Below are 141070 nucleotides of genomic sequence, written 5' to 3' on the forward strand. Positions count from 1 at the left end.
TGTGGGACTTGCAGGCGGCCTACATAGTCTGGCTCTGTCTTCCCGGGCACCCAAGGCACTCAGGGGTGCCAACCTGAACCCCAACCCATGGCCTGTCCCTGCCCTCCCCCTCTCCCCTGCACCCTTGTTTACAGAGCCTCCCCCCCAGACAGACTCCCCAGGACAGTGCTGGGCTGGCCAGGGGGGCGATCAGCTCAGAGGTGCTGACTGCACGAGACAGATGGGAACACTGAGGCCAGGTGCCGGAGATCCTAAGGGCCTGAGTGAGGGACACACTCTGGATGCGCCAGGGTGGCCCCAAGACCCCCACACCTCAAAAACTCCCTGCTGCGCCCTTCCCCTCAGCCCCAGGTGCCTTTGGGGATCCTCACAGTGCTGCCTCTTGAGCCCTGAGGGTTACTCTGTCCCCAAACCAGCGAGATGGAATGGAGATGGGATCTGCATCCTTTGAGGGGATCCCTGAGGTTGGACAAGCTCTCTGGGGGAAACTGAGGCACAATGGGAGAGACCGGACCAAGGCCCCAAGGAAGGGTGTGCCACTGACCCCAGGTCTCCTCCACTGCCTGGGCCACCGGCCCACCCCACTTGGAGGGTGCTCTCGGGTGCACCCACTGGCCTGAAATGGACCACTTGGGGCCCCAGCATCCACCCCACCCTGTGAGTCCGCAGCCAAGCCCCCGCAGCTGCTGTCCAGCACTTCCGGGCTTGGTGGGCGCCCCCAGCCCGCCCCGTCCCCCGCCTGGCCTGGCTCCCGGCACCGGAACCTGGTTAACTTATATTGTTATATAGCGTCGAAATGTCTATATTGTCTCTTAAGTTATTGTGGCCGACACTGGGTACTGGAGGGGGCCGCGTCCCAGCCGGCTCCTCCTTCAGCTTGAAACAGACCCTCGGGGGCCCCTGATGCCACCGAGCCCCGCACACTGTCCCCCGATCCCCGAGCCGGGCCCGGCACGTGCGCCCTTCCAGAGCCAGGGCGGGGTGTCCCACAGTGGGGTTCCCCCGGGCTCTGTCCACCTCCCCTGGAGGGGAGCTGGGACTCAATAAAGGTGGAATAAACTGGCACACGCCCATGTGTGTACGTGTATGTGTGTGCGTGTTTGTGTTTCAAGTATGTGTGGGTATGCGTGTATGCGTGCACATGTCTGTATCATGTATGTGCCGTATTTTCCGGCGTATAAGACGACTTTTGAAACAAAAAAAAGTCAACCGAAAATCGGGGTCGTCTTATACGCCGAGTATATCCCGAAAAATGTTTCAATATGCCGATAAACGAAAATTGTCTGAATATTGCCACAAAACGAATTTTTCAGTTCGATCCTGCACCAATCACTGCCAGGCTGCTCAAACCGCCTCTCTGACTCAGCCAATCCAAGCTGGCTTTTTATGCATGCCAATTAGACAATGTTCTGGACCTGAATCTACACTGTCCAAAGCCTGCTCAGATGGGCCAGAGTCAGAGAGGAAGTCGATTACAGTAGAACCTTTGGACCTTTGCTTGTTGTGATGGGCTCACTGTGGTCCATACAGTTGCAGCACAGAAATGTTCTGTCTGAAACAGCGAATAGAGGCCTAAACCTATGTTTTAACTGCAAAAGTAGGGGGTCGTCTTATACACCGGCAAATACAGTATTTTATGTCATCCATGCACATTGTGGGTCATGCTTGTGGCCGTGTTTGTATGCTGTGTGCATCTGTCTGCGTACACATCTGTTTGCGCATGCAAGTGTGACGTGTATATGTTAGTATGTGCATTGTGTGCACATGTAGACAGACATGTACCCTGTCCCCACCCTCCTCCATCTCCTGCTCTGGGCCCCCCACAGGCCTCAGGCCCCGGCCCCTAGGGTGGCCCATGCCCAGCTGAGCCTTCTAACTCCTGGTCACCTCAGCTCAAGCCAGGACTCAGGGGCCCAAGGGCAGCTCCCCAGGAAAGGAAAGTGACCCCCCTGCTGGGCCGCTGGGCCTGTCCAGCTCTGCCCGCGGGGCTGGTGCTGCCCGGGGCCCGGGGGACGGCGGCATTCCTGCCGAGGGCCGGAAAGCATGTGGCCTGGCCGGTTTGGCCACTGCCCGATGTCCCGCTGTCCCGGCAGCCTGGCATCGGGGAGCTGCTGGTCAAACCGGCCCTGTCTGCTGGGCACCCACGGAGCTTTGCCCAGCCGGGCCCCCCGGCAGGAGCAGCACAGGGGCACCCACAGGGGCGCAGGAGGGAGAGACTGGGAGGACCAGGAGCTGTGGAACCCACCCGCCCTTCCTGACACGGCGTGGGCCTCGGTTTCCCCTACGGAGGCCTAGGTGGGCTGGGGGTCAGAGTGGCCGTGGGTCAGGGACCTGGCAGCAGGCCGGGCTCCCTACGAGGCCGTAAGCAGATCCTGGGGCGACTCCCACAGGGAGAGGAATGAGGAAAGAAGGCCAGGCCCGCTGACCAGGCTGGGCCGTGCTGGCAGGCGTCCAGCTCCGAGCATCCTGCCCCCGGCTGCCAGCCCCGTCGCGCCCTCTGCTGGTCAGTGCCAGCTGCGGCACAACCCCCCCCTCCACCTGCACCCTAGCTAGAGCAAAGCAGGTGGCGGCCCAGGGAACACAGTGCACCCCACCTGGCACCTCGGGCCATCTGCACGCGCCCACACACCCCAGGGTGCCCAGGGCCAGCTTGGACCCCCTTACATAGACATCCTGAGAACCGGGGACCCAGGGGTCCACACCTCACAGAACAGAGAGTCAGAACCGGGGTCTGAATGCAGGTCCTTGGGGTGCCCCGATCTGACTCAGAGAGCCCCCTCTTAGGAGGCAGGCACGTGAGGGATTGAGCGGGACAGAATGGGCAGAACCAGGGCCAGGGTCGCCAGGCTGTTGAGAAGGCGGGGACAGGTGTAGGGGACCGAGGTGGCCAACACAGGACAGGCCATCGCTCTGGGGATTCACTGTCCTGCTGATGTGGGGTTTGGATTTGGGGGCACTGGGCAGTGGGGAGACCCCAAGAAGTTTCAACCTCCTGTCCCCTCCCTAAACCCAGAACAGGAGCCCATATTCAGCTCCAGCAAAAGAGGTGGAAAAGAGGCTTATTGCGTGAGTGGCCGGTCTGTGGGCCTCTCCAGAAACCCCCCCCAAATTCTGACCCCTCTGCTGGGCCCTTGTGGGGCTGACCATGGGGCACCACCACCCCAGAAACACTGGGGGAGGGTCCTGGCTTCTGCTGGTCTCCAGGGCCCTGTCTGGTCCAGCTGCTGGCGTGGCGTCCCCCACAACTGCTCCAGCTGCTCCCCTGCATCCTCGGGCTGACTGATGGCAGGATCCAGGTATCACAGGTTGGGTTATCAGGAAGGAAGGACGGGAGGCTGGTGGTCCTGGGTTCGCATCCCTGAATAGTTTGCTCTGGGCCTGGAAGTGAGAGTTCCTGGTCCCCAGGCCAGCCCCACCTGGTCTCAGTATGAGTTTGGGGTTGAGTACTGGGCCTGAGATAAGGGACACAGGAACATTGTTGTCTGGGTTCCCTCCCTTCACTTCATGTGGATCCTCGAGCCTACCAGATGTGATTCCTGAGCACAGAGCTCTGAGCACTGCTGGGGATGTCCCCAAAAAGGGGGGAAAAGGGTGTGTGTGTGGATGGGTCTCAGTTCTAGGGTTGGGCAGGTGAGAGGGGGCTGGATAGGGCCGAAGAGACTTCAACACCTTCTCCCTCCTCTATGCTTCTGGGGACCTCTCACTGGGTGGCACCTCCAGCCCCAACAGCAGGCCCATGTCTGTCCCAGAGGCAGCGCCCAGGTAGGCCACATCCTAGTAGGGCAACAGGAAAGCAGAGCCCAGCCTGCCTGTCCACAGTTTTGTGTCCCTCAGCCCCTGCTCCACTGCTCCGACACCTGGGGTCACCCACTGACACAGCTCACCCTCCTATGGGGCACCCACTGGATGGCTCGCCCTTTTGACCTCCATACTGACCTTCTCCTCCCCAGGAACCCACTATTGCGGTTCCCAGAACTGCAGGTTGGTGTCCCTGCACCACTAAAATTCAAACCCCCATAACAAGTGAGGGCTCCCAGGTCCCCACCCTGCCCCATCTCCAGAAGTCGGGCTCTGGTCCCGCAATCCCCTCACTCCCAGATGCACCCATGCCTGATGGTGGGAGGGGGTCATTCTTACCCAGACTCAGGGCCTCAGCCTCCCTGAGACTAATCTCGAAATCAGCCCTGGTGCTACTGGCCCATCCCCAGATCTCGGAACAGAACTTGCACAATGCAGGGGTGGGGGCAGGGGCGGGGCCGGGAGCCCTGGGGGGACCCCAGGATTTGCCTATTTTTAGCTGGAGACAGAAACTGGTGGGGCGGGCGCAGCTCACAAGAGTTCTGGAAGTTCCCAGTGACGCTTGCCTCACAGGGGCTGGGCCGGGCTTGGGGACTTGGGGCACCCCAGACCCGGGGACTGAGCCAGACAGCAGCACAGCTGGGATGCGGGCTCAGGTGATGGGAATCCAGGTGGTGCAGGCTGCGGTAATAAGTGCTTAGGGGATACAATGGAGAGGATAGGGTTGGGGGGAAGGGGCCGAAGTGATCGGGCTGAGGGGGTGCACGTTCAGGTGACAGGGATCGAAGTGATGAGGACTGAGGTAATTAGTGCTGTGGTGACTCCATCTGTGGTGATGGGCTGAGGCGATTCCGGCTGTGGTGATGTGCTGAGGCGATTCGGGCTGTGTTGTTGGGGCTGAAGCGGAGGGGGGCTGTGATGACCAGCAGCGGTTGGCTCTGAGCCTTGTGGGCTCTTTGTCCCTCTGGCATCCTCTCGGTAGAGTGCCCTCAGACTGGACCCCGGCCCTCAGCCTAGTGATTCCTGAGCCAGTCAGGATCCCTCTGGGGTCAGGGCAGCAAGGCAGAGCTGCACCCCCATAGCTGTCAGGGCTTCTGGCCCCCTTGCCCTTAGGGTGTCTGGAGCCTGGCAGGAACTAGACTAGAAATTGCAGCCAGTCAGGCCTGAGAGCTAGGGGGCTTCCTCATGTTTAGGGATCCTCCCCCCGCTTGGGGAGCCAGACTTCAGCCCTGGGAAGATGCCCGAGAAACTCTGGTGGGGCGGGAGGTCGCCCCAGGCCCCTGTGCTCCTCGAGGCCCTGGAGAAAGCGGCTTCCTTTTAATTAACGTAGGGCTGTGGGGGGCCGGGCTGGACAAAAGGCAAATCCGCTTAGCGTCTCTGCGGATCGAGGGTTAATTGGGTGGCGCTCTGACACCCCAGCTTTGCCCGCCCCCCGCCGCTCACTGACCCCGAGGCCACACCTGCCCGCTGTCCAGCGTGGGAACCCAGCTGCCCTCTGATCTGGGGCCTGCCTGGGGCCTTTTGCACCCCCAGACAGTGGTTACCCCGCCAGCCTAGCTGCCCGCCCTGAATCCGGGCAGTCACGGCTGCCAACCTCATGTGGGCTCCCCCTGCCACCCTGGTGCCCCAGGATTGAACAGCAGAAAACCAGGATGCCGTTTGGGGTCTGCACAGGTGGGACCCTGGAGTCTTGGCTGGAGGGAACTGGCAGGGATCCCCCGAGGCAAAGGGAGAAAAGAGGGTGAGGCTAGGCCATGAGGGGCATTGGGACTGGGAAGGGCTGACCCTCCCTGGACACCCTCACAAAGTTCTGAATGGACCCCAAGGCTCTATGACCCCGGGAATGTGGGTGGAGGCCAGACAGCATCTGGCAAAGAGTGGGGAGGGTGTGGGACCCCAAATAGGGGTTTGGCCAGCAGCAGGATGACTATGGACCCCCCCCAGCACAAGCAGGGTGAGTAGGCAGGGCCTTGGCTGGGGTTCAGGAGAGGGGACAGTGGGGTTCAGGACACAGCAGGGTTCGGGAAGAAGACACTGTTTATTTTTCTTGCTTTTAGGGCGGGTGAGGCTGGCCTCGCTGGTTCTCACACTGCCACAGGCTTGGTGGGAGCCCCCAGAGGGAAGGGGGAGCTCCGGGACTGCCCACAGGGGCCACGGGGGCCCCCACCACACTCCTGGGGCGATCGGCCAAACCCACAGGCCAGTTCCTGGAGCGGGACGTTGGGGTTTCCGAGGTCGGGAAGGGCCTGGCAAGGCTCCCCACATGCCGTCACCGCGGCCTCTGGCTGGAGATCTCTGGGTGCCTGCCAAGGGTCCAGGGAGGCTCCCGCCCAGTGACACTCACATCCCAGCCCAGTTGGGGTTCCGATGCTCACTGGCCTGGCCTGGGCACTGTGGGGGTGGGCCTGTGGCCACCACCGTCCCTCAGGGCAGGCTCAGGGCAGGACTCACCAGAGGGTCAGAAGGGATATGGTGGGGGGTGCAGAGGTGTGGGGAGGAGGACTGGCCCACTGGTGCAGCTCTGAGTCAAGGCCTTTGCTCATCAACAAACCAGGGTAACAGTACCGTGGGGAGGGTGATTGCCTTGCACACAGCTGCCCGGGGCTGGATTCCTAGTGCTCCATATTATCCCTGAGCATGGCCAGGAGTGTTCTGAGAACAGAGCCAAGAGTGAGATCTGAGCACAGAGTCAGGAGTCAGCCCCGAGCACTGGCCATGACCCCATCCCCATGACCATCTTCTCCCACCCTGGCACAGCCTCTCTCCTCACACCCCAGCCCTGGTGGCCCGGCCCCGGTCTGGCTCTAGGGACTCCCTGCAGGGCTCTGCCTGATCCCAGCCCTGCTGGCCAAAGCCTGGGGTTCAGATCCCCACTGAGTTTTTGTTTGGTTTCTTTTGATTTTGTTTCTGGGCCACATCCAGCGGTGCTCAGGGGTTCCTCCTGGCTCTGTGCTCAGAAATCCCTCCTGGCAGGCTTGAGGGACCCTATGGGATGCCGGATATCAAACCCAGGTTGGCCAGCTGTGCTCTTAGTCCAGCCCATTGAGCTTTCTGAGAGCTGCAGGGTGTGCCTTGCCCTCCCCACCCTCACCACAGAGCCTCTGGGGACTATTGGGGAGACTCTCAGAGCTGCACCCCAGAACCTCCCGCCTGAGCTCTCCACTGAGGCACCCGGCTGGCCTGTCCCGGAACTGAGGTCACAGCAAGTCATGGAGTGCCTGGCTCAGGGCCAACAAGGCCGAGACACAGGACAGGCCATGGGGACCCTCCCGGCCTCTGCCCCAAACTGGATCTACCTGTGCCGAGACTGAAACCAAAAGCAGGACCTGGAAGGGAGATTTGGCCTGTGTGGAGCTGGATGGGACCCACCGAGAGGCTCCCGACAGGGTCACCATGGGCAGCTGAAGGTTCCTTCCCAAGTCATGTCTGGGAGGAGGTGGTCGGTGCCTGCGTCTAGGGTGGAGACACAACTGGGGGAATCTTGGTGGGTTTCGGGGGGCCGCAGGAGTTGGTCTGTGTCTGAGCTGTGCAAGGAAGGTGCTGCTCATAAGCCAGATACCCAGGATGTGGGCTGGTCTGTTCCAACCCTGACTGGGAGATGCATTCGGGTGTGGAAATTGGGGCGCACAGCCCTGAGTCCTGGTGCCTGTTGCAGAAACTCCTTGTCTGTGCCACTGGCCCCTTTCATTATGGCCCATGGCCCCCAGGGGTTAGTGCTGGGGAACAGACCCCTGAAAGACATGTATGTATGTGGTCGTGTGTGCCCACGTATAATGTGTATATGTGTTTGCATCTGTGTGAGTGCATGTCTGCGTATATCTGCGTGTATGTTTGTATGTGGGAGGGGGGTGAAGTCGGACATGGAACCCTATGTGGTTTTTGCAGCTGAATTATCCAAATACTGGATCTCTGCGTGCGTATCAGCAGGGCCAGCTTTGTCCGGGGCCAGTGGGGCTCTCGGGCGGCCAGACAAAGGCAACGCTGACTTGGCCTTTCCAGGGCAGAAAGCGCCGGACAAAGGGGTGGCGGGCAGGGGGGAGGATGGGAAGGAGGAGGCAGGACCCTGAGGATGGCATGATCTCTCCCCACACCAGCTCTGCAGGGCCCCGGGGACTCCTGAGGTCTCCCACCAGCCTCCCATTGTGCTGACCCTGCAACCCACCCTACATGAGGGTTCTGGGTGGCTGTGCGGTTTTGGAGAGCGGGACTTCTCATGTCCTATTCATACTTGGGGGCCGAGGATGAGGGGTTGTGCCAGGGGGACCCTCAGCATAGGAACACGGACATGAAAGTCCCTCTGGGAGGGGGGTGTCTCTGAGCTTCCTGGTGGCACAAGGGAGCCCCGAGCCGTGTTTGCTGAGACAGAGCTCTGGGGCTGGTCATCCTGGTGCCACGGGGGTGCGGCTGGGGGTCCCCGGGAGCCTGAGTTCGGCGCCCGACGTCAGGCTCAGTCGAGAACTGAGAACTGAAGTGGGGGCCCACATATCCCTAGGGTCTGGACTGAACAGGGCAGAGTGGGGTGAGGGGTCAAGAGGTCCTACTGCCCCGCTGGGCGCCTGCCACCCACTATCATGCCACCGAGCCCAGGGAAACTGATTGTGGTCTATTCAAGCAGTGCAAGGCTCAGATGAGGCCCAAACAACACCCATGGGTGGGGGCAGGGGTCACCATGCCCACCCCCGACCTGGTGGTCCTCCCGCAGAGTGGAGCTGTGGAGCGGGGCCATCCGGGCTGCTGGCTCCCATCTGGGCCTCATCAGTGGCTGCAGCCCCAGCCACGGCCTGTGGGGCTGGACTCGGCCCAGCTCGAGGGAGCATTTCTGATGAGGAAGCAACTTGGGGTCCGGACTGTCAGGTGGTGCCCACGAGGCACCCTGCCCTCTGCCCCCCCCTGCCTGCCCCCCGTCTCTGGCCACTGTCTTCCGCCAGGATGTGGTAAGGCCTGCCTGGCTGATGGCCGGCCGTGGGTGCCCAGGGCAGTGGCCAGGCCAGGAGGCAGCAGACGGTCAGGAGTGAGTGTATGGAGCCTATCTTACTCAGTCATGCATATTCATGGGTGTTCATGTGTGTAAATATGTGTGCTTGTATGCATCTGTGCTCATAGGCTCACACAGGTGTCCTTGCCTGTCTGTGTGATGTGTGTGGGACCACTAGTGTGCGGGCCATGTGTCTGTCCACACACATAAGGGGTAATTTGTGTGAATGTATGTGTGCATATGTGTTACATGTATGTGCATACAGCCCCTTGCCTGGAGCCAAGGAGCGCAGCCAACACAAGACCCCCATCTAGGCGCTGTTCATACTGGACATAGATTCTGTTACTGACCCTACCCTGATCGGTAATTGTGCCCTACCCTAGGGTGTGACCTGGCATTTTGCTCCCATCCTAGGGTGGCACCTGATTCTGCTCCCACCATTGGGTGGTACCTGATTCTGGGGGGTAAAAGCAAGGGTCTGTGGAAGGCAAGGGGCTTTTGGCTGGAACTGATGCTGAGGCTTTTGGCTTCAGTCTTGTCCTCCGAATAAAGCTGATATTTTCACAAGCCTGACTGTCTGCTAGCCTTTTACCCGCCACTTCACCTCAGAACCACCGGCTGAATAGGGTGGCAGACGCATGCTCCAAGCTGGAGGGGAAAGACCTCATCCTCCATCACTCCATCAGTCAACCCCATCAAGGACTGACTTGCAACCTCTGTCCATGTGTGAAGGGTTTTGGGGGATGTGGACAGGCCAGGGCAGGACCAAGGACCGGTAGAAGGGACAACAGGATGAGTGGAGACGTGTCACAGAGGTCTGGACTCTCAGGACTGCCAGCAGATCCCATAGAGACCAGGGATGGGGCAGAGGGACCAGTGTGGCCTTCGGGGGCATGTCATGGGCACAGCAGACATCTCAGCTCCTACGACAGGCAGGGCTTGGCTGTGGGAGCAGGTGAGGGCTGCAGGTTGGGGGTTGCGGGGCAGGGTCCAGGGCCCCATCTTGGATCCCCCATTTGTGTCCAAGCAATTTTGCTCATGGATAAGCCCTCTAGTCCCGTAGAGGGGAGGAAGCCCTGGAAGAAGATGTTTCTGCTCGTGTGTTGGGGGGTTTGGTTATGGGGGGACAGGGATGTGAAGGCTGAGCCAGGACACCTCTCCCGGGGCAACTGCTTTGCCCCATGTCCAGGAAGTGCAGAAACACTCTGCTGGGGGCCCCGGGAGCTGGGAATCAGGGTTAAGCCAAGAGACTGAGCTGGATAACCCACCAAACCAAACAAGATGGCCCCACCCTCCCACCAGTGCAGAACCCCACAACTGGTCCAGCGACTGCCCCGCAGCCTCTCTGGGCTCCACCACCCAGCCTGGTGCTCAGTACCCCCAAGAATGCCCAGGGACCCCGAGTGCATTGTCCCCCACACCTGCCAGGGCAACCGTCGGGGGTCAAGCCGCTGGGGCTGGTGCACACGGGCCTGAAAGGCTCCTTCCCGGCAGATGCCCTTCTGGCCCAGAACAGGGGTTTTCTGTTCTTGCTCAAACAGACCAAGTGATCAGTCCCTCTCAAGTCCTGGTCCCTGAGGGGTCCCTGGGGTCCACTCCGGCCCTGCCAGGCTGCTGTCACCAACACACAGGCCTCGGGGGTCAGGGATGCTAGCTGCCACTCTGCACTCATGAAGCTGCAGGCCACCGCAGCCCTGCCCTGGGCTTTTGCATCCCTCTGTCTCCCTACTGCCCCAGGCAGGGACCAGCTCCCCAGAGCCACCCTGGGGCCTGAAGTGGGCCTGAAGAAGGCTTCTGGCGGGGAAGGGGCTCAGGGCTGGGCGGCAGCTCACTGAAGGGGCTATTTCCAGGAACCCTGAATTAGGAATGGGGATGGGGGGCCAGAGACTAGAGAGACAGAGAGGGAGAGGCAGAAAGAGGAGACAGGGTGGCTCATGGGCACCATGTGTTTTTCATGTGAGGACATGTGTGTAGCATACACATGCCTATGCCCACTGCATACATGTAGGGATACATGAACATGCGAGGAACATGTGTTCTTGTATGTGCAGGGCAGCTCTGTGGGGGCAGAGGGAGGGGGTGCCCGTCTGAGCAGCCCTCCCCTCTCCTGCTGGTCACAGCCACACGCAGCTCTGTTCTCTCAATGCTGGTGCCCCTGGGAATAGTGGCTGCACCTCTTGATATCCTGGGTACCCTGAGGCTTCTGCCCCCTCACTCAGCACTAAGCCACCTGCTGGTAGTTCACCCCAGTCCCAACTGTCCTGGGACAGTCAATGCTGGGGAGGCCGCAGCCAGTCCAGGCCACATGGTGGAGACACTCAGCTAGGGGCGTCTTGTTCAGGCTCTGCAAATGGGGTCCCTGCCCCTCCCTCTGGCTCAGCAACCCGGCTCACCACCAGGCCCAGCATGCCCCAGACCTCAGGGCCACTTACTATCTCTTGGAAGGAGAGGTGAGAGGGAAAGGCCCGTGTGAGCCTCAAGCCAAGACTTGGGGGGCTCCCAAAGGCTGGGCCCCCCAATCCTTACAGCACAACACAGCTCCCAAGGGCTTAACCCCAGGTCCCCGCCAGGAGACCTACACCCCCAGAACCTGCCCTCTCCTAGGTTCAGGGCCCAATGTTCCTATGCTTAGTCTGAAGTCCCACCCCAGGCCCAGGAAGCCAGCCTGGAGGAAGGTACACAGTAGCCACACCCCAGAGGCCAGCCTGAAGGAAGGGGCCCAGGAGCCAGAGGGTCACTGAGGGCAGAAACCTGACAGCTGGGCCCTCAGGAGCAGAGCCCCAGCCGGAAGCATCTCTCTGGGTGTGGGAATTCGGGGTGACTCAGGACCTCAGTGGGGCCTGTGGCTGCCGCTTACCCGGTCTGAGTCAGCAGCAGCAGCTTGGAAAATGCTCAAGTCACCCCTCATGGCACCACCACCAGAGTCACCCTCAGGACATGCCCGTCACTGCCGTGGCTTCAGACCAGCCCGAGGAGCCCGGCCAGTGCCAAGGCAGCCTCCTGGCTGTGGCCCGAGGCCCTGCCAAGTCACAGCCAGTGTGGTCACAGTGCCCCAAGAGGTCACCCCACTGCCAGGTCTGGACACTGAGACCCGAGGCCCTGCCCACCCCCAGAGCTTGAAGGGGCCGCTGCCGGGATTGGAGGGGCCTGTGGTTCCCTCCACGGCGCTGCCAGAGCTGCAGAGCCACTAGCTGGGATGGGGCTGGGCGAATATTTGTGCAAACATGTGTCTGCGGACATGCTTACATCTGTGTACAGATGTGCCTGAGGAAATCACCTGGGCATATGTGTCTGTGTGTGCAAGATCTGTGCATGTGTGTGTGTGGGTGAGTTGGTGTGCCCTTGTTCATGTCTCTGCATGCATGTTGTATTGTTCATGCCTCTGCATGTATGTTTGTGTCCGTGTTCATGTCTGCATGCATATCTATGTTTGTGTTCATGCATATTGTGTTGTTCATGCTGCTGTGTCCATGTCGTGTCCTTGCATGCATATATGTGTGTCCATGTTTATGCCTCTCTGCATGTGTGTTTATATGTCCATGCTCATGCCTCTGCATGTGTGTCGTGTGTCCCAAGCATCCTCACTTGCTCACAAGTGTGCTCTCCGGGCCCCAACAGCTGTAGGTGCCCATGTGTGGCCTTGTAGTGGCCTGTGTCCGCGTGTCCTCATGGTGGGAGCCAGGTACAGCCCACCCGGGATCTGGAAGCACTAGGCGCCTTTCATCAGGAAGAAGTTTCTGGAATAAAAACCACATCAGCATTTTTATTTTCAAGTTCAGACAAGGCTCTTTTTTTCTTCTCGATTTTCCCTCACACGGGTGAGGCTGAACCAGCTGCTGAGTGTGACAGGCCCGAGACTTCGAGGGCTGGGGACAGCAGGGCGGGAGGGTGGGGTGGGTGGCCCCCCCCCCCCCCCGTCCTCCACCACCAAGACCAGCACCGACAAGGCCACCAGGCTCGGGCCAGGCCCCAGACCATGGGCCTGCCCAGCAGAGCTGCTTCCTGGGCACACGCCTGACTCCCCTCCAGACCTGTCTAGGGGACGTGGGGGGCCACCAGGAAGCCAGCAGGGGCTGGAACCTGCGAGGAAGAGGGGGTGGAAAAAGAGCCAGCAGAGATGAGTGAGGAGGCCGGAGGGGGTTCGGGAGGAGGGAGAGCGGGGCTTCGGGCGGCCCAGGTGTGAGCTGTGGGGCGGATGCCCCAGAAACCGTGCGGGGCTGGGAAGGCAGAGCCGCTGGTTGGAGTGACTGGCACCATAGTGACAGAGTAAACATCAGGGTTCCTTCCCCTTCCCGTCAGGGTTGCTCAGGCAGTTCAAAGACAGAATCTCCGTGGGTGCGATTGGGCTGGGCTCCTGCAGAGGCAAAGGGGTGCTGGGAGGCAGCCCGTGCCCAGGGCTGAGGGTCTGGCTGGGAAGGTCTTGGAGGCTGACGGACTGACAGCAGGTGAGGACAGACAACCCCAGGGGGGAGGACAGTGGGGAGGACTGTGAGGGGTTGTTCCTGCGTCCCCCAACAGGCATAAGGGGGGGCTAGGCTGTGCCCAAAGTTTGATACCCCCACCCCCTTCCACTAACAGGGTAGTAGCCCCAGGGATGGGGACAAGTCTCCCCATGTTTCCTGGTGCCCCCTGGTGGTGGGTGGGGGTACTGCTACTTGAGTGGAGGCTGGGAAAGGGGAGGTCAGTTGGGGGTGTGTGCAAGGCGTGTGTATGTTTGTCCGTGCACGGTGTGTATGTATGTGTGAACGCATGTGGGCAAGTGTGTGCACTTGTATATATCTGTCACATGTGAGGAAGAAAGGATGTGGATGGAGGCGCCTGCATCAAGACATGGGAAGAGGCAAATCTTGGGACATGCGGGCAGCAGCAGACGTGGCCTGTGTGTGCCAGCCTGTCCTGCAATCTGTGTTGGGCAAAGATGTCCCAGGCAGGGACCAGGACATCTCCCAGGTGACTCCTTGGACACGGGCAGCAGGAATTTGCCTTTCGGGGTGTCCATTCCCATATGGCTCGCCCCTTCTCAGGTCTTCTCTGGGACAGGGCTGGTGGTCTTTCCTTGGGGGGGGGGAAGGTCCCCTGTGGCTGGTGCCAGGGCAGCGCCCATCCCTACCACCCCTGCCCTCCCGCAGGCTGCTTACTAAGTGCCTAGACAGTGCAGGGGCTTCCCTGGAGCCCGCGACGTGGGGGAACCCCGTATCTATATACTGAAGCCCCGGCCCTCCACAGGTGACTGGAGATGCCTTTCCAGGGCAGGTAACCAAGGCAAACAGAACTGTAGGATGTTGCCATCTAGCCCTGGGGTGGCTCCCCTGGGTGCTAGCACACAGCTAGCACTCGAGTCCCTGAGTCAGGTTCCTAGCACCACTTGGCCCTAGTGTTGGTTGGTGAAAATACAATACACCCCAAAAACACCAGCTTTGCAGTCTGGTCTAAGACGCCTTGTTTTGTTGGGGAGGGGTTGCTCTGGGCCTCATTCCCTTATTTGATCTGTGGGTCGGAAGTGGTCCTCAAAGAATCGGGGTCCCACTTGTGGTAGCCTCGGCCAGCTGGGCCGGATGACACAGTGCTGAGACCAGGGCACAGCATGGTGGGTGGCGAAGACACGGGGCCAGGTTCTGTGGGGCTTCGAGCTCTGGTTCTGGGTCCAGCCCGCTGTGTGCCCTGGACACCTGCCCCAAATTCCTCATTCAGCAAAAGGCCACCTAGGGGTCGAGAGATGATGCCGTCTCGGTAAAAAGGCACCCCAATCTGTGTTGCCTCCGGGAGGAGGAACCCAGGCCTGGAGGAGTTAGTGGACATTCCTAAGGCCATTGAGCCCGAAAGAAGGGAAGCTGAGACTCGAACCTCCTTTTCCAAGCCCCCTCTTCTGGGAGCACAGGCAGAAGCAGCAGCTGTTCCTACTGGTTCAGGCCCTGCTCAGAGGCCACAGACGCGGCCCCCTGACCTCAACATTAACCCTGGGCCTCAGCCTCCTCATCCGTGTAATGGGATTGGCACTCCGACTTGTGCTGCCCCGTTGCCATGGGCACTGAGCCATGGGCAGTTATCAAAGTGCTTACATGGCGTCTGAGAGTGCCACATAGGGCACTCGCTGAAGTAGCTGTGGGTGCCCTGTGGGCACCCTGCCCCCTGCAGGATGAAGGCAGCATCGGGGGGCAGGGCCAGCCCAGGGCCAGGACCCCACCATGAGCCCAGCTCCTCAGGGACATGCTACCACCAATCATGTTAACCAATGTTCCTCTTCATACAGCCCCCAGATGTCACCAGTAGTTCAAATCCCAGGGGCAAGAAGAGAATGACCACCGGTCGTTTATGGGGGACCCCCAGTCACACGGGAGACTGGGGGTGCCCAGCAGCTCAGCAGTGACGCCTGGCTCTGTGCTCAGGAATCATTCCTGGCAGTACTCAGGGTCCATGTGGGATGCTGGGAATCAAATCCAGGTTGGCCACGTGCAAGGCAAATGCCCTCCCCGCTGTGCTATCACTCTGGCTCTGAAAATATGATTTTAAGTGGGTTTTTTTTCCGCCGCCAGCCAGAACCTTGGACAGCGCTGACGACTTTCCAGCTAAGGTGTCTTTGTGGCCCCCAGGTTCCCTTCCTAGACTTCGCTGAGCTCTAGGATTTTGTCTAAACTCAGCTGCATCTGGCATAACATCTGATTTCTCTGTGAGTGGACCACTGGTGTGAGGGTCTGAATTTCTCTTGCACATCCCGCAGAGACAGTTTTGGCTCCCCAATATTTGTTTTCTTGCTCAAGAATAAAAATCAAAGAGAAACAAACATTCAACTGAAATGACATTTAAATTCTGGATGTCAAAGCAGCTAAGGATCGATCTGGTCTTTCTTTCCCAAAGTGGGCCATCTTGCATGCCTTGGGGGGAGTGGGTTAACTGGGACAATGGGGTGTGTGTTCAGAAGTTTGGGGTGCAATTTGGGGTGATGTCTTCTATCTGATCACTTAAAGGAAGACTGCTGAGGGGCAGCTGGGACCAAAGAGTTCTGTTGTTTTTTTCTGAAAAGGGGGCAGTGGGTAAAAAAGTTTGGTCCCTTTGGAACGGACGGGATGGAATATATAAAATGCTACATTCTCATTAGGACAGGAGGACCCCACTATTATTTTCAAGTCCTGCAGACAGACCCAGAAATGACTGAACAAACACGCATCTCTGTGTCTGTGTCTAAAAAAAAAATCCCCAATAGGCATCTCTATAAACCTATAATATGGCCAAAGTCTATTCAGACACTGTAATATGTCCCAGAAAGCAGTGTGGGAAGAAAGGCATGTAGACAACTTAGTTCTGTCCTCAACATGTGATCTTCCAAATGACGCTCCAGGGGTCTATGCTGAGCACAGAACTAGGAGTAGCCCTTGAACACCTAGGTGTGGCCCCAAGTCGCCCCACAGCCCATTTCCCCCACTCCAAAAAAATAAATAAATAAAAGGGAGAGAGAGAGAGAGATACAGGGGCCAGAAGGCACTTGTTTTGCACAGAGCCAACCCGGTTCCATCTCTGGTATCCCATAAGGTCCATTGAGTACCGCATGAAGTGATTCCTGAGTGCAGAGTCAGGAGGAACCAATCCTCAAGCACCACTGGGTTTGGTCCAAAAACAACACAAGAGATAATGTAAAACTGTGGAAGTACCATATTCTTTGCTCTATAAACGCACCTGTCCATAAGACGCATATAGTTTTTAGATACTCTCCTCCCCTGCACTCAGGCTTCAGCTCCATGTGGCATTTTCTCCAAAAGATGCATCTTTGGGGGGAAAAAGTGCATCTTATGGTACAAAAAGCATGGTGTTCTTTTTTTTTTTTTTTTTGAAGCCTGTATACTGTTAAGGTTTGGCCTTGCATGGGGCCAACCCGTGTTCGATCCTTGGCATCCCATAGGGTACCCTTGAGCCTGTCAGGAGTGACTCCCAAACTCAGAGCCAGGAGAAACTCAAGTGCTGCGGGTGTGGCCACCCCCAAAAGAGCCATTTTCTGCCTGCAAGACCAAGCAAAGGTGGTGAACTGCTGTTGGTGGTGAAACTGACACATGACACAGTCCTGGGCCTGTCCACGCTCGATGGCCAGACTGGCCCCCTTCTGAGGGGGGGGTCTCGGCCCTGTCACAGGGTGAACAAAGCCACTGGAAGCTTGATATGGGGGGCCTGGTGACCTGAAGCCAGGCTCTGCTTCCCATGGGGACCACCCAGGGCTTTGGACCTGGGTGGCTCCAGCAGCACTTGGTTCTGTTGGTGTTTGCGGTCCAATCCGGGCTCTTCCCAAACCATTCACTGAGATTTCACGGGGGCAAGCACAGCCCCTGAGGAAGGAGAAAGATGGTTTGTGGCCCCTGGTAACGGGGCAGGGTTCCCACTGCTGTCCTCGGCTTTGAGCCAGGGGGAGTGGGCTTAACTCTTTGTGGCCCGGAGACTCATGGAGTTCACATGCTCAGGGCTGATAAGAGGCAGCAGCGGGAAGCGGATTGGTGTGGCTCCCCATGCTGCCCTGTCCTCATACCTAGCTCCATCCTGATGTCCCTGGGACAGCCATGAGGATGCTTTGGGGTGCTCTCGCTTGTCGGGGTGGCTGGGCTGAGCCCGGCAGCTGAGCAGCTCTGAAGGGACACGTTAGAAGCACCCACAGCCTGGGTTCCCCCAGGAGGCGACAGAGACCCAATACAGCGTCACCCAGCCTGCCGTTGGCGCTTTGGGAGGAGAAGAGTTAACGGGCCGCATGTCCCCACCACATTCCAGAGGGGCAAGCACAGGGACAACACAGCCGGGGAGCCCCATTCTTCAGCTCCTCGAATTAATTAACTGGAAATGAGTCTTGTCAATGTTTGGGAAAGGCAGCAGGGGTGGAAAGAGATGGCGAGAATTAATCAGGGAGAAAACGCCTTCAAGAGCTGCCAGCACTGAGAAAACCCAGGACAAGAGGAAAACAAAAAAGGGGCTGAGCAGCCAGGCTGCCCTGCAGGGACACAGAGAATCCAAACAAGGGCTGTGTCCGCGACCGAGACTTTATTATTTGCTGCCACGGCGAGTACAACGGGGCAGAGACGCACATAAGGTGCGTCCACAGGGACAGAGGCCAACAGACAGGACCGGGGTCAAAGCAAAAGGCAACGGGAACTTGGGGACGTCCACTTCGAAGCTTGCACTTGCGCGACTATCACTACCGGCTGGGACACGCGTGTTTCTCACTGGTACGTAGAAATCCACACTCGATCATGGTTCCACATGCCACACAGAGGAGCACTCCGCAGAAAGAGTCTGAAGATGCAGGAATCCGGATGGAGTTCCCGCTCACTAGGAAGAGAAACGAAGCAGCCAGTGAAAACAGTCGTCTGGATAGAAAATGCCAAAGCCAAGGAGGAAGAGTCATCTGGGTGGGAGCGAAAGGCAGGCAGAGGGGGTGCTCGCCTTGCACAAATAGCTGGCCCAGGTTCCATCCCTGGCACCCTGAACCCACCAAGAGTGAGCCCTGAGCACTGAGTCAAGAATTTGCTCTGGGCCCGGAGAGATAGCACAGCGGTGTTTGCCTTGCAAGCAGCCGATCCAGGACCCAAGGTGGTTGGTTCGAATCCCGGTGTCCCATAGGGTCCCCGGTGCCTGCCAGGAGCTATTTCTGAGCAGACAGCCAGGAGTAACCTCTGAGCAAGGCCAGGTGTGGCCCAAAAACAAAACAAAAAAAAATTCTTTTGCTCTGAGCATTATCAGGTGTGGCCCCACCAAAAAAAAAAAAAAAGGAAAAAAAAAAAAAAAAGGAGGGGCCGGTGAGATAGCACAGTGGCAGAGTGTTTGCCTTGCATGTGGCCCACCCGGGCATCCCATAGGGTCCCCCAGCCTGCAGGGGAGATTTCTGAGTGCAGAGCCAGGAGTAACCCCTGAGCACTCCTGGGTGTGGCCCCCCAAAACAATCAATCAACCAATAAATAAAGTTTAAAAAATGAAAAGGGGAAAATTGCATCAGTTCAGTGGATAATGAGAAAGAACTGAGGGACACAGTGAGGTCTCTATTACCCCGGTCATGCGGTCATTATTCTGGATCCCGTGGAAAAGTCCTGACCCCTCTGAAGCTTTAGGCTTCTGGGTTTGCTCAAGATGAGAAGGGGCTGGGGTGAGAACACACTGGGGAGTGTTTAGCCTTGCACCTGGCTGGCCCAGGTTCAATCCCATATGGCTCCTGAGTTTGCCAGGACTGATTTCTGAGTGTAGAGCCAGGAGGAACCCCTGAGCACTGGGGGGTGTGGCCCCAAATCTAGGGAAAAAAAACCCAAAACTCCCCAAAACCAGGGGCCGGAGAGAGAGCCTAGCCATAGGGCATTTTTCTTGCACGTGGTTGATCTGGGATGGACCCAGGTTTGATTGCCAGCATTCCTTATGGTCCCCTGGGCCTGCCAGGAACGATTTCTGATTGTGCATCTCAGGGTGTGGCCCGAAACACAAAAAGCAAAAGAACAAAAAAACCAAAACCAAAAGAGCCTTTTAAGGAACTGGCTACCTCCCAGCCACCCTCCAACCCGGGCTTTCTCTGCCTGTCCCCTCCGGCCCATGTTCTCAGGAGGGTCTTCGGGTCTGTGGGTGACTTACCGGCTGAGGGCTGCCACCGGTGGGCCTGAGGACAAGCCTGTGTCCCTGCTTCTCCACCTCGAAGCCCATCTTGGCCAATGCAGCCGGGTCGGCCAGGCCCTGCTCTTCCAGCCGTGCAAGGAGGTCCTGGTTCCGACTATTGCCCTGGGTCAGGTTGCGGATGGCGTAGACAGCCCACTGGGCCACGACTGCGGCTGTGTCAAGGAATCTGCAGGCACCCAACATCGGGCAAGCATGTGGGAGGGGGCCCCACAAGGACCTGGTTGGGGGGGGGAGCATACGGTGGGGGGTACAGGGAGAGCTATAACACGCATGTGTGTGCGGCGCCCTGAGTTTCTGTGTGTAAGTGAATCTCATAGGTCCCCCAAGCCTGCCAGGAGTGACTCCTGAGCACAGAGCTGGGAAGAACCCCTGGGTCCTGTTCAGTGTGGCCAAAACAGAAACAAAACAAAAAGCAGAGTCCCTAGGAAGCCGAGTGGGGCCGCACTAAGAGCTTTTCTAGTGTCTCTAGATGCTGGTGGCGCTGCGCTGGCACATGGCCCCAGAGCCCAGGGGCCTTTGGGTGCTGGGGCGGCCATGTCTGCCTCTGTGCCATGGTGAGGACCGAGGCTGTTTCAGCCCCAAACCCTGAGCCCTTCCCGCTATCTCAGAGCAATCGGGCACATGAAATGCAAGATTCTAAAATGGATACACAAATAATGACAAAAGGTCATTTAAAAATATACTTATTCGGGCCCGGAGAGATAGCACAGTGGCGTTTGCCTTGCAAGCAGCCGATCCAGGACCAAAGGTGGTTGGTTCGAATCCGGTGTCCCATATGGTCCCCTGTGCCTGCCAGGAGCTATTTCTGAGCAGACAGCCAGGAGTAACCCCTGAGCACTGCCGGGTGTGACCCAAAAAAAAAAAATATATATATATACTTATTCATAAAGAAAAGCCCAGGGAGGTGCTAACTAAATCCCCCTTTTCCAAGAAGTGCGTCTGGTCTGAAGCTCACAAATAAGGCTGCGGACTGTACACTCACACGCTATCTGCACTGATGAGTCGCTCGGGGAGATGAGCCAGGAAGACAGGAAGGAGGGAAGAGGAGGGAAAAAAAGGCATGAACGCAAGCACATCCTGAGCAGATCTTGTTTGGGGGCTCACCCGAGGCCCAGCCCTCCTCCGCCAATGAAAACAATGTTAAAAGCAAACAACCCAGAACAACCCACATCAAGGACCAGAGATCCAAACACAGATCAAAAAAAGAAGGAAAGAAAAACACGGCAAAGACAACTCAGCTGTTTCTGTTTGGAAGCGAGAGGACACACTCGGCGGCCACAGCCCCTCAGACGTGGACTCTGTGGTCGCAAGGCTGGGATGTTCCGGGCTGGTGACGGTGACAGAGCCGCCGTGGGCACAGTGGGCAGGGCCTGGGCAGCCCTGACATCTGTGTTCCCCCTGGGGCTGGAAATCCCCCTTCAGCCTGGGGCCGGGCCTGGTGACGTTAGCCTGGACATGCCACTCTCAGAGAGGGGAGAAAGTGGGAGCCCAAGTCTGGAGCCGTAGGGCAGCCCTGCACACAATCGTCCAAGGTTCAATCCCCGGCTTCCCATTTGGTTCCCAGATGCCCCCCAGGAGTGATGCCTCAGGGCCAGAGCAATAGCACAGTGGGGAGTGCGTTGACCTTGCACGCATGCAGCTGACCAAGTTCGATTCCCCGTATCCCATAGGGTCCCCTGAGCACCACTGGGTATAACCCAAAAATCAAATACAAACAAAAAAGGCCTCTTGAACCTCTACGCTGAGCCATAAAGAATTTCCCAACTGACTCTACCTTTTTGGACTGGCAGGTACCAATGTCCCTTCACCAGCAGGTCGATGGACTGGTTTTTTTTTGTTTTTGTTTTTGTTTTTCATCTTTGACAAACTCACCTCCTGGGTCAGGAACTGCAACCCTCACCCAGGATGTTCTTTCTGTGTGGGTGATGAAGCCTTGCTTCGAAAGGCCAGAGTGTCTGGATCTGTCTGTGGGACGGCTGGATCAGGGCTGACCTGCCCTCCACTCAGCCAGGCCAGAGCCAAGGATGCACTTGCCCACCAGCATCAGCTACCTCCTTTTCTTCCCCCAACAGAAACCAAAGTCGGAGGGGGGGTTTCTCTTTCCTGCTCTGTGTGGAGGTGTTACCCCTACCCCAATGCCATACGTTAGTATTACCTAGATGGTCAGACCCACCCACACCCAGGAGGGGTCTGAGGTTTGAAATAAAGGTGCTTGGGGGGGCGGGGGGGGGGGAAGGGAGGCAGAAAAAGGAGCAAGGAATCATGGACAGCAGCAGAGAAGCTGCTTGGAAGAGTCTTATCATAAAAGCCACGTGAGGAAACGCACACGGCAGTCAGGGCCCTGAAATAAAGCCAGCTGACCCCTGGAACTTTGACTGACTGACTGAATCTCTTCGTCGTTATCCTGCAACCTTCAGACCCGCCAGCCTAGGGGCTAAAGGCGCTGTGCCAAAGCCTCACCCCCAACCTAGGACTTTATCATTTATTTTAATACAACATCCTGGGGCTCCCCAGCTCCCAGGTACGTGCATTCTCCCCACTAGGCAGTGGCCGGAACAAGGCTCCCAAGTAGCTGGAACTCCAGAAAGTTCTCAGAACTGATAGCAGCGCACGGCTCTGAGACACATGATATGGTGGCTCTAACTCGGCTTGTTACTGGGCCCTGCCTGGCTGGAGAACAGACCAGAACCCCACAGAGAGAGCCACAAGGCCTGGGAGAAGGCCGGGCACTCAGGCCATAGGACTCTTCAGCCTCAGAGACAGTTCCAGATCCTGGGCTGTGGGTGTCCTGCGTCCAGGTCATCGCCATAGGAGGAGAAACAGCTCACCCAGAGGAGCGGCCCTCAGACCCAGCACACGCCCTCACTTCAGGGACACTCAGTACGAGTGTGGGGACAAGGACCGAGCACAGCAACCCGACACTGAGGAAGGACTGAGTTCCCTGGGGCATGGCACACACACTCCCACAGGGCTGGGCCAGGATACAGGGGTTGTTGTCGTCCAGCTTGCAGCTGTCCAGCAGGAGGGGGATGCCGTCCAGGTCATTCACCTGTGGAGAGAGGGGCCAAGTCACTCACCCGTAGACAGAGAGGGTTGCTCCTTTTAGGGTGCCAGGACGCTGTGAGTGTGGCCTTGGCCTCTAAGACGGACAGACGTATGCAGAAGGCGGCCAGAGCTGTGAGCTTCTGCCACTCTCCCGGCTACTGGCCCAGAGTGAAGTCTCCCTTCAGGTCAGGGATGGAGAAGTCTGGACTATTGGACTCAGTATTTTGTTAGGTTTGTTGAGGCTACACCCAGCGGTGCTCAGGGCTCCCTTGTGGTTCTCCGTTCAGAGATCACTCCTGTCCGAGCACGGGGACCACATGGGATGCCAGGGATTGAAGTCAGTTGTCTCGTGTACCTTCCCTTCCCTTCTGTGCTATTGCTCCAGCCCTTAATTTGATTTCTTTTTCTTTATTGATTTTGGGCCACACCCGGCGGCACTCAAGGGTTCCTCTTGGCTCTGGGCTCAGGAATCACTCTTGGCGGCCAACCATGTGCAACACCCTCCCCACTGTGCTCTCTCTTCTTTGTTTTTTTTTGTTTGTTTGTTTGTTTTTGGCATATCCAGCGACACTCAGGGGCTACTCCTGTCTCTTGGATCAGAAATCACTCCTGGCAGGCTCGAGGGACCATATGGGATCTGGGGAGTAAACTTGGGAATCAAACCTGGGTCCGTGCCAGGTGAGCCATGTGCAAGGCAAATGCCCTACCTCTGTGCTCTCTCTTCTTAAAATGGCAAGACTGGGGTATATTTGCCAAAAGACAAATGTGGGGGAGGGAGGCAGGGCCAGCCCTTTAAGAATTGCACCATGCGGGGGGGGGGGGGGGGGAGGGGGAGGGGAGGGGACTGGAGAGATATGATGAAGGTAGGGCATTTGCCTTGCTTGCAGAAGGGCAGTGCTTCAAATCCCGGCATCCCATATGGTCCACCAAGCCTGCCAGGAGCGATTTCTGAGCGTAGAGCCAGGAGTAACCCCTGAGCGCTGCTGGGTGTGACCCAAAAACCAAAAAAAAAAACAAAAAAGAAAGGAAGAATTGCATCATGGGCCCAACCTAGAACTTTCCAGGTCACTGTGCCAGTTTAGGTGTCTAGAACTTCACTTGCACTTGTCCTTCTAAGCACATGGGAATGATGAGCCCAGCAGGGAGTGTGGGGGTTGGGGGGCCTTGAAGGACATGAAGGTGGGAGGCACAGTAAAGCCAGATCAACATCACCAGGCTCCGTTCTGGCTTCCTGGGGTGCAGAACAGGGGTGGGGGTGGGGTGGGCAGGAACCCCAGGCAGGGCCTAGGACTGGCAGAAGCTCAGCTCTGGGAGAAAAGGACCACGGCCCAAAGACCAAAACTAAACAAGCAGATGATGCGGTGTCGGGAGCATGCAGGGGCGGCTCAGGCCAAGTGCCAGAGCCCCGTCAGACGTGGGCAGCTGCCCCAGTTGGCAGTGCCCGGGCTTGGCGGGCTGGTGAGCAGTAAGGGAGAGTGGTAAGCAAGCTGGGCACAGCACAGTTGGGGAAGCTGTTTGTTTGCTTTGCCTGAGGTGCTGGGGATGGTCGAGGGGAACTACACCAGTGATCACTAAACCGAGGGGCACCACACTGCCGGCAAGTCTCGCAGACAGCAGGGGGCAGCCTGACCCCTGAGCAAGGCCCTGGGGGCACCAGCCAAGGGGGTTCTGGCTGGCCGGCCCAGCAGGTGGAGTGAACCCCCAATCCCAACCCCAGAGGCACCCTTCATTGACCTCCAAGCACTACAGGCAGGTGTCTGTGCAGGGAATTGATTCTCCCAGTCAGGGGCTCCCCCAATCCCTTCTCTTGGTTAAGCATCTACAGAGCACACATTTTCTTTTCTTTTTTTCTTATTCCTTTTTTGTTGTTGTTGGGCCACACCTGGCAGACCTCAGATTAAATTAGCTCAAATTACTCCTAACAGGCTTAGGGTACCCTATGGAATGCTGAGGATCGAACCCAGGTTGGCCATGTGTAGGGAAAATGCCCTCCCCAAAGTGCTCTTGCTCTGACCCCAACGGGGGTGGGGAGGAGACAACACACACATTCATCATGAGCTTCAATATCCCGGAACGTGAACTTATATAAGCCAGCCAAAAGGTTGACTGCTGTGTGTTTGGACTTTAATTTTCACCAAAATGGGATGTTCGGGCTTATTAACCCCCAGGGAACTGGATCATCAGACAAAATTAAGATTCAAATATGAGGGCCTCTGTGGGCAGTTATTTCAGTATTTTTTTTTTTTTTTTTTTGGTTTTTGGGTTATACCCGGCAGTGCTCAGGGGTTACTCCTGGCTGTCTGCTCAGAAATAGCTCCTGGCAGGCACGGGGACCATATGGGACACCGGGATTCGAACCAACCACCTTGGGTCCTGGATCGGCTGCTTGCAAGGCAAACGCCACTGTGCTATCTCTCCGGGCCCCCAGTTATTTCAGTATTGCAGGGAAGTCCAGCCTTGAATGGGAGCGTCTTAACAGGGAATGAATTTTCTCTACCTGGAGGTCAGAGTCAGGTCGACTTAATTTAATTCACGGGCCCGGAGAGATAGCACAGCGGCGTTTGCCTTGCAAGCAGCCGATCCAGGACCAAAGGTGGTTGGTTCGAATCCTGGTGTCCCATAGGGTCCCCCGTGCCTGCCAGGAGCTATTTCTGAGCAGACAGCCAGGAGTAACCCCTGAGCATCGCCGGGTGTGACCCAAAAACCAAAAAAAAAAAAAAAAAAAAATTTAATTCACATTGGTCTGACCTATTTATGAGTGCCCAGGGTGCAACCCCTCACCCAACCACCCAATCCCTACCCAATGGCTCAGCAGAAACTATAGGCAATGGTGGGCAGGAATGAGTCCAACAGAGGTGACCTTTCCCCAGAGTGGGGACACAGAAAGGGGCCTTTTCAGTTCAGGGACTCCCGGGTAGGGGGCTGTGGAGGGTGCCTCTGCCTCTCTCCACACAGGGACGCCCAGAGGATGCCTGCTGCAGGACACTTGGCGAGGCTGGTGTGACTTGCTCACTCCCACACCCTGGGGGATAGCCAAGAGTGATCAGGGACCAGGGTGAGAGCATAGTGAGAAGGGCGCTGGCCTTAAATGTGGTCAACTAGGGCTTCTTCCATGATTCCGCCCGCCAAATCCCACCAGGAGAAAGCCCAGAGCATCACCTGATGTGGCCACAAAAATAAATAAATAAATAGGCAAAAAAATGAACATTAGATCACACGACCCCTTCTAGGATCAGTTGTTTTAGAAGCTATTTCTAGGCCGAATCACACAGCAACCGTAAGGGACACAACTTCTTTAGATCCAGTTCTGGTCAGAGCAGGGAGAAAGCAACACATATGGAAACAGACTTCAGGAAATAGAGTTTGAAAGAAACAAAAGTAATCTAGTCCCAAGCCACTAACTCGATCCCGGTGCGGATCGAAAGATCATGATGGTGGGCCTGGAGAGATAGCACAGCGGTGCTTGCCTTGCAAGCAGCCGATCCAGAACCTAAGGTGGTTGGTTCGAATCCCGGTGTCCCATATGGTCCCCCGTGCCTGCCAGGAGCTATTTCTGAGCAGACAGCCAGGAGTAACCCCTGAGCACCGCCGGGTGTGACCCAAAAACCAAAAAAAAAAAAGAAAGATCATGATGGTTTGGAAGAGAAGTTCAACAGTGGGCCACAGAGCCCAGAGGGCCGACTCCTGCAAGGCAAATGCCCTACCGCTAGGCTATCTCTCCAGCCCTGACTATTTTTATTTGAAACGGCATTGCCACAGTCTCTGGTGAAAGTCCCCATAGCCACGTTACTTGATGCAACAATACAAACACCATCTTGGTTGACCTCGATGGGCCACACGCTGAGCTACCCCCCACCCCCAGCCCTTGTGGGAGGTTCTGTCCGCTGCCTCTTTCTGTTGGTGTCAAACCTCTACGATTCCCTCCCTCCTGGCACCCGAAGCACCCCTCAGCTGTGCAGAAAGCTCAGTAGGGTGACGCGTACAAAGGGGCTTTTCAAGATCAGGAAGAGTAAAAGGCTCTTCGAGCACAAAGAACAAAGTGATCACGGGAGAAAGAACTGTTCTGCTCTCGACCTCCAGAATCTGGCCAGATTAACTAACTTTTCTTTAACAAACCTCTGCCTCTGGGTGTCGGGCCATTTTCTCACGAATCCTTCCCCTGAGCAGATACAAGGCGCTGTTTGGAAATGCGAACGAAATTAAGGCCCTGCCTCTGTTCTGGGCTGAGAAAGGCTCTTGTTTCGGAGAGAACCGAGCGAGGGAGGCCCCCAGTGAGGGGTTTCTGGGCGCAGGGTCCGACCACGTAGGCAGCCTCTGAGGGCCAGGGCACCCATGTCAGCAGGAGGGGACAGAGACCGGGAAAAGGCTCTGAGGTCGCCAGCAGATCCTTCCAGAAGGGTGTGTATGCGTGTGAACACTCTGACCCTCACACACATCCCGTGGGCTCCTACTGATGCAGTCGGGTCCCACGAGGCAGAAGACATCTTTCTAGAAGTGCAGTGGCCAACCTTGTGGGCTGCAGTGACAGCGCAGTGGGGAGGGTGTTTGCCTTGCACGTGGCCAACCCCGGTTTTATCCACGGCATCCCAGAGTCCCTTAAGCCTGCTAGGAGAGTTTCTGGAGCACAGAGTCAGGAATTAACCCTGGGTGTTGTTGGGGACTGACTTGTTTGAGGCCATTTTGCTATTCTTTCTGCCATAATCCAGCCTTTCACCTAAAGGCTACATGCAGTCTTGCTGTAAGTTCTTGGGCCAAAGAGAAAGGAAAATGCAGCTGCAAAGTATAATTAATCTTTTAGCCCGGAGGAGAGCAACACAGCCCAGTACCATTCCCAGAAAAGAGGCCTTACTCCCTTAACCATATCCCTGAGTTTACAAGACATTCATTATTGTGTATATGCTACATTGTCTGTTCAAGATCACTGAGGCAAGCACATCTTGCACCACCTCCTGATAGTCAAGCAATTAGGAATGCAGCTAGAAGGTCACAAGATGTTTCCATGGATACTGCAAGAAGTATTGCCCACTTGCCTTATTTGGAATAATGAAGTAATTTTCATGCCAAAAGTGTGATTGACATCACCCTTGTACTGCCCCCTTCTCCTTCTCTATATAAGAAGGAGCTGTAGCCAAATAAAGTTGCCCTTGAGCAGTGAGACATTGCCTTGGGTCTTTATTATTAACCTCTCTCAGAATTTTTACAGTGTGGTTGTGCTTCTACCCAGCAAAATAGGAGTGCGGTTGTCTGAGAAGTCTTCCCAGCTAATTCCTGCTGGCCGGGCCCCCCTGGGGGGCTTCAGGACCCCGCAGGGTGTGACTCAAAAAAGAAAAGAAAAACACTAAAAAAAGTTTCTCACGTTGCCTGACCTATTATCACCTTTTTAGGGAGAAAAAAAAATTCACTCAATCCCCCTTCCTGGGAAATCTACTTCTGGAAGTAGTAGAAACACACCCCCAACAGCACTCGAGGCTCAGGGGGTGGTGCTATCCACTTGGGGGCCCCTGCTTCAGAGTGCCAGGGAGGAAGGGGGCAGAGGGCCAGGACCACACTTGGAGCCATTTGTCAGGCCAGTCGGTCATTGAAGATATGACTAGCCAGAGCCGGAGTGACAGCACAGTGGGGAGGGCATTTGCCTTGCAGGTGGCCAGCCGACCGGGGTTCAATCTCGTTATCCCATAGGGTCCCCCAAGCATTGCCAGGAGTGATTCCTGAGCACAGAGCCAGGAAGAACCCTTGTACACTGCCAGGTGTGCTGCCAAAACAAAAGCAAAAAAAGGTGTGACCAAGGCAACTGTCAGACATTTGGACACGAGCGAACAGCCTGGCGTAGGGAGAACCCAGGGTGAGGTCGAGAGTGAAGACCTCGTGCTCCTGTGGCAGGACCAGCAGCTTTTTGAGACCCCAGCAGCCTAACACAGAAGGTAAAGATGGAGTATCCAAGACCAGCAGAAGATTGAGAACAAGCTGCTTTCAGAACTTCCTGCATCTGGGTTACCTCCAAAAATTTAACTTTCTCCTAGGCCCTCGATGGCGAACCTATGGCACAGGTGCCAGTGATGGCACGCAAAGGCCTTGCAACTGGCAATTAAGATATGCCGGTGTCTGCTTTGCAGCTCACCTGGCAACAAGGCCGGACTGGGCATTGGAAGGACCGGGCATTGTGCGGCAGTTTGGGCACTCGGGCTCAAAAAGGTTAGCCATCACTGTCAGGACCTAGGCTAATTTCTTGACCCAATTTTCATCGGTCACTATAATGCTGGTTAAATTGTGTCTTATCTGTATGGACCTTACTGTTTTGTTCTAAGCCCCACTGCAAACACAAAATTTTGTATCTAACTTTAGTGCTTTAATATTTGTTTACACAATTCTGAGGAAATGCATGTTAAGAGTTTTGGAAGTTCTCAGCTATTCTAGTCAATGTTTCCCAGTTGCTATGATGTTATATTGTGTATCTTACATAGCAGCTTATTTTTATTTATTTTATTTATTTATTTATTTATTGGTTTTTGGGTCACACCAGGCAGTGCTCAGGGGTTACTCCTGGCTCTGTTCTCAGAAATCGCCCCTGGCAGGCATGGGGGACCATATGGGATGCCGGGATTCGAACCACCTTCTTCTGGATGTAAGGCAAATGCTCTACCTCCAGGCTATCTCTCCGGCCCCGCAGCTTATTTTTAAACTGTATTATCTGCAGCAAGGTTCTTGTGATTTTGTTTAGAGCCGCTTATGAAAAGAAACTCAGATGTTCTAGAGTTGTCAATAATGCTTCTGTAATAAGACAAAAAGGTGGAGAACGTGAGGATCCCCTCCCCTGACTTCTTGTTTATCCCACCTGGATGGTCGGGTAAAGGAGGCTGACTTGAGGGGAGAGAGGGATTAAGGAGAGTTAGAGAAGATAGAATCGGCAAGGAGAGTCAGCAGTCATCAGCAGGGAGGCTCGTGGAAAAGCTGAAAGGAAGCCAGAGGCAGACGGAGCCAGAGAGCCAGAGAAGGAGCGGAGAATTGGCTGCTTGGAAAAGGCTTCGCACAGAGGCCGTGTGAGGAGGTGTACATGGCGGGAGGGGCCGTGAAATAAAGCCGGCTGACTCCTGGAACTTCATCTGACTGCTTTGGGAATTTCTCCGCCTGTCACCCTGATACCTTCATGTTGACTTAGATTTGTGCCTTGACTGGTTATCGATGGATCCTCAGAGCTCCCAGAATGAGAAATAGATTCCCATTCCCTTATCCCCTCGAAACGGGAAGCGAACCTGGTGATATTTATCCGCGGCAAATAATCCACACAGACAGGAGAGTAAAAAGGCAAGAAGGTCGGACGCAGAATCCTTTGTCAGCCTTCTAGCAGCTCCCAAACTCCAGAGCCTCCCAGCTAGCTGTCCCAAAAGACTCTCGACTATTTATTAAGCTCTCCCCAGCGCCATCATCTGGAAGGTCATAGGTGGGACAACAGGCAGAGATAAAGATTTTATAGAGAAATATTATAAAGGCTTCCATATATAACACATTCAGACCCTCCAGGCCATAGGAGCCGCAGGAGCCAGACCTATTTATGTTATTTATGTTGTTTATGTTAAAACAACAGACAGCCTCCTCCTGCCAAGTGCCACAAGATCCAACTCAGGGGCTGGAGAGATAGCATAGTGATAGGGTATTTGCCTTGCATGCAGCCAACCCAGGACAAATGGTTTGGTTCCCAGCATCCCATATGGTTTCCCAAGCCTACCAGGGGCGATTTCTGAGCAGGGCCAGGAGTAACCCCTGAGCATTGCCAAGTGTGACTCAAAAATTAAAAAAACCAGGGGCTGGTGCAGAGGCACAATGGTAGGGTATTTGCCTTGTTTGCCTTGACCTAGGACAGACAGACCGTGGTTTGATCCCCCGGCGTCCCATATGGTCCCCCCAAGCCAGGAGCAATTTCTGAGCGCATAGCCAGGAATAATCCGAGCGTCACTGAGTGTGGCCCAAAAACAAACAACCAAAAAAATAAAATAAAATAAAGAAAAACAAGAAAAACAAGATCCAATTCGACAGAGCTATACTCCCGGGATAGGCTTGGTAAACTGAGTCTGCACACACACAGACAACGCCAGGCAAAGAAGTTGGGCACAGCTATACCAATTTCCAATTTTTATATGGAATAAAATAACCATGGGGGGAAAATAATTATAGAGGCAGCTTTTAAGCTGCATGTAAGGCGCATTCCTCTGGGCCTGCTGGCCATTTCGGCCTCGTTCCCACCCCTCCTGTGGCATCTCCAAGGTCACCCCAAGAGGCCTGGACAAACAGCCCTCGGGCCAGAACACAGTCGGTCCTTAATTTTTAACCAGGTGACAAGATTCCCACCTCTTGGGCAGTAGGACGAGCTCCCAGCTGCTGATAAGGCCTGGGAAACTGTCCGTCAGTCTGTCCCCGCTGCTCAATAGAGGGCCACCCCCGCTAGCCTGCAATGAGCTGCAGAAGGAGGAAGGGAGCCGACAGGTCAGTTCTGGGGAACTAACCTCTATCCCTTCTCCCCTCGTCCTGGAAATGCGCCTGAAGGTCCTGGACCCACCCAGGTGCAGGGTGTGATGAGGGAGAACACACACACACACTCAGACACACACATGCAAACATGCACATGCCGCTCACAGGAGCCCCTCCTCCAGGCAGCTCTGGCTCGTCCCTGCCCGAGAAGGGAAAAGTGATGGTGAGAGTTGGAGTCCATAGTCACATGGTTCCCAGGCTGGAGGCTGAGTAAGGGGCAAGACCCTTCCATTCGAGTTGTGAGATAGATGATCCTAGCTCGAGGAGACACGGATTCAAAGGTTTTGGTTCTTATTTCTGGCCGTTATTTCTGGTTCTTAGATCACAGTGGATGGTGAGGAAAATATCGGCCGAGGGTGGGCTGTCCAGGTCACGCAGAAGACACCCCAGGCTCTGGGGCTGGGGGAGGCCTCCCGTGTCCAGACTGACCGGCCTCCTGTTCCTCTCTGAGAACAATCAAAGGCTCCCTTTGCCCCCAAACAACTTTCTTTCCGCTGACCACTGGGCACCCTCTCTCTGAACACACAACTGGGAAATCCAGAATATACTGCTCTGAGCAGCCATAATGGAGAACAGGGAAGAGAAAACCAACACGAAGGGTTTTGGGTCTTCAGTCCAGCACCTGGGATTCCTGCTGCTGCCAGCCAGCAGCCCTGACCATCACACGAGTCCCAAGGCCCAGCCTTAGGGTTCAGACCCAGTTGGTCTTCCACCCTGATTCTGCAGCAGGCAGATTTCACTCAGTGGTATTTTTCAGAACACGCGTCCGTCTGTCAGATCCTTGTCCTCTGACTCACCTAGTCTGGGACACACTGGTTTCGAGTGAAGGGCTTGTAGATCCACACGAGCTCTGCAAACACCCTGTCGCCCCCAAACAGAGCGTCTCAGCACCTGAGGCTCCCTGGGACCCCCACCCAAGACAGTATTTGGGGAAACCAAATACTCTGTTGAGGTTGGGGGTGAAGGGGTCCATAGTGCACCTCCATGCCTGCTCTCTTGCCCCAAGCCTCTTCCCACCAAAAGCTCGCACTGACCCACTCTATTGGGGGAACCTTTGGGGCACCTGGCTCTGGACAGATGGGCTAAGGCTGTGACAAAAACAACAGCCTTGACTCTGTGAACCGGGGTCCCATTTCTGCCACCTCACATCAGGCAACTGGTCTTGAGCAAAAATGACGCACTATCTTTCTCTGAAGACATGGGGAGCAGACTCTGAATTGGGGAGAAACAACAGGTCTCAGTCACCGAGAATGAGCGGGTCTTAAGAGGGGGTGACAAAAGCTTCCAGAGAAGGCCCTCCCCGCCCTCCCGAATCCAGGACTTTGGTTTCTGTCCGAGCTGGAAACGATTTCTCTGAAGCCTTTTTCCTCCCTTTCTTCCCGGGTACTGCTGAGCCAGACTCCTACCTGGTATGAGTCCAAATGAAGGGGCTTGGACACTCAGGGTGCCAGAGCCAGACTGGGGCACCTGGCCTGGCAGATGGGCCCGAAGGGTTAGAGGTCAGGCCCAGTGACACAGGGATGCCCGGGTGTGACGATCGATGCGGGGGTGGGGGAGCGGGGCACACCAGGCACATGCTAGCACCTAAGCCCAAAAGGCTCCAAAAGGACGGATTCCAGCCCAGCTCATCTCCATGTCCTCTGCCCTGGCCCACCATCTTTTCTTAGACCCACAGCTCAAATTATGTGCTGAAAGATGTGGCAGTTTTGAGTAGGGGAACATAAGGCGTTTTTTAGGCTTTGGGGACTCTCGTGGGAGGGAAAATGTATGCATTGCACAGGGTTGGAAGGGACCAGGGACATCTGGCTTCAGCCTCTAACTCTACAGATGATGCTGGCAGTAGAAGGTAAGTCCAGTGTCATAGGTGATCCAACACACACACACACACATATCACACACACACACACACACACACACACAGATCTGGTATAAAAGTGCAAGAGCCTCGTGTTTAGGAGTACTGAGCACAAGCACCGACGTCAGACAATCAATGCATCATCCTATGTCTAAAGAAACAGGTATTGATTTCAGGGTTTTAAACATGAATCGTCTTATAACACAATCGTCGCCTTCAGACTATGAACCTCTGCTAATCCTCACATTCCTGGGTCTGACTCTCCCCAGCTCCCTCACGGATGAGAAGCCCGAGGGACTGGGTGCTTAATGAAGAGTTTAAAATCTGGAACGATGATACAAATTCCAGAGTTCACACAAGTTCCAGGCACGAATCTTCCGAACAGGAAGTGACGCGTGTCAGGCTGGCTTGAAGCCTGATCTTCTGCACCCGGAGCAAAATCCGGGAGCTTCACCTGTCCTGCAGGGGTCCCATTTGGGATCTTCCCAAACCTCGCAAGCTCTGGCTCCTGCAGGCTCGAGTGCTGCTGGGTTCGATGACCACAGCCACCCTGGGCCGCCAGGTTCCTCGGTTTCTGAACAAAGCCCTGAGAACCCAGGCAGGTCCACTTGCGCACTTGCTGGTTCAATCTTCCTTGCAGCATTCCATATGGGCAAACTCTGGCATGTCCGTGTCTTAAATCCCCTTTGAATGAAGCAGCATCTCCAGTGCCCGCCACGTGGTCGGCCGGTTGGTCACTGTCACAGACTCAAATGCCACTAGTAAAGTTCAAGAAGGGCTGGAGCAGGCCCAGAGAGATAGCACAGCGGCGTTTGCCTTTTGCAAGCAGTCGATCCAGGACCAAAGGTGGTTGGTTCGAATCCCGGTGTCCCATAGGGTCCCCCGTGCCTGTCAGGAGCTATTTCTGAGCAGACAGCCAGGAGTAGCCCCTGAGCATCACCGGGTGTGGCCCAAAAATCAAAAAAAAAAAAAAAAAAAAAAGAAGGGCTGGAGCGAGAGCACAGCATAACCATAGGGTCCCCTGAGCCTACCAGAAGTGATTTCTGAGCTCAGAGCCAGGCGGAACCCTTGAGCACTGCCAGATATGGCCCCAAAACTAACAAAATGAAATCAATAAAGCCTAAAATAAGAAAGGTCATCAGGCGCATTCAATACCACACAGACCCTGAAGGATAGCGCCGAGGCGGCTGATGATTTTTCCCTCAGACACCAGCTAACTTGCCTCCACAGGGCTGGATTTTCTTTTCTTTTCTTTTTTTTTTTTTTTTTTTTTTTTTTGGTTTTTGGGCCACACCCGGCGGTGCTCAGGGGTTACTCCTGGCTATCTGCTCAGAAGTAGCTCCTGGCAGGCACGGGGGACCATATGGGACACCGGGATTCGAACCAACCACCTTTGGTCCTGGATCGGCTGCTTGTAAGGCAAACGCCGCTGTGCTATCTCTCCGGGCCCAGGGCTGGATTTTCAAGTCATACTATTACCATCTATCACAGCCGAACACGCCATTGCGGCACAGGCAGTCAAGGGAACAGACACGGCTGCATCTCCCAGGCAGACAACCAGAACCAGGCCACGTCTTGCCTTGGATCCTTGCAGCAAGCACGGAAAGTGAGCGCAGGGACATGGCCCCAATGCCAGCCTTGCAGGTACCCCTGGCAGCATCCAATAAGATTCTCGGCCCTATGCACAGTGGGAGTGAGGCTGAGACACGCGGGTTCTCCCAGGCATGAGGAGCAAGAAGCGTGACCTGGGCGGGCGACGGGGAGCTTCGGGACACAGGCAGGTGTGGAGGGCGTGGGCCGGGGCACAGGCAGAGTTAATCCGCGATCTGTTTTCACAAGAAAAACCTGACCTGCCTTTAAGCACCGTGATCTGAAAACAATGCAAAGACTCCATCTGGGAGTGGGGCAGGGGCCGGGGATTGGCCGGTCCTGCTCTCATGAGGAAAACAGCCGAAACTCAACAGTAGCCCTGGTGACACACGAGGCCGAGCAGAGCCGAAGGCATTAATCATCAGTCAGGATAATAAAGGGGAATATGCGAGCACTCTCCCAACTGTTTACCGCGTGTATTTTTCTTGGAACAGAAACGCATTTTATATATTACATGAACCTGTTAAAAAAACATACGCACACACATACCAGGTAAAATATTTGAACACATACTCCATAGCAAGAGTATTAAAAACATGAAATATTCCATCATCATAAAGGAATTCCGGAGTTCACACAGGTTGAAAACACCCACCCCACGCCAGCCATGGAAACGAACCCCACAACAAAAACTTCAAACTGCGCTTCCTGCTAACCGGGTCATCTTCATGATCATAATGGGAGATCTGGGAGGTAGTACGGTGTGAGAATCTTCTGGAAGTTTGCTGGCTGGCAGGGGTAGGGGAGGGGGGAAGGTCGTGCCCATCAGGAGCAGCAGGGTTAAGAGCAAGTAGAAAGATGTAAGTCAGATATTTTCCACATGATCAAAGTAGCTCTTCAGTTTATCTGAGGTCGCCAATGGGCCAATCATTCAAGAATGCTGTAAACCATTATTCTGCACATGGACACACATGTCAGACATACATGAATAACTCAACAAAAGGTGTTCAAGTCAAGGGGCCAGAGGAATATAGCACAGCAGGGAGGGCATTTACCTTCCACGCCGCCTACCCCGGTTCAATCCCCAACAGGGTACCCCAAGCCTGCCAGGAGTGATCAATACCTGAACGTTATCAGGTGTGGCAAAAACAAAACAAAAACAAAACAAAACCCACAAATAAAATTCATTCACCAAGAAATTCTGGGCATAATGACGCATGAAAATTAAGAGCCAGGAAAGGGACCATCTTAAAACAAGCAACTGCAAGAAGACTTGCGCTTGTCCTAGGATCCCTGCCACGTCCCACAATGATACAATCAGTAAGAAAATGCCTCTGCCTTCAGAGGGGCAGCGGCTAGTCTGGGGGAGACTGTCCCCTTTTGTAGAAATCTGTAAAATCCCTCACTGCAGTTAATCACAGTAAGCTGCAGGGTTGCTGGGCTTCTGTAGGTTACTGCTCGGCTATTGAAAGGCTATAGAGGCCCAACGCTGTCAAGGCCGGTGCTGCAAGGTTCACAGGGGCCCGTGAGGCTCGGCTGCTGAGTGGAGCCTGATGCCCACTCAGGGACGCCAACTAGTAGCGACCACCCAGCCAGGACGGGATTGCGAGAGAGAGAGAAGCAGAAATCAAGTATCTTTTTCATTCCTTCTGGAGTCTTGGGCCTGCTACCTCCACCTACCCTCCTGCCTGGGGGGTTCTGAGAGAGGGAGAGATCGATGGAAGGCCAGGGTTCAAGAAAGAAAGAAAACGGAACAGGCAGCCTCTCTCCGATGCTTGATGCTTTATGTCTGGCCCTCTGCGGACCAGCAAGTTCTGCTCTAGTCACTCTCCCGGGGCCCTGCCCAAGTTCAACTGTCCTTATAGTGGAGTATCCAGGGACGTTTCCAAGTCCAACTGTCATACATCAACAGTCCCCTATCACCAATGTCTTCAGATGTTTTAATCAAAATGTCTTTTCTCGGGCCAGAGCTATAGCACAGCAAGGAAGGTGTTTGCCTTGCTGGCGGCCAACCCAGGTTCAATCCCCGATATCCCATAGGGTCCCTTGTGCCTGCCAAGAGTGATTTTTGAGCACAGAGCCACCAGGTGTGGCCCAAAAACCAAAAATAAATAAATCTCTCCATTCAGCATGAATTTCCATCTTCTGCAGTATAAATACTGGGGTTCCCTTCTTGCTCCAATTCAGTCTGGGAGCATGAGACGGAGCACTCTGAGAGTTTCAATTCAGGATGCCTGAATGAGCAGTGGCCTAGCTTTCCTGCTTTGCCACAGTGAGTTCCAAAGTCCTCAGACCCCACCAATTCTAAGAAAAACTGAGCGTGCCCAACGGCAGATGGGCTTTTCTGGAAGGAAACACTTTTGTTTCTATTTTTGTTTGGGGGCAATACCGTGTGGTGCTCCCCTGGTCGTTCCTCCTAGCTCTGTGCTCAGGAATCACTCTCAGCAGTGCTTGGGGTCCAGATGGGAGTCAGGGCTCTCTGGGAAGTGCTCGGCTTTGGCCTTTTGGGACACTGTGAACCTCACCTCGAGGCCTTCATGTCCACAGGCCTCCAGAGCAGTCTGTGACATAGGAATGGCCCAAGTGACTAGACATGTAGCCACCCCTCCACCTTTCGGGACACAGCACCCCCTTTCCTCCAAAGAGCAGACACACCCGTGTGCATCAGACATGGCGGCTCTGAGAACATTTGGAGCTTTTCCTTGGAGCGTTTTTCTGCTCTGTCCCAAGACTCCACTGTCATGTGCCAATATGTAACTGCTGTCACGGTGGAAGCTTTGTCGCCTGCTCTGAGATCCAGTTGAGCTCGAAGGAAGCCGCCAAAGCCAGGACAGCCCGGCTCTGTGTTCTATGTCTCAATCTTTGTTGGACCTCTTCAACCTCTCTTCCTTTCGGTGGCAGCACCATCCCCCAAGCTGGCACTCACCAGGACAACAGCTTCCTCCCTTCCCTCCCATCTTACTTACTTTTCTCCTTTCCTCCCTCCCTTCCTCCTCTTTCCCTTTTCCTTCCTCCTTCCCTTCTTTCCTTTCTTCCCTTTCCACCCCCTCTCTCCTTCCTCCTTCCTTCCCTCCTTTCCTAACTTCTCAGGAAGCCCCACTAGAAGTGAACGGGATCAGGAATGGCTTGTGAATGAGACATGACAGGCCACCTGCCTCTGTTCAGGCCAAGTCCAGCTGCGTCCCATGTCCAGTCACCAGACACACTGGGTGCTCTCCAAGCCACCCAAGCCACCGGAAGTGGCTGCTTGGACACGCGTCCCAGCCCAGGAAGGAAGTCCACCCACAGCCAACCCTCTGAGGCAGGGCCACGGCCTCAACCATTCCTTATAGCCCACACACCTGTGTCGCATGGCGTGTATGCGGGACACGGGACATGGGGACATAGAGAAGGAGGCGTGGACATGATCCAGGACACTACCCTTCTGGGTCCCTCAGCTCCCGGTGGGTCCCCACGGAACAGAGAAGGCTTTGGGAAGAGTTAAGCAAGCCTGTTTAGAGGCTCCTGCTCCAGAGCCAGGGCAGAGTGGGGCCTCTTGACCCAGACCCACCCACAGCCGACTGTCTCACCCCTCCTAAAGCCAGCTCCCGGCAAAGCTATCTGCCCTCCGATTCCCAGTTCTGGTTGCACCAGGTCCCTCGCTCACACACTTCCTCCTCTCCAGCACGTGGCAGAACACTTGGCACCACCAACTTTTGGAATGAATATGTTTCTCTGGCGCGGCGTTCCGAAAGCACCCTTCAAGGATATGAGATATGCTGTCTTCAGATAAGGATGCGATTTCTAAGGAAGAAGCACGTCCGAGGGTTTTGCAGACTCGGGAACTCAGCAATGATTTACGCCGCCTCTTTTTTGGGAGACGTTCAAATCTCTCTGGGATGATTTAGAAGCCCGGGAAAGCCATCAATTTAGCCAAGACAGTGAGGCTGGAACGCGCACAGCATCAGGAGGAGGTGGGGGTAGAAAGGGAGAGAGAGCGAGGGATGGCACCCTAGGCTTACAGAAACTAGACGTCACATGATGCTGTGCATCAGGGGTCTGCCCTAAACACAAGACCCGATCAACACACACATTCTCTCCATCCCTCTCCAAATCACAGCTCTTGGGAGAGCAGGTGTGTGTGTGTGTGTGTGTGTGTGTGTGTGTGTGTAGGCATGTATGTGTGTGTGCGTGCATTTGTGCAGGTGTGGACTGAAATTCACACCTGGCAACCTAAAAACATCTTCCAGATGGTTGTCAGAGCATAAAATTTGCCTTCACCAAGAGTCTCCCAGGTCGTGGGGCCACACATCAAACTCGGGCCTGAAACGACAGGTGATGACTCGGTTCTATCGGAAAAACTGCTGCTGGGCATAACTAATACTTTTTTTTTTTAGGCCACACCCGTTGACGCTCAGGGGTTACTCCTGGCTATACGCTCAGAAATTGCCCCTGACTTGGGGACCATATGGGACACCAGGGGATTGAACCGAGGTCCATCCTAGGCTAGCATGCACAAGGCAGATGCCTTACACCTTGTGCCACCGCTCTGGCCCCAATTAACACCTTGAATCTGAACCACTCTGCACCAGGAATAACAGAGGCACTAAAGTCTCTCTCTGTCTCTCTCTTGCCACACGTGCTGTTTCTATAAAGGAGACTGGACTTCCTGAGCTCTCGCAGGAGCCCCAAAGGGCCAAAAAGCCTTCAGCTCCCCAGTCCTCAGGGACTCCTTCTGTATGCTTCCCATGAACATGCTTGGGGGATTCTGGAGAGAGGTCGGGCAGGCCCACAGGGTGTTGGGGTGGGGTGGGGGAGCCCTGCATGGCCTCCTGCCTCGCTGTCCCAGAAACAAAGCCCAACACTGAGGCAGAGTTGAAGGCAGAGACTGACATGGGCACATCTCCCCACAGGAATGGAACTTGGCCTTTTTCGTTCCTTTTTTTTTGGGGGGGGGTTTGGGGCCACACCTGTTTGATGCTCAGGGGTTCCTCCTGGCTAAGCGCTCAGAAATTGCCCCCTGGCTTGGGGGGAAATATGGGATGCCGGGGGATTGAACCGCGGTCCTTCCTTGGTTAGCGCTTGCAAGGCAGACACCTTACCTCTAGCGCCACCTCACCGCCCCCCTCTTTAATGTAAATAAAACCTACAAGGTGTTTCAAAGTCTAGTAAAAGCCCTTACAGAAATGCCGTCGGAATGTCCGTGCTTGTCTGGGACAAGAACACCTGTGCTCAAGGGTCCGTCAGGCCACATCAAGCGCTCGAGAAAGGTCAGAAGAGCAAGATTTGAGGCTAGAGAGGAGATGGGGACAGGGCATGTGCAGCCCCAGGATCACCCAGCACTGCGTGCAGAGGGCACCTCTGAGCACTTCAGGAGGGCCCAGGGATGTCTGCACCGCAGGGCTTGGCCTGCATCACATCCTTAGGGCCTCACAGCACTGAGAGGGGCTGGGATTCTCCCAGGCACCAGTAGTGTGAGGCTCAGGAGAGAACCCGCAGCAGGGGAAGAAAGGGGCCCCGTACCCAGCAGTGCTTTGGGTTTTCAGAGCTCTGTCCTCGCTCAATCCTTGCGGGACTTGTGGCCAATGTATGTTTGTATGTATGTATGTATGTATGTATGTATGTATGTATGTATGTATGTATGTATGCATGTGTGTATGTATGTATGTATGTATGTATGTATGTATCAATCTATCTATCATCTATCAAACTATCTATCTACAGGATCAAACCCAGGTCAGGTATGCAAGGTCAAGGTCTCCCCTGCCACCCCATCTGTCTGCTGGGGGATCTGGACCTCCCTGCTTGTGCTGGGGTGTCCAGTGCTTCCCCCACACTTTGTGCTGTCAGGAGCAACTTTTCTCTGTCTCCAGGCTTGGCCAGAATAGGACTGATTTCTGCCTCCTGATGAAATGCTGGAAAAAGTGTCCCCTGCCCTGGGAGACACACTCTCCGGGGGCTACAGAGGGGCCCCAGCCAAAATGGCACTACATGGGGGACAAACCCCAGCCCTGGGGAGCCAAAGGCAGGCACGGGGTGGGGGTGCTGCAGGAAGCAGAAGGTATTTCTGTTGTTTGCTTTGTTGGGGTGGGGGAGGCAGAGGGAGCTGGAGGTTACCAGGGTGGAAATTCCTGGGCACACCCCCCTTGGGGCTCCTCCCTGCACACACCAGTGCCCGCCCGCCTGCCTGCCCGCCCGCAGGCAGCGGTGAACTGTCTGTTCTGGAAGTGCAGGTGCTGGCCCGTCACTGCAGTGAGCAGAGCGCAGACCCAGAGGCTCCAGAAAGCCCTTCAGGAACTGGGTTCCTCCCTCGGAGAACGTTCCCCTATCTCCAGGCACCGACTGTCTGATCTTAGCAGGAGACTCAGCCCAGGGCCCCTCGGCATCCCCCAGCCCCCAAAACTCTGCCATGCAAGTGACTTAGGCCAAGAACTTCCTGTTGGATTTTTCCAGTGGGTGAATCTAAGGCTGTCTCGGAGCCACGCCAAGCAAACAGCGATGAATCATTCCCAGAAATTAGTCTCACGTTAAACCAATTATTCAAATGTCCGAGAGAAACATGAGCCAGCAGCCCGGCCTGGGGAGGATTTGTAACCCAAGCTGGGTCACAATATGGGGGAGCCGAAAAGGACAATCAGGGCAGCGGGAGCAGCGCCTCACACCCGCCAGGTGACAGACAAGCGCCCACCAGGGAGTGTCAGGGCATGGATGCTCAAAACCCTCAGGACTCCGGTCCCACACGTGCGGAAACTGCCTGGCCACAGTGGCTGTCGGAGACACAGGAGCCTATTTTGCAGGGAAGAGCCCAGACGTGGACTCTCCTGCTGGGTTGCTGGGGCGCATGCACAGGCACCTGTTCTTTTAACTATGATTCTTTCTGGAAAGGTCCTGTCATTTGGGGGCTGTAAACAGAACAGTCGCTACTTGAAGAGGCTGAAGGAACAAAAAGGATCCTTAAGCTTTATTTGAAAAACTCATCTCGGGGCCGAACCTGCAGGACGGGTCCTGGATCTCGTGCACGCATGGACCATAACAGCCTCTTAGGCTGAGCAAAATGAGTCAGAGGGAGTGGGGTGGACCTAGACTGATGGCACTCAAATGTGGGATATTAAAAAAAGGTAATAGGGTGCTAATACCCAGAGGCAATTAATGAGGGCCAGAAGTGCAGGGCAATGGGAAGGAAGCTTATCACTGAGCAGGGGATGCAGTGAGGGCAGAGAAGGGAGCACCATGACAGTGACAGTGGAATGAGCACTCTGGACAAGAACTGGGTGCTGGAAGGAGGGAAAGAGAGAGGGATGATGCCCCTTCGGTGACAATATTGCAAACCAGTGTCTAAAAGGAAAAAAAGGAAAAGAAAGAAAAGGGGGAGAGCGAAGAAAGATGTCTGTCCAAAGGCAGCCAGGAGAGCGGGCAGGGGAGGCATAAGGGACACTGGGGACACGGGTGGTGGGAAATGTGCTCCGGTGAAGGGTGCTGGACACTGTATGACTGAAACAAAACCAGCAATAATATTACAACTATCTCACAGTGATTCAATTACATAAGTCTTGGGGCTGGAGCAATAGCACAGCAGGGAGGGCATTTGCCTTGCATGACCCGGGTTCAATCCCCAGCATTCCATAGGGTTCCCCAAGCCTGCTAGGAGCAATTTCTGAATGTAGAATCAGGAGGAAACCCTGAGAGCCACTGGATGTGTCCCCTAAACCCAAAATAAATAAAAATGAAAATTGAAAGGCATTGATAAGAGTCAGGAAGCAAAGTCACCGAGACAGCCCGCTGGCACAACCACCCAATCATCGGGAGGCCCAAATCACCATGTCCGCCCAATCACCGCACCCGCCCAGTCACCATGACCATCCAATCACCCCACTGGCCCAATCACTGCAAGGCCCAAATCACCATGTCCCCCCCCCAAATCACCGTGACCGTCCAACCAATGCAACGGCCTTATCATCAGGAGTGTCCAGGCACTGAGACCACCCAATCATCGTGCTTGCCCGACATTCTGCCAGGACGGAGTATAAGAAGATGCTGGAAGGCCCGCCTGTCTGGTGGACGGACTCATTTCTGGGCCCTACCCTGTGGGGATACCAGGTAGCTGGATGTCACCCAGACAGCAAGGCACTTTGGTGTCACACCGGAAGCCCAAAGGGAGGGGGCCAGAGCCATCCTCCAGTGGGGGATTGCAGGGGACAACCTGGGTCTGATCTCTAGCATCCCAGAGGGTCCCCGAGCACCGCCAGGAGTAATCCCCGAGTACAGGCCTGAGCACTGCTGGGTGTGGCCCCCAGACAAACCTACCAAAAAGAAGCCCCAAGTGAAAAGAAAAGACCAAGGGTGCAAAGTAACCGAACAATTGCCACATCCTTGTGCCACGCACGTCAGCAGTACATGTACCAAGTGTCCAACCAAGCTGAGATTTTCAGGTGCTTGGGTTGGGGGTTGATTGTGAGTTGACACAGGAACATGAAGAGAAATGAAAGTACCAGTGCGCAGAGGCCCCACAGGCTGCTGGTTCCTGGGGCTACTGTCTGCCAGGACAAGCCTCGGAGAGGTGAGCAGGTCAGGCCCAGATTTACACCCCCACTGAGACCAGGAGGAGGAGCAGCGCTCCCAGGCCTCAGATGGGCAGACACAAAACAGACTGACTACCTGGGGGTCAGGGGCTCACAGGAGGACCATCCCCTTGCATCCTGGATCAGAAAACAAAATCCAGGTGGAGGAAGAAGCAGAGAGAAGGAGAGGGAGGGAAGGAAGGGGTAGGAGACGAGGTGAGCTGGAGACCCCCATAGGGACAGAGAAGTGGTGAGCAACTTTGGAAACTGAGGACACCACAGCTCTCCCCAGCCCGGCACTGTCCCCAGGACCCCAACTCTACCCGTGAGTCCAGAACCCATGGCCTGGTCCACACAGCCCCTGGGTTCCAGGTGGACAAACTGGCTCCCAGTGGTGGGACTCCGCCCAATACCTGCCTGCGGGTCACCCCCACCCCAGATCCTGCGGATTCCTCCGCTACAGCAAACATTCAAGCACTCCTGGGTGCAGGCTTTGCTCTTGCCCACACCAGACACTGCCTTGTGGAACCGCTTTACTAAACCTGCCTCTCCACCCCCACCATCCCCCCAAGAATTCCTTGAGCATCAAGCCCTGGACCAGATGCATTTCTGAGCGCCCAGGATCGCGTGTGCTGGTGGGGGCGCAGCAGATGGCACGCACAGACACCGGGGGGGGGGGGGGGGGGGCTTTCCCGAAATACAGGCTCAGTGCCAGGCTGCATGCTCGCTCAGAGCTACAGGCAAGATCCCACACGGCCCAACTGACAGTTGCTGGGACCCAGTAGCGGGTTTGGATCCACATCCATAGTGTGAGATGGCAGGAGGACTCAGGCTCTGGGTGTGAGTCAAATTCCCAAGGAAAGGTATAAAACCAGCATCAGAAATGAGGGTGAGGAGCCCGAGAATGGCAACAAGAAGATTCAAAAGAGCTCACAGGAATGTGTCTTGGATCCCCTGCATTTCTACCTTCTGCCTGGCTCACACTGGTGATGGTAGTGTTCTTTACATGACTGAAACCCAAACACAATCATGTATGTAATCAAGGTGTTTAAATAAAATAAAAAAAAAAGAAATACTGGAGAATCAGGTGTTTAAGAAAGTGATCTATTGAATTGTTTGTATAAAATGTGGCTTGAGGTATATATTGATATAAATTGATATAATTTCAATTTGAAAAGAGAAGGCTCTTATCCACTGCTGGTGGGAATGTCATCTAGTCCAACCTCTATGGAAAGTGATATGGAGATTCCTCCAGAATCTGGAAATTGAGCTCCCATTCGACCCAGCTATTCCACTCCTAGGGATATATCCTTAAGGATACACCCCAAGAACACAAGAATACAATACAAAAACCCCTTCCTCACATCTATATTTATTGCAGCACTATTCAAAATAGCCAGGCTCTGAAAACAACCAAGATGCCCTTCAACAGACGAATGGCTAAAGAAACTGTGGTACATATACACAATGGAATATTATGCAGCCTTCAGGAGAGATGAAGTCATGAAATTTTCCTATACATGGATGTACATGGACTCTATCATGCTGAGTGAAATAAGTCAAAGGGGGAGAGAGAGACGCAGATTAGTCTCACTCATCTATGGATTTTAAGAAAAATAAAAGTCATTTTTGCAACAATCCTCAGAGACAATGAGAGGAGGGCTGGAACTTCCAGCTCACTTCATGAAGCTCACCACAAAGAGTGGTGAGTGCAGTTATAGAAATAACTACACAGAGAACTACCATAAGCATGTGAATGAATGAGGGAACTGGAAAGCTGGTCTGGAGTACAGGTGGGGGTGGGGTGGGGTGGGGTGGGATGGAGGGAGATTTGGGACATTGGTGGTGGGAATGTTGCACTGGTGAAGGGAGGTATTCTTTACATGACTGAAACCTAATCACAATCATATTTGTAATCAATATGTTAAAATAAAGAAAAAAATTTAAAAAAATGTTATTTAGTATCAAAAAAAACACATAAGAAAAAAAGCCAAGGGCCGGAAAGATAGCATGGAGGTAGGGCATTTGCCTTGCATGCAGAAGGACAGTGGTTCGAATCCCGGTATCCCATATGGTCCCCTGAGCCTGCCAGGAGTGATTTCTGAGCCTAGAGCCAGGAGGAATCCCTCGAGCTGCTGGTGTGACCAAAAAACAAACAAAAACAAAAACAAGCCAGGCCGGAGAGAGCACAGCAGTAAGGCATAGCCTTGCAAGGAGCCGACCCAGGACAGATGTCCCCTGACCCTTCCAGGGGTGATTTCTGAGCTCAGAGACAGTGTGGCCCAAAAACCAAAAAGAAAATAAAAAATTAAAATTACTAAATAAGCTCAAGATCAAAACTGTTTTAGATGTGACTGACAGTTCCATAGCAATTTTGGTTTTTTTTTTTTGGGGGGGGTCACACCTGGCAGTGCTCAGGGGTTCCTCCTTGCAGGCTCAAGGAACCATATGGTGGATGCTGGGGATTGAACCCAGGTCAGCCACGTGCAAGGCATTGTGCTATTATAGTTCTGGCCCCATTTCAATTTTTTTTAGCGAGTCCTACTCCCTGACTTAAACCAAGAGCATGTTCGTGTTGAACTGAAGACGCTTCCTGACATCAGAGCACCAGAAACTTGGTTAGACTCTGAAACTCACAGAAAATGGGACCCAGTAGGAGCTACTACTTCCAAGTCAGTACTCCTGCCCCACATGATCATTGTGACCGTTCTGCCTCTGAAGGGAACAAAGAAGATTCAACACAACGGAAGAAATGTCTTGTCTGTCCATCGGCTGTCCAACCATCCGCCTGTCTCTCTAATTCTGTAGGCCGCAGCACCAAGAACTGGGTGGCCCCTGGTTCTATGTGCTGTCACAGAGCACACGCTCCTCTGACCACACAATCTTGTTCTCAAAGCAATTCACAGCCACAGTGAAGATGGCAACCGTACGGGGGGGGGGGGCACATCTTTAATTTATGTCTCTTGGGTTATTTCTGTTAAGCACATGTGCACCTGGAGACCTTACACATTTAACCTACCAGAAAACACATCAAGGAAGGCTTCTCAGAAACCTTGCGCCCCACTATGAATTCCCAAAGGCAATGGTCTCAAGGGGCACTGATTTCGGGGAAGCATATCTTACTGCCACATTGCAACAATCTCAAGGGGTGGGAAGGAAGTGTGACCCTAACACCACCTATAGCAAGCATTAGCCCAGCCGATCGATCACCCAGTCAGCCTCTCTTCCAGAGGTCCCCCGGGGACTGTTTCTGATGGCAGGAAAGATGTCAGACTCACTTGCCTGTACAGGGTCACCGGATCTTATTGAGCAGAGCTCAGGGTGAAAGTGAATTTGGTCTAGTGAAGCCAGAGCGAGGTTTCCTGATCCAAAGTCAAATGTTTGATTGGGGTTGTTGGAGGCACAGAAGGGAAGGGAGGCTGTTTGCCTTGTACACGCAGGCCTACCTTCAGTCCTCAGCATCCCATATGGTCCCCTGAGCCTGCCAGGAGGAACCCGAGCATCCCCCAAAAGTCAAATATACAATCTTCGGCATTTCTAATTGATAAATATCTTTGTTTATTCTGAAGAAGAAAAAAAATCAGTAAAAGGTCCTTTTAGATTTCTGCTGTGCCAACTCGCACAATCCTCTCTTTGATGGATTTCAGGTCTAATAGGTGTTTGCTACTAGGGGGATTCATGTTTTTTTCCTATGTTGTCTCCTCCTCATCCCCAATTCACTTTGGTCTGTTTACTGGCTTTTTGCTTCTCGCTTTTTCTTCTCTCAGGATTGGTAAGCCTTCCTGGCCATACCTGAGCTTTTTAAAACTTCTTGACAGTCTATCTTTAAAGTAGATGCTTTCTTCCACTAACTACAGACCTCCAAGCATCATCTTATTTCCGCTTTATAGGATATTTTAATAGCTTATGAAATTTCAGGGATTGGAGTGATATTACAGTGGGGAGGATATCTGCCTTGCACGGTGCTGACCCAGGCACCCAGTTCGTCCGCCGAGCACTGCCAGGAGTGATTCCTTTTTTTTTTTTTTGGGCCACACCCGGCAGTGTCAAGGGTTACTCCTGGCTGTCTGCTCAGAAATAGCTCCTGGCAGGCACGGGGGACCATATGGGACACCGGGATTTGAACCAACCACCTTTGGTCCTGGATTGGCTGCTTGCAAGGCAAACGCTGCTGTGCTATCTCTCTGGGCCCAGGAGTGATTCCTAAGTGCAGAACACCAAACCAAAACAAAAAAGAAATGTCCATTTTGGGGGAATCAAAATTCTGGTTCTCACCTACACACATATGTATGCAAACATGGCCTTGCAATAAAACGGGCTTAGAGATGAAGGGTTTTCACAATCTTCCCTCCTTCTACCCCAGACCAGGTACATCTTGGTTTCTGGTCTGTTTTCCTCACTCTCAGCTGACTATTCCCTGTTCTGGGCACTGGGACAGAATTCTTACTGTGAAACACCAATCCATCCAAGGTCACTGTGGCCAAGACCTGGAGACTGACCGTGGACATGCCAACCCTCCAAACCACGAGGCTCCGGGAAGACACCACAAAGCCGCAGTCACCCACGACAAGACCCGAGGGAGGGCAGAGTCCCACACCAAGACAGATGGTCCATGCTCGAAGCCCCAGGAGCACACGCCGTGAGGAGTGGCTTGATCTGTGGGTGTCCACTCAGGTGTGCCGAGAGCTGTCATCCTCCCCTAGATGGAAAGTGAGCACTTTCTTGGCAGGGCTGGAGCCAGATGCACCCCACGAAGGCTCCCAGAGTGCAGTGGGATGTATCTGAGTTCAGTTGTGTGCATGCGTGTATGAAGTGTGATTGCATATCATGCACTCTCAGCTGTGCACTCTCTACATAGTACTGGGGCTCCCTGGGTGCCTCCTTCACGCACTTCCAGCCCCCCAAAGGCCCGCACAGACCCAGAGAGGCATGACAAGAAAGAGTGCCGACTCATCTTTATATGAAGAACTTTCAGTTCGTTTTGAAAAAAGCACGATGCCTTTGGGGCAGGAGGTGTAATACCTGTGGGTACTTAGGACTCGCTTCTGCTTCTTTGCTCAGGGGCCCATACTGAGTACTGGGGAAATCAAACCCACATGTAAGGCAAGTGCTCTACCCACTGCCCCATCTCTCCAGCCGCACAGTTTGTCTTTTCTGCAAAAGAATAAGCAGATCTTATAACAAGATGGAGAAACCGGGGGTGAGGTGAGTTAAAAGGGGAAAAAAAAATGGTTAAGCAGCAACAAAGCCAACCAGGCCGTGTGCACTCTAGAGAGGAATTTTAATTTCATTGACTGTAACAGCAACGTGCAGGCTCAGGAAACTGCCGGTGACAGCTTGATTTATGAATTTTGACATATTTCTTGAACCGGGATTACATTACAGAGAAGTGGAATTCGGAGCAAGCCCGATCCTGCCTCTGCTGTTGAGCTTGGAGTCCAAGAGCCGGGTTCGGTGCCACCTGCCTGTGGCCGAAAAAGACACAGGCAGGGTCCGAGGGGGCTGGAGCCCAGAATCACTGAGCTCCAGGACCTGGCTCTCTGCTTTGGAGGAGACAAAACACGGGGCAGTTCAGCTTGGCAAGCACGTGAGTTGGGTGTGACAAGAAAAAATGATTCTTGTTTCGTTTTCTATATGGGCCACACCCACTGGCGCTCGGATATTACTCCTGGCTCTGTGCTCAGGAAACACTCCTGGCAGGCTCGGGGAACCACATGGGGTGCTGGGGACCAAATCTGGGTTGGCCACATGCAAGACAAATGCCCTCCTCGCAGCGCTATCGCTCCTGGCTCCAAAAAAAATGATTCTCTTGTGAAATAAGTGTTCATATCCACTCTTACTTTCTCTCTGTGGCACCCAAGCTGTCTGGAAGGGGGCTGTGTACACAGACTATAGAGGCAACTGCCACTTTCTGCAAACCTGTGGAACCAGAGAACGCACCACCGTGTTGTTTATGCAGAGTGAGAGTCTGAAAGGAAGCAGATCTCTTCATTGTCGGCAAGATGCGAGAGGGGGAAAAACCAGGATCAGAAGATGCTGCTACTAGCCAGGTAGCCGGATTCTCCCCTTCCCAGAAGCTACAGACTCAGGGTGGCTGAGTCATTCCTGTAGACTCATGCCCCAAGGGGACGCCTGAAAGGGCCCCAAAGCCCAACTGGCACCACCCTGGATTCTCTGTCCACTCTGGGATCCCAAGGCCCTACCTATGGCTGGGCTGCTCCCTGGACCCCCCTGGAACGCTTCAGTTTATGTCGGGCAGGATGGTAGGCCTGAAGTTTCCCTGGGAAAAAAACGACCTGGAGTGAAGTGAAGCTGCTCCAGGATGGCTCGGAGAGATGTGGCGAGCTGGGGAGGGCCGGCTGACAGGGCAAAAGAGGGAGACCCACATCTGCATGGGCGTCTGTCCTCAAATGCTGGGAGGAGGGTCGCTGCCGTGTGTGTGTGTGTGTGTGTGTGTGTGTGTGTGTGTGTGTGTGTGTGTGTGTGAGCACATGTGGAGACACAGATGTACATACTGACACATGTGCTATGACGAACCGGCTGAACCAGATTCCCATGTCGGCACAAACTGAGGGGAGAGCGTGAAGGCTAGCGTAGCAAGTCTAGGGGGGCACGAGCACAAGGAGGGAGAATGCTTCCCAGAAAGCCACGGATGCCAACATCCCACCTTGGGTAAAGCCAGAACACAGAAACTTTGTACCTTCCAGACCAGGGGTCTTCAAACTATGGCCCGCGGGCCACATATTGTATTTATTCCCATTTTGTTTCTTCACTTCTTTTTTTTTTTGGTTTTTGGGCCACACCCGGCAGTGCTCATGGGTTACTCCTGGCTGTCTGCTCAGAAATAGCTCCTGGCAGGCACGGGAGACCATATGGGACACCGGGATTCGAACCAACCACCTTTGGTCCTGAATCGGCCGCTTGCAAGGCAAATGCCGCTGTGCTATCTCTCCGGGCCCTGTTTCTTCACTTCTAAATAAGATATATGCAGTGTGCATAGAAATTTGTTCATAATTTTTGTTTTAACTATAATCTGGCCCTCCAACAGTCTGAAGGACAGTGAACTGGCCCCCTGTTTAAAAAGTTTGAGGACCCCTGCTCCAGACTCCTTCCTAAAGGCCTGATCCCAGCCTGTCTCCCCGAACCTTTACTGGCCCACCTTCCTAAGCATACACCAGCCACTAACTAACCCTTTCTCTGCAGGACACTCACTTGACTGTCCAGGTAACTACCAGGTTAGCCGGTACTGATGAGCAAAGCCAAATACTAAGCGAGAGCACCAAGCAAAACGACTAACATGGGGCCAGAGAGATAGCATGGAGATAAGGTGTTTGCCTTGCATGCAGAAGGACGGTGGTTCGAATCCCAGCATCATATATGGTCCCCTGAGCTTGCCGGGAGCGATTTCTGAGCGTGGAGCCAGGAATAACCCCCGAGCGCTGCTGGGTGTGACCCAAAAAACAAACGAAAAAACGACTAACGTGGCCAGAACAATGCGCTTCAGGGTCCTGATCTACCAGGAGTCTCGCGCATTGGGCTGTTCCAACCAGAAGAGCCCTGAAGAAAGCACTGGCCAGCCTGCCCACTCTGGGCCCTCGGGTCTGAATCGAAGCTGATCCTGCACCTTCTGCTCCAATGCACATCAGCTATGAACAACCATGCCTGCCCGGATGCAGAACAACTGTAAATTTAGTCTAAAATCTCATGGGGAAAAAACCCCACACCTGGTTATAAGAGTTCTTAAAACCAGAAGAGAGAGAGCCTTGTTTGTATGAGGCCCTGGGTTAGATCCCAGCATGGCAAAAACAAAACAAAACAAAAAAAGCAAACTTTTGGGGCCGGAGAGATAGCACAGCGGCATTTGCCTTGCAAGCAGCCAATCCAGGACCCAAGGTGATTGGTTCAAATGCCGGCATCCCATATGGTCCCGTGTGCCTGCCAGGGGCTATTTCTGAGCAGATAGCCAGGAGTGCTACCACCAGGTGTGGCCCAAAAACAAACAAACAAAAAAGAAACCTTTAATAAAATTATTTGCAAATATTATGCTGCTATTCTTTTTTTTTTTTTTTTTTTTTTTGTGGTTTTTGGGTCACACCCGGCAGTGCTCAGGGGCCACTCCTGGCTCCATGCTCAGAAATTGCTCCCGGCAGGCACGGGGGACCATATGGGTCGCCGGGATTCGAACCGATGACCTTCTGCATGAAAGGCAAACGCCTTACCTCCATGCTATCTCTCCGGCCCCTATGCTGCTATTCTTAAGAGTATTCTTTTTCTTTTTGGTTTTTGGGTCACACCCGGCAGCGTTCAGGGGTTACTCCTGGCTCTATGCTCAGAAATCACTCCTGGCAGGCTCAGGGGACCTATGGAAAGCTGGGATTCAAACCTCTGTCCTTCTGCATGCAAGGCAAACACCTTACCTCCATGCTATCTCTCCGGCCCCTAGAGTATTCTTAATATTCAAATATTCTTAGAGTAGAAACATACCACAATAAGTTAGGACACTTCTATAAGTATCTACATATTTAAACATATACAATATACGCAGAAATTTTTTCAAAAATAAATGTTCCAAAATCCACAATTTAGAGAACCATTAATTTTCACTTAAAAATGTGTGTACATTGTCTTTGCGAACACAACCAGGAACTGCTCGAAGAGGAGGATTATTTTATTGACGTTGTTTTCAGAGCCTACGGGAGTGTTCAGCCATCCATGCAGTAATGGAATCCTTTCTATGGTGTCCTTGCCTTTCCCTGATAGAAAATTAATCTCTTTGCCATATAACTGGTACCACTAATGGGATCTTATTTTTTTGAAAGTTTTGAGTTATTTTCCATCAAAGTCTGGTCTACTGAAATTTTAGTTCACTAATTCTAGTTCTTTTATTAAAAGTAATGGATCTAGGGGCCGGGCGGTGGCGCTAAAGGTAAGGTGCGCCTGCCTTGCCTGCGGTAGCCTTGGACGGACCGCGGTTCGATCCCCCGGTGTCCCATATGGTCCCCCAAGCCAGGAGCAACTTCTGAGCGCATAGCCAGGAGTAACCCCTGAGCGTTACCGGGTGTGGCCCAAAAACCAAAAAAAAAAAAAAAAAAAAGTAATGGATCTAGAAAAAGTAAAAACAAAAAAAAAACTTTTCCATAGAGTGTTCAGTGTGCAGTGAACACCAACCAGATAGTTTAAAATATGAAGTCGCACTTAAGAAAGATTTCCTGCCAGCCTCCCACAGCATAGGGACATCCGAGGTGCTTAGCATGACACAATGGGCAAAGCATCTAAATAAAAACTCTGCACCACAAGGGACATTTTTGTGTATGAATCACCTTCGTAATAGATAACCCTGAACTGGAGGGTCCAAGTAAAGTCCAGCATCTTTCTAATGTGCACGTGGAGATTTTCCACACATAACAGACCCACTTTCTCTGCTCTTCCGCCTGCAACCTGACAGGTGTATGTATGAAGCAGGGCACACATCTGCAGGTGCTCCCCAGGAAGCTTTGGAGGAGGAGGAAGAGAAAAGCAAAACCTCAGCAGAACAAGGGGTTCAAAGCCAGCATGGCCGAGTGGGATGGGGACGGCCTGTCCAGCTGCACAACGGCCTAGTTCTCTTATAGAGAGAGTCATCAAAATGGAACCTTGCCTGTCCATTTTCTAAAACATCCTGATGTTGGTTCGAATCAAGCTATCGAAAAGTTGTGACAACAGCAAGTGAGAAACAGGGAAGAGGCAGAAATCCTCACAGTCCTCAGACTCCTCACTCTTGTCAGTATCGGTCCAAGAATGCTTTCCTGTATCCAGGGCCTTTGTGTCCATGTGCTTTCGGCAACAGAAACCCGCCCAGAAGCTCCGTTTCAGGCCCACAGAAGCCGGGGGTAAAGTTCATCACGACAAATCGGTGAAGCGGCCAAGGTGAGCGGAGCCCCAGAGACAAAGAAGACAGCCTGTCCCAGAGGCTCCACCAGGGCTCACTGTGGACAAGTCTCCCGCCTCTGTTACTCGAGCGGAGCACACCTCCCTGGGGCATGTGGACAGAACCGGCACTGGAGGGTCCTGGAGAGAGCAACCCAGACTCGAGAATAGGAGCCTAAGTCTCCCGAGTTAGCACAAAGCCATACCTAGAGGGGCTGCCAGGCTGCCCCAGTAAGAGGCCCAGCTGCCCACCCACCCCCGCCTTGGTCTCTCTCACTCAGTAGACATTGTGTACCAGGGCCACTGATCATGCCAGTCTTCGCAGGCCCTTGAGAAATGACGGTCTTCCCACCTCTGCCTCCAAGGATCCCCAGTCCCCTGAGCACAGAGCAGGTGCAGGGGGAAGGGCCTCTCAGGATGCAATGGGGTGCCACAGCTAGCAGCACGAAGCATGCCATGAATGCTGCTGACCAGCCGCAGAGCTGCCGGGCGGTGTAGGGAGAATCTAGAAATGCCGAGTCCCAGGGTCATCTGGCTTGAGGGGAGTGGAAGTGACTCCTGTCTGCTCATCTGGCTGTTCCCGAGGCCACTGACATTCAACCTGGTGAACAGGGCAAAGCAGGTGGAGCCAAGTCCACCTGAGTGTCAGGCCTGGATCTGGGACCAGACTCGTGGGTGACCCAAGAACAGGAGCACCCGTTTCCAGAGTGTTCAGGGTCAAGTCTCTCAGAAGCCTGCCTTTGAGCTTGGCCTCTGAAGCCCCCTGCATAGCTCTCAAAGCAAAAGCAGCGCAAGCGAGGAGACCGGGGGACAGGAGGCCGGGGAAACAATATTCTGCTTGGGCGCCATCACCCACCAGCTGCCCAGCGTGCCCTGGAATGTGGCTCAGAACCTGCTCTGCAGGGCTGTGGCCTCGGCCCCGCATCCCTATCCTGGGTGAGGGAGGACAACACGTTCATGACCTCTCTAGCGAGGATCCGAGTCTTGGGGCACATTCCCCCAATCTTGATGAAAGGGGGCAGCTCTGACAGTGAAACAGGGACCGAACAGCCCGGTGTAGGGGCATCCAGGGCTTCCTCCTATTCCCTCAAGGGGAACCCTGCACTTCAGCCACATCGAGCAAATCACGACTTGGCTTCCAAGCAGGAAGGTACTTCCACGTACCCAGGATCAAACAGTGGCACGCACAGATACCAGGGGGGGTGTCCATCCCGAAGAACAGGAGAGAAGAAACGAAGCAAAGGCCGGGCAAGGCCATCACATGTGCCTCGTTCACATACATCATGCACCAGTTTCATCACATAAGGGAGCTCTCCATCCTCATTCGAATCTTGGGGCAGGGGGACAACTGCTGGAAAATTACTGGGCTGGTTTTCAAAAAGGAGCAAGTGGTCGAGAAAGGGGAACATGTTACCTTTAAAAGCCAGGTCTGCCTCTGTTGAGGAGCTGCAAAGCGGTTTTTCCTCGTGTTTGCCTTGCCTTTTGTTGCCGACTTGGAGGGGAAGATCTTGGAGCCTTGGAGAGGCTGATGGAACCACTCGCAGGAGCAGGTCTGGCTTCTCTATGTAAAGCATGAGCCCTAGAGCAGTAGCAGAAGGGGCTGCAGGGGCCCCGGGAGTCCACAGGGTCCTGCCATGCCTTGCCCGGGTGTGCTGGCTAACGGTGCAGCTGCTCTCAGTAAACACTTGCAGGCGTCGGAAGGTGTACGCTCTCTGATCTAAGAATTGCCTCAGTTTCTCCCTGGCTCAGTGCCGCCCACTAAAGGCCCCAACCAGAAGGCACCGAGGCTGGGGTTTGAGTTAATTTTTTTTTTAGTGTTTTTCTTTTCTTTTTTGAGTCACACCCAGGGTTAATTCCTGACTCTGTGCTCCAGAAACTCTCCTAGCAGGCTTAAGGGACTCTGGGATGCTGTGGATAAAACCGGGGTTGGCCACGTGCAAGGCAAACACCCTCCCCACTGCGCTGTCACTGCAGCCCACAAGGTTGGCCACTGCACTTCTAGAAAGATGTCTTCTGCCTCGTGGGACCCGACTGCATCAGTAGGAGCCCACGGGGTGTGTGTGAGGGTCAGAGTGTTCACACGCATACACACCCTCTGGAAGGATCTGCTGGCGACCTCAGAGCCTTTTCCCGGTCTCTGTCCCCTCCTGCTGACATGGGTGCCCTGGCCCTCAGAGGCTGCCTACGTGGTCGGACCCTGCACCCAGAAACCCCTCACTGGGGGCCTCCCTCGCTCGGTTCTCTCCGAAACAAGAGCCTTTCTCAGCCCAGAACAGAGGCAGGGCCTTCTTCGGCGCGGCCTAATTTCGTTCGCATTTCCAAACAGCACTGCCCCCAAGTACACTGGGTCTACTCAGACACTTCGACTGGGTTGTTATGTTTGCCCAGGAACAATTTATTGGGGGGGCATAACTGGCCAGGCTCAGGGTTTATCCCTGCTCTATGCTCAGAAATCACTCCTGACAGGTTTGGGGGACCCTATAGGATACGAGGGATTGAACCCAGGTGGGCCACATGCAAGGCAAAAGCCCTCCCCTCTTCGCTATTGCTCCAGCCCCATATTTTTGCCATGCTCCTGTGGATCAATATGAATATGACATATTTCATCTCTGAAATTTCCATCTCATTCTTTTCTTTTTTTTTAATTTAATTTTATTTTTAGGGTTCCTTGTGTTTCGCTGACCTAGGCTCTCTTTGCGGTACCTGAAAGCATCTTTTCCTTTATCTCCTTATTCAGAGTTACAACTAGGTTAAAAAAAAAATCCGGGGCCGGAGAGATAGCATGGAGGTAGTGTGTTTGCCTTGCATGCAGAAGGACAGTGGTTCGAATCCTGGCATCCCATATGGTCCCCCGAGCCTGCCAGAAGTGATTTCTGAGCGCAGAGCCAGGAGTAACCCCTGAGTGCTGCCGGGTGTGACCCAAAAACAAAAAAGAAAAAAAAAGAAATTCCTCCCCATCATAGCAAGTAACCGTTGTTACTGCACCAGCCAAATTCTCTTTGGTCCTTAATACGGATGACAGTTTCCCATATGTGAAACCATATCCTGGACACTGTTAACTACTGAGCTTGGCAGAAACCATGGGTTCTCTGATATTTCTCTCTAGTACACAGACATTTGGGGGGGGGGGGGAGTCATACCCTGTTAACACGCACAAAAACAGACTTAGATAGCAGCAGCCTGGGGCTTTCACTCAGAAGGGCAAGAATGCCCTGAGCCAAAGAGCGGCCTGTCATGCCCCACTGGCATCTCACCTTATCTTGATTCTCCCGGTTCTTGTAACACAGGTTCCCAATCAGGCGGATGAGGTGGGAGCGGAAGCCCTCAACAGCACTGGACACATCCCCATCGGCTCGGACGTTGCTGTTGGTGCAGAAGATGCTGGTGCCGTCGCTGCCTGCTGTGTGGATGAGCCGCAAGAGGCCTGGAACAAGGACAAGGAAATGCATTTCCCACAGGATGTTGCCACCAGCACACTGAGCCAGTTTGGCACAAACATGCATCACTGATTCCCACGGATTACGATTGGTTAAAAACAATGAAAGAGGGCCCGGAGAGATAGCACAGCGGCGTTTGCCTTGCAAGCAGCCGATCCAGGACCAAAGGTGGTTGGTTCGAATCCCGGTGTCCCATATGGTCCCCCGTGCCTGCCAGGAGCTATTTCTGAGCAGACAGCCAGGAGTAACCCCTGAGCACCGCCGGGTGTGGCCCAAAAACCAAAAAAAAAAAAACAAAACAATGAAAGAGGGGTGCAGAGCAATAGTACAGCAGCAGGGCATTTGCCTTGCATGTGGACAACCCCGGACTAACTCGAGTCCGATTCCCAGCATCCCATATGATCCCCAGAGCCTGCCAGGACCAATTTCTGAGCTCAGAGTTCAGAGCCAGGAGTAACCTGAGTGCTGCCAGGTGTGGCCCAAAAAAAGAGTGAGGCCTGGGTGTGTGTGTGGGGGGGGGGGGGAGTCCAGGGGTTTGCAGCAGGAATACAGCTAAGTCAGCTGTAAAACAATGTACAGACTCTACACTCTCTCCAGTCAGATGTTTTGGGGTCATACCCAGTATTCAGGGGTACCACACAGTTTTAGGGGACCAGGAGGTAGTGAGGATCAAATCTAGGGCTCCCACATGTAAAGCGCATGCTCCATTCTTTTGAACCATCTCCCCGGCCTCCACCTGTGCTGTCAGTGGGAGGGATGGCTAGAGACAGGCCTGGTTGGTGAGGCTGATCTGGGGCCTGGTCTGGCCTGGCTCAGACGCTTTGGTCCCAGGAATTCCACTTCCCAGTTCGGGGCTCTTTGATTTTCACTTTAAAAGACTGCATTCCAGTTGAAACTCTGATGGGGGATTCCAAACATTTCTCACAGCTGACGACTAAGGCGGCAGCTTGGAGATACAAATCCATCTTCCTATGTGTGCAAGTGTCTCCTGAGGCGATAATCTTGTCTAGATGGAATGGCCAGGGGAGGTGAGGGGAGGCTGACCACAAGCAACCGGTACTGCTTGAGTGATTCTGCAAACAGCTTCTCAGTCAACAAGAAGTCCCTAAGCAGCAGCATTTCTTGTTGAAACAGTTTCTTTAGTACGAGAACACACACTCCCTGGAGCCTGATGCTGTTCATCCTGGCCCATAAATGCAACAGGGGAAGTTTACTAGAAAACCTGGGTAGAACGGGGGACCAGTGAGGGAGAACAGAGGCATCAGAGAATGCCAACAATCCGGCTTGGACCCTGGTTTCAAAGGCTGCCTGTCCTCGCCAATCAAGTCTTGGGCCCATCCTGGTTGTCCCAGACACTGCAGAGCCCGGAGACCACAGCATCATCCGGGCCCCACACTGAACCACTGGCCCAGCTGGCTGAGAGGTGCTGAGCAAGAGCCCTGGGTCCCCTGAGTGCACTTGGGAGGATTTCCAACCCCCAAAAACCATTCGGTAAAGCCAGTCATATAAGGACCATCACTGTTATCACTTCTGCCCCACCGTCATGGATAAATCACTACCAGGAAGTGTCTACTGAGGGGGGTTCAACTGTGACAGGGTGTACGGAGGGAGCCAGAATGTCACAGAATGTCACAGAAGTGGAGCTGTGGCAAAACACCATGATCCTGCCCTGGGAAAAAAGACACAAAACTCATGAGAACCTAGCACGAGAGAATGGTGCATGGCTGGCGTGTGGGCACAGAGGCTTTGGGACCCAAACAGGGGGATGGGCTCGTTGGAGAAAGGGCAGAGGTTCCGATAGAGAAATGGGGCAGGGGGTTTGTTAAGGAAGTGGGCGGTGGCCTCACTGGGGAAGCAGGTACATGCACCCTCACCGATCACAGCCTCCAGCAGGCCCGGGCAGATCTGCAGGTAGCTGAGCAGGTCGATGTTGGTGCTCATCTCACACAGGGCGTCCAGGAGCCGGACTATGGCCAGCACCTCCTGCAGGGAGAAGGAAACGGAGCTGAAGCAGCACGACTGAGGGGTGAGAGCTCACTTACAACCCACCAGCATTCTGGCGGTTAACGCAGCTGTGGCAGAGCACTTGCTCTGCAAGCCCGAGACCCGGAGCTTCCATCCTGCACTACTAAGGGATAGGAAACACACATAAGAATCTGTAACATAGAACGTATATGCTCTCTCCTATGAAGTAACCTAATATGACAAACAAGTCAACACTGTTCTCAGAAGAAAACTTAGATGAGCTGGAATGATCAGGCCAGATTTTTGAAGGGCTGAAGGCCATTGGGCATAACCAGCCCATCTCCCTAGTGCCAAAGAGATACTCAGACAGCCGCCGAGGCAAAGGGCAGTGTTGCCAGAGGAAGCCTGAGGCTGGATCCCAGGAGCATATGAACCCCTCCCTTGCACCTCCCGGGAGTGGTCCCCAAGCACCACTGAGTGTGCTCCAGAAACAAAAGCAAAAAAACCATGTGTGTTGTGCTCGCTTTGGCAGCACATATACTAAAATTGGAACGATACAGAGAAGATTAGCATGGCTCCTGCGCAAGGATGACACGCAAATTTGCGCAAAGTCCCATATTTTTGGAAGTAAAAGAGGAGGAGGAGAAATAAGAAGAGGAAGAGGAGAAAGAAGAATAAGAGAAAGGAGAAAAAGAAAAAGGAAAATGGGGGCCCAGAGTGGTGGCGCAAGGGATAAAGCCTTGCCCGCACTAGCCTAGGAAGAACCACGGTTCCATCCCCTGGTGTCCCATATGGTCCCCAAGCCAGGAGTGATTTCTAAGCGCATAGCCAGGAGTAACCCTTGAGTGTCACTGGGTGTGGCCCAAAAACCAAAAACAATAATGGGGGGGGGGGGAATCGACTGAAGACCTTTTTGAATTTCTTATAATAGTGTCTTTGTTTATATACCATGATTATAAACATATCTGTAGGTGGGCTTCAGTTCAAAAAAATTTAATATGGTCACTTGTAAATCACAGTGCCTAAATTAAAATATTTTTTTCAGAGCTTAGACCCCATTTATTTATTACACATTAAAAATATGGGGGCCCGGAGAGATAGCACAGCGGCGTTTGCCTTGCAAGCGGCCGATCCAGGACCAAAGGTGGTTGGTTCGAATCCCAGTGTCCCATATGGTCCCCCGTGCCTGCCAGGAGCTATTTCTGAGCAGACAGCCAGGAGTAACCCCTTAGCAACACCGGGTGTGGCCCAAAAACAAAAACAAAAAAACAAAAACAAAAAAAAATGGAACGCTTCAGGAATTTCCATGTCATCCTTGCGCAGGGGCCATGCTAATCTCCTCTGTATTATTCCAATTTTTGTATATGTGCTGCGAAAGCGAGCACAATAAAAGTATTTTAAAAACAAACTCACAAATATAAATAAATAAAACTTCAAACAAAACAAAACAAAAAAAAATGTGCACAACTCGACTTGTTGAAATTTAACTCTAGGGGGCCGGAGAGACAGCACAGCAGGGAGGGCCTTTGCCTTGCATGGGTTCGATCCCTGCCATCCTCTCTGGCTTTCTGAGCACTGCCAGGAGTGATTCCTGAGCAAAGAGTCAGAAGTAACCCCTGAGCACTGCCAGGTGTGGTCCCAAGACTAAACACAAACAAACTAATTTAATTCCAGATTCGCTTACCCCGAAGTCCCACAAGATCAAGAGTCTAGAGATGCCCACGGCAGCACGTACAGATCTTTAGAGATTATTTCTTCAGGACAGAGCCTGAGAGCAACTGAGGTGTGTGCATTTGTAGAGGACAAAAGAAAAATAAACAAAAATTCCAGCAAATCAATCTGGTGAAATGCTAGTGGACTGTCCAAAGAATGGGGGAAGTAACGAGCATGGGTTAAAGACAAAGAAGGTCAATTCACATCAAGTAAGAGGGGGGAAGCAGGCGAAGTCTGGATTCTGCAGTACTGTGCAAACAAAGACGGGGAACTTGAGAACTGATGGAGCCGTGGAAAATGGAAGAAACGGGCCAGAGGAGTCTCCATGTTTTCTTTAACTGACTTTCGTTTGCACGTTTTTCTCCAAAGAAGCAAGTCTTTGGATTGGCATGGTACAAAAACATAATTCCTGGGGTCGAAGAGGTAGTGTGTATAGCAGGTAGGACACTGGCCTTGCACACAGCTGGCCCAGGTTTGTGCATCCCATCTGATCCCTCCAGCCAGGGCTGTGATCCTGAGAACAGAGCCCAGAGCACCTGAGCACCACCAGGTAGTGTAGCCCCCAAAAGAAACAAATTAAAAAAAAAAAAAGTAAGATCCCTGGGCCAGAGTGGTGGCGCAATTGGTAGGGCGTTTGCCTTGCATGCATTAACCTAGGACAGACCAGGGTTTGGTACCCCGGCGTCCCATATGGTCCCCCAAACCAAAAGCGACTTTGAGTGCATAGCCAGGAGTAACACTGAGCATCACAGGGTGTGGACCTCCCAAAAAAAAAGCAAAAAAAAAAAAAAAAAAAAAGATTAAAATTTCTGTCAGCATACGGAATGCAAAAATCAACGTATTCCACCAATATTTCTTCAACACTTACTAGAGAGCAGTTGCAAATGCAGGAATAAAGCAGGATGAAAACCCACACTGTAAAGAGCTTTCTCATAATACACGGATGTCAATACAAAACTAACATGCACGTCTAACAGGCAGAAGGGGAGGCTCACAATCACGAGAAATCAGACTTGGGGGCAATACAGAACAAAATAAAATGTGGAGAGTTTTTTCTGGATTTTTTTTGCTTGTTTTTGCTGTTTTAGTCAGAGGCTATTCCTTGCTCTGTGCTCAAGCTATTCCTGGTGATACCCAGAGGACCCCAGGCAGTGGCAGAAACTGAACCAGTCAGTTCATGCAAGGCAAGCACCTTACCCCCGTACTCTCTCCCCAAAACAGAATCTGAATCTTAAAGATGAACCGGTCAGCATCAATAAAAAGATATCAGAAGGGGCCGGGAGATAGCATGGAAGCAGGGCGTTTGCTTGAATGCAGAAGGATGGTGGCTCGAATCCCGGCATCCCATAGGGTCCCCTGAGCCGGCCAGGAGCGATTTCTGAGCACTGCCGGGTGTAACCCCCCCCCCCCAAAAAAAAAAAAAAAAAGATACCAGCAGTAGAAACAAGTACCAAAAAAGTCAGAAATAAGTACAGACATTAGCTGGTGTAGTGAAGCCTCATGCCCCAATCCTGAGGAATGGGGAGATGGGGGTCTGGAAATGGGGGTCCGGAAAGAATCCACACTGGTTAGGAACTTCCACCACAAGTTTCTGCCAGCAGGCAAAGGGCACCGGCAGCCGACAGTCCAACCAGGAGGAGACTCTCTGCCCCGAGGTCTGTACTGGGAAGAGGACAGGCCAGGCTAGGGGCCAATCCAGAGGCGCTTCCCGCCCAGGAGGGACAAGCACATGCAAAGAAGAATTATCTTGAATAAAAGAACCTGTGTTCCAATGAGCCACCGGCCTCTTTCCCAAATGAAGAGCACAGAGAGGCGAGGCCAATGCACTGAGAAGGTCTGAGCCTGAGAAAGAAGGGAAGAACCCCCCGCATTTCCTACAGAGAAGACCCAGGGACGAGGCCAGCAATGATCAGCCCTCGGCCCCTATGGACAGGTGATTTGGCCATGGGAGGCTGAAAACCACCGATGTGGAATATTGGGGAAGGGCAAGGATCATGGCAGAGAAGCTATTCGAAAGGACACAATGCCATGAGGGGGGTACCCTCCTGACCCCCAACTGAGCAGGGCCGGCTCAGTTCTCAGTAGACACACAAATCCCCCACCAAGCGCCTGGCTGGCGCCCTGTGCCCCTCACCTCATCGGCAGCAGGCGGCTCAGAGGGCAGCTGTAGCACCATCTTGCACTGCTCTATGAAAGTGCTGGCCACTAGCTCGGCGTGGCTCAGGAACACCGGGATGTCGTCTTTGGGGGGCGGCTCTTCGCCGGAAATCTTGGTGATGATGACGTCCAAGAGTGCGACCCTGCGGGACATGAAAATCCTGTCTGTCACCCTGGACAATACTGCTAACATGACCTATGGAGAATCCCCAAGCCCAGCAGTCCTGTTCATGGAGTGAAGCAGGGGAGAGTGTTGAGAACAGACTCCATCTGTCGAGTGTCTCTCTAGGGACAGATGGATTCAGATGTATGTGCTTGAGAAGGGGGCCACGTCGGCAGTGCTCAAAGGTTACCTGGACAGACTCATAGGACCTTATAGAATGCCAGTGATTGAACCTGGGTCATCTGCAAGCAAGGCAAAACAATGTGACTTTGCCACCTCTCCAGTCCTTGGATTATTATTTTAGTTTTTTATTATTATTTTACAAATATGTTTCCTGGGGCTGGAGAGATAGCATGGAGGAAAGGCGTTTGCCTTTCATGCAGGAGGTCATCGGTTCGAATCCCAGCGTCCCATATGGTCCCCCGTGCCTGCCAGGAGCAATTTCTGAGCATGAAGCCAGGAGTAACCCCTGAGCACTGCCGGGTGTGACCCAAAAACTACCAAAAAAACAAAAAAAACAAATATGTTTCCTATTAATATAAAAACATTTTTAAAATAAATTCTTTAACTGAATCAACAGGAGATCCATATTTACAAAGTTGTTGATAAGATTGAGTTTCAGTCACATGATATCCAACATCCTTCACCAGGGCACATTTCCCACCACCACCACCAGTGTCCCAGTTTCCCTCCCACCCACCCTCCTGGCTTTTCCTCTTCTTGCCTCTGTGGCAGACTTTCCTCTCTTCTCCCCTCCTCTCCTCTTCTCTCCTCTCCCCTCCCGTCCCCTCCCCTCCCCTCCTCTCCTCCCCCCCCCTCATTCTCCCTCCCTTCCTTCTTTTAGAAACTGTGGTTCACAAGATTGTTCCTGTCATGCCGATCACTTTCCCTCCTTTCAGCACCCTGTTCTTGTCCAGGGTGATCATCCCAACTACCATTATCCTAGTGCGTCCTTCTCTGCCTTCACTGTATCCCCTGTTCTTGAGCCAACTTCCTCCTCGGGACCTGTCCTCCTCAGCCCCTGGATTTTAAATCACACCATCTGATGATCTGTGATGTGTCTGGGCTGCAGAAATAAGAGTTGTCGAACAAGAGGGGGCTTTTGTTTTATTTTGCTTGGGGGCCGCACCTGGCTCTGACTCAGGGATCACCCCTAGCAGACTCGGTTTGACCCTACAGGATGCCAGGGATCAAAGGGGGGTTGGCAAAGCTGGCACCCTCCACACTGTACTACGGCTCTGGAACCAAAGGGAGCCTTATTTTCCCCCATGACCCTTAGCTTAGAAAAGTCCTCACAATGAGTTGGCTTAGCCTGGTGGGACCCCTAGAGCCTGGCACCCCCTGCAGAACACAAGACTGTGCCCTGTGCGGAGCCGCAAGTCAAACCGACTCACTGAGATGATCAGGACAAGGCGGCGGCCAGGAGAGCCCCAGAGAGGTCGAGCAGGAGAACTGCCCTCACTTCACAGGGCCCAGCCGAGACTCTCTTCAGCTGGCCCCATTCTCTTTCATCCCAAGTGGTCAGAGAAATCCAAAAAAGGGCTGGGATCATGCAATTGCTTCCATGTGTGCATGCGATCAGAGGGGCTGAGAACCGGGGCAAACGCTGCGCCAGGGCATTTTTGGTCGAGTTTCTTGAAAACGACGTGTGCTGCAGTGGGAATCCTGGCAGAGGCCGGGTGACCGCATGAAATATGAACTACACGGGTCCATTCCAGGAAAACTGGTCTCCCGGGAAGCTGGAGACTCCAGCCTCGGTTTGTTTCCTCGTTTGTTCATTCATTCGTTCGTTCATTTGTTGCTCTTTCACTCAAGCCTGTTCGTTCGTTCCCGATCTGACATCCCTGTCTGAGGAACACAGAAATGTCCCGGAGAAAGAAGCCGCCACTAAGAGATGGAGGATCCCTTCTTTTTCGGAGGGAAGCGTAAGGCCAGACCCAGCAGTGCTCAGGGGACCCTATAGGATGCCAGGGATTAAACTTGAGTTGGCAAGTGTTGTTGCTCCTGCCCCAAGAGTGTCCCCTTCTACAGGATGTGTTCAGGTAGGTGCTGCTGAGGAGGGGAGCAGTTGGGAATGGGGTGAGTGCTCCAAAGGCCTGGGATGACGTCTCCCCTCGTGGTCCTTGGCAGTTCAATGCAAGAGCCTGAGGGTGTGGTGCTGAGGACCACCAGACTCCCTGTGGCAGTTCTTGGGGCCTCAGGATTCTTCCCCATGATTGGGGGGAAAGGGTGTCACTCAGGTCAGGCATGTGCAAGAATGCACCCCACGGCCTGGGAAAACTTCTGACACTCTTTCTTGGGGTACAGACCTACAAGATAACTATGTTTGCGATTAGCCAATACCAGGCACCCAGGCTGGTCTCAGGAAAGCAGTGGCTCCCACATGCTTAAAAGAAAATGGCAGAAATGCAGCCTTCGTTGGATCAGGACCAGCAGAACTGCAGATTGCGGCAGGGCACAATGGCAGAGACAGCCGGGACTAGCTCTGCCCTGCTCAGAGGGACACAGCTGTACCAAGTGCGGGACTGTGCGGACACCATGGCCGATGGAGTCACCATCAAGCAGGAAGGCTCCCTTTGGGGGAGACAAGTTCTGGGGTGAGAGCCACACTGGCAAAGCACTGGTTTCCTCAAGCCTGACTTCATCTTCACACTGATTTGAAAAGCATCAACATCTCTTGGGGCCCAAGTCATAGCACAGCGGGGAGGGCATTTACCTTGCACGTGAATGACCTGGTTCAATCCCCAGCTTCCCATTAGGGTCCCCCAAGCACCACCGGGAGTGATTTCTGAGCGCAGAGCCAGGAGTAACCCATGAGTACTGCTGGGTGTGGCCCATAATCCAATAAATAAAATAATAAATAAATAATAAAACAATAAATAAAAATAGAAGTATCAACTTCTTGTACTTTTGGTTAAATGTATTAAAAGGGGCAGAAAACCAATACACATACCCACATAAATAATAAGACTAGGGGCTGGAGTGATGGGGCAGCAGTAGAGCATGTGCCTTGCACATGGCTGAACCTGGGTTCGATCCCATGTGGCCCCTAAGTCAGGAGTAGCCCCTGAGCATCACCAGGTGTGGCCCAAAATCAAAATAATAATAATAAGACTCCAAAAAGTAGCGAAAGCTTAACTGCTGGAGCCCTAACACACCATAAGGATTTCTAAACCACAGCAATTTTAGAAATAGTGACAACAATCAAAAGATTAACTTTTTTTGTTGTTAAAGGGTTTGATCAGCAGAGCTATGATTTCTGCTAGCTTGACATTCCCAGGGGCAACACTACCAGCAGAGTTAGGGGAAAAGCAACTCCTGTCCGAAAAAAGAGGCATTCAAGCCTCTGAGACTATTGGCAGGAACTGAATTTGAAAGGGTAATGGCACAGGCCATGATCACAGAGAGTTACTGCCACCAGGCACTGGGCCAGGTTCTCTGCTCTGCCACCACCACTGATGCCTAACCCAGTTGCTTTCTGCCTGCCAAGGCTGCCGGGAGGTGGCAGCAGGTGGGCATTGCGTTTGGGCAGGGTCACTGGGGACAGAAGACAAGCTTGGCGCCACAAGGCCTGCCTTCTGGCCACGACACAGCTCTAAGAGACCGTCATGTAAATGCCTATCGTGAAGTCCAGGTGCCTGCGTTAACATTTCATATTTAGCCTATTTTTCAGTATGTGTTTGTAGAATGTGGGCTCCAATTCAGATCCTGTGGCCTTCCAGCAGGGCTGTAAACCTCACTGGCCTGCAGAAAACCAACCCTAGCACCAACAGGAGATTCTGTGCCAGCCCAGAGACACACGGGGCACTCCAGGGAAGGCGGAGCATGCAAAGCCACGTGGCTGGGGGTTACCTTTCTCGACTGCTCATGTTGGCGTACAGAGTTTGCACCATATCTGGGCTTCTCAGAAAATGCTCAGCAATAACCAAGTACCTAGGGGGGAAAAAATAAAAGAAGGCTAAAGTTAGGTTACTAGTAACAGAGGAAAGGGACTCACAACATTATAGGCTTATGGCAGACAGCAAAGCCCTCCTTTTGTTGAATTTCTGATTCAACAGTATCATCAACAATTTTGAGAGATTTCAGCCTTTTTTCTGTTACCCTCTGATAAAGTGCAAAGCCTCTTAACAATCAAATTGTCTTTGCTTTTATTCCTGCAGCTGGGAAGCTGGTCAGGTGCAAGCTGCTGAGGACAGCCTACCCTGGAGCAGGGAAGGGCAGCTGGTCCTCTAAACCGTGAGTCAAGCCTATTCGGTCAAGGGAACAGCACAAAACGTGGTTTTAGGACAGCAGCTCAGCATTACGACGAGGCAAGGAGACCAGCTGGCCCTGCTTTCAACATTGACTCGGTGAGCTGCAAGGAGCCCAGTGCGGGCTGGACCTGGCCCATCTTACTGGCCCTTTCCCAGCCGCTCCAGTTACCCAGCAAATAGCCCACATTCAAGCCGGCACCAACAGAAGCCATCAGCCCCCAGGAAGCCCAAGGCCAAGATTATAAACGTTTTTCTTTAAAGTGTCAGGATGACAACTAAGAAGGCTGGAGGGCACTAATCCTTAATTCTGAGGTGCAGTTACCAGGTGCAGCAGGAGACTTTAACAGCCAAGGAAACGCCATTTAGAAGCAAGACTCCAGTGAGAGGGGTGTCTGGAGTTTATTTAATCATCCCTTACACATTCTTTTGTTTTGTTATTTTTGCTTTGGGCCACACCCGGCAACACTCAGGCATCACTCCAGGCTCTGTGCTTAGGAATCCTGGCAAGCTCACGGGACTATATGGGATGCTGGATATCGAATCCAGGTCGGCTGCATGCAAGGCCAGCAGCCTCCCTGCTGTGCTGGCGCTCCAGCTCCTTCTTACACATTCTTAACTATTATTTTCACTGAGTTACCTTCCCGACCCCACAAAGCACCAAGGGTGCACTTCCCTGCACTGACCAGAGATGTGGATCAGCCACAAGCACCGTAATACCACAGAACACTGAATTCTGGGACTGGAGGACCCAAGCTCCGTGGACAGCTGGGTTTGTATGCTTGAGGTCCTGGGTTTACCTCCAGTTCCAAAATACATTTTCCTTTCAAGAAAATACTACAACTGTGTCTCCTTTTCCTTTCATGTTAATAAATTAGCACGTGACTGTAACTGATCGATACTTGCACTTAAAACATCTCTGAAAATAGCGAAAATTCCACACTGTTGTGTCCGTTTCAGTGGATGACAACTACACAATGCAAATTCCTCTCTCCCACTTAGCTCCATAAACTGGGATTTTATTTTTTTCAATGCTCATGTGTAATTCAGTTATTTGGAATTTGAAGTATTTTCCCCGTTAAGAACATTTCTTTCAAACCCAGTGTCTCGGGACAGGGAGAGAGCCAAGGGCAGGCACCTGAATGGCAGGTCCAGGCCCCAGGGACGCCCCAGCACTACTGTGGCCATGAGGGGGATCCAAGACAGCCAGGCCAAACAGCACTGCTCCAGGTGTGTGTTCGGCCTGACTTCTGTCTGCAAAAACTCTCAGAGAAAAAGTGTACTTGGGTATGCCCTCCTTCAGAGACTCTGAATCTCTCTCTCTTTTCTCTGTCTGTTTCTCTCTTTCTGTGTCTCTCTGTCTCTTTGTCTCTCTCTCACCCCCTCCTCGTCTGTCACTGCCTGCTGACCCCCTCCTTCGTGCCTCTAACTCAGGAACAGACACTAACAGCCTGTCAGACTCAGCACAGCTCAATGCCCGCCTCCAGCCCAGCTTCAAGGAGGGTTATCTCAAAACAAACACTGTTCACACCTACAAACAAAACAACGGAATGTTTTTAGAAGGCTGTCACCCAGATCACGCCAACCCAGCGGGCCGGCACCTCCTCACCTACGCCTTCCTGTGTTCTGGCCACCCCTAGCAGAGGCCCCAGAGCAACAGCACATGCATCCCTGTCCTAGGGAGATGCGTCCCACGGCTCTGGGTGTGTGGACTGCAGAGGGGGCGGGTGACTTCCTCTCCTCTCCTTGCCAGCAGGGACAGAGTTAGCAGCTCCGAGTTGGCGTCTTTTCGTTGGACATCCCTGGACTGTTTTGATCTCTGTTTACAAACATACATGTCCTTTCACACAAAGCCCAAGGGCGAGTGTCCAGGGGCTGAGAGGCATCATCACCTCCTCTGGCCCCAGCCTCACCTCCCTGAATCCATCTAATGACTCTGAAGACTTGAACGGAACATTTTCTATTCTGCCCTCAAAACTCTTTAGCAATCACCAACAGAAAAAGCACCTTACAGGAAGTTAAAACATCAGCCCAAGAGACTCAAGAAATGTTACAAATGGGTCCTAAAAAAGTTATCCGAGCAGGCAGATGCCGACGGCCAGTCCCACCTGTCCAGCTCTGGTCAGCGGTCAGCAGGGGGCTCTAAATCCAGCTCAAAAGTCACAATTTTTCAACTATAGACTTTAGTCTGTCTGCAAATGGTACTCAGAAACACAAATAAATGCCCAAGAAAATCACAAATAATTCCAGAAGAATGATAGAAAAGTTTACACTGGAGAGGCCACAACGGAGACACTTCAACAGAGTCCATGAAACAGACCCTTCACCAAAGCCCGTGACACAGAGACATTTCACCCATGTCCTCAAAACAGGGCCAGGGCCAGGGCCAGGCTCTTCCTCTACAACTGTCGCTCCGCCCCTCAAGTCAAACCTCTATAAACTCGCAACTAAGCGCTTGCAAATACAATCAAGAAAACATTTCTATTAATGATGTCAAAAAGTCAAAGCTTGAATAAATTTCATGAAAAACATGCCATGACTTGTTGTAGATGCAAAATAAATAAATAAAAACAGAAACAGGCATCAATCAGGGGCACAGCAGGAAGGGGGGGGGGGCAAATCCTGCAGACTGAAGTCTCGGGTTCCACTCAGCACTGCTGCTCTCCACCCACCCACCCACAGGGAGGGTTGAGGCCTTCACATCAGCACCAGGCAAGGGATCACAGGTGTGGGCTCCAGGCCTACTGAGCACCACCGATCTCCAAAAATTAATCTCTTATTCATGAATTAGAAAGATTAATAGAGAGGCCAGAGAGATGGCATGGAGGTAGAGTGTTTGCCTTGCATGCAGAAGGATGGTGGTTCAAATCCCGGCATCCCATATGGTCCCCCATATGGTCCCGGAGCCTGCCAGGAACAACTTCTGAGCGTAGAGCCAGGAGTAACCCCTGAGTGCTGCCAGGTGACCCAAAAACCAAAAAGGAAGGAAGGAAGGAAGGAAGGAAGGAAGGAAGGAAGGAAGGAAGGAAGGAAGGAAGGAAGGAAGGAAGGAAGGAAGGAAGGAAGGAAGGAAGGAAGGGAAGGAAGGAGGGAGGGAGGGAAGGAAGGAGGGAAGGAAGGGAAGGAAAGGAGGGAAGGAGGGAAGGAAGGAAGGAAGGGAGGAAGGAAGGAAGGAAGGAAGGAAGGAAGGAAGGAAGGAAGGAAGGAAGGAAGGAAGGAAGGAAGGAAGGAAGGAAGGAAGGAAGGAAGGAAGGAAGGAAGGAAGGAAGGAGGGAAGGAAGGAAGGAGGGAAGGAAGGGAAGGAAAGGAGGGAAGGAAGGGAAGGAAAGGAGGGAAGGGAAGGAAAGGAGGGAAGGAGGGAAGGAAGGAAGGAAGGAAGGAAGGAAGGAAGGAAGGAAGGAAGGAAGGAAGGAAGGAAGGAAGGAAGGAAGGAAGGAAGGAAGGAAGGAAGAAAAGGAGGGAAGGAAGGAGGGAAGGAAGGAAGGAGGGAAGGAAGGAAAGGAAGGAAGGAAGGAAGGAAGGAAGGAAGGAAGGAAGGAAGGAAGGAAGGAAGGAAGGAAGGAAGGAAGAGCTTAATAGAGAACGAGGGAAATAGCTGAATGAACAGGGGCACAGGCTTTGTATGCAAAAGCCCCAGATTCATTCCGACACCACCAGACGTGACCCCAGAGCACAACTGGGTGTTGACTCCAAACAAAACCCAAAAAAGTTAAAAAAAAAAAAAACTTACTTAAAAATTTCACAAATGGAAAATAAAATTTCACAAATGGATCTAGATTCATATAATTTCTGACAAAATCCCAGCTGCTTTCCTGAGCAAATCAAAAGGCTGATCCTGAAATGATACGTAATGACAGGGAATCTAAAGTGATTCTGAGCAACCCAAACAATCCTGGAAGAAGACAGAGGGGCTGTGGAGAGGGCCCAGGGCCCTGGACCGTTCCTGAGTCTGGGGCACTTATGTGTCAGAAACGCTGAGCCCAGAGCCGGGGATAAGCCCACAACAGCTCTCGGTGGTCCCAAAATACACCAAGAAAGTCAGTTGGAAGATGCCAAGTTTTCACTTTGAAAACTGAGCAGCAGCCTGGAGGGATGAAGCGGGTGAAGAGCAGGGAAAGGAAGCCGCTGCAGGCCCCAGACAAGCTGCTACAAGACCTCACCCCACAGGGAGGCTGCGGCCTAAAAAGCAGAGCGATCAGGACCCCCAACAGTGATGGACCTCCACAAGCAAGAACCGATGCCCATGAGCCTCCTCGTGTATGGAGTTCCCTCCTCTAACTTCAGTCAGGGGGACTGTCCCCAGGACAGATGACGTTTTCTGCACAAGAGGCCCTTGACACTCAGGAACACCCTCAGCAGCGGGACACCCCACAGTCCTCACTGCTGCCGTTCAGCCCCACCGTCCCCATGCTCTGTCCCGCCTGTTCCCGGCCCACCCAGTGACAGGACGCCAAGAAGAGGCTCAAGTGTCATCACTGTCATGTCGCCAGCCTGTGTGTGAACCTAACTGGGAGCTGAGGAAGGAGGAGGAGGGCTGAGAGCAGGCATGCGGCTCGAGAGCAAAGTGCCATCCTTGTGTGGCAGGGCCCCGGGTTTGACCCAACAGTCCTCCGAGCCTGTCAGGAATAATTTCTGAGTACAGAGCCAAGAGTAACCCGAGAACCATAAGGTATGGTCAAAAACAAAACAAAACAAGGCAACACCCCCCAATTCCAGGGCTCCTCCACAAGTGCTCAACACTCTCCCCACCGCACAGATCACACCTAGGAGCTCTCCCTACCCCTCTCCTGAAGCTTCTCTCCCCAGTCAAGGCCCAGCTCAGACCCTCGCCTCAGGGCAGGGCCGCCCAAGAAAGTCGGACCTGCCCAGATGTTCAGACCTACCCAGGAAAGCTGATCTTGCCCAGATGTTCGGACCTGCCCAGACAGTCAGACCTGCCCAGATGTTCTGACCCAAATGTTTGGACCTGCCCAGATACTGGGCCGCAGCCCATGAGACAGACACTTACGGCCACTCGGACTCCGGCTGCCTCCGGTGTGCATCAACCACGTCGATGGCAATGTTGAGGTTCTCTTCCAGGTCTTTGAGCCTCTCAGCATTGAGGGAGCTGAAGAGGATCATGGACGAATACGAGACAATCTTTCGGTCTGGGTGGTTTAGGCAGGACCTTGAGCATAACAGGATGAGAGGGCAAGTCCAGTTACCCACAGGACCAAAGTGGGCAGAGAAACAGAAACCAGCCGAAACACTCGACTCTGAAGGGAAGGGGATGAGGACGGGTCATGGTACATTGGTCCCTCAATTAAGGGGTTTCATTCACCCTTACTGTGTCTTGACATTGGTAAGAAAATGAAAAGGAGAAACTTTATTCTCCAGAGTTCACTTTTTTTTGTTTGTTTGTTTGTTTGTTTGTTTTTGGGCCACACCCGGCGGTGCTCAAGGGTTACTCCTGGCTGTCTGCTCAGAAATAGCTCCTGGCAGGCACAGGGGACCATATGGGACACCGGGATTCGAACCAACCACCTTTGGTCCTGGATCGGCTGCTTGCAAGGCAAACGCTGCTGTGCTATCTCTCTGGGCCCCAGAGTTCACTTTTATGGGAGGGAAGGGGGGCATCCCCAGCTAGGCTCAGGGGTTACTCCTGGCAGGCTTAGGGGATCCTTGAGGATGCTAGAGATCAAACCTGGGTCAGCCACGTGCAAGACAAACACCCTGTCCACTGTGCTAAGGCTCCAGCTTCCAGGTTTACTGTCTTTTAGATTACTTCAGTTAAAGTCCCAGCTACAAGAATGATCCTTAGGCAAAACCTGGATATGCCGTCCCAGGGATCCCTCGCTTCTTTCCTTGCAGTCAAGTTCGATTATCATCAAGACTCCATGCCCTCGACTCATCCTCCAGCAGCATGCAGAGAAGCACATGGGATGACATCACCCACAGACTCACAGGAAGAGCTCAGGGAAAGCGTGTGTCCACACCACAGCCTGGGAGTCAGCGTTGCGCGAAGCCACATTGCCCAAGAACTGCAGGCCACAGCGGAAAGCTGAGGGGGGAGAGAGGCAAGAGACAGGGGGTCAGTCAGAGGGTACCAGGATCTGATCCACTTTAACATCCATGCACAGATCATACAAGTGGGGAGGGACTTCAGGGGCACGACCTCCATCTAGTGAGGCCTCATGAGATCTGGGGAAGGCTGCCCCACGGACCAGAGAACACAGCTGGCCCACACCTGGCTCCGCATTTAATTCCTGCTCCTCGTGCTCCGAGAGCCATCCAGGAGCCCTAGTGGCTCTAAGCACAGTGAGTTCTGAACAGAACCACAGAGGTGGGCCTGATCCCAGGAAGTCAGGCACAGGATCGTCAGGCATGGCGCCTCTGAATGCCCAGGGGCAGGATGACCCATGGATGGAACCTGGGCCTCACGTAGCAAAGCCACACTCAGTCCATGGAGCCCACTCTGGGTTTGGTTTTGTTGTTTTGTTTTGAACTTTCAAAGAAAGCTGTAAACGTAAGCACAGATATACCTGTAATTACATCAAATGTACTGGAATATACACTCCAATTGCTTTTAGGTTAGGTTTTCAAATCTATGCTCACAGATTCAAAGTGACAGGTCGATACAGGGATTACAAATTAAACAAGAGTGAAAAGGTTCCCAGTGAGCCCCAGCATAAAAGCAAGTTATCGTGACCTACAGTGAAGCCTGATAAACCTTAAAAGAAAAAAGCACCAGGGGCCGGAGCGACAACACAGTGGAAAAGGCACTGGCCTTGCAAACAATCCACCTGAGTTCAATCTCTGGCATCCCATCGGGTGCCCCAAGCCTGCCAGGAGTGATCCCTAAAAGCAGAGCCAGGAGGAACCTCACCACCACCAGGTTTAGCTCCAGAACAAAATAAAAGAGAACCAAAAATACCCAATCTTTGAGTTATCAGTTGTGAGCTACTATGAGTCCTGCAAATAGAACTGGTACAATAAACACATAAAATAAAAGGTACCTTCGTTCTGCATCTTAAATTAAGTCACAGTTGAAAATGACACACGTCTACTGGATATTTTAAAAATGCCTGTGCTCAGGCCTTGTCAAACAAACTTAACACGCCAGACAAGTGACAGCCTAAGCTGGTTTGCAAGTCACCTGATCCAACAACTCAACCCACCAGCCAACAAAATTAGGAGCAGAGGCCAGTTTCGGGGGAAAAGGTCCCGAGATGTCCCTGGCCTGTCTACAAACAAACAACAGGCAGCTTTTACCAAATGATGAGTCGCTGGTCTTTATGTAAATATTGCAGATGATCCAAAGCCCCCCCACCTAATCCCAACAGTCTCACAGATTAGCAGAGAACAAAAGCCAAAAACAACACCAATAACTCAATTAAAATAACTCATGCTCGTGTTTACACAGAATTTGGTGAGCATAATATATTCGTCACACCACTGCAATTATTCTCTGAAAATAATACTCTAAATATTACTTTGACAATGTAATTACAGCTCTTACCTCAAGACTGGCAACCAACATCTTGCTCAGACACTGGCAAAAACACTAAGAATAAGCTCCTCACGGCACAGGCATGAATGATAATGAAGAAGCTTTATTAGACAGAAACTAGAATCCTTTTTAAAGACTTCTATTAGGGCCAAATAGACTCTAAACCTTTGGAGGGCCACACTGGTGGCGCTCAGGGGTCACTCCTGGCTCTGTGCTCAGGAGTCACTCTCAGTGGTGCTTGGGGAGCCCGATGGGATGCTGGGATAGAACCCGAGTCAGCCGTGTGCAAGGCAAACCCCCTACCCGCTGTGCTATTGCTCTGGTCCCAAAACTCTAAAATTTTAAGTTTCACTGTTGAATCCAAATTTGGTCCAATTCTAAATTAAAAAAAGAAAATCAGCACTGGGATCAGCGGCCTCTTCCAAAACCTGCCTACAAACACACATTGTGAATTTGTTTGAAAAGACCAAAATAGGGCCCAGAGAGATAGCACAGCAGCGTTTGCCTTGCAAGCAGCCGATCCAGGACCTAAGGTGGTTGGTTGGAATCCCGGTGTCCCATATGGTCCCCCCCATATGGTCCCATATGCCAGGAGCTATTTCTGAGCAGACAGCCAGGAGTAACCCCTGAGCACTGCTGGGAGTGGCCCAAAAACAAAACAAAACAAAAAAAAAGACCAAAATAGGGGCCGGAGCAGTGGCGCAAGCGGTTACGTATCTGGGTTGCCCACACTAGCATAGGTAGAACTGTGATTCGATCCCCAGTGTCCTATATGATCCCCCAAGCCAGGAGCGATTTCTTTTTTTTTTTTTTTTTTTTTTTTTTTTTTGTGGTTTTTGGGTCACACCCGGCAGTGCTCAGGGGTTATTCCTGGCTCCAGGCTCAGAAATTGCTCCTGGCAGGCACGGGGGACCATATGGGGCGCCAGGATTCGAACCGATCACCTCCTGCATGAAAGGCAAACGCCTTACCTCCATGCTATCTCTCCGGCCCCCAGGAGCGATTTCTGAGCGAATAAACAGGAGTAACCCCTGAGCATCACCGGGTATGGCCCAAAAACAAAAACAAAACAAAAAAGACCAAAATAAATTCTGCCCTGACTCAGGGATGAGAAGATTCACTTTGAGTGGACAATTATCTTTACTGTCCTCAAATGGGTTAACATGAAGCCCTCGACATCACAACCTACATATAACTCTTACTAATCTGTGACAGTAAAGGAAAACCAACCAATTGGAAAACTGGATACGAAACTTGAAAAGAAGTCTTTCACTTTTTCACGAACACACACAAAAGACATAACATGCAAAAGGGAAATAGATATTCAGGATCACTAACCAGTAGGAAAAAGCAAATCAAAAACTAGGAGGAAACACCGCTTCGCACCCACCAGAATGACTGTAATTCAAAAAAAAAAAAAAAACTGACTATCAAGAATGTGGAGAAACGGGAAACTCACACAGGTGATTAAAATGTAAAATGGCTCTGCAGCTACGAGAAAGTCTTAGTTGTTCCTTAGGAATCTGAATACAAAACTGACCCAGCAACTCCTTGGTCTACGCCCCAAAAAAACTAAAGCAGGTGTGCAGGGGCCCCAACTCTCCAGCAGCCCTCCCAACATCGCAAACAGCTCTCCAGGCACATACTCAGCTTGGAGAAAGACTGAGGGAACCTCATGCGGGAGGAACTGCAGAGACAGGACATCGGGGAGGGCACTTGGCTGGCATGGAGCTGACCGGGTACAATCACCAGCACCCGTTATTGTCCTCCAAGCACCTCTGGAAGTGACCCCCGAGCAGAGAGCCAGGAGAAAGCCTTGAGCACTACCAGGTGTGACTCACTTGACAAAAAAATATTTTATCAAGGGATTTTTTTTTTTTATAAAAGCAGCTAGACACAAATGGTCAGAAAGTGCTATGAAATAAATTCTAGTTATCAGAGATGTTCACAGGAGGTATATCTAGAGCAGAAAGGTCGCCAGAGATGGGGGACAGGAAACAGGAAGCAAAAGCTCAGCAGGTGGGCGACTGAGATGCCAAGAGCCACTTGACGATAGGGGTGGCCCAAAACGTTGCTCAGGGGTGCACTGGCGACACCCAACAACTCACCGCAGTGACTCTGAAGCTATACAGTGGGAGAGGAGCGGATTGAGGTTCAGGGAGAGAAGGGGCTGATTTCCTACGTTCCTGGGGAGTTAGGCAGGGTGAGGCTCAGGGCCTAAGGCATTTTAAGGGGATGGCCTTGCTCTAATGATGGGTCCTGATCACCGCGTGTGGTTGCTATGTCCTGCGTGGGACTTTCTCAGTGGTCACGCACACCGAGTCTCAACTCTTTTTTATTTTTTTTGGTTTTTGGTTTTTGTTTTTTGGGTCACACCTAGTGCTCAGGAGTTACTTCTAGCTCTACACTTAGAAATCGCTCCTGGCAGGCTCACTGGACCATGTGGGATGCCATGATTCAAACCACCGTCCTTCCACATGCAAGGCAAACGCCCTACCTCCATGCTATCTCTTCACCCCGAGTCTCAACTCTTTTTTTTTTTTTTTTTTTGGTTTTTGGGCCACACCCATTTGACGCTTGGGGGTTACTCCTGGCTATGCACTCAGAAATCGACCCTGGCTTGGGGGGACCATATGGGACGCTGGGGGATCAAACCGAGGTCCATCCTAGCGCTTGCAAGGCAGACACCTTACCTCTAGCCTTCCCAGCCCCGAGTCTCAACTCTTAAGATACACACACGCACACACGTTTTCCAATACAACCATCTTTCCCTGGTCTAGCCAGGCCCAAGTTCCAATCAGGCTCCAAGACTTCCTCTTCATTATTTGTAATTATAAACAGGGTTCTGAAAAAATAACTCTAATATGCAACATCTTACAAACACAATTTAGGGGAACCAGGGAGAGGCCCCGGAGCTCTGCCCCCACTCTAACTCTCTCTTATGACTGCTGGTCAACAGCACAAATCAAGTTTTCTGGTTTTGTTTTTTCCGGATCCTCGAACCCAAACTATCTGCTGTGACTAAGTCACCACATGCAGAGCTTTCGAGCCTCCACAGCCTTCGTGGATCCTGCCTGGTCCACATTACCTGTCAGCAGAAGCTCCTGCTCCACACGCAGCTCACGGAACAGAAGAACCACGTCCACCGCCGGCCCGATCATGCCCAGGTTCCTGCGTTGGGGAAGAGGCCAAGTTTGAAGCGGCCCAGACGGAGGCTCATCTCAGGCGGCTCCGGGAATGAGGGCGCCCCACTCGAGGTGGGTGATTCTCGAGTCAGCAACAGGGACCTACCCGGGAGGCCCACTCAGCAGCCCTGAGCCTCTCCTGCCTACTAGAAAGAGGGTCTTGACACGCCAGAATCCCCAGGGGCTGAAGACAAGACCAATATCCAGTGGCAGGATTGATATAGACTCACGGACCCAAGAGCAGCTCTGAGTGTGGGAGCCTAGGGCCCAACGCAGCATCATGGTCCTTTAACACCACCAGGTATTGGCCCCCAAAAAATATAAACAGAGGCCTTCTTTAAAAAAAAAAAAAAAAGGAGGAGGGGACAAAAACCCAGATGCTGGTCCTGACAGAGCTAAGAAATTAAGGCACTTGTTGATTCACGGCCAACCCTAGGTTGATCCCCAGTGCCACATTGAGGCCCCCCGAAGTGATTCCTGAGCAAGGCCGGATAAGGCCAAACCACCACCACCACCACCACCACCCCCAAGAAAGACCCAAAACTCTCAGGCTGTGTCAGAGAAACCCTTGAGAATGAGAGGAGGGAAGGTGGGCGGAGCCTAGATGGGAGGGGTAAGAGGGTGTCCTTGAGGTCTCAGCAAGGAGGGTGGCCAGAGCCCCCCATCAGACCTCTGAGGAAAGCCTAATGACAGCAGCATGCTGTACTCTGTAAACACCCATGGTCTGCAGTGACCCTTTATCCAGGCATCCCCATTTTATGTAACATCCCTTATCTTGCACCCCATTTCACTGATTCTTCTTTAACTGGGCACCCCATTTCTATAGCACACTATTATTAGGGTGCCCCATCTATGTCTCCTCTTTACCTGGCTACCCCATTTTTTGCAGCACCCAAGTCACAGATCCTTTTGTAGGATAGAAAAACAGGAGCACCCTGCTTTCTCTCTCTCACTCTTTCTCTCTCCACCCCTTCCTCCCTCTAACAAGATGCTGCCAGTTTCAGTCCTGGGACCCCACCAGGGGTTTCATGTGCACCCCCATGCCTGTATCCTCCCCTGCAGGCTAGAAGAGTAGAGGAGCCGTGCCAGCCGTGCCAGTCAAGGTCCTGTCCTTCCCCAGCAGCTCACACAAAAAACCCTGGCTGGAGGGAGGGTAGAGGAAGTGGGCCTGGAGCCCCCAGCTTCCTGCTTGACCCAGCCGTGTTCTGAAACTCCTGCAGGTGGACGGCAGAGTGGGCTCTGTGCTGGAGCCGGGGCGTCTCTGCTTCTCCCTCCGCCTTTCATTTAATAAGAACAATCTCATGAATCATTCTGGGGCCTCATGTCAGGCCGCGGGGGCCAGGGAGCGGCCAGGCCCAGCCGTCAAAGTGATGGACCTGGAGGCTCTGTCGTCCGTCAGTCCTGGCCGGAGGGAGACGGGTGCTCACTCTCTCGGGCTTCTGGCCTCAGCTCAGGGGAAAATGGGAATGATGGGAGAATTCTTTGACAACCTACGGCAAAGCTCCAGTCTGAGAAGAAAGAACAAGCCCACAGATAAGAGCCACAGGTCTCCCTCACCCAAGGGACCCCACTTCAGAAATGCTGCACGTTACAGCACAGGTTGGAGGAGAACCTTAAAAGAGCCCCAACTGGAAAGGAAGCTGCAGATGGGCCGCTGCAGAAGCATCCAAACCAGGGCAGAGAGACTCAGTGGTCCCCAGGAAGGTCACATGGCCACAAGCAGAGAGCCAGGACCACCAAGTGAGGCCATAAACCTTTTTATTTATTTATTAATCTGTTCAGGGTTTACTCCTGGCTCTGCACCTCAGGAATTACTCCTGGCAGTCCTATGGATGCCGGGGATCAAACCCAGGGCGACCATGCCCTTCCTCTGTCCTATCACTCTGGACCCATAAACCTTTTTTGTTTGTTTTTGGATCATATCCGGCAGTGCTCAGAGGTTGGTTCCTCCTGGCTGTGCTCAGAAATCACTCCTGGCAGTGCTGGGGACCCTATATGGGATGCTGGGGATCAAACCCAGGTTGGCTGTGGGCAAAGCAAATACCCTCCCCACTATGCTATTGCTCCAACCCTCACAAATCTTTTATATATATTGTTGCTCGAAGTGACACCAGGGAGTTGGGCAGAAGTATGAGCTGACAGAAAATTTCCAGCCACAGAAAGTGGAGCCCAGCAGAATGAAAGAATGGAGCCACAGAGAGGGTAGGAGGGAATGGACAGGCCACCTTGTACCAGGCAGCAAGGACAAGAACTCCAGCAGGCCCCAAGCGGTAGCCAGGCTATAGGCCCAGGCTCAGTACGTGACCCTGCAGGTAAACCAGAGCAGAGCACCCCGTACCTGATGGTGTTCTGGTTCGAGGAGCATTCTATGCACGCGTTGCGCAGGCAGCGGAAACACTCGGTGATCACCTGCAGGCTGGCGGCCACGCTGTCCACTGGCGCCGGGCCCCTGCAGGCCAGCTCCACAGTGCGCGAGGACTTCTTGAGAATGTCCAGGACTCGCTGGAAGAGGTTGCGTGGAGCTGTTTCTCTGCGGGGGGGGGGGGGGGCCGGATAAAAAGGTTCATGTGGCCCCACACCACCAAAAGTGCCTGATTCCCAAGTGTCCCGCCATGAGCATCATCTGGGGAGGGAGAGACGGGCTGTGTCCGAACATTCCCAGCTCAGAGCAGGGGTGGGGGGAGACTGTGGCACACGCGTAGGTGGATCCCTCGGGCTGTGTTTGTATCACCCCGAGCCTCGGACTGCTAGGTCACTCAGTACCCTTAGCGCAGCTCCCACGCCTGCACCCGTTTCCATGACCTTCCCACAGATCTGCTCTCTGTCAGACACTGGGCTAGGCCCAGGATGTAGCCTCAGGGGCCCATCCTTGGCCCAGCCTGGCCCTCCTTCCCAAGAACAAGGTCCTGGTGCCCCCTCCCCAAAGCACTATCAGGAGGGGCTCCTGGCAGTCATTAGCAGCAAACAAATAAATGAGCTACATTTCCATAGGACAATCAAGGCCACCATCTCCAATAAGGATGATGGGGAGGGATGTGGCCCTGTCTCTGGTGATAGAGAATGCAGAATGGAGGGAGAGAAGCGAGCACGCAGCAGTCTTTCTCTGGGAGCACTCCCCAGAACGCTTCCTTTGGGCCTCTTGGCCAGGAGCCACCAGCCCTCCAGCAGCCCAGTCAGGAAGACAAGAATTTTCGGGTGCAACACGGAGCCTACATGCGAGCCAATTTCCTCATTCCCCAGTTCCCCACCGAAACAGCAACTGTGCCCAAAGCACAGCGAAGGCGCCTGCAGGGATGTTGTGAGGGGGGGACGAGGTGAGGGGGGACGGGGTTAAGTCAGACCCCCTTTAATGCAACGACCATAAAACAGCCCCAAAGGCTGATTAAAGAAGCAGAGCGAGCACTTAGGACACTTAGGACGAGGGAAAAGTGGCCGTCAGACATTCTTACGAGGTAAGAATGCACATTCCCTGAAGACAGACAGCATGCACATGAAATGTTACATTACAGAAGCAGAAAAAAACCAAGTCTTTGAATTGTACAAAAGGTAGGATTTCATTTCCTTCAAGTTCGAACAGATCTGGAGGTTTAATCTTGGCAAGTCCCGGCTGAGCGGATTCTTCAAACTGTTGGTGATTATCATGCAGCAGGGCAGGACTTCGGCACACACACACACTCCAAGCACGCGCGCGAAAACACACACATACACGCGTGCACAAGCACACACTCACATGTGCATATGCACAGCACACGCGTGCATGCACGCAAACACGCTCACCACACACACATATACACGTACAAACCTCCCGGCTAACGCATGGACGGGGCTGCCCAGTAGAGAGGAGCCGAAATGCCGCTCTTGGAGCTGCTGTGACAGAGACATCACATGTGCTTTTGAAAAGATTTATCCTGGCGCCCAAATTCCATTCAGTCCTGGCCGCCCGTGTGGTTGGCAGCAGGTAACCACTGTCACTGAGGAAAAGCGATTAGGTGCACACACACGCCAGAGATTAAAATGATCGTAACCACTGGCTGTTACTTAAAACCAGGAGCCTCGTTTCGCCGTGCTGATTGGGTTGGCCTGGACAGAAACACTATCAAAATATTTCTTGTCTCCTGCCAGAAACAGCCCGCGGCGAGATCTTCCCTCCCATCCTCGCAAAACTCCAAGCGCCTCTGAACACTCTGCCCTTCATCTGTGGCCTCCAGGGCCTGCCAGACCTTTCTGCGGTGCTGGTTGGCCTGGCCTGTGAGGGTCAGAGTGCAGACTGTCACCAACTGGACCCAGACAACACTCGAAGAATGATGGTGACTGTTCCAGCAAAACGCCTGCTTGCAAATGCCCCAGAGAGCTGTTGTCGGGCCACATCCGGCGGTGCTCAGGGATCACTCCTGGGAGATTTAGGGGATCCTATGGGATGCCTGGTTTGGCCATGTATATAGCCAGTGCCCTGCCGTTGTGCTGCGACTCCGACCCCAATCATAAATGTTTTTAACTATAAATGAAATGCTACCTTTCAGAACCAAAAAAGCCTAACATGACAAAAAGATGCCATAATTCAGACAACTAGACCCAAGAGTGGCTTGATCTGGCCCAGGGATCAACCAAAGGGATGCTCACAGCTTTTTTTTTTTTGGGGGGGGGTGTCCCACACTGAGTGTGCTCAGAGGTTGTTTCTGGCTCTGCGCTCAGAAATCACTCCTGGCTTGGGGACCATAAAGAATGCCGGGTTAGGAACCCGAGTTCATCCCGGGTTGCTGTGTGTAAGGCAAATACCCTACCACTGTGCTATCACTCCATCCCCTCGCTCATGACTTCAAAGGGTCCCAAGCTATCAGCTGTCTCCCTCCCTACTTCCCCAGACTCATTTCCCTTTTCCTGCCAGCTCGCCAGCTCTCATCTGATAAACCGCCTCTCACAGTGTGTTCAAGAAAAGGCAAAAGCTTGGAAGAGCCAAAACAAGGCAGGGAAGGAACATGACCATTGGGACTTGGAGGGTGGGAAACTGGGCCACCATGAAAGAACTACTTGGCACTCAGAACTTAGCCAGAAATTATACCAAGAGTAAGTGTATGAGGAACACTAGAGCAGTGATGGCTAACCTTTTCGAGCCCAAGTGCCCAAACTGCCGCACAAAACCAAAGAATTTCTTCAAAGTGCCAGCACGTCAATTAAACCTTAATAACAAAATTTTAGTATCTAAAAACTCTTTATTATAAATTTTATAAATGTATTAATTGCGGACCTTCCAGCTAGGTCTTCGTGTGCCACATCTGGCACGTGTGCCATAGGTTTGCCATCGCTGCCCTAGAGGGTCCCGGTGACATCTGCCCACAAGGCACTTCTAGGGTCAAAGGAGAGCACCAGTGGGAGGTTTTAACTGTTCTGCCTGGGACCAGAGGGTGCCTTGTCTCTTGCACACAGTCATGGTGGTGCCAATGTTGCGGAGGTGCTGGGACTCCAGTCACCAGAGGGGGAAAGCACATTCCACCATACAACCCACAATCGCAGGTGATTTTAGGACTCTGTTAGGTTGTACTGTAAACGTTTGAAAGAAAATATACAGAGGGACAGGAAAGAGAGAACGGGGGGGGGGGGGGGAGGGAGGGGGAAGGGTGCTTGTTTTCCAGGAAGCCTAACCTGGGTTCAAGCTCTAACACCCTGTAAGGCATCAGGAGTGATTCCTAAGCACAGAGCCAGGAGTAAGACCTGGGCACTGCCAGATGTGACCCAACAACAAAAATGAGAAAAGCTGGGGCCAGAGCCATAGCACAGCAGGGATGGTGTTTGCTTTGCAAGAGGCTAACCCGGGATTAATCCACGGCATCCCACAGGATCCCCCAAACCTGCAGGAAGCAATTTTTCAGCACAGAGTCAGGAATAACCCCTGAGCACCACTGGGTGTGGCCCAACCCCTCCCCCAAAAGTTCATACAGAAAAAATAGCAGCAGGGAGAACGTGGTTTAGCAAAAAAACAGTTTGGCGTGCAGGGCCAGAGAGATAGCATGGAGGTAAGACATTTGCCTTGCATGCAGGACGGTGGTTCGAATCCCAGCATCCCATATGGTTCCCCAAGCCTGCCAGGAGCGATTTCTGAGCATAGAGCCAGGAGGAACCCCTGAGCATTGCTGGGTGTGACCCCCCAAAACCAAAAACAAACAACAAAAAAGCTTGGTGTGCGTGTCTGAGTTTAACTGTGGCACCAAATGCCATACACACATATACACACATAATCCCATGTGTACAACCCGCATACACACATGCATAATCCCACACATGAACACACATAATCCCCTGAGTTAGCTTCAGGAGACCTTGCAGAGAGCTGGAGGGCACAGAGAGCTGCATTCCATCCCCAGCACTGCAGGATCCTCTGAGCCCTGAGCACCAGCAGACGCCCTGAGCAGTGTGCAAGCAGGTTAGGCCCCAGAGCAAAGAGCAGGTTCCAGAGCGATGCCTGAGCCCAACTCCACTCCCCAACCCAGGAGGAAGGGCGGGACGGAAGGCCAGGGCCAGGCCTCTGACTCTGAGGGGGCAGAGCTGGGAAGTGCCAGGTACTTTCTAACCCAGATGCAAATGCAAGATAACTGGTGGCTTCGAGGCAAATGCGGCCAGCTTACAAGTGGTTTCTTAGCTCTGCCGTGACCCTGGGCTTGTGGTGGCCAGGGGGTGACTCAGTTTCAAGTGACCTCACCCCGGGACACAGAGACCACTACAGAAGCCAGGAGGCACGAGGGAGCCGGCCCATCTCTGCTGAGAGGGCTGCTGAACCCAGGCCCAGCCGGATCTGTTTGGCTCCTCTGCCTCCACCTCCTTCCTGGCTGCCCTGTCCCTAACATCCAGGCCTAACCACATCTGCATTTGGAAGGTGAGTCAGAGCCTCACCCACCAGTCTCACAGGGCCCACTGCATAGGTGAGAACAAAGGGCCCGGCAGCACCCCTGGACAGCCCCCCACCAACAGAACTCAGTCCTGGGTGGTGCTCCCCCCAACAAAACTCCCCCCCCCCCCATTCAGCGCTGACTCAAGAGGCCGCGTGGGGCCCTGAGCTGCGCCTACCGGTGATGAGGCATTTCCAGCGCTGAAACGCTGTTTAGCTTTGGTTTGGGGTTTCGGTGGAGCTGAAGACTTGCTCCCTGGCCAGAGGCTGAGTCCTGTTAAGGGAAAAGGGGTTACAGGCGTGTCTGCTCAGCGGAGAAGTTTCTCCTATGTTCTGTGAATTCCCAACTGTTTCCTTCCGTTAGAAAATGCTGTCCATGTTTTATGAGCACTTAAAATTCAAGGGCTGCTTGCAGAATACCAAGACCTTTTTTTCTTTGCTTTGTTTTGTTTGGGGGCCACACCCAGAGGTGCTGGGGCCGACCCCTAGCTCTGCATATAAGAGTCACCCCTGGTGGGCTCGGGAGACCCTATGTGGTGCCGGGATCGAACCTGGGTCGGTGCCTGCAGCACAAACCCTCCACCACCATCCTGAGTCCCCCCACCTCCAGAGTGTGTCAGGAACAGACAGGGCTCCGGGGCGCCGAGTGTTCCACCTTAAGATCCCAGAGGAGCCACAGTTCAACTCGGGCCCTGATACTGGGAGCCAGGAAAATGGACCTTTACCCCAAGAGTCAGGGTTGTCACAATGTGGGATTGGGGGCTTAGGGTTCTGTCCCCTGACAGTTCCATATAGTGTGATGTTCACAGACACTACAGCCACAGGCCAGGAGGGCCACTGAGAAGGCCACCCTCGTCCTCTGGGTTCAGGTGCAGTGTGGCACAAGAAGTGGGGTGGGAGTGCTGACTAGACCAGGAATGGGGGCGGCTCTGGGTGTCAGCAGAGGGACCCCACCTCACACACACACACACACACACACACACACACACATACACATACACACACACACACACTTTTTAGACTGACTAGCTCCACCTTGAGATAGTGCTAAGGGCAACCACATACCCACCGGGCCTCTCTCTCCCACGCCTGGACCCATGAGGCTTATGACCCCCAAGGCAACTCTCATCTCACTAACTGGTGGTCAGAGAGAAAGAACAGGGGATAAGGGCTAGCAGGCAGCCAGGCAATCCCTTTGGACCCCCCACCCCCCCACCCCCGCCACAGTGACTACTGGCTTGGTAAACAGCTGCCTTTTTTTTTTTTTTTTTGGTTTTGGGCCACACCCGGTGATGCTCAGGGGTTACTCCTGGCTATGCGCTCAGAAGTCGCTCCTTCTGGGCTTGGGGGACCATATGGGACACCGGGGGATCGAACCTCGGTCCATTCAAGGCTAGCGCAGGCAAGGCAGGCACCTTACCTCTAGCGCCACCGCCCGGCCCCTCAGCTGCCTTTTTTTATTTGGTAGTTGGGGGGGCGTGGCACCTCCTGGTGCTAGGGTCTCTCCTGGGAGTGTCGCAGTGCAAACCTGGCCCTCCTCCCCAGCATGAGGTCCAGGAAGGCCCCTTTCCCTCACGTCTCTCCTTCCATGTATAGCGTCCCCCCAGCAGATCACTGGCAGACCCCCTGATTCACTCAGATACATATTCTCAAACTGTATTGGAGGGTAGCATATAATAAAACAGACAGTTATGTTCAATTATCCAAGAAGACATGGATGGGGACGACCCCCAAAGTGCTGCAGGAAGCCAAGAGGCTCCAACACCCACTGGGAAGCCCCAATTTTAGACGCAGCCTTGGGACCGATAACTTTGCCCAGCTCAAAGTGGGGAACGTGGGGCTGGAGAGATAGCACAGGGGCATTTGCTTTGCAAGCAGCCGACCCAGGACCTAAGGTAGTTGGTTCGAATCCCGGCATCCCATATGGTCCCCGGTGCCTGCCAAGGGCACGGCCGGGTGTGGCCCAAAAAAAAAAAAAAAAAGAAGTGGGGAACGGCAGCAGTGGGGGCAGCCTCAGGAAAGCAAGAGCTGAACCACAGGGCCAGGGATGGCACCAAGGGGAAGGCCTAGACCTTCCATGTAGATCCCCAGTGTGGGCTCGTCCAGGGTCACCCTCCCATGGCCACCAGCAAAAGGACAGGCCGTGCGGGCAGTGCAGCCTCTGCCTTGCATATGGAGGGCGATTTAGTCAGATACTGAGTGACTCCAACCGTGTACTTGAATATTGATCACAGCCCTGCATTTGAGTATTGACCAGTTACAGCTATATACCTGACTATTGATTGATGCATCCTTGTACCAGAATCCTGATTGCAGCCCAGTACTTGAGTCCTGATGGCAGCGTGTAGATTGGCCGCATCCATGATGTTTTGGATTTTGAAAAAACTAGACCACATTTCCCCCTTTGTTTTTATTTGACTGACTGAACAGGAGTCACCCGCATGCTCTCCCCAAGCTGCGTTCATGGCCCAGGGAACACGCTGGTTCCGCAGGGATTCTCGAGGCTCCTGCTTTGAGGCAAGCCCTTCCCTCGCCCTCCCTCCAGAAAGGGATCAGCTCTGCTAGGAAGCTCGGTTAGAGTCTGTCCAGAGTTGAAAAATAAGATGGCCAAGCACCAAACACATCAGGACAAAAGCCTCAACTTCCTTTTTACTTAAGTATATCCACGAGACAGTTCTACCAAATGTCCTCATTCTTGCAAAATCCTCGAAGTGCCTCTTGCCAAGATGTAAGTCAGGCATTGATACGTAATTCTTACTATTCAAAAATCACTTTGAGTTTTGCTAAGGGATATTTCTCCTAAGAAACTAGTATTTTAGTGGGGGAAAGCAATGCCTCGTCATCTTTGGGTTCTGAAAAGCCTTTTATTTTTTTGCACTGACCAAGCGGCAAAACTAAGAGTTCTGGGAACCAAGCCTGTGCCCAAGAGGTAGCCACATGCCAGCCCTCAGCAGATCATGGTCCAGCAGTCAGCAAGTGTGGCCCTGGTAACTTCAAAGTAAAACCAGGAGTGGCCTTTTTTGTTTGTTTGTTTGTTTGGGGGAGTTGGGCCACACCCAGCATTATAGTGCTCAAGGGATACTCCTGGCTGTGTTCAGGGTTCATTCAGTGCTTGGGGGACCGTACGGGATGCTGGGGATAGAACCCAGGTCAGCTGCAAGCACGGCAAATGCCCTACCTGTGGAACTATCAATCCCCAGTTTTTTGATAAAAAGTTCCAGCGACAGCTGTAAGTCAAGAATCAGATGAAAAGAGGACTTACAAGCTGCATTTTAAACCATACAGAACTCTGAAGAATTATTCACGTTTTCTCTTGTTCACGCCTGTCTGACCAGAGATGTTGACAGTTACTACAGTGGGTGCCTGCAGGCCCCAATCCAGGATGGCACCTCTGACGTGAGCCTCCCTCCCAGCAAGGCACTGTCACACTACACAAGTGGGAAAAGTGAGGGCCAAGAACTCACTCTTCCAAAAAGAGGAAGCAACTACTAAGTCATACACAGGGGCTGGAACTAGGCCTAAGTTTACAAACTGTTTCCACTGAAACCCTCTGCCTATATCCAGGAAGTTACCAGGAAAAGGGAAGAAAAGGAAGGAAGGAAGGAAGGAAGGAAGGAAGGAAGGAAGGAAGGAAGGAAGGAAGGAAGGAAGGAAGGAAGGAAGGAAGGAAGGAAGGAAGGAAGGAAAGATTGAGGGAAGGAAAGATGGAGGGAAGGAAGGAAAGATGGAGGGAAGGAAGGAAGGAAGGAAAGATAAAGGGAAGGAAGGAAGGAAAGATGGAGGGAAGGAAGGAAGGAAAGAAGGAAGGAAGGAAGGAAGGAAGGAAGGAAGGAAGGAAGGAAGGAAGGAAGGAAGGAAGGAAGGAAGGAGGGAAGGAAGGAGGGATGGAGGAAGGAAGGAAGGAAGGAAGGAAGGAAGGAAGGAAGGAAGGAAGGAAGGAAGGAAGGAAGGAAGGAAGGAAGGAAGGAAAGAGGGAGGAAGGGAAGGAAGGAGGGATGGAAGGAAGGAGGGAGGGAGGGAAGGAGGGAGGGAGGGAAGGAAGGAGGGATGGAGGAAGGAAGAAAGGAAAGAAGGAAGGAAGGAAGGAAGGAAGGAAGGAAGGAAGGAAGGAAGGAAGGAAAGATAGAGGGAGGGAGGGAGGGAGGGAGGGAAGGAAAGATGGAGGGAGGGAAGGAAGGAAGGAAAGATGGAGGGAGGGAGGGAGGGAGAGAGGGAGGGAGGGAGGGAAGGAAAGATGGAGGGAGGGAAGGAAGGATAGAGGGAAGGAAGGAAGGAAGGAAGGAAGGAAGGAAGGAAGGAAGGAAGGAAGGAAGGAAGGAAGGAAGGAAGGAAGGAAGGAAGGAAGGAAGGAAGGAAGGAAGGAAAGAGGGAGGGAGGGAAGGAGGGAGGGGGGAGAGGGGAGGGAGGAAGGGAGGGGGGAAGGAGGGAGGGAAAGAGGGAGAGGGAGGCAGGGAGGGAGGGAGGGAGGGAGGGAGGGAGGGAGGGAGGGAGGGAGGGAGGGAGGGAGGGAGGGAGGGAAAGAAGCAAGGAAAGGTAACCTTATTGCCTACCCGACATTGTGGCTTGTTGGTTCCATAGTACTCGGACCCTTCTCCAGAAGCCCATGGGTGTCAGAGTTGGTTTTATACTTGAAACTAGCACTTGGCTCTCAGAGCAGAACAGCCACGAGCATCCTTTTATGAGTCCATGTTTGTTTCTCTTGGGTAAACACCTCAGAGCACTGGCGGGTGTTTAACTTCAAGGAGCAGCTGCTGAAATGTCCCCAAAGCAGCTGTCACTTAAGCTGCCCTCCAGAGTCTGAGTTCCTGTTACTCCACATTCTGGGGTCACTGTCATTTTAGCTAATCTAATAGGTTTAGAGATAGGGCCGTGGATTGCCTTGTAAATGCTTTTTTGCCTAATGGCAGCACATAACTCGCCCACTTCACGGCACCGTAAAAAAAAAAAAAGAACATGGCTGTACATTTATTTTCAGCTTGCTAGAAACCAAACCCAGGGCCGCAATTCAATCGTGAGGGGCTGCTAAGCTACTACGTGGGCTGCCTGTTTGTTTGTTTGTTTGTTTGTATTATAGAAGTATTTCTCTTCTATTCACATTCAAGAACAACTACTACCATGGCTGTAATCACTGTACAACCATCAACTTCAAAAACATTTTTAATACCCCAAAAGAGAAATCCCACCACTGGGGGCTGGAGTGAGAACACAGTGGAGAGGAAAACACTTGATGGCACCAAGCCTGCTTGGTTCCTGCCCCCCTGACGTCCCAGAAGATCCCCCAAGCCTGCCAGAAGAAGCCCCTGAGTCTGTCTGGGTGTGGTCCGGAAACAAAACAAAACAACAACAAATAAAGAATCACTCCTAGGGGGCTGGAGAGATAGCATAGAGGCAGAGCGTTTACCTTTCATGCAGGACAGTGGTTCAAATCCCAGCATCCCATATGGTCCCCCAAGCCTGCCAGGAGCGATTTCTGAGCCTACCGCCAGGAGTAATCACAGCAGTGCTGGGGACTGAGCAGCGATCAGTGTGTGCGTAGGCAGTGACACAGTCTCTGGCCCAAGCTGCTGTTACCGCACTGCCCTGGTGACCATCGATGCTGACCCCTGTGACCCTTCGTCATGTGTGTGCTGGGTATTTCTTTACAGATGCTCCATTATAAGACAAAGAACGTTTTTACTGGGTCACCTACCACTGAATGCGTATCATCTAAATGAAGGCTTTTAACAGATACGAGTACAAATACGGCTTCTCCCTCTCTGGCTGCCTCTTCACTTCCTAAGGTATCTTTTTTATGAGAAGTCTGTTTCGCTGTTCTTATTGGGGGCCACACCCAGCAGTGCTCAAAGATGACTCCTGGTGGTGCCTGAGGAACCCGATTCAGTGCTGGGGATCAAACTGGGGTCCATCACATTCAAGAAAAGCACCTGATCCCCTGGACTCTCTCCAGTCCAGCCCTACACTCAAAATACTCAAGTAGGGCCTGGGGCAATAGCACAGTAGGTGAGGCACTTGCTTGCCTACCACGCACCCAACCTGAGATTGCTCCCCAGCACCTCATATGGTTCCCCGGGAGTAACTCCTGAGAACCAGAAATAAACCCTGAGCAATGTCAGTGTGACTCAAAAACAAAACCAAAAAAAAAAAAAAAAAAAAACCAAAGACTCCAGTACTAAAAACATGCTGAGAGATTTCTGTGACCATAAATAAAGAGGTAAAGAAAGGTTCCTTTTATTCTCACTGGGCATCAAGTTAGCCATCACTATTAACTGAAGGATGTACTTTTGGAATAATTTGGGCTTTGAGTTTGCAAAACTTGAAAAAAAGAAAAAAATGGATTTGTTTTGAGTTTGGAAGTGATCTCAGAGACATTTAACATTAATAAAAAATGACAGGGCATAACTCTCAAAAAAGGACGTTAGAATAAAGTAAATAAAATGAAAAAAAAGAATGACAGGACCAAATGATGAAACAAGCAGATAGAAACTGGCAACAGAAAATGATCGAGCACTTTACAACAGTGTGTTCAAGGTAATACCGAAAAACCTATGTTAAACAACACAATCTTTCGAAATAAATGAAATGAATACACAGTATTCAAATATAAGGTACTGGGACTCAGAACATGATACTGATGCCAATTTGAAGAGGCCCGGAGAGATAGCACAGCAGCGTTTGCCTTGCAAGCAGCCGATCCAGGACCAAAGGTGGTTGGTTCGAATCCTGGTGTCCCATATGGTCCCCCGTGCCTGCCAGGAGCTATTTCTGAGCAGACAGCCAGGAGTAACCCCTGAGCACCGCCAGGTGTGGCCCAAAAACCAAAAAGAAAAAAAAAAAGAAAAGAGGTCTGCAGTAGAAACCTGACAGATGACAGCCTGGAGAATGGACATAAATATATGGAAAAGTTTAACATAAATAACTAGAGTCTCAGGCGGTAAGCAGAGAACAAGAGATGGAATATTTGAAGAAATACTGGTTGAAGAAGGTGCAGGAGTGATAAGAATGAGTAGGGCACTGGCCTTGCAAACAGCTGACTTACAAGGGTCAGGTCCCTGGTAACCCATAGAGTCCCGTGAGCCCACCAAGAGTAGCCCATGAGAACAGAGCCAGGAGTAAGTCCCAAGTACCACCACGTATGGACCCCCAAAAATAAACAAGAAAATAAAAAAAAAGAAATACTGGGGGACCGGAGCAGTGGCGCAAACCGTGTGCTAGCCTTGGACAGACCACGGGTTGATCCCCTGGCATCCCATAGAGTCCTCCAAGCCAGGAGCAATTTCTGAGTGCATAGCCAGAAGTAACCCCTGAGCATCACCAGGTGTGGCCGAAAACAAACAAACAAACAAAAAATACTGGGGGCTGGAGAGATAGCACAGCAGTAGGGCATTTGCCTTGTATGTGGCCAACCCAGGATGGACCCGAGTTCAATTTCCGGCATCCCATATGGTGCCCCGAGCCTGCCAGGAGTCCTTTCTGAGCAGAGCCAGGAGTAGCCCCCGAGTGCCGCTGGGTGTGACCCAAACACCAAAAAGAAGGGGGAGGCAGAGAGATAGTACAGCGGTAGGGCATCTGCTTTGCACGCAGCCAATACAGGACGAACCCTGGTTCGATTTCCGGCATCCCCTATGATCCCCCGAGTCTGCCAGGAGTGATTTCTGAGCAGCACAGAGCCAGGAATAACTCCTGAGCACCACTGGGTGTGACCCCAAAACAACAACAACAAAATAACCAGAAAGAAAAAAAAAAGAAATTCTAGTTGAACCATACCAAACTGGTCAAAGACACACAAATTCAAGGGCACAAATTCACAAGGGCAGTGTAATCCCCAAGGGCAAAAGCCGAGATTCTCATGCAGGCCACCCTGCTCCTGCCAGCAGGGGTAACAGTCCTGCCACCCAGCCATGGGCCACTGAGGCACATTTGGGATGAGGGGCTGGAGACAGCACAGGGGAGGAAATCCACCTCAGACACAGCCAACCAGGGCTCCATCCCTGATAGCCCACATTGTGTCCCAAGTCCCACCAAAAGTAATCTTGAGAGCAGAGCCAGTAGTAAAACCCTGACTTACATTTTGGGAATGTGGCTTCCTAAAAAATTGGGGGAAGGAGTCCAAAAATCTGGATTTCAGTGATCTTCCATCTCCAGTCTTTTTGTGATTTGTTTTTACTATATGACACTAATATCTCATTTTAACTCATGTCACCTGCTGGTATGCTGGTCCATAGGACTCTGGTCACACCCCAAAGGGTTAGCTGGTACTTCCTTCTCCTCCTCCAAGACAGCAATGTGTCTAAAGACACACATCTCTGCAGGGGCAGAAGCAGGCCCAGAGCCTACCTTATATGCCTCGTCAAAAGATCTGTACCGCACAAATATTACTCTCCACCCCATTTCCACACCTGCACCTCAGCTCACCTTTCCAGCGCTCCCAGCTCTGCCTGGAGCCAGGACGTGGCCCAGAAAAGCTCAGGCAGATGGGGGAAGCACCTTTCTTTCTGGGGTCCCCACAGCCATTCTATAACCAAGACACCCCATTGACCCAGCTCAGGGAATTCCCCCTCCCGTGGGCCTCCACATCTGTTTCCAGAGGACCCCTTTGGAAGTCTCCTGAAATGGCCCCATGACATGGTCCTGAGAAAGGTCCTTATGAGACTTTCTGCACCTATGTAGCCCAGTGCTTCTCAACTATTTTCTGTCATGCCCCCCAGAAGAAGAAAACATTTTGTCCCCCCCTGCGCGACTGTAAATAGTATCTGTATTAAAAAAAAAAAAACTTTAACCTGCAAAACAAAAATATATAAAATAATTTGAACTGATTTTTTAATCAAGAGGTGATGTCTGGATTCATGGTTACAATGAGCACATTTTGCAATGTATAGCTTTTCGAATAGGGGTTTAAAGCAGGACACAGCAACTCTCAGCTCCAGAGACGTACAGAGACATAAAACACTGGGCTTAGCTTGTTATGACAGTGTTTGCCGAGGTCAAACACACACACCACTTTATGGAGCATGCCCCACTATTTGAGAAGCAGTGGTGTAGCCCCATCCCAAATTCCTCCATAAACCTACCTTCCCTTCCAACTCACTCCCCTATCAGTCAAAGGGCTTAGAATCCAGCTCCTGGTCCTGAATTTTATCTTACAGGCTATAAACGGGGTCTGATGTTAGAATGTCTTCTCTGTGCAGGACACCCCAACATTTTACTAGACTCCTTCCCCCCCCCCCCAGTGAGCCTACAAACTCAGCCTATAGACAGTGGTCTCTCCAGCTAGCTCTTTACCCAGAAACCAGACAGCTCAAGTAATCTGAGTTCCTGGCTCACCAACCTACTCAGTGGGACCCCCATTGGTCCCCCCTTAAGCGAGCATCGAGGCTCTAGAGAACAATCAACCTCCCAACATACTTGACCAAAAGGAAGGGACCCGAGAGACAGCAGAGGGTCCTCAAACTTTTTAAACAGGGGCCAGTTCACTGTCCCTCGGACCATTGGAGGGCTCGACTATAGTATATTAAAAAAAAAAAAAAAAAAAACTGGACAAATTCCTACACACACTTCTTATTTTGACGTATAAAACAAAATAGGAACAAATACAGTATTTAAACTAAAGATTAAGTAAAGTTAAATCCACATACTTATCAGTGTTTCAACAGGAACTCTAGGCCTGCTCTTGGCGAGCCATAGTTTGAGGACCCATGCCTGAGACTGAGAGGAGGACGGGAATGGGCGAGCACAGCATACATCCCACACATGAGCACTGCGGGCCCAGGACCAGTGGGCTGCTAAGCAGTACAGGCAGCAGCAGCAAAAACACCCACTGGCCGAATAACTGTCCTCGGTAGGCTGCGTGTGGGGATCCCTGTGGCTTAAGCACTTGCCTTGCATGTGGTCCACCCAGGATCAATTCTAAGTGGAGCCAGGATTTGCTCCAGAGTTCTACAGGGTGTTAGGCAAAAAAAAAAAAAAAAAAATGGTTTCTGCAACAGGGAATCGTGTCATATACATCATAGTACCATCCAAGAACCTGGCTTACAATGGGCACTTCAACAGCTGACCCTTAACTAAAGGGCCCTCATGGTACACTATGCATTCAACTGATCAGAATCTCCTACCAATTAGCATTTCACTCAAAAGGAGGAAGAGCAGGGCTAGAGCTTCCAGCCATCACCAGGTCTAGAAGCAGGGGAGTTTCTGGGGGATGGAGAGAGAGCAGAGAGTGTATGCTTTGAAGGCGGTCACCCAGGTTTCATCCCTGGCACCAATCATAGTCTCCAAGAACCACCACAAGGAGCTATCTGTATGACACCCCCCCTCCCCAAACTCAAGAATAAAAGCTATAAAAAATAAAGTGGGACTGGAGCAATAGCACAGTGGATAAGATGCTTTGCTTTGTATGCAGCTGACCTGGCTTTGATCCCTGGCATTCCATAGAGTCCCCCAAGCCTGCCTAGAGAGATTTCTGCATGCAGTCACAGGAGAACCCCTGAGCACCGCTGGGTGTGACCCCAAAACCAAATAAGTACATGGATGGATGGATGGATGGATGGATGGATGATAGAGAGAGAGAGAGATAGGGTGGGTGGTTGGAAGTATAGGGCTTGGATGGATGGATAGATAGATAGATAGATAGATAGATAGATAGATAGATAGATAGATAGATAGATAGATAGATAGAATGGGTGGATGGGTGGAAGTATAGGGCTTGGATGGATGGATAGATAGATAAATAGAGAGAGAGAGAAACAGACAGACAGACAAATAGGATAGATGGGTGGGTGGGTGGATGGAAGTATAGGGCTTAGATGGACAGATATAGATAGATAGATAGATAGATAGATAGATAGATAGATAGATAGATAGATAGATAGATAGATAGGATGGGTGGAAGTATAGGGCTTAGATGGATAGATAGATAGATAGATAGATAGATAGATAGACAGATAGACAGATAGATAGATGATAGGATGGATGGATGGGTGGGTGGATGGATGGAAGTAAAGGGCTTGGATGGATGGATAGATGATAGATGGAGATAGATAGATAGATAGATAGATAGATAGATAGATAGATAGATAGATAGATAGATAGATAGATAGATAGATAGATAGATAGAATGGGTGGATGGGTGGAAGTATAGGGCTTGGATGGATGGATAGATGATAGATGGATGGAGATAGATAGATAGATAGATAGATAGATAGATAGATAGATAGATAGATAGATAGATAGATAGATAGATAGATAGATAGATAGGATGGGTGGATGGATGGATGGATGGATGGATGGATGGATGGATGGATGGATGGATGGATGGATGGATGGATGGATGAATGGATGGATGGAAGGAAGGAAGTATAGGGCTTAGATGGATGGATGGATGGATAGATAGATAGATAGATAGATAGATAGATAGGATGGGTGGATGGATGGATGGATGGATGGAAGTATAGGGCTTGGATGGATGGATGGATAGATATAGATAGGTAGATGGATGGATGGATAGATAGATAGATAGATAGATAGATAGATAGATAGATAGATAGATAGATAGATAGATAGAAGTACAGGGCTTACACCCAAGATCCACCGAGATCTTAGGTAGATGACAGGTAACAGATCGACGGCAGACAGATCTAGATAGGCGATCGAGACCGACCGACCGACCGACAGACAGACGGACAGACAGACAGAGTGCCGGGCTTACACCCAGACTAGCTGGGCCCTCGTCCGACGCCCCCCACGAGCCAGGCCAGGCACGCGCCGACGCGACCGCCGGCCCCCGCCCCGCCCTACCGGTTGCGCGGCTCCTTGAAGAGCGCCGTGAGCGCGCGCAGGGCGTCCAGGTCGGGGATGGGCGCCGCCACCAGCACCCCCGACAGCCGGCCGGGCCCGGGCCTGGGCGCCGCCATCTTGGCTCGGAGCGGCGGCGGCGACGACGCCCGGGAGCGCCGCGGGGCACGACGGGACGGGGCGGGGCGGGCGGGGCGGCGCCGGAAGTCGCGCGGGGCCGGAAGTGGGCCCGGAAGTGGGCGGGGCGGGAGCGCCGACGCGGAAGTGGGAGGCAGGGCCGCGGAGGGAGGACCGGGGGGCGCAGGAGGCGGAGGACGCTGCTCGGGGCGGGCCGGGGCGAAGACTGTCGAGGGGCCCAGCCAGGCCGATGGGGCTGGGTAGGTTTAGGGGCTCCGAGGGGCCGGTCTGGGCCAGCTGGGGCGGCAGGTCCTTGCGTGGCGGGAACCTGGACAGGTCGGGGGTCCGAGCACCTGTCATTCCGAGCACCAGGGCATCTGGGGTCAAGTTCACGAGCTCCCCGGGGCAGGTGGAAGGGCTCAGGAAGTGGGGTTCCGGGGCAGTGTCCACGATGAGGGAGGGACGCGAGGCCAGGTGCTCCCTGGTGACTGCCAGGAGGGAGGCGATGGCTGGCTCCCCCCCCTCAGGGACTCCTGTGACAGATTCGCCCTGTGGGGCAAGGTCTCCCTGGCGGACAGAGGGGGGGCAGCCCCCCACCTTGAGGATCTCCTGGGGTATAGTGAGGCTGCGACGGAAAGCCTGGGGCCTGCCTGAGAGGGTCGATGAAGTCACCCACCCACCCACACACACTCCCCAACTCCACTCCTCCTTCCACCCCCAGAACTGCAGTCTCCCTCTCCCAAGCACAGGTCCCAATTCCAAGCCATCAAAGCATGATCAAGCCAGATCAATGGCCAGACAGTCTGCCTCAGAGGAGGAAATAGCATGTTTCCCTGCTCCCTGTCCCCCAAACCCCACACCAAATGCAAGTCAAGAAGTCGTAGTCTACACTAGCCGGGTACGAGTGTGTGGTTTCCTCTGAGGGGAAGGACTGTATTTTCCGGCAATCAGAGAAGGTTCTGTGGCTGGGAGTAGTCACTTTCCTTTCCTTCCCACTGGCCTGGGGCAGAACACGGATGCTCTCAACAAGCACGGAGGATACCTAGAGGCTGGCAAAGCACAGCAAGTGAGGCTGAGATGGAGCTGGGAGTAAAAAGGACGATACCCGCCCACCCACCCTGGAGGACTTGCCACTGAGAGAAATAAAGGCAAACATAGTTGAGCACCGCAGGTAAATTGCTGTGCTCAAGGGCTACGCATCACTTAGAATATCAGTCAAGACCTGCTGCCTCTACTGTAAAGAATGGAGAGTGTAAATAATGTGACCCGGGTGGTATTTTTTTGCTAAATAAAATTTAAAGATGCAATAAAGCACCTCAGTCTCCAGGAGAAATGCAGTGTATACAAGCAAGTTACTTGATATTGCAATACGGCCTCGCCCATTGCACGTCTTCATTCCACAAATATTTCCAGGTGCCGACTCCGTGCCAGACATCTGATCACCTGACACTGCTCAATAATTCAAAATGTTTAACAATCCTGAGACTAGCTGAGCAACATCCTCCAATTTTTTTTTATTGAGGAACAGGATAAGGATACAGTAAAACGTATTGTTCAAGATCTTGTCCTGCATTGCAAAACTAAGGCAAACCACTCGGATTGCTACATTACTTTATTCTGTGAGGAATAAAGAAAAGATAGAATGTTTGCAATATTTCCATCACCAAATGCTTCTCCAAGAGACCCAAATATTTGAGTTAGGATCGAGACAACCCAGAATGTCAGTGCAATGCCAACGAAATATGGAGAAAGCTCATATCTGTGTCATCAGATTATTCCAATCAGTAAATTTCAAGCCTCCTGGATGGCACAAAGATGGCTGGATGTGACATGATGCTGAAAGAAGCAGCAACAGAAGCAGCAGACAACAGAGCAGGGCCAAAAGGACTCAAGCTGTTAGCCACCTGGGTGCTTTAGGTACCCCTGCCAAGGAGCTGACATCCTCCTGCCCTTCTAGTCAACCAAGAGCATGATTGCTTTAGAATTGCCAGTGGGGGACCTTCAGAGAACCACTTGGGAACCCCCATTAAAAAAAATAACAAAAGGGCCCGGAGAGATAGCACAGCGGTGTTTGCCTTGCAAGCAGCTGATCCAGGACCTAAGGTGGTTGGTTCGAATCTCGGTGTCCCATATGGTCCCCGTGCCTGCCAGGAGCTATTTCTGAGCAGACAGCCAGGAGTGACCCCTGAGCACTGCCGGGTGTAGCCCAAAAAAACAAACAAACAAAAAAACTTAAAGCTATTAATACCATCAGACAGAGACAATTTGCTATGTTCACAGATGTTTTTTCTTTCAAAAGCCCACACAGAAAATGGAACTATATTAAGAAACAAAATAGCACATTGATGAAACAAGAAACTAGATTTTGGAACTGCAAACCAACCATACAGCAAGAACTCCAAGGGGTAGTTAATGCAAGTTTGAGAGACCTGAGCTAGAGCAATAGTACAGCAGGTAGAGCACTGGTCTTGCACACTGCCAACCTCGGTTTGGTCCATGACCCCACATATGGTTCCCTAAGCACTACCAGGAATGATCCCTGAGCACAACCAGGAGTAAATCAGCACACCACTGGATGTGACCCAAAAATAAAATAAACAAAATGTCATATCAAAATTTGCATGCTAAAGTTGAAGCAGCATTTAGAAGCAAATGCAGTACGAAGTAGTTTTTGTACAAAATAGTTGTTTGGGAGAGAAGGCTTCAACTACAGCATATGTTACTTCATCAGAAGATGCTAGAAAATGGTGGGCTGGAGAGAAAGCTCAACGGGCTGAGCAAGTGAATTGCATGTAAGAAGCCCCAGGTTCCTATGGGCTCTCATTGGCCCCAATTTCAGTTCCAAACAGGTATGCGGGGAGCCTTTGAAAAGCCCCAGGGCACTGTAGCCAGAGTCCACATAGGACAAGTCATCATGTCCATCTGCACCAAACTGCAGAACAAGGAACCTGTGATTGAGGCTCTGTGCCGGGCCAAGTTCAAGTTTCCTGGTCGCCAGAAGATCCATATCTCCAAGAAGTGGGGCTTTACCAAGTTTAATGCAGATGAGTTTGAGGACATGATGGCTGAGAAGTGCCTCATCCCAGATGGCTTTGGAGTCAAGTACATCCCAAATCGTGGGCCGCTAGACAAATGGCATGCGCTGCACTCCTGAGCACCTTAGTGTGGGCTTCTGATCTCTGCTCACCACCCTATCCTACCCACCACAATAAATCTTGCTCCTTTAAGCAAAAAAAAAAAAAAAAAAGAAGAAGAAGAAGGAGAAGGAGAAGGAGAAGGAGAAGGAGAAGGAGAAGAAGAAGAAGAAGAAGAAGAAGAAGAAGAAGAAGAAGAAGAAGAAGAAGAAGAAGAAGAAGAAGAAGAAGAAAAGAAACTTCTGTTCTTTGGAGCACCCTCAGGAGTGACCCTTCAGCACAGAGCTGAGACTAGACCATGAGTACCTCTTTGTGTGGTCCCAAAAAACTTTTTAAAAAAAAGTAATTTAAGAAAACAATGAGATAAACAGGTTGTCAGGGCTTGCAAGTTGGATCCCTGAGATTGTGTGGCCCATCACACCACTAAGTGCAGCCCTGCACTACTCTCAAGCACGGCTGGGGTGACCCAAGAGAAGCCCAACACCACTGAGCCCTAGTATTGAACTGTCCAATCTGATTGGCTGAGTATTCTAACAGTCATGCCTGGGCCCCATGAGAACTGAATTGGGGGGGTCTCCCAGCAAAAAATTCCTCAAGAAAGAGGAGCAAGTTAAACGCAAAGCAAGGATAAGAGAGGGATTAACAGAAAGAAAAAAAAAAGTAACAATGGAAGCAAAAGCTAGTTGACAAGTTTCAAGTTGGATGGGCTAAGAAAAGGGCAAGATACAGATTTACAATATTGGGAATAAAGGAAGAGACCTTCCTAAGAGCCCGTGGACAGAAAGAGCAGCCTTCCAGTCTGTGGCACAGATACTAAAATTGGAACCACACTGGGGTGATAATCACGGCCCTGTGCAAGGCTGCCAGGCAAGTTCACAAAGTGTGCCAGGTTAGATTTGAGGGGGGAAAGAAGGGCATGCAATGAGCAACTTTATGGCAATAAAAATAATGTCTTACGTGACAGGAATATATTTCTTAAAATATGAATTATAAAAGCTCATCCAAGGGGGGGCAAAAACCACCCAAAACTTGAACAGTCTGGTATCTGTTAAGTGAATGAAATTTATAAATATAAACCTTTCCATAGGCAAACTCGAGAGTGACGTAAGTTCACCAGGAAATTCAATATTGCCTTGAAGGAAGAAATAATGTCAGTGCCTAGATTCTAGGCCCGAGAAGGACCTGAAATGAAATGACTTCCATGAGATGGAGTTTGATCCCCAGCACTGCCTGTTCACTCCCCTCCAAACACCACTGGAGAAATTGCCCCCAATTTTTCAAGAGTATTTGATTTCAAGACTCAGGCTAAAGCTATAATTATCAAGACAGTGTGGGATTGGCATGCGCAGCAGTGGAATCGAGAATCCAAAAATAAACCCACACTTAGATGGTCAGTTTTGGACAAAAGCACCAAGGTAATTTAAAGAGGGATTTCAGTGAAAACGCTAAGCAGAACCCACTTAGAAAGGTGAGCGATAAAAGGTAATGACGGGGATATTGCCACGGGGGAGCAACTCAAACTCACTGCTGTCTGGGACTGCAAGTTGGTGAGGCGACTCTCCCAGAAACCCTGGGCCCAGCATTTATCCCACCACGAAGAGCACGTGTGGACCCAAACCTAACCTGGGTTTGCAGGACCCCACACGGACATGCACTCAGTACCACATGACCGGACCTTGCACTTCTCAGTGGTTCCCCTGTCGCTAAGCACCACATGGGTGTGGGGGAGGCTGGATTTCCGGCAGTTAAACCCCCGGTCCATAATGGGGTTCCAGCCGGATCCAGAGAGTCCGGAGCCCAAGATCAGCCTGCTCACTGGCTGCGTTCCCTCTTGGCCTGCGACTTAACATTTCTAGGCTTATGGAATTGGGGCCAGCTATCCTCGGGGGTCATTGGTATGTAATTCTGAGATGAAGTGGGGTATGGCTGGCAATGTGCAAAAGCAGCCCAGAGCTATTCTAAAAAAGATCATGGACTCCCCAAGCTCAGAACTGAGGCAGGAGCTGGGACCAAGGCCTTTCTGGAAAGAACCGAAAGAACAGGAGTCCCAGGGAAGTAGATGCTATCAGAGTAAGAAAAGAGGCTCCGAGAAGAAAGAACTAGGTGACAGGTGACAGCCCATGGGCAAGCTCTCCGGCCTCTCACCAGCCTGTGTCAGCCACCCGGGACCGGCCAAGGGCCACTGAGTTCACACCAGACAAAGGATCAACACAGCACCCACAGGAAAACACACCCCTACCCTGGGGGACCTGGGAGCTGAGGCCCTCCACAGCTGAGCCCCCGATTTCTTTTGTGCTTTGGCTGGTGGAGCCATCTGCAGAGGGGAGAGCCAAGAGGCTGGCACTGGGTTCGGAAGAGATGCCAAGCGAGGGTGGAACAGCTGAGCTGGGTACCTCACCCGCAGAGACTGGGGAGGCCAGAGGGGACCAGGGATCGGGCCTGCCGGGGGGGGGGGGTGGTAATTGCTGTCCGCAGGGTAGAAAGTGAAAAGCCGATGGGGGCTACCCTGGAAGCTTTGGTCAGAGGGTAGGACACAGTGTAGGACCTGAAGAGAGCCAAGGCCATATGCCCAGGCCCGTTTGCTGCCTAGGAACCCAGCAGGAGCACCCTGGGGAGGATGATGGGGAGGGGATGGGGAAACAAGGGGCCATGGGGAAGGGGCAGCTAGGGACTCTTCATCCTCCTTCCTGTCCCCCAAGTCCCCATCTTCCTGTACCCACATCCTAGTGCCCCCAGCTGTGCTGCCCTGGCTGTGTGCTCCTGGCAGCCCAACTAGTCCACTGCACCTCCATGGTCTCCCTTTTCTCTCCCACAGTGCCCACAACCCAGAAACCAGGACATGGGCAATGTTTGGGGTTCAGAGAGCCTGGGGGGGGTCAGCGTGAACAGTCACATGAGCCTAGACTCTGGTCCAGGGACTCCCACCGAGGGATCTTGCCCAGAAAGGGATCCCCCAAAAGAAGAGCAGGGAGGGTGGAAGGCAACGGATGGGTGGAAAGCAGAAATCTCCTTGGGGTGTGGGCTTTGAGGCCAGTTAGCAGGGAGGGAGCGGCCGTGGGGCGACACCTTGTGGACAGTTGAGGAGCTGCTTTCCCGGAGGACTTCCTGGGGTGGCAGCCCACTTACCTACCTGCCAGAACACCTTGCTTGGCCAGGTGGGGGAGAAAGGACTCACCCAGCCTGGGAGGACTGTGTGAATTCAGGGATACCTCAGACCAGATCCATGGGATCCAGTGAGACCGGACCCTATTATTCTAGAACAACGGGCACCCAATTCACTTCACCTATTTCCCCTTTGGGGGGGGGAATCCCTCCACAAGTGCTGGAAATGCACCTTCTCCAAGCAAACAACCACCCACCAGCTGCCCTGCCTGCCCGTTCCGCGCTGGTACCCCTTGTTACTGCCCAGTTTGGAAAACTGTTCTAGACATTTCTCCCTGGTCTCCCAGGCAGCATCAGTCTGGTTTAGTTTCTGGAACAATTTTGCCTCACAAACACCATGGCAGTGCTGGCATAAAGCTCCCCTCACCCCAAAACCTTTCCCCCAGGCTGGTCCTCACACATAGGTAGGCATTGGGCAGAGGGTCTGGAGCTGTGGACATTCCAAAGGCGGCAGGTGGGTGCCCACACCTGGCCCTCAGAATTGCAGGCCCCACGGGCTAGGGCACCCCCTCTGGGTAGGCCCACGGTGCCCCATATCCCACCATCCTTCTGGGCTCACATTCACCCCTGCTCCAGCCGGCAAGGTCCCTGCTAGACGGCTCAGACCCTCTCCCGACCCTCTGGCCAGGGTCAGTGCGGCCTTCTTGGCTCCGAACAAAGGACCCGGAGCTCAGACAGGGGCCACCGGAGAGAGTCGAGACAAAGGGCCCGGAGAGCGGCCGTTGTTTGCACGGCCCAGAGTCGTTGGGGACAATGGCTGTCCCCAGGATGATTCCATTTACATAATAGGGTTTTTCAACCGTCCCCTTCACAAAGAGGCAGCCGGCCTCTGCCAAGCCCTCCTCAGCAGACAGAACAAAGACAGTGATGCTTGCCCGGGCCAACGGGGGGTGCCCTGCTCCCACAAACGCATCTGGGAAAGAAAGCTGCTCCCTATTGACACTGGGGATCGCTTTCCCCGAGCTCAGAGCACCCCCGGGGAGACCAGCACGCAGTTCTGTGATGGGGGAGACAGATCTGACCTCGCCCAACCATGAGCTCTAGGGGCAGGCTGGGGTCCCCCAGAAAGTCTCCAGCTTTGAGCCCCACTCCGCCAGGAAGCCAGAGGACAGGGCCCACTTTGGGGAGTTTGTTTTCCCTCAGGCTCTCTGAGGAAGCCCCATTGCAGGCTCACGCCAACCTCTGACCTCAACACCCTCCCACTTGGTGAGTTTTAGTGCCAGAAGGAGCCTCACCCCCAGGGTTTCTCATCTAAAGTGGGGAGTAGTTGTGCCAGGAATCCAAGGTCTCTTTACCAGGCCCCCCCTCCCTGAAATCTTTTCCTGCAGAACCAAAAATTCTCCGGTAAATGGCGGGTTACTCCCGCCATGTCCTGAATTTTAAGCTTTTGGCCGCTTTCACTATCATTAAAACTTAATGAAATAAAACAACCCCGAGGTTCGCACATCTGTTTGCATATCGGGGGAGCCGCTGGCAGGGCCGGGTTTTATACAGGGTTGAGATACTAAGTGGTGCTGGGACTAGGAGCTGCTTAGCAAATAGGGGTGCGTTATAAATCACTTTTCCAGTGAGAATGACAGAGCTCGGTCCCCTTGCCTTAGGGAACCTGTCCAATTTGTCAGTTCGACGTCAGCCCGGAGAGGCCGAGCGAGCCCGTTCATGTCATGCACGGCAGATCCCCTCGGAAGGAATCCGCCGAGCTGCAGGGGTGGGGAGTGGCAAGGCCGCCAGTGATGCAGAGAGAGGCGGCAGGTGCGAGGAATGTAGAGACCCCCCCCCCCAGCTCCCAGCAGTGGACGCCTTGGTTTACTGCCCTGACCTTTGGCGATGCAGGACACATGCTCTTCCACTGAGGGGGGTTGCCCCCCATAGAGAGCAGCTCTGGGGGCAGGTGCCCCCTCTCAGAGCCCAGTGAGGAGGCCTCAGGATCTTCCATAGGAGGTCATAGCCCCCAGAGACTCAGCTGCCTAGAACAAGCAGCCCAAGCGGGCTCCAAGCTATAACACAGTGGTTTAAGGTTTCTCCAACGCCTGTCGTTGAGGAAACAGGCGGGGACAGAGTGGCCCACGGCCTAGTGGGCAGCAGAAAAAAAGAGGGGCTCTTGCTTTGAGGAAACCAAATCCTGCTGCCCCAGACATGGGGGATTCCTGCCCAGGGCCTATGGGGTGCAGTAGCTCCCAGAGGAAACCCTCTCTGGGCTCCCCCATCCCTACAGCTTCATGATGGTCCCAGGGATCACCTCCAATGTGAAACACAGCTCGGCCATTGCACCCCTACTCTCCAGGGCACTCACACACACACAGCCCCTCTGCTGCGGGTCAGGACCTCCTACCCACCTCTTCCTGCTGTAAAGCTGCCCAAAGTCTCCCCACCACCCCAGGGGAGGGGAGGGGAGGGGCCACACACCCCAGTCCCAATTTCCTGCATCCCGGCCCATAGGCACCCAGAACCCCAAGCTGGAGGCAGGACGCTGTGAGGAGGGGGGCCACCCAGCTGTCCTCAGCCCTGTGGTCTCAGCATATAATGGGTGCCCACAGAATCAACCTTTGCTGATGGAGGAGGAGAGTGATGTGGCTTGTTCGGGCTCCTGCTCGAGGAGGCTGCACTCAGACCGTCACCAGGACATGGCCATGGACCTCTGCTCCTAAGTCCTGGGGGGCAGTGGTCACGCCCGCAGGTCAGAAGAGGCCTCCAGGATTTTCAGGGCAGGAGAAAGTGGCAGCAATGATAAAGGGTCTTGGTATAGGTGGCCAGCCAGGAGGTGAACAGCCAGAGGAAAAAACTGGGTGCCCACCCCACTCCCTTAACCTTCACAGGGAGTCCCATTCTTGAAGAGGCAACCAGAAGAGAGAATTCACAGCCAGCAGCTAGAGCATTCCAGACCAGTTACATCCTCCAGGGTACCTCAAAGATTTAATTCTATACTGGTCTTGATAACCACCAGGTCTGTGTCCAGGTCTTGCCTGATAACCCTAATACAGAGACCCCTTTGAAGACTCTGCACCCCTAAATTGCCCCACCGAGAACAGCATGGAGTGGTCGGTTGGAATGAACCCTCCTCCTTCCCTCCCAGGACCTGGGGTGCAGGCTTTGTACTGGAGTCAAAGGATTCTTAATGCATTTTCCATTCTCTACAAAAACCACAGCCGGCAATTAAAAAGGAGAGAGAGAAAGAAGAAAAGGAAAGAAAAAAAAGAAAAGAGAAGAAAACAAGAAAGAAAGAGCCAGGCCACTTGTGCGCGCCTTGCCTTTCTCTTTGATCCATTAAAGTAGCAGGAGCGGGTCTTTCGGGGACCCCGAAGTGGAGCTAAGAGGCAGAATCATCCCCTAAAGTGACCGGCAAGTGTTTGCTCTGCCATGAAAGCGAAACTCTCGAGGACGCGGGATAAAGAAGGTGGATGGAAGAGTCACTCGAGGCGCCGTCATCGAGAATATTAATGAATAAATGATTGACTCCCCTCTCAGATGTCCTATTTGCTCGCTCTGCCCTAAGCATACAGCGTTTCCTTAGCAACCCCCATCAGCTCTGGGACTCCATCCCGGAGCACTGCAGGGCCCTCTCGAGGCGGGAGACAGCCCCGAGGCTCTTGGCGGTGTTTGCCCAGGGTGAGAAATGATGAATCGCCCGATTGTAATGTCCCCACCATTTTTCTTCTTCCTTTTCCTTCCGCGCCCGTGGCCACCTGACATCTCAAACACCTCCTTGTAGCAACAGCTCATTCCAGAGCCTTCCTGTGCCCCCAGCCCCATCACTTAGCCAAACAGTGTGGCTTTGGGCGGCATGTGTGTGTTTGCATGTGGCGTGTGCAGGGCAGGGGTAGGGGGGTGCGACACACACACGAACGCGTCCACCTGGACACAGACAGGCTGAGCAGGCCATGGACTGATGAACAGACCCAAGTGTTTGGCTCACATGCTCGCAGGCTCCCCAGCTTGCCCAGTTAAATAAACATTTTTAGGGGGCAAGAGCCATAGTACAGCGAGGGGCGATGTTTGCCTTGTGTGCAGCCAATCCAGGTTCAATCCTCAGCAACTCAGATGGTTCCCAGAGCTGCCAGGAGCAATTTCTTAGCAGAGCCAGGAGGAACCTTTGAGCACCACCAAAAACTTTTTCTTTAAAGTCCTTTTGGGAAAGGAGGATCCCCCACATCCAGTTGCGTTAAGCCTCCTGCATGTAAGCCAGTTCCATAATCCCGTAGTGCCTCTTGGGCCCTATAAAGCCCTTTAAATCCATAGTTTTCTGGCCGTGCAGCCTGTCTGAAGGCAGCTGGGATCAGGGATTGAACACAAGACTAACTAGGCCTTTTGGGCCTTGTTCTTTGAAGATCCCAGAGCTGAAGCACTGTCGGAGGAAAGGTTCTATCATTTCCGCCCTGGAATTAGGCTCACAGGGGTGAAGGCAGAGGGAGGGACGGGGGAATCCTCCATCCAGCACAGCCGGTAGTAGTTAAGTCCTTCCCAGGAGGAATTTCCTAGGGGAGGGGCCCCTGCCCCTGCCTGGATCATGAAGTGGGGGTCCAGGTAGTGGTGAACCAGGCAACTCTCACAGAGCTGGGTGTTGGGGGCCAGGGGTGTTGGTCTGAAGGGACTGGACACAGTCTGGTGATCACTTAGGACTGAACCAGAGTTTTCTAGAAAAGACTATGGGAACCAGGCTTGGGGCTATCTGCTGGGCCCCCTCCCTTCTTGAGAGCAAGTGATAGTGATGGTGCACCCTGGACTCTTTAGGGGGCCCTTACACCCTTTCCTCTTGGCTTGAAGACTCGGCTATGCTAACTCTAACCAGGATTTTCTTTGGGAGGGGCACAGGCCGTGGTGTTTAGGGGCTAATCCCAGCTCTGAGTTTGGAAGTGCTCTTGGAGATGCTGGGAACCATGGGGGAGACCTGGAGTACACCAGAGACAGGCTCAGCCCCACTGTTGTCTCCCCCCACCCCCACTGGGTTTTGTGGTAGAGGAAAGGCCCAGATACACCAGATCGTTCAGAAACAGTCCTCTATGCTTTTAGTGAAGCAAGGTTGGTAGTTTTTATCGAATGGAATTTATAGAAAGACATGAGATGGAGCCCAAGCAAGAGCACAGCAGGGAGGATGTTGGCCGTGAACTTGTCAGCCACCTGGGTTTGATCCCCTGGCATCTCATAGGGCCCCACAATCCTGCCAGGAGTGATTCCTGAGCACAAAGCCAGGAGTCAGCCCTGAGTGTTAACATGTATGCCCCCTCAAAAATAAATTTTAAGGTTCTTGAGCTATAGCACAGCAGTAGGGCATTTGCCTTGCACATGGCCTATTCAGGACAAACCTTGGTTTCAATCCCCAGCATCCCATATGGTCCCCCAAGCCAGGAGCAATTATTGAGTGCAGAGCCAGGAGTAACACCTGAGTGCCACAGGATGTGGCCCAAAAAGCAAAGTAAATAAATTTAAACAAATTTTAAAAAGCAAGGGGCCGGGTAGGTGGCGCTGGAGGTAAGGTGTCTGCCTTGCAAGCGCTAGCCAAGGAAGGACCGCGGTTCGATCCCCCGGCGTCCCATATGGTCCCCCCAAGCCAGGGGCGATTTCTGAGCACATAGCCAGGAGTAACCCTGAGCGTCAAGCGGGTGTGGCCCAAAAACCAAAAAAAAAAAAAAAATTTTAAAAAGCAAGCAAAGAAACATGGAAACAAGCAAGCAAGATGCATATAAAGAAAGAATTCAGGTCTGGCAGAGAGCAGAAAGGTTTTGTCCTCTGAAAGCAGGACTTTTGGTTTGGTTTTTGGGCCACATTTGGTGGCGCTCAGGGGTTACCGTCTGGCTCTGCACTCAGAAATTGATTCTGGCAGGCTTGGGGGACCATATGGGATGCTGGAATCAATAACCACTGTCAGGGGGCCGGGTAGGTTGGCGCTGGAGGTAAGGTGTCTGCCTTGCAAGCGCTAGCCAAGGAAGGGACCGCGGTTCAATCCCCCGGCGTCCCAAATGGTCCCCCCATGCCAGGGTGATTTCTGAGCACATAGCCAGGAGTAACCCCTGAGCGTCAAACGGGTTGTGGCCCAAAAACCAAAAAAAAAAAAAAAAAAAACACTGTCAGTCCAGGTTGGCCACATGCAAGGCAAACGATCTCCCACTGTGCCTATCCCTCCAGGCCCCCTTTAGAACAGGACCTTGAAGAGAACAAAGGGTGTGGGTCTGGGCAGGTGCCATCCTTGGGCCAGCCTGATGGGTCTCATGACCCCATATGGTCTCCTCAGCACAACCAGGAGTGACCCCTGAGTCACAGAGCCAGGAGAAGCCCCTGAGCACCTCCGGGGATGGCCCAATCTCCCTCCCCAAAATAATAACGTGTGGGAAAAAAAATGGGAGTAGCCAGAGCCTTGTGTGCGGGATCAGGAGAGGCTAACAGGGAAGGTGCCTCTGCCAACCGTTCTGCAGTGTAGACGCAGTTTGATGCTCCGTGCCCTGTAGACTCGAAGCCCCGGCTAGGGTGATGCCCAGCCCAGTTTTGAGTGTGCTCTGGCATTTGGGCTCCCTCATTCCCTGTCATCCATTGCCTGCCTTTCCTAAGCAGGGTTTCAAGAGCCCTTCAAAGCCTCATTCCTAGGGCAGGTGTTCTGGGGTCAGGGGCTGCCCTGTGGGTCAACGGGGAACCAGGGGCTGGGCTCAGTCCTGGTTCTCAGTCCCTTCAGTCCCTGGTTCAGAACCCAGGAGCAGAGGCCTGGATGCCTTGACCCACAGACCAACAGACACACAGACACATAGACACAGACACACCTGGAGTGGCAGGAGCTCGCTTAAGGGTCTAGGCTATTCCTGCCTGCCCCCTCCCCAATCCCACAGTGTCTTTCTGTCTCTGTCTCTCTCTGTCTCTTTCTCTCCCGTCTCTCTTGCCCCTCTCTCTCCCTCTTATCCCTCTCTCTTTCAAACTCCCTCTCCATCTTTCTCCCTCCTTCTAGATCTGTCTCTCTGTCTCACCCCCCCACACACACACACATCCCAGCCCTTTTCTCTCAATCCCTTCCTTCTCTGAGGTTTGGGGGTCTCCCACAGCCCCACGGCTGCTCCCAACGTCAGGGGCCACACTGCGGGTCTATGCTGAGTGCTCCTTGAAGGAACTGGGTGCTTGGAGGGGCGACGGGACCCTCAGTTTGGGGTAAACATCGGCTTTTCAAGGTGGGGGGGTTCAGGGCCTACCCTGACTCCCTGCGTTCTTACAGCAAGTGGGGCTGCTCCAGAGACCCCGTTCAGCCCCACCCGCATCCTCTTTGCCTCCTGCACCATCCTGCGCCCTCTGGAGCCTTCCCCCTCATGGCCCCCTTCTTTGTTCCACAAGGCCCCCGGCCCCCAACTCTCCTGGACAGACCATGTGGGGTGCCCTAATTGCACCCGCTCTCATTTGCATGTGTTCCTCATTTGAATTCCAGAACCAAAGCTCTGTTAGCGTTTCCAGGGCAACCGGGCAGGGGGCGGGCCCTGGCTGAGTCCCCAGCTGGCTTTGGGGAGACCCCTGCGGTTCCTGGTCCGGCTCCAGCAGCGCACCCCCTCCCCCTCTCAGAAACAGGGCCATCCTGGCAGTGCTCCCGCCCCCTTACTCTTGGCTCTGTGCTCAGGGTCATTTCTGCAGGTGCTGGGACTGAGTTTCTGGACAGAGCCGGTCCCCTCCGCCTCTCAGTCCCCTGGCCTTCAGCCCCGACCCTCTCTCTCTGTCCAACCAGCACATTTTTGGATTGGGAGCCCCAGTTCCAGCGGATTCAGGACTTAATTGGCAATCCTGCCTTCGCAGCTGGTTCTGCTCTGGGTCCCACAGACTCCGGTGTGGGGATCCCCCTCGTCCAGCGCCGCAGGCCTGCTTTAGAGATTGTGGATTCAGAACCCAGCAGGGGGACTGCAGGGAGAAAATGGGGGAACGTGCCCAAACCAGTGTCCTGCACTCCCCAGACACACTCCCAGCGACACAGGGCAGATGGCAGAGCCAGGAGGGAGCTGAGGGGCAGTATGTGGGGAAAGAGGGTGACTGGGTCCACTGAGGACAGTCAGACAGTCCTCCCTGGGTCTCCCCTGGAGGGGAGTGCCAGCTCCTGTGTGCGCACGCGTGCACACACACATACATACATACATACATACATAACGACACACACACACACACACACACACACACACACACACACACCCTGCCCTCGGAGCCTCCTCCCAGCTCTGCCTGGGGGTGATGGTTGCTGGTGCTAGGCCTGTCACTGGTGAAGGTCAGAGTCCCAAAAAGTGATCCTGGGGACACTCTTTGTGGTAATGCTTTCAACAGAGATAATGGGACCAGAGAGATAGTACAGCACAGCAGAGAGGATGCTTCCTCTGCACAGGCTTACCTGGGTTCAACCCCCAGCATCATATGGGGTACCGCCCAAGTTCCACCAGCATTAACCCCTGAGACAGGACCAAGAGTAAACCCCGAACACTGCTGGGTGTGGCCCAAAACAAAGTGTTTGTGAGCAATCAGAAAGGAGCTTGCCTTGTATGTGCTAGCTAGCCTAGAACAGACCCTGGTTTGATCCCCCCACATCCCATATGGTCCCCCCAAGCCAGGAGGGATTTCTGAGCACATAGCCAGGAGTAAACCCCTGAGCATCACCGGGTGTGGCCCAAAAAACGAAAGAGAGGGGTGTGGGGAGACAGACAGACAGACAAACTAGAGAGAGGAAGAAAAGAGAAGAAAAGGAGGACGGAGAGGGAGGGAGGAGAAAGGGAGGAAGGAAGGAAGGATAGGAAAGAAAGAAAGAAAAGAAAAGAAAAGAAAAGAAAGAAAGAGAAAGAAAAAGAAAAAGAGAAGAAAGAAAGAAAGAAAGAAGAAAGAAAGAAAGAAAGAAGAAGAAAAAAGAAGAAGAAAAGAAAGAAAGAGAAGAAAGAAAGAAAGAAAGATAAGAAAGAAAGGAAAAAGAAAGAAAGAAAGAGAGAGAGAGAGAGAGGAGAGGGAAGGAAGGAAGGAAGGAAAAGAAAGAAAGAAAGAAAGAAAGAAAGAAAGAAAGAAAGAAAGAAAGAAAAGAAGAAAGAAAGAAAGAAAGAAAGAAAGAAGAAAAAAGAAGAAAGAAAGAAAAAGAGAAAGAAAGAAAGAAGAAGAAAGAAAGAAAGAAAGAAAGAGAAAGAAAGAGAGAAGAGAAAAAGAAAGAAGAAAGAAAAAGAAAAAGAAAGAAAGAAAGAAGAAAAAAGAAGAAAGAAAGAAGAAAGAAAGAGAGAGAGAAAGAGAGAGAGAAAGAAAGAAAGAAAGAAAGAAAGAAAGAAAGAAAGAGAGAAAGAGAAGAAAGAAAGAAAGAAAGAAAGAAGAAAAGAAAGAAAGAAAGAAAAAAAGAAAGAAAGAAAGAAAGAAAGAAAGAAAGAAAGAAAGAAAGAAAGAAAGAAAGAAAGAAAGAAAGAGAAAGAAGGAAGGTTGGATGGGACAGAGGGGAAGAAAGGAAGGAGGAGGGAGGAGAGTAGGGCAGGGGCTCCCAGTCCTCTGCCTTGGTACCTGCTGAGTGCCCAGACCAATACCCCCAGCACCCCATCCTGCACAGAATCTCTGGGTCTCCCTCTGCCCCTGCCTGCTCAGCTTGGCCCTGGCACATTTCCACAGCCAGGGAAGGCCGTGGAGGGACCCACCCAAGCCAGCTTGACCTCTCCCAGCTCCAAACACTCAGGCTGCATGAGGGGGTGGGGAGGAGAGGGGCTAAGCTGCAGAAAAGCACCTGCAAACCAGCCATTCCTCCCCCAACAACAAATCTGCCCACTGCACCTACCAGAACAAGGGTCTGAGTACATCCATCCTTGGCCAAGAAGCCCCAACAACTAAAGGGGGGCATTGCAGAGACCAGAAAGACAGAACGGGCTTACAGCTCCTGTCAGTTCAATGCCTGGCATCACTTGAGGGCACCTCAGCACCTTGAGGTGATCTTGAGCATAAGACCAGGAACATCGGAACCCCATGGGTGTGAGCTCCCCAAAAGACAAAATCTGCCTCCCACCAATCCAGACGAGATGTTTTCTACAGACGGCACCCCAAGAGGACCTCCCAATGAACATGAGATGAGGCATGGGACATCTCACATGAGAAAATCCCAGCTTGGACCAAATCCGACACACTGAACGAGCATTGAGCCAAGGACACTCTCGGGCCCGTGGCAAGCCCCGACAGACTTCAAAGGGCACGGCCCCATGGAGCGTGTTGTCTGTCCACACAGCAATTAAGAAGCGACTTGGAACAGCAGAGATAATTGGAGGATCCAGTGTTCGGGAATGAAGCAACCAGCTGCTTACCCCGGTCAGAGGAGAAAGCACAGGGGAAGGAGAAAGTGTGGAGGAGAAGGTGCGGAGGGCGGACACACAAACCAGAAGAACAGACACACAGACCAAGACAGACACACAGACCTGAAGGACAGGCATACAGACCAGGACAAACACACACAGACCAGAAGGACGGACACACAGACCAGAAGGAAGGACACACAGACCAGAAGGAAGGACACACAGACCAGGACACACAGACCAGAAGGATGGATACATAGACAAAAAGAGCAGACACAGAGACCAAAAGGACGAACACAAGGACCTGAAGGGTTGCCTTAGAGTTGGCCATCAGGACTCAAGACATTGGGGCAAGGAGAGGACTGGGCTTCCATGTCCTACAAGGGTCCCAAGAATGAGGAGAAAAATTAGAATTTGGATCCTAATGGAAGTGAAGCGGTAGGAAACCAAATGGGAGAAGAAATAGGACAGAAACAAGCTCCAAGTTTGAAAGGAGGAATAATAGGAAAAGCCTATCAGGACAGGCCGAAGATGAATAGTAGCCCCACGGAACACAGAACTTAGAATATGGCCCCATGGACACACAGAACACAGAACATGGCTATATGAACCCACGAAATATGGAACACAGCCGCATGGCCCAAGGAACACAGAACATGACCCCCAACTTCCACATTCTCATTGAACATGGATCCATAGACCCACGGAACATGGGCCCATGAACCCATGGAACACGGCCCCCAAACCCCACAGTTCACAGCCCCTCAGTTCCTATGTCTTGTGCCCGATTTTAGCAATAAAAGAGGCCACCCTCCTCCTAGTGACGCTTCAAGTGCAACAGCAGGAGCTGGGGACACTTTATTATGGTGAAAGGGGCAGCGGATGACACAGAAACACACCTGAACTCAGGCTTCGGTGCCCTCTCATCTCCCGCCCTGCACCGTGCTGTGGCCCCTGTTTAACCGACATCAGGACTCAGCATCACCATAACCCCAAGAGGCTCCTGGCCTCACCCTCGGGGAAACGGCCAACCCCACCCCACAGTCCCTCCTACGTCCTGTCCCAGGTCTGCACCCTACAATCAGGTCACCCCGAAGGACACCTGGTCTTGTACATGGAGATAGTGGGCTGTATCTGCAGAAGGAGAAAGTAAAAAGGAGGGACAGGGATGTGGCGGGGCACCGGAGGTGGGGACAATGCCTGTCAGGAACAGGGAGGCTGTTAGTGGCAACTCTGGTGTGAGGACCATTTACCCCACCCCCTACCCCCCAAGAACATGGTGACAATCAGGGTCCATGCCATCTGACAGGCCCCAATGTGTTGGCTGAATTCCACCCCCCTCCAGGTGGAACTGGGGGTCCTGGGGTCAGGGGTACGACGACGGGTTTCCCATGAAGGGGTCAGACACGACCAGAGCCCTGGGGAAGCCCCGACTTGGCAGCCTCCGGCAGAGCCTGACCCAACAGTGCAGACAGGCAGCAGCAAGGCCTGGGGGGCCAGGCCCCACCACCCCTGTGACCCGCCCCATCTTCGCGGCTCTGCTGGGCAGGGCAGGGCAGGCACCTGCACAGGCCGCGTGGGCACAGGGCGCGGGGCACCCGGGGCACCCGGTGCGGTGCGTGGGCGGCCCCTCCCCTAATAAGCACCTTCTCTTTCGACTGAACCTGTGCAATTAATTATGCAATTACCTGGGTGGGGCGAGGGGCAGAGTGGCCAGGCGCTGGGGGGACATTCCTGCCTCGCCCCGGAATCCTGCACGGCTCCTCCAAGCTCACCGTGAAAGCTTCAGGCTTGCCCAGCTGTGGCGTGTTTTGATCCGCTTTCAACCCCAGCTGCAGGTCAGGATCAGCTCACAGCAGCATGTGGCCTGGCACCAAGGACCACAGGGGGATGGATGGCCCAGTAGCCCGAGCACTGAAGTGTGGCCCAGGGAGAGTTTCACCACCCGAGCAGCCTTCACGAAGCTGTCATTCACACCACACACACACACACACACACACACACACACACACACACACACTATTATACTGTTCCTGAGTGGGTGTTGGGAATACAACAGGGAGACCTAGACTTTGAAGGGAGGCCGGGTCTGAGGTCAGAGGTTGGAGGTCAGAAGTCATGCAGAGGACAGAGCTGGTCGGTCTGGGCTCCTGGCAGAGGATGTTAGGTTTGAGCACAGAGGGTTCCCGGAGGCCGTGCAGAGCTTCAGACTCCACCGGAAGCTGATCTGGAGCTGGTTTCGAAAACTAGGGTCCTAGGTCTTGTCCTCAAATTCCTTTCTCAGAGCTGTCAGTATCTCCGGCCATGCTCAAGGTCTGGGCTCCTGCCTCTGGTTCTTGGCATGTGAACTGAGGATCTGGTAGTTGGACCAGGGTGAGGGTTAGGGGCAGGAAGGGAGGGGATGTTGGGACTTCGGCCAGGGTGCTCGGGGGACATGTGGCAGGGATGGGAGTTGAGGTCTTGCATGCAAGCCACGTTTTTATATGTGTGATTGGTGGTTCAGGTCCTCTCTGAGCCCACTGCTCACCTCCACACGGGGCCTGATCACAGACCCAGGTCTGATATGGGGCGTGGCGCATCTTCCCTGCTGTCCCCCCAAAGCAACCCGTTTCTCCACCCCCCAGTGATATCTTGAGTGGATCAGAAGGGTCCAAGGGGCTGCCAGAACCTTCATTCTAAGACTATTGCTGGGTCCTTGAGAGAACGTGGGAGCTGGAGGGTGTCTGAGAAGGTCTGGGGGGACACTCGGGGTGCTTGCCAATGGGGACCTCCTTTCCTGACACAGCAGCACACAGCACACACAGCTGGGGACAGTGGTTCACACAGCCATTTATTTCCGGATCAATGAATGGTGAGAGGTTTGGGGGACAAAGGCCAGCCACGGTGACCATCCAGTCACACTCCAGCCTGGGCAAGCCCCAGCAGCCTTTGGGAGCCCCACCCCACACTCTCTGGTCGCTGCTCTGGCTCAATGACCCGCCCTGTCATCACGGGTAAGGTGCACCATCTGATTGGCAAAAAATTGCCAAAGGTCAAATTCCGTATGAAGGGGGTGAGAACTGGTCTCCTGGCGTTCTGCCTGGCACTCCCATGCAGAGAAGGGGTGTCTTTCTTTGATGGCTCCTTAGCAGGGAGTGGGAACCCCACGGGACAGAGAAAGGAAGCCGAGTGTCACCCTGGCACACCAAAGAAGTAAATGTGTCGGCCAGACCCGGGATCCCCAAGGGCTCCGGGGCGAAGCAGCCACGGAGGGGCGGTTGGTCTTGGCGAAGGCAAGGGGCTGAACCCAAACACAAGGAGAAAGGGGGGAAGTCTGAGACCCTGCACGGGGCCCGGCCACGGCCCTGGTGGCCGTCACCACGCTGGAAGCTGCTTCAGAACCAGAACTCGGAGACAAAGATGTGGACATTGATGATGTTCCGCTGGGACATCACGCCGCCCACCACGTAGCTCATCTCCAGCTGCAGGACCGTGTGGAAAGGACCGACGATGGGCCTGACTTGGCGAATGACACCTGAGCGGTTGAGGAGAGAGAGAATATGAAAGCTTCTTCCAAAACAAGAACATTCTAGAACAGTCTGGAACAGTCTAGAAGAACAGTCTAGAAGATTCCAGACAGGATCAAAGCCTTCTCAGAGTCTCCCAGAGTCTCCTGCACAGCCCCTGCTCCCCCCACCCCCACCCCAGCTGTCACCTCTAGGGCTGAAAACAGTAACTTTCCAGATGGGGAGACCCTGGGAGCAGGCTCCTGCCAGCTTCCCCCCACCCAACTCCCACTCAGCAACCTGGAAAAGGCTCCAGAACTGATGCCAAGAGACACCCAGGCCTGGCCGGGGCCCAGTTCTGACCCCTGGGAGAAAGAAAGCAGGTGGGAAGCGTCTTCCGGGGCAAAAGGGTTTGGCTATGGGGGCGACAAACAGACAGACGGACAGATGAGACCCGAGGGGGGCCGAGCAGGTGCTCAGGAAAAGCTGCCCGGAGCAAACCGGGAAGTAGCAACCCCATAGCTGGGCCAACAACCCGTGCCAACAACTACAGAGTCCCCCCACCCAGCCCCCTTCTCCGTCCTCCCTGGAATGGCAGGAGCCTCTGACCCCTCCATGCTGCAGTCTGGGGCTGGACCCCAGGATGGTGTCTGGGTCCCCGTAGGCAGGAAAGAGCAAGCCAAAGCAGAACACATCTGGAGCACATGTCTGGGGGTTGCATGGTCCCCGAGCCCTGCTGGATGTCACCCTGGCAGCCCTGTGAGCATGGCAGGATCAGCCCTGCTGGGCTCAGAGCCCTACTGGGGAGCCCAGAGAAGGAAGTGTGTGCTCTGTCCCTAGCATGGAGGCAACTAAGAGCGCTCGGAGCCTGCAGCCCGCAGTCTTGGGTAGACAGAGGGACAATGACAATGATTATTTGGGTGGCCCAGTCTTGGCAGGTTTCTGCAGGCTGAGGAGGACCAGCCCATCCCCGGGACCCCGCACACAGCTTATGCTCCAGGGACCAAGGCCTTTGGGGGCATCACTGCTTCTCCAGCGGGGGACTAAGCTCCTTATCAGAAGACGGTGTGCCCTCCACCCCCTTCACCCCAACCTTGTTTCCTCTGCAGGGAGATTCCATTGCACATGAGACTCTGAGGCTCAGCTCTGAGATACCATGACTGTCTGCCCAGCTTCAACCCCTGTCCCCTGTTTCCCCATCACCGACTCCACGCTCAGTGGCCCAGGCCCTCCCACAATGAGCAGAGATGGTCACTAAAGCTCCCCAGGCTCAGGGGTCTCCAGGCTGGAGCGAGGAGCAAGGGGAGCACTCCCACGGCCACAGTGTGTCAGTCTGCTTGTCAGTCCTGTGCTCAGGGCACGAATGATTGTCAGGTGAGGGGTGACACTCACAGAGCGAGAACCTGTGTGGTGGAAAGCAGGAAAGCTGGGCCCTAGCCACAGCACAGAGGGGAGGACGCTGGCCTTGCACGCGGCCACCCAGGGTTCAATCCTCGGCTTCCCCAAGCATTGCCAGGAGTGATTCCTGAGTGCCGAGCCAGGAGGAACACTTGAGTGCAGCCGGTTGTGGCCCCCAAACCAAAATTAATAAGTAAAGAGATAAGAATAACTAGGGAGCGATGCCAAGGTTCTATCCTGGGGGCTCAGGAGAGGGACGAGAAATAGGACGTGCCAGTACAGTGAGTGAGGCTCGGAGGACAAGGACCTCTGTCCTCATTCCAGGAGCTCTTAAAACTTCAACCTTTTTGGGGCTTTATCACTGCTCCAGAGACACAGAGGGACAGAGGGGCCACCAGACTAGATTCTCCCTTCTGAGAGTGACGGGAGAAGAGCAAGGGCCTCTGAGGGCTGATTGACAGGGTACGGGATCAGAAAGCTCTGAGGGCAGGGACCTGAGGGAGCCCCCGGCTGGCAGTGTCCTGCGGGCAAGATGGGAAACCCTGCAAAGGAAGCAAAGGGCAGCAGGGTCAGAGGCCAAATCTCAGGGGCAGAGTCTGGACCTTCTTGGGGTCTTTCCATTTAGCAAGAAAAATGACGACAGAACAGACTGGCCTGCTGCAGGCTAGAGAGGGAATGAGTCTCAGCGCCCAGAGCAAATGCTCAGGATGGTCCCTTTCTGCCCCTCAGAACCAGCCTCCCCCCACCTTAAGGTTGTGGAGCCTGAAGTTCACAGCGGGTCTCCTGCCCCTCCAAATCCCACGGCACCCCCAGAGGCTGGGTTTGGAGGGGGACTCTCCTCCCTCCCATGGCTTTTATTAGGGGATCACGCCTGGCGGTTTTCAGGGTTACTCCTGATTCTTTCAGCGATCACTAGGTCTGTGCTCAGGAGACCAGATAAGGTGACGAGGAGCAAACCTGAATCAGTTGTGTGCAAGGCATAGGCCCCCCAAGCTGCGCTGTCACTCTAATCCAGTTCCCTTTCCATTACATGCTGGAGTTCCACCTCCTTGGCCCCTCTTAGGGAAACTGAGATTATTTTTTGACATGCGTTCTTTCTTCACAGCTTTCCTTCATCCCACGCAAACACCTATCTACCCATTCACCTTCACCATCCATCCATCCATCCATCCATTCACCCATCCATCTATCCATCTATCCATCCATCCATCAGTCCATCAATCCATCCATCCACCCACCTATCCACCCATCCATCCACCTGTCTACCCATCTATACATCTATCTATCCACCCCTTCCATCCATCCATCCATCCATCCATCCATCCATTCACCCATCCACCCACCCACTCATCCATCCACCATCCACCCACACACTCATCTATCCATCTACCATCCCCTCATCAATCCATCCATCCATCCATTCATCATTCACCCACCCAACCAATCATCCATCCATCCACCTGTCCATCCACCATCCACTCACATATCCATACAACTCACCTGTTCATCTGCCATCCATCCACCCATCCATCCATTCACTCACCCACCCACCCACCCACCCACCAATCCACTCACCTATCCATCCATTTATCTACTCATCCACTTAGCCACCAACCCTCTTCCCTCAACACACCCATCCAATAGAAGTCGCTGCATTGGGAAGGTTTAAAGAATATTATAAAAATGGTTCAAAATCTTTAAGATTTACAAAAATGTCAGAAACTAACATTTCATAGGACTCTGAAGGCTATGTAGGAGCCAGGGAAGCAGAAGGACAGATGGACTGTCCACAGCAAGAAGGTTTGGGGCATATTGCTGGTCCTGGGGTTCAGGAGGGGAAAGAGTCTCCCTTGAGACCTCACACCCCATCTACCCCATGCAGCCAACAACCTCCCACCTCCCAAGACCCTCCACTCCAACCCTGACTCTACAGGCGTGTGACAAGGGAGGGACACTTGCCCCTGGGGATGCCATCGCCACCCTGTGCCCTGCTTCCATTCAAAGTCTACAGTTGGCATCTGTTACCTCTGCTAGGGGTCATAGGAACTGGCAGTCACTTCCGTGCAGTCACTCCACTATACCCATGGGTGGGGACCTTCACAGCAGGTCTCTGTTCCCCCAAGTCAGGGCTGGTATGGGGGACCCCCAGGATCTCCATCTTTTTTTTTTTTTTTGTTTTTGTTTTTGGGTCTCACCCGGCAGTTGCTCAGGGGTTACTCCTGGCTCCATGCTCAGAAGTTGCTCCTAGCAAGCACGGGGGACCATATGGGACGCCGGGATTCAAACCGATGACCTTCTGCATGAGAGGCAAACGCCTTACCTCCATGCTATCTCTCCGGCCCCCAGGATCTCCATCTTAATAAGGAATGAGTGAAGGCAGGGGGAGGAAGGAAAGAGAGAGGAGGGAGAGGACCCTCCAATGGGCTGAAGCAATAGCACAGTGGTAGGGCGTTTGCCTTGCACGTGGCAAATATAGGATGGACACCGGTTGGATTCCTGGCATCCCATATGGTCCCCCAGGGGCAATTTCTTTTTTTTTTTTTTTGTTTTTGTTTTGTTTTTGGGCCACACCCAGCAGTGCTCAGGGATCACTCCTAGCTGTCTGCTCAGAAATAACTCCTGGGCAGGCACGGGGGACCAATGGGACACGGGATTCGAACAAAAAACCTTTGGTCCTGGATCGGCTTGCTTGCAAGGCTGCTATGCTATCTCGGCTCCAGGGGCAATTTCTGAGCACAGAGCCAGGAGTAACCCCCTGAGTACTGTCAAGTGTGACCCAAAAACAAAGAGAAGGAGGAGGAGGGAGGGAGGAGGAGGAGAAAGAAGGAAGGAAGAAAGGAAGGAAGGAGGGAGGGAGGGAGGGAGGGAGGAAGGAAGGAAGGAAGGAAGGAAGGAAGGAAGGAAGGAAGAAGGAAGGAAGGAAGGAAGGAAGAGGAGGAAGGAAGGAAGGAAGGAAGGAAGGAAGGAAGGAAGGAAGGAAGGAAGGAAGGAAGGAGGAAGAAGAAGAAGAAGGAAGAAGGAAGGAAAAGAAGAAGGAAGAAGGAAAAGGAAGAAAGGAAAGGAAGAAGAAAGAAAAGAAAGAAAGAAAGAAAAAGAAAGAAAGAAAAGAAGAAAGAAAGAAAGAAAGAAAGAAAGAAAGAAAGAAAGAGAAAGAAAGAAAGAAAAGAAAAAGAAAGAAAAGAAAGAGAGAAAAAGAAAAAAAGAGTAAAAAAGAATAAAAGTCCCCCACACCTGTTGGCCAGGCATCGGGAAAGCAGTGGGGACAGCCGATCTCATAGGGGTCCGGGTGGGCTGTGGAGGTGGAGGATGGCATTGCCACCTTGCCAGGAGTTTTGCCTCACTTCCCCAGAACCCCAAGAACATAAACATTTCAAGAACCAGCCGCTGAGCTGAGCCGTGTCAGTGTCGGCATTTCTGCTCGGGGTCCCGGCAAGGCTGGTCCCCCTCGGCGTGTCTGCACTGCTCAGGATCTAATTAAGCCTCTTTCCCCCCTTTGAACCAAGCAGCTCCCTCGGGCACTTCACCTCCGTCTCGGCTCTGCCGCGCACGGGGACCCCTGGATGGCGTCTGTGGTCACATTCCTGGCTCCTGGGGCCTCTCCCACCCCCAGGTCTGCAGTGCAGGGCACCCAGGATGGTCCATCAGCTGTGGGGCCCCCAGAGTCTGGTGCAAGAATCCCACCATGAGCCGGAGAGAGCCCCGGGGCCGGGGGTAGGAGTCTGCCTTGCATGGGGCCCACGCTGGGTTCCATCCTCAGCAATGCAGAGGGTCCCCCGAGAGTAGCGGCAGGAGTCAGCCCTGAGCACTGCAGACGGTGGCCCCAAAGCAAGCAAAGAAATGAAGATTCTGAGCAGGGGCCGAAGCGAGAGCACATGGGGAGAAAGCTTTTGTTTGTCTCCAACAGGCTGACCCAGGTTCGATCCCGGCATCTAAAAGGGTCCTGAGAGCCTGCCAGGAGAGATTCCTAAGTGCAGAGCCAGAGTAAACCTTGAGCACCGCTGGGTGTGGCCCCAAAACAAAAATCAAAAAAGAAAAGGGAAAGGAATGGCTGGGAAAGGATGCAGAGTAACTGTGAGGCAGAAGAGGGAGCAGGGGTGCCTGAGAGACTTGTGGGGGTACCTCACAGAGCCAGGGCGAGTGTGGTTTGGGGGCAGGGCAGAGCCATGCCCACACCCAGCTCTCTCCTCCACCCACCTGCTGGCCAGGTTGGGGGTTCTGCAGGGTGTATTCCAGACCACTGCTCACAAGCCTGGCCCCCCTTCCCCTCTGTCATCCCCTGCATCCTCTCCCTTCTTTCTGAACCTGCAAGGAGGGTGGCAGAATCTTCCAGAACATAGAACCCTGGGCAGGGTCACAAGTCAAAAACGGTTAAGGGCCGGCCCTGAGGAGGGGTGGGACAGGGGACTGGGGTGCGGGAACCCAGTGCCCCAGCTTTAACTTTGCTTCTGGCCCCAAAATCCACCCAGGGAGGCGTCTGTCCCCCACCCCGCCCCGGCGCAGAAGTCGGGGGGCTGCATTTCTAAAATACCAAACGCCACTTGCTCGGCATGTCCCAGCAAACGCATCTGTGGAGCTGCTTGACGATTATGAACGAGCCCTCCTGGGGGTGCCTGGAGCGACAGACAGTTCGGGGGCAGCTGCGGGCAGAGCCCAGGAGGACCTCGCCTGGCCCGAGAGCTGGAGGGAAATGGGATGCCTTGTGCTGCGGCCATCGTGGTTCCTGGTGCGAATTTCTGCGCCTGGTATGTCCAAGCCCTTCTTGCCCGCACACCCCCTTTCTTTCCTGAACACCCTCTTTCCTGTCCATACACCCCCATCCTGGACTCCAAGCCCTAACTGCCCGCACACCCTCCTTCCTGCTCGCACACACTTATCACATTCCCCCAATATTGGGGTCCTCATTGTTGGCACTTGGGGGGACTCAGGCTCCCTATGAGGGCAGAGAAAATGGAGTAAATGCTGAAACAGCCCCAGAAGCTGCCCCCTAAGGGATTCGTCCCCTCACTGACCCCCAACTGTGGCATTCCTGGCCTCTACCTCTGTCCAGGGTCTCCTCCCCAACTGCAGGGTCTTTCCTGTCCACACCTGTCATCTCACAGATGCCTTCACCTCCACTCCCAGCCCCCCAAATGCAGTCACCCTGAGGGTCCCCAGACCCTGCCCTCTGGGATGTATTCTTTTTTTTTTTTTTTCTTTCGGTTTTTGGGTCACACCCAGCAACACTCAGAAGTTACTCCTGGCTCTATGCTCAGAAATCGTTCCTGGCAGGCTCAGGGGACCATATGGGACACTGAGATGTGAACCGCTGACCTCCTGCATGCAAAGCGAACGTCTTACCTCCATGCTATCTCTCCGGTCCCTGAGATGTATTCTGAGCCTGGTTGGTTCTTCCATGTTGCTCTGGTGGGGCCATGCCCGCTGGTGTTCAGAGGTCCATGAGGTGCCAGAGATTCAACCTACCACCCCCTCTGCCTGCCACTTCTCACCTGTTTCCCTCCTCGGGCCTCCCTGAGCTCCTGATGCCCCCAGTCACTAACTGGGAACTCAGCTCCGGCAGTCCCTCAGCCCCAACGAGAGGCAATGGCTGGTGGGTTCTGATGAATGGATAGGAGTTCACCATGCGGGAAAGAGGTGACAATTCTGGGTCCCAGAGGGAGGAAGGTGAGGAGCAGAGAGTGAAAGCGCAATGGGCTGCTGGCTAGGCAGATGGGAGGACAGGGAAGGAAGACGGTGGGGTGGGAGCAGGACAGGCCTCCCAGCCGAGGCCCAGCTGCCCTGGACTGGCCTCGGAGCTGGGGACCAGGGCCACTGCACAGTCTGGAGATGTTGAATACAGAGCACCGGCCCCCAGTTCCATCCATGACCCACAAACCCTGCATGGCCAATGGTTCCCCTGAGCCCAGACACAGGGGACCAAGAATGCAGCAGTGGGGCTCAAAGATGCCCCTCCTAAGATCTGGGACCAAGGATGTAGTTGAGGGACTCAGAGACGTCCCCTCCCAGGCCCTTCCTCCCTAGGTCCCACCCTGCACTGTAGCCAAGAGCATATGTATGTGTGTGGGGAGGGTGCTCAGCCTATCAGTAGCCCCACAACCTGTTGAGCCTCTGGCCAAGTGTGGTGGGTCTTAGCTGTTTGAGGGGTGCCCTGGCTGGTCCCAGGGTTGGGTACAGGCAGGGCTAGGCCAGTGTGAGCTGGGGAGGGCAGTAGCCGGGGGGTTGCAAGTGCATTCCAGTTTGAGTTTTAACCACCATTGATCCCACAGAGTCCTCTGAGAGTCCAGACTGAGCCTGGACTGAGACTGGGGGAGGTGGAGCTCCTGTGGGGGGGGGGCAGCTTAGTGATCTCTGGTCTCAGGACCACAATCCTGAGGCCTTTTCAGCGCAGGGGTGGAGTGACAGGATAGAGAGGAAGGCACTGTCTTGTACACAAACTGACCCAGGTTTGATTCCAGGCATCCCATAAAGTCCCCCAGAGCCAGGAGTCAGCCCTGATCATCACCAGGTGTGACCCAAAAACAACAAGAAGAAAATAAAAACCCGGGCCGGCACAGTGACGCTAGGGGTAAGGTGTCTGCCTTGCCAGCACTAGCCTAGGACAGATTGCAGTTCGATCCCCTGGCGTCCCATATGGTCCCCCAAGCCAGGAGCGACTTCTGAGTGCATAGCCAACAGTAAAAAAAAAAAAAAAAAAAAAAAAAGGTTTCATGGGTTGGAGCGACAGCGCAACAGGGGTGGGCATTCGCCTTGCAAGAGCTGACCTGGGTTCAATTTCTGGCATCCCATAGGGTCCCCCGAGCCTGCCAGGAGTAATTTCTGAGCACGAAGCCAAGAATAACCTCTGAGCACCGCCGGGTGTGCCCCAAAACAGAAAAGTACCAACAACAACACAGGAGATTCCTGAGTTCTTTTTGGTTGGTTTCATTGATTCTGACCCATAGGGTCCTGGCACAGAATAAAGGGAAAGGAGGTGCCCCTCACCCCTTGAAGACCCCCATCTTGGAGAACACGGCCAGGCCTGGGCACACAGCCAGCTAGCCTGGGAAAAGACTTAGCTGTGTCAGCACCTGGCCTGGGGAGAGGCCTCCAGGACCCCAGATTACTGAGGAAGTGGGACAGGTTGTCACTCAGCGCCCTGCGGGGGCGGCCTCACTGTTGTTCTTGGGAGGAATTTCTGGCCTCTTTGACCTGGGTGCTGGTCCCCGACTAAACTCTTCCGAGTCTTAACCCTTATAGGCCACATGGGGTGGCAGAAGGGGGCAGGAGCCAGAAACCAGCTCCCTGAGAGGGTTCCTTGTGGCATTGGGGACCCCAGCCCCACAGGCATCCACAGGGAACTCATAGCCAGAGGGCAGTAACCTAGCACGGGAGGGGGGAAACATTCAGACAGCAAAACCCAAATTTTGTCCCTGCCCAGGGTGGGGATACTCTTTAGGTCACCAGGCCGCCACTCCCCAGCATCTGTCCAAGCCTCCCCAGCCCCAAAGCCGGCCACACCCCGCCACACCCAGCCCTGCCTGCACACATGCCTTCCACACTCGCACTCTGCCCCATCAACACCCGAAGCCACCACCTCGACACCCGAGCCCGGCACACACCCCAACAAGCACGAGTGTTTTCGCCTGGCTCACGGGGCTGAGGGAAGAACGTTTGCAGCCCAGTTGGGTTCTGCTTGTCCTGCTCGAGAGCCCAAACCACAGCCAACTCCGTGTCTGCCTGAAGGATAATCGGGGCCCGTGCCCCCACTTCTGCTGCCACGTGGGGAGTGTGTGGCACTGGGATACAGCTGCCTGAGTGAACGAAAAGTCAGCACGGGCTGGGCTGGGGCAGTGTGAGCTTAGGGTCTCAGTGTCCTCTGTGTGTGTGTGTGTGTGTGTGTGTGTGTGTGTGTGTGTGGTGTGTGAGAGAGAGAGAGAGAGAGAGAGAGAGAGAGAGAGAGAGTAGCGGTCAACTCTGAGGGCCACAGCTCTCCTCACAGCTGCTTCAGAGGACACATTTCGGGGCACTGAGCACACACTGGCATGTGGATCCCTGGGCTTCAGCCTTGGCACTACTGCTGTCCCTAAACACAGTCGGGAGTGGCCCTGAGACAGAAACAATCACACCCAAAAGAACATGTTTCAATCTGTCCTCTTTGGCTGGACACAGGCCCAATTGCTCCTGAGAGCCCCAGCCAGTATAGACACGGCCTGATGTAGACCAGAGAGGAAAGAGGAGATAAAGGCAAACAGGCGTTGGATGGGGGACCAGGGACTCCTGAGAGACCATGACAGGCAACTTTGCTCCTCCATCCTCTGTCATCTCCTCTGCTTGGTTGGGCAACCACCAACGCACACTACAGGAGACCCAGAAGGTTCTAAAAGACCCTAGAAGACTCTAAAAGAGTCACTAGAAGATGCTAGAAGGCTCTAGGGATTCCTCAAGCAGTGCCAGCCCCGCAGGGACCATCTCAAGTTCCCTGTGGCACTGGTTCCTCACAGGTTCTAGGGCCCAGTGTCCATCCAACCGGGTAGCCTGGAGTGGGCAGGGGTGCAGCAAACAACTGTGAGCTGCCAAGTTGGGAGCAGGCTGGGCTGTGGCAGCCGAGGGGAGGCTGAGGGCGTCTCGTTCACCGCCCACTGAAGGTTTTTGCTCAGGAAACTGTGTGGCCCAGCCCCGGTTCTGTGGAGGCAAGTTGGGGAGCTAACCCCTGGTGATTCCTGGGTGCTGAGGTTCCTCAGAGAGAATCATCCCGTCGGTCACCTGGAGGGCCTGAGCTGCTCTGGACACAGGGTATTTCGAACTGGCAGGGAGCAGGAGGAGCCGGCACAGGACAGGGCAGAGGACAGAGATACAGGGAGTGGGGGGGTGTCCAATGTGGGGAGGGGACCTGAGTCCTCCAAGGTCACCACCTTCACCTGGGAGGCCCCAGGCCCACACAAGAAAGGGCCTACCAGGACCCCGTGAGAATCAGATCCTGAGGCCCCAGGTTGGAGGCAAGGCTCAGGCTGGGGGGGGGGGGGGAGGTGTGTGGCCAGTGACTGGCAGACTGGCTCAAAATTCCATGGGGCTGACATGGATGATCATTTGAGATGGGGATGGGGCCCACGATGCTCTGGTGAGTCCACATTCCATGCCCCTGGTGGCTGTCCCAAATCCAAGCCACTGCAGGGTCCCCCTCGGACACCCCCATCCTCCTCCAGCATGAGCTGGACGTGGGTTTTGTGGGATTTTCTGCCCCAGTGGATGAGAACCCGAGAAACAGAAGTTCCCAGGTCAGCTCCAGTGGGGCATGAGCAGGCCCTGGGAGGCAGCAGGGGGCCCTGGACTCCCCACCCCGCCTGCTCTCCCCATAGGAGCAGGGCCCTTCACCCACCCCACTGTCCCTGAGGACAGGGCTGGGGTTGGGGTTGGGGAACGCGCCTCAGTGGCACTTAGGAGCTGGGGTGTCAGGAGTGATGGGACAGATCCTGCCCAGGACCCTCCCTAAGAAGCCTGTGTTCTGTCTCCCAAGACCCTCCTCAGCTCTGATGATTGGGTTTTGTGGTCTTGTCTTTAGCTTGGGACATTTTGGGGAACCACACCCAGCAAGCTCAGGGGCTACTCCTGGCTCCGTCCTGGGGCTCTCTCCTGGCAGTGCTCAGGGAACCAGGCTGTGCCCAAGCTCAAATATAGACATTTTGGGCTGAAACAACAGCACAGCAAGGAGGGCGCTTGCTTTGCATGTGGCCAAGTGGGGTTCAATCCCCGCATCCCAAAAGTGATCCCTGAGCACAGAGCTAGGAGGAACCTCTCAGCATGGTCAGGTTTGGCCCCAAAACAATCAACAACAAAACCAAAAGTGTTTCGTGTTTCACAGGGCTGGAGAGATAGCACAGCGGGTAGGGCAGTATCCCAGCATTCCACAGGACCCCAGCCTTCCAGGAGCGATTCCTGAACGTAGAGCAAGGAGTAACCCCTGAGCACTGCCGGGTGTGGCCCCAAAACAAAACACAGAAAAAACAAAACAAAAAATCTGAAAGCCTGAGCCAAGATTCACTGATGGGGAAGGCCTCTCCACCTCCACCCCCCCCCCACCCACAGGGCCCCACAAAGCCCTCTCTAGCACCGGCTAGAGACCCTCAGCTCAGGACCCCAAGGATAGCAAGAGACGTGATAGAAAGTTGGGGCATGTCCCAGATTCGAATCTCCACACTGTGTGAACCCCGAGGCTGGCTGGGTCCCCCAGCTGAAAACCTGTGAGTATCTCCCTCAGCTAAAAAATCTTCATGGAAAAATGGGGGAAACTGAGCCCCAGCGCAGGCCAAGGCCATGGCTCGGGGCAAGAGGCATGTTTGGGGCCTGATGACACCCCACGCGTGGTGGAGCTAATGTACCATATTGTAATTAACTAATTATTGCCGAGCCAAGTAGCGGAGGAGGAGCCGGGCGGGGATCCCCTGTGACTCAGTCGTGTTTACAACGTGCAGACCCATAGAAGCACCCCTCAAGGTGCTATAAATGGCTGTTTAGCAACAAGAGAATTAAACCCCGACCCGGGGCAACCGCGCAACCTGGCCAGACGCAGAGCAGCTGTCCTGGTCCAGCAGCGCCACCTGCAGACCATGGGGATAACCGTCGGCTGGGCCAGGCCCGAGTCTAGAACCAGGAATCTCACTCAAGTGTCTTTTTTTGTTTGTTTGTTTTTTTGTTTTGTTTTGTTTTGTGGGGACACACCCGGCGGCGCTCAGGGGTTCCTCCTTGCTCTGCGCTCAGAAATCGCCCCTGACAGGCTTGGAGAGACCATAAGGGATGCCGAGGATCGAACCCAGGTCCGTCCCAGGTTGGCCACATGCAGGGCAGATGCCCTACTGGGTCGTGGAAAGGTCTTTTTTATTTGTTTTGTTTTTTGTTTTTGGGCCACACCCGGTGACGCTCAGGGATTACTCCTGGCTGTCTGCTCAGAAATAGCTCCTGGCTTGGGTGACCATATGGGACACCGGGGGATCGAACCTCGGTCCGTCCTAGGCTAGCGCTGGCAAGGCAGACACCTTACCTCTAGCACCACCGCCCGCCTTAGTGGAAAGGTCTTAGGGAGGCGCTAGGGATGGTGAGTGAGCCCCTGGGAGCTGGGCACCGCTGGGCTCTCAGAACTAAGACACCTAGACGGGCCTGGGAATCTGCTCCTGCCCGGACAGTCACCAAAATTTAAGGCCCACTGGCATTGAACCAGTGGCCCCTCAAGGCAGCTGTGTGTGCCAGAGGATGTGGGCCTAGTGCAACGCTCAGAGATCAATAAGCCAGCAAGGGGGAGGAGAGCAGTCCCCCCAGCTTCCTGTACCCCAGATCCTCAAGCACAGCACATCACCCCTGTGCCCCTGACCCTCCAGCCCGGAGTCCCCCACTCCGGGGCTCAGCAGGAAGCTGAGCAAGGCCTTGGCAGCCACTCATCAAGGGAATGGTCATGGTCTTCGCTCATTCACTCATCAACCTCTCCCTCATTCATTCACTCTTCTCTCTCACTCACCCACGGTCATGCCGTCCATGTAGCGCTTGATGACGTCGAAGGACTCGCGTGGGTTCCCCTGGGTGATGTAGAAGACGATGTCGGCGGGGCTGGAGGGGCCGGGCTGGCTGAGGGTCCGCAGGAAGATGATTTCTGAGGTGGGTATGGGACAGTGTGTGGGACGGGAGTGTATGGCCAGGGAGGCAGCTCCTCGCCCAGAGCTCAGCGCTAAGTCTATACCGCAGGAAGCACCTACAAGCTTAGGGAACACCCCATGGCCGTTGCATTGACTCTCCACTCCACCACACTCACCCCACCGGCTCTCCCACTGACTGTTTGGGCCACTGTGCGGAGGACTCCTTCTCCAGGGGCCCTTCCGGACTGCCCAGTGCTGGGCACAGAAAGGGAACTTTCTGAGGGCAGGGCAGGGACTGAGGAGGCGCGGACACTCACCTTCGGCTGGGTGAACTCGCGAAGTGGGTAGCGAGACAACTGTGTGGGAGATGGTGTGTGCGGGTCCAGCGCGCAGGCCATGTCTCGGGGCCGCAGGATTTGATGCAGCGCACGGTGTCCGTCTTGCCCTGGCGCAGCCTGCGGGTGTGAGGCAAGGGGACGGCAGGTCAGAGCCCTGGGCTTGTGTGTGGGACCCTTTGCCCGCAGGACCGGGACACACCCCATATCCTCAGTCCCTGGGTAAACAGAGTCCTCCCTATGCTAACGACCAGCAGAACTGCTGTCTCCACCAGCAACAACCGCTCATCTGCTCGCTCTTTCACAAAAGGGGAGCAGGCCTTGGAGGCCAGGGCTAGGGACCCCACTCACGCTCCCTCCTGCCCGTCTGGAGTCCTGGGTTCAAAAACAGAACGAGGTTTGGGGCTCCTTCAGCAATGCTCAGGGGCCACCATGGCCAGACTTGGCAGTGCCAGGGATCAAACTCAAAGCCTCAAACCTGCCAGACCAGAGTGCCATCCTAGCTTTCCTCTTTAGCAGGCCAAAGCGATGGCACTATGAGGAGGGTGTTGGCCTTGCATGCATCTGACCCTGATTTGATCCCCAACATCCTATAGAGTCTCCCAAGTCCGCCAGCAGGATTCCTGAGCAGAGTCAGGAGTAACCCCTAAGTGCTGCTGGATGTGACCAATAACCAAAAATGCTATTTAACAGCACAAATTTGCATTGATATTTCTTTTTTTGGGGGGGGGGTTTCAGGCCACACCCGTTTGGTGCTCAGGGTTACTCCTTGCTAAGCGCTCAGAAACTGCCCCTGGCTTGGGGGGGACCATATGGGACACCGGGGGATTGAACAGCGGTCCTACCTTGGCTAGCGCTTGCAAGGCAGACACCTTACCTCTAGCGCCACCTCACCGGTCCCTCGCATTGATATTTCTAGTACCAACCACACACACACACACACACACACACACACACACACACACACACACACACGAGTTGGTCCCTTCTTGAGTGCAAAGCAAACCGAGTTTGAATCCCGGTTCTCAATAACTCAGGTGCTGAGGGATCAGCCTTGAAGCCAAGGGTCATAATAACAACTCCCAAACTACTACCATGAACATAAGCCCTTAGAATTTGCTGTATATTTTTATTTTTGTAATTTTTATTATATATTATTACTTTTTTTTTTAATGTTTAGGCCACACCCGGCAATGCTCTGCCCTCAGGAATCACTCCTGTGGTGCTCGGGGATCCTATGGGATGCCAAGGTTCGAAGCCGGGGAGTTTGTGTCAGGCAAAAGCCCTCCCCACTGCACTATCGCTCTGGCCCCTTATTTATTTTTTAATAACTTTATGTAGGGCTGGAGAGATAGCACAGTGGTAGAGTATTTGCCTTGCACGAAGCCGATCCAGGAGGAACAATGGTTCAAATCCTGGTGTCCCATATGGTCCCCCCCCTGCCAGGAGCAATTTCTGAGCACAGAGTGAGGAGTAACCCCTGAGCGCCGCCGGATTACAAACAAACAAATAAACAAAAAACTCTGTGCTTTGATTTAAAATGCTTTTTACATTTTGTTTCTTTCACTTCTCAGGATCCCCCCCCCAACCCCCTCAGTTTTTTTTTTTTAATCCTAATTTACGGGCTGGAGAGATAGCACAGAGGTAGGGCATTTGCCTTGCATGCAGAAGGACAGTAGTTTGAATCCCACCATCCCATTAGTCCCCAGCCCGCCAGGAGAGATTTCTGAACATAGAGCCAGGAGGAACCCCTGAGCGCTGCAGGGTGTGACCCCAATAAAAAACAAACAAAAATCCTAATTTACAAGTTTCTCTGTGGTTCCTTTCCACCTCCCCAGAGCCTCTTTGCCAGTATCTACAAGGGGGAAGAGGAGCGACCACTTGGGATTCTCCACTGCTGTTTCCTGTGGGTGACGGCACCCGCACAGGATCTGAGCTGGAGTTCGGTCTCCCAGAGCAAATCTGTCCCCGGCACACGGTTCCGAATCTCCTCGTTCCGAGGTTTAGGTGGAATCCAGGTACCGCCACCACCATTTGACTGTCTGTCCAGACAGCTGTCTGTCCAGATTCTGTAGGGTCACACCAGACGCACTATCTCTTGGCTCTGTTGCTTCTTTTTCAGGGGTTTTAGTTTTGGAACCCACTGGCAGTGCTGGGGGGCAGGAGAGGACCTCCTGGTTCAGCGGTCAGAGTTCATTCCTGGTGCTGCTCAGGGAATTCATCCTGCCGTACTGGGACCTAACTGTGGGTCCTGCACAAGAAGTGCATTAAATATGGTCCCCATCCCTAATCTTTAGCGCCTTCCCTCCACGCCCCAGTGCCGCCTTCCTGAGCCCACATCATGTGGTCCAAACAGTTGAAGAGAACCGGGTTGGTATGTGGGACTTTCTGAGCCGAACCACCAGACATGAGATAGCCAGATCCGGCGACTTGCCCTCTTGCACATATTGGAAGGCAGCAGGAATGGATGTTCAGGGCACAGGCAAGAGCCACGCCACCCTACCTGCCACGGAACATTGGGCAGGCGAGTTAACTTCTCTGTGCCCCCTCCACTCACCCTCCGGGAGAAGTGGGGATCACAAAGCCGAGAGCAGGCGTGGAGCATAGGTGAAGAGCTTTAGACCTTGCCTGGCCACTGCCAGCAGTGTGCGTGCGCCTGAGCTACCAGCCAAGGCTGATGGAACTTGATGTAGAAAGAATCACAAACATCCTAGCTCCTTAGGGGTGTCACCTACTGCAGGTGCGATTTCAGGGGTCCACAGCTGTCCAGGCCAATCAATGACCCAACAATGACCCAAATGCTCTACCACTGTTAAAAGCAGGTTTTAATTAAGGAGAGGGAGGTCTGGGCCTTACAGCCAGCCAAGAGAGGGAGAGAGAGGCCAAGGCTGGGACCAGGACAAGGAGTCAGCCAAGAAAAAGAACCAGACAAAGGAAAAGGTAGCAGAGGAAGCAGAGCAGGAGAATGACAAGCAGTTATTACAGCAATCTGCAAGTGACCATCCAGCAGAACTAATCTGGCAGGGACAGTGGCCCCCACCCTGCACTTCAGTTCGGCTTTATATAGTACCACCACCTCTGCTAACTGCCCTCCACAGGCAGTTACACTGGGCATCTGATAACTGACAGCTTCACCCTTAAAAGGACAGTTACCCACTCATGGCTGACCAGGGGCCATAAGAGTCCCCGTTTCTTTATACATAGCGATCCAGAGCTTCCTCTTAGGGTGAATCTCTAACCCTTCACCTCTAGTTAGATCAAGAGCAGGGGAGCATGTGACGGTGTCTCAGCAGGACACAGGCATGAGAAGCTTGGCTAAGGGGCAGGGCAGAGGGGCTGAGCTCTCCATCACAGCACTGACCCAAGAATTCCCCAACATCAGAGACAACCTAGCATAGGCCGCTACGGAAAAAGAAGGGTGAAAAGCTGAACAGTCTTTTGGTGGGGAAGTCACAGAGGGGGTGACTGGGCAGACACTCAACCCCTCTGGAGCCCATTTATTCAACATTCAGACATGGAGAAAAGTGGTCCTTTGACCCCAACAGTCTAAGTTGTGATGGAAGAGTTATTGGATGCAATGAATCATTTACTGACTTTACAGAGGTTGTATCCTTCCATCATCATCACCATCCAATATCCTCCCACCATTAGCAATATCTTCCACCATCATAATCATCCATCCAACATCCTTCCACATTATCATCATTATCCAACATCCTTCCACTACCACCCATCCATCCACCATTCAATACCCATCCACCATCACATCCTTCCATTCATGACCTTCACCATCCATTTACACATCCTTCCATCCAATCTCCTATCATCACCCATGCACTTACCACCACCTATCCATCTGTCACCACCTACCTATCCACCATCACCCACTCATTCACCAACCATCCAAATTCACCGTCATTCATCATTCCTCTATCACCACCCAATCATCACCCAACAATTCATTCATCCAACACCCACCCACTATCGCCCATCATTCATCACCCACCTATCCACCAGCATTCTCTTACCATCACCATCCAGCACCCATTCACTCACCATCACCAATCATTATCAGTCACCCACCATCACCCATTCACCCATTGTTGCCCTGTGCATCACCTTCTTCCCTCTCCCCTCATCCATCCATTCACTCACCCCCATTCACCCTCAGCCCCATCACTCTCCTTCCGGGACGAGTTTGGTTGCAGCTGGAGAATGAAAAGGAAAGCTGGGTTTGGGGGCTGATGAGAGTTGTGGAGAGGGTGGGGGAGACTAGGGACTGGCCCTACCTGAGGCACAGACATAACTCCCCACCAGACAGGGCTAGCAGGATGGGCTGAAGCTGCCTCGATACCCTTCCCTGGCTCTTCTGTGGCATCCTGTATTCCCTTCATGCCCGCCTGCTGTCAACTGTCCCCACCCAGGAACGCCGCCGCTAGAACAGACAACCGGCCGCACACAGGGACAGAGCACTGTGTGCAGGAGCAGAGGACATGGCCAGATCTGTGACGTGATCTCTGTCTCCCAGGTCTTCTGCAAAGAGGGAAAATAGATGTGAAATGGTATGGGGGTGGCTCCTGGTATCTCATGTTGGGGTATTGACGAGCAAGCAAGATGGGAAGAGGAAACAAGGCCAGGGAGTCAGGAAAGCTTTCCCCCAGAGAAAGGAGCACTGTAGTGAAAGCAGGAGCTACATTCAGGCCTGGGTAGCAAAGCACATGCAAAGGGCCTGAGGCCGCAAGAGTTAGGCCAGGTGGCATGAGGGTTGTGCTCAAGGTGTGCGAAGAAGTGAGGTGGACATGCCCCCCAGAACACAGTTCTGCAGGGTCTGGAGAGGGAGGTGAGGTGGGGCAAAGGGAAGCAGTATGGGGGAGGCTGAGTTGGGTTCCAGGACTCTTGGGTGCCCCGAGCTACGACTCATCCTCTCTGAGTCTCCAGAGGGAATAGACCGCAGCTGAGAGATGGGTCCGCTGTATGTGGGGGCCCAGCATGGTGGAGCCAGGGCCATCTAAGGACACCCAGCCTCACCTCACATAGGCCAAGGTGCACCCAGGAGGCAGCCACCACATTTGGGACACGCCACCCCCCGCCCAATATGTGCCCCTCAGCAGGTCAGAAACACAGGGAGAGACAGCGGGACAGAGCAGGGAAACTGAGTCAGAACGTGGGGCTCCTCCCAAACCATCCTCCCAGGAGGCCTGGCCAGTTTTCCACATTGGCCACATGAGGGGAGGCAGCGCTCAGAGTCCAAACGACTCCCCATCACGGCCTCATCCAACCAAGTTCCCAGAAACCATGCACCGCGCCTCCCCAGCAACCAGCCATGGAGACCCTCCCGGGCCAGTCAGGGCCTCCCAGTCAGGCGCACACCCATTCTAGAAAATGCTATCCTTGGGGCTGGAGCTGGAGCACAACAGGAAGGCATTGGCCTTGCACCCGGCCAACCTGGGTTCGATCCCCAGCATCCCATTGGGTCCCTTGAGCCTGCCAAGCATGATTCCTGAGCACAGAGCCAGGAGGAACTTCTGAGTGCCACCTGGTGTGACCCAAACACTAAAAAAGAAAGAAAAAGGAAACACTACCCTGCCCTGGGGAGCTAGGCGGTGCCAAGAGCCTTAGGGCCACCCTCATAGTGCCCAGTAGACCGCCAGGAGCACACCAATAAAAACCAGAGCACCGAGGCGCTGTATGGGTCCGCCTGCTGGAATTTTATTGATCGAGATTCTGGAGAAGGGGCTTAGGGGCAGCACAGGAGGGTGCCCCTGCCCCGCCCTCTCCCCCCCACCCCCACCCCTGTGCTGGCTCAGAGCTCGGCGGACAAGAAGATGTAGAGTTTGGCCACAAAGGAGCTGACAGTGCCGTGGCGGAACAGGTCCATCCTGACGGTCAGCAGCACGTCTCGGGGCTCGGGCACCGGCTTGGTGAGGGCCACCACCCCGCTGTGGCCCAGCTTGCGGGCACTGAAGAAGCCTTCCTCGTTGCCGTCTGTGATGGCCAGCTGCATGCTGTCGCCGGGCACCGAGCTGGACGGGCCCATGCGGAAGACCACGGCGGGCACCTGGATGCTGGTGGGGAAGGCCAGGTAGTAGGAAGTGATCCGCAGGGGCAGCTGGGCGCACTCCAGGTTGTCGTGGCATGGCAAACGCTCGCAGCGGCTGCAAGGAAGGGAGCAGACGGGGGCCAGTGAGGGCAGGGCCAGCCGAGGGGAGAGCGGAGAGGGGCGTGGGGGGCTCACGGGGTCCCCCTGCCCTGCGGGCCCCCTCACTCACTCACCTGCGGGAGGTGTTGATGACCTCCGGCCTCTTCCTACACCCTCTGGGGGCGCTGGGCGTGGAGGGCCCAGGGAGAAGGGTGGCCCCCTTTTCACAGGCGAGGCCCTCCCAGGCCACGCTCCCCTGGTGCACCCTGTTCTCGTGGCCCCCCAGGGTCATACATGGGTGTCAGACATGACCTTGGAGGTGACCATGCCAGTCACCAGCAAGACCTGAAGGGGGTCCGGCAGCTCAGCATCGCACAACCTCGTGGAGGGACCCAAAAGGAAAATGGGGCTGAGAGGCTCGGACAGAGATAGAGAGAGGGTCTGAGAAGACAGACATGGACTCTGGCTTCCTGTGAGTACAGACATGGACCCTGGCTTCCCAGAGAGGATAGACAAGGACTTGATTCCTATGGCAGGACGGACATGGACTCAGGCTTCCCGTGAGAAGACAGACATGGACTTGGGCTTTTTATGACAGAACAGTCATGGACTCAGGCTTCCTGTGAGAAAACAGACATGAACTCTGGCTCTCTGTGACAGGACAGACATGCACTCTGGCTTTCTGTGAGAGGATGGGAAGGATCACAGGATCCTTCCTATGATAGAGTCTTACTCCCTGTGAGAGGGCAGAGATGGATTCTAACCCCTTGTGAGGGAGCCGACAGGCCTCATGTCATGTGACAAAATGGGATAGGACCTAACTTCCCATGACAACATGAAAACAGATTTTACACTTCCTGTGACAGGACAGGACAGAATCTAATCTCCTGTGATAGGACGTTAGGACAGACTCTCATGTCCAGGGACAAGTTTTCATTTCCTGTGACAAAATTTAATTTCCTGTGAGAAAAGGGAGACGGCTCCTAACTTCCAATGACAGGACGAGGATTGGTTTTAACTTCCTGTGGCAGTGCTGGAGACAGACTCAATCTTTTGGGGGGCAGGATTAAATGGTTCTAATGTCGTAGAAAGAGAAAAGCGCCTCGCTTTCTGTGACAGGAAGCAGACAGGCTTTTCCTTCCGTTAGGGTGGCAAGCCTGTGGGATTGGCAGAAGCTCTGCCACGATGGAATCGAGTCTCCCAACACATTCCCTCCGGACTCCCAGGCTCCAGGCCTCCTGCTGGATTCCTGGACTGACTTCGCACTGATTATTCCAGTGAGGGTTGTATTTCTTCATCCCTTTCATCAAAGAGATGCCTTTTCTCTGACATTTTTTTTATCAGAACTCAGAGAAAACTTTCATTTACTGAGTTCTTAGAAAGGACAGTTTTGGGAGTGAGGTCCAGGGAAGAACCAAGAACACGAGGGCCGGAACTCTGAAGAGGGGACCAGAGGTAAGAAGGAAGCAGGACTAGTGCTGCTGAGGGAAGGAAGGCCGGTCAGAGTAGACACAGGCCCAGAGGCCTCTGAAGAGAGGACAGCTGAGGACCCACATGAGCTCCTGCCTGCTCTGCCTCCAAGATGTGCAGTCTGAAGTTCAGTCAGCAGAGTGACCTCCCACACCCACAGGCCTGCAGTATTTTCATAGAAATCCACAAATCACACACCAGCACACATACACACAGAGAAACTTATGGCACAGGCGGCCATGCAAACAATGGCCAGCAGGTGGCGCGAGAGTCTCTCACAGGCCATTTCCAGTGATTCCCCCATCACCCCTTTCCCAGGGGCTCACAGAGCCCAGGGGTAACCATTCTGCTTTGCTGCCCTTAATAACACCATAGTGTACCACCCAGACACGGAAAATACTTGGGGTCAAGTGTTGGGCTCCAGTGAATAAGGCCCTGAACCCCCATCCTGGGCACCCCCAGTTCCGAGGCTCCTTTCTTTGTCCTCCTTAAGCCTATGTAAAAACCTCTGAGGGTCCATCTCTGCTGCCCCCATGGAGACCACCACTGGACTGCCCAGCCTCAGTTTGGCAGTTGGTCTGTACACGTGGGTGATCGACCCCAGAGCGGGGAAACCATGTGTGTGCAGGAGGGCACATGTGAGGCTGGGCACTGTGGGTCTCTCTAGGCACTGCCTGCTGCCTCAGGGACAGGCTGCAGGAGATTACGGGGTGAGCAAGTGAGTAAGTGAGCAAGAGGAGGCCCTGCCAGGGGCGTGCAATGAACAGGGTTCCCCTGAGACACCCGAGAGCACAGCCTGAGGCAGGGCAGGAAAGGGCAGCTCCATGCCACGCTTAGCTGCTTTGTGGGGCTCAGACCCAGGATGGGACAACTAGGCAAGGTGCTCAAGGCCTGGGGTTGAAGTGACAGCACAGTGGGGATGGCGTTGCACACGGCTTGCACAAGGCTGACCTGGGTTCGATCCCCAGCATCCCGTAGGGTCCCCTGAACAATATCAAAAGTGATTCCTGAACGCAGAGCCAGGAGGAACCCCTGAACACTGCCAGGTGTGGCGCAAACAGCCCCCCTTCCGAAACGTCCCCCAAATTGGTATTCTAGCCTGACCCTCAGACATCTTGTACAACGTCGCTTCCATAGCCACCAATGGGAAAACAATGGAGTCACGATTCCTCTATTGTTAGGCAAGGGAGCCTAGAAGGCACCCACTAGATTGGAGCTGGCCAGTAAGAGAAAGGTCAGCTGAGGCCAAAGGTCTGAGCGGCAGCTGGATTCATCCCCGGTTGGATCCCCAGCATCCAAAAGGTCCACGTAACGCCTGCCAGGATGATTCCTGAGTGTAAGAGCCAGGAAGAACCCCTGAAAACACCACTGGGTATCAGGATCCCCAAAACCCTCCCCCAAAAGGAGAGAAATCAGTTAGCCCCAGCGGGCAGCTCAGACCTCCTGCAGCTCTGTGTGAGGTGACAGTCCAACCTGACATACAAACATAACCCTCAGACCCAGTCCTGATGCAGCTGTGGAGCTGCGAGGGCCTGGGCAGTTCCAAGGACCCTGAAGGTAGTGGGCCAGGGCCTTGAAGGTGCTGACCAGTCGCCCAGGAAATACCGGAAGCTAACACTATGCAATGCCAGGGCCAGGGCGGTGTTTCCAAGGGCTGGGGTGGGGTTGGGGGCAAGAGCACAGGGGAGGGCGTTTGCCATGCACGTGGCCAATCTGGGTTCAATCCCATCGTGTCCCCCAACCACTACCAGGAATGATCCCAGAGTATTACTGCTATATATGAAAGCATTTCCATAAGATTATTATCTCTGCCTGTTGTTTCACCTTCTACCTTCCATGTGGGGGCACTCTTGAGAGTCTAATAAATAGCTTGGGAGCGAGGTGGTGGAATCTTTCGGCAGAGTTTACTAGCTGGCTCCAGGTTGTTTTTTTTTTTTTTTGGAGCTGGTGGTAGGCTGACAAAGGATTCTTCGTCCGACTTTCTTACCCCTTTGCCCTCCTGTCTGTGTGGATTATTTGCTGCGGATAAATATTACCAAGACCTCCCCCCACAAGGGGATAGGGGGTGGGAATCAATTTCTCATTCTGGGAGCTCTTTGAGGGTCCATTGATAACCAGTCAAGGAGTAATGGGACCCAACATATTGTGGTCATCACCATGACCCAAACACACACACACACACACACACACACACACACACACACACACACAGCCAGGATTGCTCCTCAAAGCTGCCCATTCTATCTCTGGCATCATGTGCTATCCCAGCACCCCAGGGTGTATCCAGGGCCTTCAGGCCAGCATGGCTGCTCCCCTGAGACTTCTGGGGAGCACCCACAGCCCAAAAAAGCAGAATCCTGGGAATCGATCAGCCCAGTAGGTGCAGGGGCCAGAGAGAGGGATCACATACCCATACCCGCAAGACAAGAGCTTTTTCTAAGACAAACACAGCAGCCCCAAGAGAGAATCCCCCAATAAATGGACACAGAGCAGCAATGTGCAAGGGGACCCAGGCTCAGGCGCCTCCAAGCTTCATCCCATACACCTCATACCTCCCAAGGACCTGGAGGGAAGCCGTCATGTGCCGTCTCCCAAAGCAGCGGGACACACAGAATCAAGCCACAGAGGGTCGACAGTGCCAGGGTCAGCTTAGCAGAAGGCCCTGGATGCCCCAGTAGCGACCACCCAAAATTCACATCGGGGGCCACCTCTGGATGCCTGCCCAGTTTACCGTTCAGCCTCAGCCCTCCTGTCAGTGGGTCCCTTCCTTGGCTTTTGCAGGAAGCAGTCTTGCTGGCATGCAAGCCCCAAACTAGGCATCCCAGAGACCCCAGGGCCCCGAGGAGAGGTGAGGGGACGCCCAGTGCCAGGCAGAAGGAGAGGCCAGCAGGGCCAGAACTTACGTGTCTGGCGGAGCGTCGGTAGTGCTCGGGGCACTCAAAGGCCAAGCAGCGGAAGCCGCCCTGGATGTTGAAGCAAGTCTCGTTGACAGAGCAGTTGTGTACGCCCGTGACACACTCGTCGATGTCTACGAGAGACCCCGCGGGTGGCAGGTGATGGTCAGGCCCCAAGCGTACCCCCTTGCAAAGTCCCCCTCAGACAACACAGAAACAGGTCAGGTCTGAGGCAGTAGGGCGACCCCGGTGCCAGCTCCATCTGACCAGCCGGCACCTGTGTCACCTCATCATGGTGCCTGAGATGCTCCCAGCCCTGATGTGGACAAGGAAACTGAGGCCAGGCGCCCCAGAGATTGGGCTGGGTTTGAGCAGACTGGGGCCCTGTGATGAGAAGCTTTGCCCACACCAGACCTTCCTACAACTCTCTGGAGCAGCCACTCAGGTTCAAGGTGGCAGCGCTGGGGCCTTGGCTGGATGCCTGATGGGGAGGAAGGACCTCCTGTCCCTGGGGCCACAGCTAGGGGGAGATCAGGCCGGCGCTCTCGCTCTTCTCTCTCTCCTCTCTCTCTCTCTCTCTCTCTCTCTCTCTCTCTCTCTCTCTCACACACACACACACACACACACACACACACACTCTCTCTCTCTCTCTCTCTCACACGCGTCCAGAGGCAGGAGCAGTCAGACTCAGCAGCTCCACCCAGCTCCCTATAAGAATGTGGGGACCCACCACCAGCTGGGTATGGCCCTCCAAGACCTGCAGAACTAGGGGTCCCCGGGGGCACCCAGACCACTTTGGGGACTGTCTCCAGCATCCAGGAGGATCCCTGTAGCCCTCTCTAGCCACCTGGATCCTCCCAGCACCCACCTCAGCCCCCAGAACAGCCAGGCTGAGCAACAGTGCCTTTAATGCAGGGTGGGGAGGGCAGAGTGAAGGGATGCCCTGTTCCACACCTCCGGGGGATGTTCCCAGCCTTCTTGTCCATCAGGCAGACAAGGCTCAGCTGTGAACCAACCCTCCGCCCCCTTCCTCCCTCTCTGCCTGCAAGTGGGGTTCAAACAACAGAGTCGGCTGGCTGTGGTTTCCCCCATGCCAACTCCCCTCCCTTTGGGGATCTTCCTCTTGCCATCAAACTCCACGACCCAGCTCAAACATGTCAGCAGGGCCTGAGGTCCTGTGTGGGAGATGGGGCACCCGAGACCCCAGATACCCACTG

General features: G+C 53.4%; 3 protein-coding genes and 2 non-coding genes across 5 annotated transcripts in view; 2 read left to right on the top strand and 3 right to left on the bottom strand.

Annotated features, from left to right (window-relative positions):
- Positions 1 to 17770: 17770 nt before the first annotated feature.
- ATXN10 (ataxin 10) lies at positions 17771 to 96023 on the bottom strand. The gene is made up of 12 exons (XM_049771614.1): positions 95885 to 96023; positions 79553 to 79744; positions 77118 to 77200; positions 72484 to 72580; positions 71549 to 71707; positions 66143 to 66223; positions 62105 to 62270; positions 58167 to 58275; positions 56110 to 56279; positions 22385 to 22448; positions 19358 to 19545; positions 17771 to 18073 (listed from the first exon to the last, which is right to left on the bottom strand). The coding sequence occupies exons 1-12, from the start codon at positions 95998 to 96000 to the stop codon at positions 18071 to 18073; spliced, it is 1428 nt and encodes a 475-aa protein (XP_049627571.1). The 5' UTR covers positions 96001 to 96023; the 3' UTR covers positions 17771 to 18070.
- On the top strand, positions 58774 to 58880 carry LOC126008378 (U6 spliceosomal RNA). The gene has a single exon (XR_007495714.1). It is a non-coding gene; the product is annotated as a U6 spliceosomal RNA (small nuclear RNA).
- LOC126008418 (U6 spliceosomal RNA) lies at positions 59536 to 59642 on the bottom strand. The gene has a single exon (XR_007495750.1). It is a non-coding gene; the product is annotated as a U6 spliceosomal RNA (small nuclear RNA).
- Positions 96024 to 96248: 225 nt separating the features above from the next.
- LOC126006181 (60S ribosomal protein L10-like) lies at positions 96249 to 99188 on the top strand. Its single transcript, XM_049771513.1, has 3 exons — positions 96249 to 96407; positions 97008 to 97064; positions 98838 to 99188. The coding sequence occupies exons 1-3, from the start codon at positions 96249 to 96251 to the stop codon at positions 99150 to 99152; spliced, it is 531 nt and encodes a 176-aa protein (XP_049627470.1). The 3' UTR covers positions 99153 to 99188.
- A 35965-nt stretch (positions 99189 to 135153) lies between these two features.
- Positions 135154 to 141070, bottom strand: part of FBLN1 (fibulin 1) — a 33416-nt gene continuing 27499 nt past the window's right edge. Inside the window, 2 exon segments of the mRNA XM_049771756.1 lie at positions 135154 to 135509; positions 139868 to 139987. Coding sequence (XP_049627713.1) covers positions 135154 to 135509; positions 139868 to 139987 — 476 coding nt within the window.

Source organism: Suncus etruscus, chromosome 4 (assembly GCF_024139225.1).
Source record: "Suncus etruscus isolate mSunEtr1 chromosome 4, mSunEtr1.pri.cur, whole genome shotgun sequence".
In the NCBI taxonomy this organism is placed as follows: Eukaryota; Metazoa; Chordata; class Mammalia; order Eulipotyphla; family Soricidae; genus Suncus; species Suncus etruscus.

Excerpts from the sequence above, each read along its gene's own strand:
- ATXN10 (XM_049771614.1), bottom strand. The coding sequence starts at position 96,000 with ATGGCGGCGCCCAGGCCCGGGCCCGGCCGGCTGTCGGGGGTGCTGGTG. Across the intron at positions 58,276-62,104 it reads AGCCGCCTGCTGCCGATGAG|GAGGTGCTGGCCATAGTCCG; the intron begins GTGAGGGGCACA and ends TTCTCCCTGCAG. Across the intron at positions 56,280-58,166 it reads CCTGCTGGAGGCTGTGATCG|GCCTCTTGCGGCTCATCCAC; the intron begins GTGAGGGTGCAT and ends TCCTTGTTCCAG.
- LOC126006181 (XM_049771513.1), top strand. The coding sequence starts at position 96,249 with ATGGGGCTGGGTAGGTTTAGGGGCTCCGAGGGGCCGGTCTGGGCCAGC. Across the intron at positions 96,408-97,007 it reads TCACGAGCTCCCCGGGGCAG|AACACGGATGCTCTCAACAA; the intron begins GTGGAAGGGCTC and ends GGCCTGGGGCAG. Across the intron at positions 97,065-98,837 it reads AGGCTGGCAAAGCACAGCAA|TTCCAAACAGGTATGCGGGG; the intron begins GTGAGGCTGAGA and ends CCCCAATTTCAG.